Source organism: Pteronotus mesoamericanus, unplaced genomic scaffold, assembly GCF_021234165.1.
Source record: "Pteronotus mesoamericanus isolate MK-2021 breed Mesoamerican mustached bat unplaced genomic scaffold, CSHL_Meso_final scaffold_54, whole genome shotgun sequence".
Lineage (NCBI taxonomy): Eukaryota > Metazoa > Chordata > Mammalia > Chiroptera > Mormoopidae > Pteronotus > Pteronotus mesoamericanus.
In genome coordinates, this window is record NW_026555321.1 from 18663146 (window position 1) to 18801461 (window position 138316).

Sequence of the window (138316 nt, forward strand, 5' to 3'; positions counted from 1 at the left end):
TGGACAGATGCACATGTATTGGGGTTAAGGAGTGGTGCGTGTTGCTTTAGGTAGAGGGAAGGAATGAGTGACATATTGTGAATCTGCAAAGAACTCTGCAAAACATGCTGTCTGATAATTATGTAACCCTCCGAAAGTTAGCCTAGTTCATGTATTTTACAATCTATTAAAAAAATCTTTATCTTTCTGAGGGCCAGATAGGTTTGTGTTGATGCATTTAATGGGTATTTTTTTCTATTTGTCTTTAAGAATTTATTCTATACTATTGAAGATATTTTTAAAAATGATACAAAGAATAGTTTAATGGCACTTTGTTATTTCAAGCTGAAGTCATGGAGACAAAAGTGAAAGATTCAGTTCAGAGAACATAGGCAGCTAGTTTCAAAGAACTTGTGCCCAGGTGACCACACTGCCACCAGCTTGATATCACACTATGTACTCTACTCTTTTGATTTAGGGATTCTTCTCTCACTGCTGTAAAAAGGCTGCTACAACCCCAAATCTCACTTTCTTTTTTTTTTAAAAAAGATTTTATTTATTATTTTTAGAGAGGGGAAGGGAGGGAGAGAGGGAGAGAAACATCAATGTGTGGTTGCCTCTTGAGCACCTGCTACTGGGGGCTTGGTTCTTAGCCAAGGCATGTGCCCTGACTGGGAATCAAACTGGAGACCCTTTGGTTTGCAGGGGGGAACTCAATCCACTGAGCCACACCAGGTAGGGCTCAAATCTCACTTTCATCACAGTATGGTTATTTACTAGACACAAGGAAGCAAAAATGCCATCACGGCTCTTTGATTCAAGCAAAGCATTTCTCTTGGAATAAGCATGCTGAAGCTTGGTTCTGTCAATGAGAAAGGACTAAAATTTTGGGACTTTGTTCCATAGATTATTGCTTGGCAAAGGTAATGGTAACCTCTCAAGTTCTATAGCTTTTTACAAAGTTCTTCCTCCACCATTAGCTCATGCCATCCTGCCGAGTGGTGATGGCATGGTATCCTTGTCTCTATTTGATGTTGACAGAACTGAGGCTTGGAGAGTTCAAGAGACTTCCAGGAAGTCACATAAGAAGAATATCACGAGGGTGACATTTGAACCAGAAAATTCAAAGTCAGATTCTGTGCATATTTTACTGCCCTACACTATACTTTTTCTCCAGCGTCTGGAACAACCTTCTTCTTAAAGGACATAAAAAAACAAAACAAAAGACCATGTTATGTGACACCAGACTAGATTATTGCAGAGGGCAATTTTGTCCTTATTCACTTATCATGACCTGCTCTTTCTGTATTTCCTGCTGACAGAGAGTAGGGAGTGACAGAGTGTTCTGACCTACCCAAAATCTTTGGAGAGGTCTGATCTGCTCAGTGGATTGTAGGCATTCTTCCTTAATGTAATATCTCAGAAAGAGAGACTAGTTATTACCATTTCTCTGGTTAGACAGAAATCAAGAAATGCTGGGGTGATTGAGTTTATAAGTTACACATTAGTTTGAGTGAATATTTTTTTCCCATCAGATGAAATCATTCAGCAGTTCAACCTTTTACATAATGATCATAAAAAGAAAGATCAATAAGTTGGCATCAATATAGGCAGCACTACCATGTTTTCTCAGACCAAGTCTCCACCCTCTATGGGTTCACAGCCCCATGAGGGAGATAAACAATTGAGCAGGCGATGACAATGCAATATGGCAAATGATATAATTGAGGTATCAACCAGGAGTTATGGGAAACTAGATGAATCAGGATGTGAAGAGCACTTAGGATGCTTTAAAAAGGCCCAACTGCTGAGATTTTGTTCAGTTCCAAAATTTTAAACACCCCACAAATGAACCGTGTGCTGGCCTTGTAGTGATGATAGCTGATGGGAATATCATGGTCACAGCACCCATTTATTGCTTTGCTGAGCTCTGGCATTGTCAGCTTTATCCCTACCTGGGGGAATGCTCCAAGACTTTGCATCTTGTTATATTTTTATTTTGTAGCCTAATAACACATTAATTGTCATTGAAATGTTTGACACAGCCTCCCTCAAATATTTTGCAACAAAGTTGCAAAATATATATATATATAGCCAAGCAGTCATAAGATTTGTGAATGGGCAAAGAAAGCAAATGCTAATGTTTATGCAATAGGTTAAATTAAGGTTAACTCTTAGTTTCTTTTAACTGTTGGACATGTTGTGTGTTTTTTAAACTGTGTATACAGAAAAATCTGTTTATGTCTCTCAACTGTTTGCCTCCTGGAGTTTTCTGTGATATGCTGCACATTTTCTTGTAGGAAAGCCAAATCTAAGGGGCTTAAAATACCTTAACTGAACAGAAACAGGCGGGGGTAGGCTGAACATAGCTCTGGATTTCAGAGTAAAGAATAGTTAGAAAGAAAATTTTATTTATTTTTTATTTTTTTAGTTGTCCCAGAGGTTCCTAAGCCCCTCCTCATTTTTTAAATTTTTTATTTTTATTGATTTTTAAATAAAAAAAATTTTTTTATTGTTCAATACATTTGTTTCCATTTTCCCTCCACCGCTTTCCCCTGCCCTACCCACCCCCACTTCCTACCCTCAATCCTTCCCCACTTTGGTTTTGTCCATGGGAATAAAGAAAATTTTTAAATGTGTTAAATTAATTTTGCATATTTGCATTGGGCCTTTCATCCAAATATATTGCAGTTTTTGCTTGCCTCTCAGTCATAAAGAAGACATTTTTAAATTGATCATCTCTTCACTTTCACCATTTAGTTAACAATAGACACTTGATTTTCTTCATGTGGAGCTAGAGATGCTGTTGAAGACATCCATCTGGGAAGGAACCACTGCATGCTAAATGCACGGGAGAATGGTTTTCAAAGTGTGGTGGTCCCTAATACCATCTCAGCACACAAATTCTTACACCCCGCCCCAGACCTATTGAATCAGAAACTCTTGAGGTAGGGCCCAGGAGGCTGGGTTTTAACTGGTCCTCTGGGTGATTCTGATGAAATGCTCAAGTTTGAGAGCCACCATCATAGAACGTTAGAGATGGCTGGTTTACTTTTATGGTTGAGGGGGACGTCCACAGAGAGAGAACAGAAACCCAGAAGCAGAATGGTATGTAAAACACTGCTAGTGTAATTCAATGGAGTTCAGTTGGTTTATTGTTGAAAACTGAGAAATTCTGCCAAGTTTTCCTCTTCTATCCCACTTTCTCATCTCAGGTATTTCAGAAAACCAAAGGTCCCCATAAAACTTATATCTTGTTTTTAAAAAAAGATTTTATTTATTTATTTTTTAGAGAGAGGAAGGGAGGGAGAAAGCGAGGGAAGGAAACATCAATATGTGATTGCCTCTTGTGTGCCCTCTACCAGGGATCTGGCCCACAACCCAGGCATGTGCCCTGCACTGGGAATCGAACTGGTGACCCTTTGGTTTGCAGGCCGGTGCTGAATCCACTGATCCATACCAGGGTAAAATTTATATCTTAAAGGCTAATGTAGTACAGGTGCTTCAATGAGGCTTACCCAAGTTCTCAGCTCTCCAAACCCTAGACTCCTGAGGCCTCAGACGAGCTCCATTTGGGGTGTCTAGAATCTCTCCTGTGTCTTTGTACATGCTGTCCTTCAGCCTGGAAGGACACTTGTCCACCTGCAACATTCTACTCATCCTTTAAGTCTCAACTCTAATGACATCTGCTCTGAAGCCTTCACCCAAGTGAAGGGACGTGCTCACCCAGAGTGCTTCTCAGCACCTTGTACAGATTTCTACAGTATTTGCCTCACTCCATGGCATGGCAATTTATCCATCTCTCTTTCTCTAGTAGGGTTCCAAGTTCTCTTAGAAAAAAAGGACTATTTCTTTAATTTGTTATTTCTAGAGCCAGTGTCTGGAGCAACCTTCTTCTTAAAGGACATAAAAGAAAAAAAGACCATGTATGTGACACCAGAGGAGATAAAGCAGAGGGCCATCTTGCCCTTATTTACTATCATGACCTGCACTTTCTGTGTTTTCTGGTAACAGGAAGTAAGGAGTGGCAGAGTGCCCTGATCTACCCAAGGTCTTTGGAGAGGCCTGATCTGCTTAACATATTGCAGATTGTAGGCAACCATCCTGAGTGTAACATCTCAGAAAGATAGGTTAGTTATTCCTGTTTCCCTGGTAAGGCCAAGCTCATGAAATGCTGGGGTGATGGAGTTTATAAGCCTCAATAAATTGTTGCAAGAGCATTGCATGCTTCTCTCTGTCTCTCTTTCTCTCTTCCTCCCTTCCTCCCTCCCCCTACCTCTTTCTGTCTCTTTCTGAATTATAATCTGCTGAACATTTGAGAGTAAATTGCTGACCTTAAGACCCCTTGCTCCATAATATATTGTGTGTAGTTCTCATTAACACAGATGTTCTCTTAGAAGACTGCAACAGGATGAGAAATCAGGAAATTTGACATTGAAATAGAATTATTATATAATATTCAATCCACATTAAAATTTTATCTATTGTTTCACTTAATATCCTTTATCGCACTTTTTTTCTTTGCAATCCAAGATCATGTATTTCCTTTAGCTGTCATGTCTCCTTGGAGTGTGTTAATCTCAGTTGGATCTTCAGTTTTTCTTTGTCTTTCATGACTTTATTATTTTTGAGGAGCACAAGCAAGTTGCTTTTTAGGCTGTCCCCAAGTTTTGGTTTATATGATTGTTTCCTCATTATTAGATTTAGGTCATGGATTTTGAAGAGGGCTACCACGTAAGTAATGTTGAATGTTCTACTGCATAACATCAAGAGGTACTTGATGTTGGGTCATCCTATTACTGTTGAGATGAACATTGATCACTTGTTTAAGTTGTGTCCACCATGTTTGTCCACTGTAGATACTTTTTTGCCTTTTGTATTTATAAGTAATTTGTGAGGGCCTACTTTGAGACTGTGTTAAAATCCTGTTTTCCAATGCAATTTTACCCAATGGGTTTAGCATCTCTTAATGATTTTTCTGTGAATCAATGATTACTTTGGTGGGTGCAAGGTAATTGTTTTAACTGAACAAATTAATCTCAAAAAAAATTGTCCTAATGAGTTAACTATTTAAGCAGCATACTTTGAGTGAAGTCGCTCCTTACCCCAAACCCATTAGAATTGTTTCCAGAAGGAATTGATATCCTATGCTATCCTACCTAATCACAGTTCATTTAATGGCTTCATTTTTGTGGCTCCATGATGGGTACTACACGTTCAAATGCAAAACCACTTCAGCAGCTTAAATTCAATATAAACACTTTCATGATATAATATATATAATATAGATGGTAAGTCCTTGATATATAGACATTTTCCTCTTTGTTGATATAACACATACATATGAAAAGCTGTAAAATGTTTATAAACTTTTGACTTTTTGACTAGATTTCCATAAACAGCTCTGGTGCTTTATTTACAACTAACTAGAAATACTCATTTCTTATGACTTATTGCATTATACTAATAATTATGACATAATGAAATATAAAAATGTAGATACTCTACTTTTATGTTTCATCTCACTCTATTAACCCAAAATATTGAAGTATAGTATTTTATTGTAATAATCATAATCATAATGTATTAACTTATTTTGGATTGTTCTTTCTGGCGCTATCAAACTCTCTACCTCTTTCCTCTCATACTGTCCTTAATCCATTAAAACAGTCTATTCTTTAAGATTCGTACATTCATTTACTTGCATTTAGATGAAAGTCTGTTGGGGAATAGAGGATTTATAATCTTAAATCATCTTTCCTTAAATTACTTCTCTGCCTCCTCGAGGAGGCATTTATGAGAAGTTGTTGTAGAAACTGAGGGACAGAGAAATCCAATGATATCACATCTATGTTTTGGAAAATCACTGGGCTGATACCTTGGGAAAATTTGTAATGTAGTGGACAATAGAGTAGGTGTCTCAAATCAGCATCAAGCCCTAAGAGTCATCACAGAAACCTTGAAAGGGGAACCGGCTTGCTCGAGTCCCCTTCGGGACTTGACCAACAGAGCAAATGGTCAAGCTGCAAGCAGAATCAAAGCCTATAGGCTTCCTTTGAAGTCATGGCTTCTCTAAGTATTTTCTGTTGGCATAAAATAAGAATAGATGAGTATCCTTGAGTGATTCTTACGGAGTAAATTAAGCATGCACCTTAGACATGTGTCCTCAGGGAATCAGGGTGACTACACCAATACATTCTGGGAAGAGGCCCTCAATTGTTGGGTGAATGCAGTTTCTGGGCATCACAGTATCATTTCCATAAAATATTCAGCTTAAAAAGCCCAAGACTGAAAAGTGATTTAGAGCCTTGCTTCAACTCTTTGATAAATGTAAAGAATGATCCTTGAAGAGCACTGAATTTCTTATTGTTTCTGGTATGTAAAATTTCTGTCTCCAAAGAGATTGTTCGGTTCTCTAAACACAAAAGTGCTCCTGTAATTCCATTTACTGGAGCACCGAATATAGTGTTTTAGATATAAAACTGCTCTTTGAAGACCCAATTGTTGGAAAAAAGGAACTTGGGTCTTGAGCTCACATTTTCACTGCAGGGTAAATTGCTACAGGTCTTTATTTTACATGAAGTGGACTCTGGGAAGCCGAACGACAGTCTGGACTTAAAATTTTCCATCGAAGGGTTTGAAGCAGATGTTTGAGGTCCAGGCATGTGCCTTGGACCTTGAGCCAGGTTACTTGGGACACGCTCTCACAGTGCATGGCTCTGTGGCTCTGGTATGCTACCTAACTTTGGGGACCCGATTTCCTCATTTCCATCAATGAAATGAGCTGACTAAGTTTTGCTCTGCTAGTCTTTCCTGCCTTTGAGGTGAGAAACATGGAGACATTAATATAGTAACTTGGAAAGCAGCAGTCAATTAAAAATGAAAATTAAATGAATTATATAAAAAATAAGACTCAAAATACACAAAACAAAATACCTGTTTTATTAATACACAATGCAAAGTGTTAGTGTTCTGCTACTTCTGAAGATTCTAAGTTTCAAATTAGCGGGGATACTTTTTTACTTTTACATGGAGGATTTTCAAGAAGACTTTTTCTATATAACAAGCACTTAAAGAGTGCTTTCTATGTGCTAGGCATGGGCAAAGTGCTTTACAATAACGAACTCAGTCCTGATGACCAGATTCTGAGGTACAAGGCATAATCACCCCATTTTAAAATTGGGGACACCGAAGCACAGGGAAGTGAAGTAACTTGCTCAAGATTAGCTATTAAGTGGCCGATCTTGGACTCAAATGCAGGTACTCTGTTTCCAAGAACACTTCCTCTCACTCCTGCAGTCTGCTGAGGACGGCTGTGAGGTTGTCTGGCTATGAGGATAAAGATGAGATTCCTCATCCCAGTTGGAAGACCTCACTCAATATAATTGCCATGTTGTTCTCATTTTTAAACACATATACATTCTTAGAGTCAAAAAACAGAAATGGGGTTGGGAGGGGATATTTTCCTTGGGGCCTTTGGAAGGGGATCTGAGTTTAGGAAAGGGAAGTCTGAGGCTCTGTTTCTTCTGGGAACATGAAATATTTTCAGGCTAGCTAGATGTTATCAGGCAGATGTGCTCCTGAGAGATCTGAATATTTCTTCATGCCACAGATGTTTGTCAGGCCATCCAGCGCTTGTATAAAAATTCCAGCTAAATCATCCAGAAATGTTTATGTTCTGGCAAATAAATTCACTGTGGGAAACAGAGGTTCTACCAGGCCCTATAGGCTTTCTCCTTTTATTGCCATATCTGGACAGCTTTAAACAGGGAAGTCTGAGGTATGCACTCTGGGTGTTTACAAAATTCTTCCTGAGTTGGGTCAGCAAAACCATTTTCCTTGAAACAATGTGGCACCATGTCCTTCTTCATTTTTATAAAGCTTCATCTGGGGAAACACGTAGATGGGCTTTTAAAAAAATCAACTTTATTGATGTATAATTAATATGATGCATTCATTTTAAGTGTTTGAAGACATAATTTTTTAATTTTATTTTTTTTTATGCTGCTACAGTTGTTCCCACTTTTCTCTCCCTTTCCCTACCTCCACCCAGCCTCATGCCAATTGTTGTCTGGGTCCACGGGTTGTGCATAAACGTTCTTTGGTTAAACCCGTCACCATCTGTCATGTCATCCTGTCCCCCCAACCCTGCCTTTCTGGCAGCTTTCTGTCTGTTTTATGTATCCAAGCTTCTGTTACTATTTTGTTGGTTGGTTTATTGTATTCATTAGACTCCACTATTGAAATAATATGAAGTAAGTGAAATCATATGATACTTTTCTTTCACAGACTGGCTTAATTCACTTAATATAACTTTCTCTACATCCTTCCATGCTGTTGCAAAATGTAAGCTTTTCTTTTTTTTTTTTTATAACTGCATAGTATTTCATTGTATAAATGTACCACAGCTTTTTTATCCATTCATCTACTGATGGGCACTTAGGCTGTTTCCAAATCTTGTCTATTGTAACTAGTGCTCCTATAAACATAAAGGTGCATATATTTTTTTGTATCGGTGTTTCAGGATCCTTAGGGTATATTCCCAGAAGTGGAATTGCTGGGTCAAAAGGGAGTTCCATGTGCTTAATTTTTTAAGGATATTCCACACTGTTTTCCACAGTGGCTGTACCAATCTGCTTTCCCACCAATAGTGCGCTAGGGAACCGTTTTCTCTACATCCTCATCAGTGTTTTTTTGTTGATTTATTGATGGTAGCCATTCTGAAAGGTATAAAGTGATATCTCACTGAGCTTTTAATTTGCATTTATCTAGTAATTAGTGCTGGTGAGCATCTTTTCATAGTCTACAGGCCCTCTGTATGTCCTCTTTGGAGAAGTGTCTATTCAGGTATTTTGCCCATTTCTTAATTGGCTTGTTTGTCTTTGTGGCATTGATAATTTTAATTATGAAGTTTCTTTTTTCCCTCTAGGTACATATCTAGAATGGAGACTTGGAAGACATTTTGGGAGATCATCTTCCTTGCAGCCAGCTTTGGCTTCATCGAGTCACAGAGAACTGGTAATGCATCAGATCCCTAAGCCAAAAGTGGTGCCTTGCCAGGAACCTGATGGCAGTGACAATCTTAAAGGAGCTTCATAATTAACAAAAGGGAAAAGGTTATTTAAAAAGAACTTAGCATCTGGAACCTTATAGTCAACAGTGGGCCCTTGTTTTGTTTCATTTTTTATTTTTCAAAGCTTAACGTCAAATAACAAAAAAAGATATTAAAAGGTATACCTCTGAATGTATTACCAGGCTCAAATGCTTTCATAAACATGGGCCTAGTTTATATTTTCTGCATTTGCTTTGTCTCCTTTGGCAGAACTATTCCCAGGGGTAATAGCCATCACAAGATGAATAACTTCACCAAATGCTAGTGACACCTCTGAAATTTTTTGCAGTCATTTTAACAGATTGTTGGGACTTTTCAAGTTGAAAGTCTCATCAGGAGAAGAATAGCTGAGCAGCCTGAAGCCCCACTGAGACAATACTGAGGTTTAAATATTCATATATAATTACACAGACTGTTATTTGTTGGAAAAAAAGACACGAAGCTCTTCAAATTTTCCCTTTGGCTCTAACTCCCCTCACTTGTGAACAGAAACTGTGACAGTTTTTTCATGCTTCAAACACCTTCTCAAATGACAAAAAGCTGATGGAGGGGTTAAGAAAGTAGCACGGCATGAAAATATAATACAACTCTCAAGTTGCACATGATGGAAGCAATACTTACTGGCCTGAAAAATATTTTGCAGCTGTGAGGTTTCTCCTCATTGGGAAGATGAGAAAAACACTTCATGCCTGTGTTTGATCTCTTCTAAAAGAGGTGTTAAGGGGACAAACCAGTTGACCATCCTTGGAGCACTCACGGAATTCTTTCCTCTTAATAGGGTTGCATTTTGGAGGGACAAAGAGAAATAAAGTTTAAAGGGCTTTAGGCTCATATATTATCTGTGTTTTCAATGATTAGGATTCCAGTTGACTTTATGACCAAGATTAGGCAAAATTCCAAGAGGTGGTGGCATTCAGGACTCTAGAAGTGACAAATGAATTTAGTGTCTATAGAGTATAGCAAACTTCCTAGCCCTTCTCTATTTCAACTCCCATGTGGTCTTTGCCTTTCTGCAATGTGGACTTTTAATTTAACCTTCCTTATGGCAGTCCAGGGTATGGACTAGTTTCCAATACTGGCTCCTTGAATGGATTTACATGAGCTACTTTGCCTTTCTAAGTCTTTTTTTCCTAATCTGGGAGATAGATGAATTGGATTCATTATACTATACTTGAACTATTTAATACAATGACTGCTAGACACATGTGATTATTTAAAGTAAATTAAAATTCAATAATAAAATTTAATTTCCCAGTTGTACTAACTACCTTTCAAGTGCTCAGTAAGCACATGTACCTAGTGGCTACAGTAATACATTACATAGTCACATAAAATTATTTCCAGGTCTAAAATTTTCTGATTCCCTTAGTTGGTTTTATCAATGTTCAGTATGTCTTCACCTTTCTATTTTTGGATGACTACTATATGCTAGACACTCAAGTGGTGGACAAACAAAAAATACGGTGTCTATTTCCATGGAGCTCGCAGTCTAGTTGGTGAGATTGATGAGCTGAATAAGCACACTAATGAATCTTATATTACAAACCAAGATAAAAGAATATGATTCTATGGGGATTTACCAGGTGAAAAAAAGAGAAAGAATGAAAGGAAGAAGAAAAAGTCACCAGGGGCAAAGGAGAGCATGGAGAGTTTGAGAACCTGGACTAAGCAGCCTGGAACACAGAGAACAAAGTTGAGAGGTTAGAGAAATAAAGCTAGGGAGATAATGCAGGGCCAGCCCAAGCCAGTATTTTAAACCTCCTGGCACAAAATCAAGTGCAAGATGTGTTTAACCAGTCTGAGGTCATTATCCCTTGGTTTTTCAGCCACTTTAAACCATCTTTAACTGGTTCCTGCTTTTGTGTCTCCTGCCATCACTAATTTATGTGTTCTCTCATTATCACAGATAATTACATTCTGAGATATTGATGGGGAGGGGAAGAAGTCACGGTGGTTACTGTGAAGTAGATTGATCACAGTCACTTCTTCTTTTGGTCGTCATAAGCACTGTGCTTAATCTGCACGTCTTGTCACAGGAAAGCAAATTTTGAGTTGGAAGAGGCCGTGTCACCTGGTCAATCTTTTATCTTTTATTCCAGAGAAATGCAATCTGAGACAGAGAGAGCGTAGCTATATGCTAAAGCCCTGCAGCCACCTGATTGATGTTGGGTCCCTTCCACGCTGGAGACCAGGATGGGCCCAGCTGGAGTACCACTCAATCTGATCACTATTGGGGTTGTGGTTCCCAGGGTTAGAGCGGGGTTTGGGAGAAACAGATACACAATGTGGCCTTGAATTCAGGGGGCCAAAGGACAAATACGGCAGTGCCACCACTCAAACTAAAAGAGGCTAGTGGCAGCCAGGTAGTGCTAGAGGTCAAAGCTGGAAAATTGATGTCTTAGGTCAAATTCTCTAGAAACAGAGCCTTGAACAGGGATTTGGTGAACGTGTTATTTGGAAGGAGTCCTGTTAAAGATAAATCTGTAAGGCAGTGAGAGAAGTTGAGATAGGCTAGTGGGCAAAGAAATGAAGCAAGAATGTAGCCTCAGGCAAAACCTAGCCTTGGCCCGACTTGTGGGAGATGATGGAGCATAAATAGCACCATGAATTGTTTCAGTTAAGACAAAGGTGTCAGGGATGTGTCTCCCCAGGTGTTCAAACACTGGCCACGTAGGGTGGTGGAGTTGATGAGTCTTTCCAGCTGTTTCCATACAAGGCTGTTCCTTTCAGCCAGGGGCATGTCTCTGGACAAAGTCCCAGCCAGGAACAATTAACTGTTGTACTTTACGCAACTGGAGCGTAAGTGTATTAGTTGGTAAAGGAGGTTTTGGTGGGATATCAATGGCATTTTCTACTGGCAGAAAGCTAGTTTCTTTTTCTTTTTTTAATTTTTATTATCAGCCTCAGCTGGTGTGGCTCAGTGGATTGAGTGCCAGCCTGAGAACCAAAGGTTGCCAGTTTGATTTCTAGTCAGGGCGCATGCCTAGGTTGTGGGCCAGGTCCCATGTTGCGGGGGTGTGAGAGGCAACCAGTCAATGAATAACACATCAATGATTCTCTCCCTTTCTTTCTCCCTCCCTTCCCTTGTCCCTCCCTTCCCCCTCTCTAAAAATAAATTAATAAAATATTTAAAAAATTTATTATCACAGTTGACATAAAATACTATATTAGTTTCAGGTGTACAACATAATAATTAGACATTTATATAACTTATGAAGTGATCACCCTGATATGTCTTGTACTGATCTAAAACCATACCTAGCTTTTACAATATTGTTGACTGTATTTTCTATGTTGTAATTTACATCCCCATGACTGTTTTTATAACTGGCAATTTGTACATATTAATCCCGTCTCTCTTTTTACCCATCCCTCAACCCGTCTCCCATCTGGCAACCATCAATTTATTTTTTTGTATCTATGAGTTTGTTTTTTTTTTGTTTGTTGTTTATTTTTTTTAAAGATTCGATACATAAGTGAAATTATATGGTATTTGTTGTTCTGTGCCTGACATTTCCCTTAGCATCACATCCTCTAGCTCCATCAATGTTGTTGCAAATGGTAAGATTTCATTCTTTTTTTTTTAATGACTGAGTAATATTCTATTTAATATATGTACCACATCTTCTTTATTCCTTTGTGTATCAATAGGTTACTCCTATATCTTGGCTATTTTAAATAATGCTGCAATGAACATAGTTGTGCATATGTCTTTTTGAATTAATATTTTGGATTTCTCCAGAAAATACAGAGCAGTGGAATTGCTTGGTCCTGTGGTAGTTTTGTTTTGAATTTTTTGAGGAACCCCCATGCTGGGATTGCACCGATTTACGATCCTCCCAATAGCGCATGAGAATTCCCTTTTATCCACATCTCACCAAAACTTGTTGCTTATTGATTTATTGACAATAACCATTCTGACAGGTGTGAAGTGATATATCATTGAGGTTTTAATTTGCATTTCCTCATTAATTAGTGACACCGAGAAGTTTTCAATTTGTCTGTTGGCCATCTCTGTGTCTTCTCCGGAGAAATGTCTATTCAGATCCTCTACCCATTTTTTAATCAGATTGGTTTTTTTTTTTTTTGGTGTTAAGTTGTATGAGTTCCTTATATATTTTTGGATATTAACCCTTTATTAGATGTATCATTGGTGAATATCTTCTCCCATTCAGTAGGTTGCCTTTTTGTTTTAAAAAATATGGTTGATGGTTTCCTTTGCAAGGCAAAAACTGTTTAGTTTGATGTTGTCCCAATTGTTTACTTTTTTTGTTTCCCTGGTTTCTTTTATTAAGTGTAAGGAATGAATAGGGGGCCATGGTCAGGGTTCTAACTGAAGGGTCAAATGTCTGTTACAGTGGAACAGAGGGTGGCAGGTGAACAAGGGTAGATGGCAGCCATGAGGCAGCAAAGATGATCATGTGCTTAGACTGCATGCATACTAATTATAGTCAAAGAGTTGTGCAGGAAGGCCTGTGGGTTGTAAACACACTGATTTAGGAGAGATATATTTACAACCAGTAGCTGTCAATTTTGTAATGTTTTATCTTAACTTGACTCTCTTCCCTAGTCTGCAGAGAGGCCTATGTGGGAGATGTCGTATTTCTACTGGACAGCGGCAATGACCCCCAAATTACCAACAATATGCGGTACTTCTTGATTCAACTGGTGAATAGCTTCAATGTCAGCAGAGAGAACATACGCGTGGGGCTGGTCCAGTACAGCGACGTGCCCCATTCCGAGTTCCTACTTTCCACGTACCACCACAAAAGTGACATTTTGAGTCACATTCGGAAGTTTCGATGGAAACCTAAGGGCCCTCAGGGCAACAAAATGGGCCTGGCCCTGCAATTCCTTCTAGGTCACCATTTCCAGGAAAGATCAGGGAGCCGAGCAAGCCACGGAGTGCCTCAGGTCACCATGGTGATCAGCAGCAGCCCAACTGTGGACCCTGTGGAGGAACCCGCTGAGGCATTTAGGAGGGCGGGCATCCTGCTTTATGCCATTGGCTTTAGAGGTACATCGAAGACAGAGCTCAGGAAGATTGCGAGCAGTCCTGTGGAGAAGTTTTTCTTTTTTGTCCCCAACTACTCTAATCTGGGCAGCCTCATCCAGAAGCTGCAGAAGGAGTTCTGTGAGACTTTGGCAAAAGCGGCTCAACCAGTTGACCACGTCTCTCCAGGTACAAAGGCTTTTCCCTTTTTATTTCTGATCTAGAAGTCACAGAACTCAAGGCTTTGTCTCTTATTCATCTCATCTAGTGTTCTTATTTTTCATGTGTGTGCATGTTTGATTTTGATATTAAAATTTCACTAAACCAACTGTACTCTTATGCCCTTTTCTAATCATTGACCCAAACTTATCAACTCATTTTCTTTTTTAAAAATCCTGTGGGTTTTATGCTGGTTCAAATAGGCATGTAGGATAAGGCTACTTTTAATGAAGGAAATATTTGTCCCTATGGTATTATTATTCCTAGATTAATTAACCCATATTGCCTGAATGGGGGGCCTAGAAGGGGAGGGGAGTTTAGATGACCCAGGAAGCTGGCTTATTTTACTGCTAGTGTGTTGCTCTAATATACTGGTTAAGAGGATGAATTTAGGGAGAAGAAAGATCTGGGTTCAAATCCTGAGTCTCCACTTTCTGACTGTATGATCTTGAACATGTTACTTTATCTCTTTGGTTCCATTAATTTTCTTTCTAGGATGATAGTACCTGCCTCAGAGACTTGTTGAAAGCATTACATAAAATTATACAAGTAAAGAGCTTATCACAGTGTTTAGCCCATCAGAGATGCCCATAAGCATTATGGTTATTACCTGTGATGATGTACTTGTCATCAGTTTTGTACTTCTGTTGGTGGTGATGGGGCATAAACTGGTGAAAAAATTTTTTTTTTACTCCTCACCCAAGGACATGCTTATTGATCTCAGAGAGAGGAGAAAGGAGGGGGAGAGAGAGAGAGAGAGAGGGAAAAAAACATCAATGTGAGAGAGAAACATTGATTGGTTGCCTCTTGCATGCATCCCAAGCCAGGGACTAAACCTGCTACCAACGTATGTGTCCTAACCAGGAATCAAACTCATGACTTTTGATTTATGGGAGGATGCTCCAACCAACTGAGCCACACTGGCAGGGGATGAAAAATCTTCATAAATTAATTACTAAACTCTGTAAGAAAGGACAGAATTTTTAAAAGAGAGAAGATTGCTTGTGGGTTCCATCAAAATCCACAAGAAGATAGAGCCTTCATTACTTATTCTTTATTTTGGTATTTCTACATAGGCCAGGTGAATTGGAAGAAGTGTTAAGACTTTTGAAGCATTTGACGCCACGGGTGTGTGGTGGTAATATTGCATTTGCACAGCCTAATTATATATCTTACTTTTGTATAGTGCTACCAGGTGTACAAAGATGTTTTATATACACAGTCATAACTAGCTTGCTTAGTTCTCTGTAGTTTTCAAAACTTGTTTGCATTGCCTATCTGACTGATAGATAGATACATAATACTTTATTTTTGGTTAGGTACCTAGGACAGTTAGTATTTGTTTTTACATGGATGAATAAGGCAATTTGTATTGTGTGCATTTTTCATGTGGAGAAACTGAGGTCAAATGTAACATAACTCAATGGCAGAGCTAGGACTTGATCCCAAGTCTTTTAGAGCAGATCCATTTCAATAGAAAGGTGTCTTAGGTTGTGTTCTCCAGGAGCAGAGCCTGAGGTGAGGATTTGGATGCACATTATTTGTTATGGAAGAGCTCCCAAAGGAGGTTGGTAAGGATGAAGGGGATGTAGGACAGAGAAGGCGAGGAAAAAAAGGAAGAAAGAAAGGCATGATTTTAGGTAAAAGTTCCACAGAGGGTAGTGTTAGCTTGATCCTACAGGAGAACTCAGGATTGTGTTGACACAAGGCAGGGAGCTAGGCTTTCATATATTGTAGGCAGAGCAGCTCCAGTACGCAGACAGAAGTCTTCCAAAGAGCAGTGTATATATAAATGGTAAAAAGGAATCCAGAAGGGCCTGGGCAGACCACTGATATTGTCTGCTACAGTAGGTTATCTTATTTTATCAAGGCAATCCCATGAGATTGTGAGGGCTGGTATAAAGATTTCAGTGCTACAGAGAGAGAATTGGGTCCCATAGAGATGAGTGATAAATAGCTTATGGGGCTATTAAGTGGTAGAGCTGTAATGAGAGGTATCATAAAACCTGGGATACTTTCTAGCTTTCTGATCTGTTGGTGCCAGCACTCTCCTAGAGACGAAGTTCATTCCCACTGGAGAGAGTACAGCCTCTTTCTCAGCGTGTTTGCTACATTTGTAGAAGTGTTTTTTCTCTTAAGGAGAGTTAAGGAATTCTCCAATGGGTTGCAAAGTTGGAGCTGTCAGCAGAACATGACGGAGGTCTCAGAAGGTGATGGACTGGAGGGAAGGAAAGGCACAAGGCATGCTGGCATGCTGCTGCTCTCCTGAGCACAGCATCGTTTGGGGTGTCCGAGGACCACTGAGTAAAGATTGCCTGGTATTGCTGTGCCTTCCTGTACACCATTTGGTTCCATTAGCTCTAAGCATTTTGAGTGAAGGTCTGCTCAAAATCCCTTTTGTCCTCTCTGTTGCAGTTTGCAAAGAAGTGGTCCTGGCAGATATTGTCTTTCTGGTAGACAGCTCAACCAGCATCGGACCCCAGAACTTCCAGAAAGTGAAGAACTTCCTTCGTTCTGTTGTCCTGGGGCTTGAGATTGGCAGGGACCAGGTTCAAGTGGGACTGGCTCAGTATAATGACAATGTCTACCCAGCCTTTCACTTGAACCAGTACTCGCAGAAGAATGTGATCCTGAAGCATATCCAGAACCTGCCCTACCGTACAGGAGGCACAAACACAGGGCTTGCCCTGGAGGTTATGAGGACCAGCTACTTGACCGAGGCCTCTGGCAGCCGGGCCAAGGATGGGGTTCCTCAGATAGTTATCCTGGTGACAGACGGGGAGTCAAATGATGAAGTCCAGGAGGCAGCCACCAGGTTGAAAGAAGATGGAGTTGTCATGTATGTGGTAGGCATCAACGTCCAGGATGTCCAGGAGTTGCAAAAAATAGCCAGTGAGCCATTTGAGAAGTTTCTCTTTAACACCGAAAACTTCAACATCCTTCAGGATGTCTCGCAAGGCATTCTTCAGACACTGTGCTCAGCAGTGGAGGGTAAAATGAAAGGTAAGAAGCTGTGTCAAGCCCAGCATTCCAACTGGGGTGCCTAATTGCAATGTGAGCCAGGGTACACTGAGTGCAGTGGAAGGTAGGAGAAGGAGCCGTCCGCCATCCCTGGTGAGAACCTGGGAGGCTTCCTAAATGAAGGAACATCTGAGCTGGGGATTGAAGGATGGATGAAGTTCTCATGGGTAGAAAAAAACACCCTGCCATGTTGGTAAGATGAAATAGCATAGGTTTTGAAGTCCAGAAGACATGGTTTCCCTTCCTTCCTTCCTTCCTTCCTTCCTTCCTTCCTTCCTTCCTTCCTTCCTTCCTTCCTTCCTTCCTTCCTCCCTCTCTCCCTCCCTCCCTCCCTCCCTTTCTTTCTTTCTCTGCCTTTGCTACTTTCTAGTTCTGTGAGCATGGGTGAACAGTTAAACTTTACTCCAGTTTTCTCATCTGCACAATGAAGATAATAATACTTGCCTAGCAGGATGGTTTATGAGAATTAAGTCAAAGTACATGAAAATCTCTAGCACAAAGTAACTGCTCAGTATGTGTTAACTTCCCTTGTCTCCTCCATTGGTGGAAAAAGAATAATTGAAAGATGCTTTAGTCTAACGAAGCAGACAACACAGGCAGGGTGGGTATAGGAAGGGGAGAGTCTGTGACAATCTTAGGTCCTCTGCACTAAACTACCCTTGTGTTCAATTTCCATGAGATCTTGATGTGATTTACTTTCTCCTCTGTGTCTTTTCCTCCCCCGTTCTCTCTTCAGATCCAGAATTCACCAAGGCCTATGCAGATGTGGTCTTTCTTGCCGACACCTCACAGGACACATCACAGGCCAGTTTCCAGCAGATGCGGGATTTCATCTCCAGAGTGATTGGCATGCTAGATGTTGGCAGGGACAAGTACCGGATTGGCCTGGCTCAGTATGGTGGTCAAGGTCACACTGAATTTTTGCTCAATGCCTACCAGAGCCAAGAGGAGATGATTGCACACATCCGTGAATACTTTGCACTCCGTGGTGGCTCCCGGAGGACAGGCAAAGCTCTGCGATACCTCCATGACACCTTCTTCCAGGAGGCAGCGGGAAGCCGATTTCTCCAGGGCATTCCCCAGTATGCAGTGGTCATTACATCAGGCAAATCTGAGGATGAGGTCTGGGATGCTGTGCAGATGTTGAAGGAAAAAGGCGTGAAGGTCATGTCTGTGGGTGTACAGGACTTTGACAGAAGAGAACTGGAGAGGATGGGGACCCCACCCCTTATATATGAGATGCAAGGACAAGATGGAGTCAGACAGAGGATACAAGATGTGAATGTGGGGATCCTTGGGATGGCGGAGACCGAGAAGGAAGCTACAGCAGGTAAGGTTTGGTCTCTAAGTGTGTGAGCCACCGAGAAGTCTTAGCATAACAGGAAAGTCTGGGGAAAGAGCAGAGAAGGGGGGCGGTTCTGGATTCCTCAGTACTGGGACACTAGCACTGGCAGATGGGGAAGGGGAAGGGGCATGGAGTTGTTTCAGGCACAAATGTTGTATTAGTTAACCATAGTCACAATGATGCTGCGTAACAAGTCATCCAAAAAGGCAGGGACTGAAAAGAACTATTAATTTTCATAGGTCTGCTGGGGGTCAGCTGATCCTCCTTGGGTTCACCTGAATGGCTTCGCTAATCTTGCCTGGGTTTATTCACAGATTTGGGATTTGGCTGAGGGTTGGCTGATCTCCCTTTGGCTACGTTCCATAGCTTTCTCTTATCTTTCTCCTGAGATCATTAGGCTAGTCTAGGCATATTCTTCCTGTGTCAATTGTAGAGGTCCAGGAGAGAAAGCCCAGTTGCATAAGCACTTTTCAGACTTCTGCTTCATCATCTGCTAACATTCTGTTGGCCAAAATAATTCATGTGGCCATGTCATCATCAATGGAGCAAGAAAGTATATTTCTACCATGGAAGTGAGGTATAGGGAGTAAATATTTCTGAACAGTAATCCATGTTACCATATGCCTTTTCCAGAAGGAGCATTCAGGCTTCTCTCCAGAGATTAAATAAAGTCCTTCTGTAGGTTGGCATTCAAAATGCTCAAGGGAGATGCTATTGGCATTTTGGGTGAAAGTTCATAGCGTAGGATTGCCTTTTGCACTGCTAGAGGTTTAATAGCCCTCATCCCTGCCAGTAGCATCCCTGAATCTTATGACAATCCAAAACATCACCATATATTTCCAAATGTCCCCTGGAGATGGGGGCCACTGTTGGTTGAGAGCCACTGAGCATTATTTCCTGCTAAGTTCTTTTGTACATTCTAACCACTAGGCAAGCTGAGCTACTCACCATTTGCTGTATATGTGTTATACTTTGTTATACTTTCCCACCTTTGTCTCTGCCCTGAATACTATACTACCAGCCTGGAATGACCACAGTCAAAACTTCATCCTTCAGTTCTTAAGTTACCTTCCTGATGGAACAACCCTACAACTTGAAGCTTGGTGTGGCTTCTAGTTGATCCTCACAGCTAGAAACAATCAATCCCTACTTTCTATGAACTAACGTGGTCCTGCCAAGACCTCTCAACATCTAAAGCTTGAGGGTTCGTGTAATTTCATATGCAGAAAAAGCAAACATATGTGAGACAGAAGAAGAAATCCAAGCAGTAATTATAAGGAACTACGGAAGCTTATGGACACTATATTAAGTAGAAACAAAACAAAAGGAGGACATAGCGAAGAACCTGGGAGGAATTGTGTTGGTCCCTTGATAATGGGTGTGATTTTAATACATAGGGAGAAGGGAGGAGGGTACTCTTGGTAGGGGGAAGACCATGAGTAAGTGTGTAAAAGTGGGAATGGACTGAATGAATATGGAAGGAGGTGGGGGGAAAAAAGGCACTACCTGGGATTGGGAGGAGGATTTAGAAGTAGGGAGGGATGAGATTTGATTAGGTAAGATGATCCCTGGTTATAAGGCCCCAAAGGCACTAGGAAGTAACAGTAGGCTTTTAAGCAGGAAAAATGACACAATCAAAGTGGTCTTTAAGGAAACCTTCAGTGTGCAGGCTGAATTCCACATTACACCTTTGACTCAGAAGGACTTCAAAGCTGAGCTGTCATCAGTCCGATAGGGAGGATGCCTATGTCTAGCCAATAGTGGCTTGGATAATGAGGAAAGGGGGTTAATCTGATGACAACTTTAAAGGCGAATAATAGCACTTGGTACCAGCAGGTGAAGGAAGGGGGCAGTCACCGATGCTTGGGGTTTCTAGAGAAGGTGTTTTAGACCTGGCAAAATCAGGGCCACATTCTTTTTTTTAAAACTGAGGATTGATTTTTGGTTCTTTATAAAAAAGGACCAAGGGGGAAATTTTAGGATTCCAAGAATCCAAAGTTAAGTCAAAAGATTATTCTGTTGCCCCATAGTCTCTCCTCCAAACTTTGTTTCATAATATTTTGTTGTTTACACTTTGCTACATGCTGATTTCATCCTCCTGTTTTTTATGTGCTTTTGGCTTTCTGCTAGGGAGATTTTAATTTTTTCCTACATCAAAGCAGATTTGGATCCGACAGATTATTTGTCCAATTTGGACTGGACAGAGTATTTTCTTCCCCCCCCGCCCCCACAGTAATAAGTGCTTTAAATTGTAAGAGTGGTGTTTAGACTCCTCTTAGGAGGGAATTTAATGCAGTTATAACTCCAATGCCCCATTTAAGGTAGGTTAAAAGGAAGAGTCTTTCATAGCAAAATAAAACAGCCAGTAGGCCCAACATTTGGACAAAAATTTTTGATGGGAACTTGCAATATTTCATGTTGCTGCTGTTGAAATAACGTGGAACTTGTAGAAAAAAGCACACAAGTGAATAGTCACAATTTACTATTTCCATCTTTCATCAGGGCAGAAGGAAAGTTATTAAATCCAGGTTTCAGGCCTATAAAAGAGAAATTGGCCCAGGGTTTCTTGAAACTAGAAAAATAAAGAAAAAACTAGTTAAGCAAGGCTCAGATACTTCTAATAGACTTAGATGAATTGAAAAATGACCTTAAAGCACTTTTTTGTAGATATACATATATTTACATATTTTGCAAGTGATGTGAATACTCTTTCATGTGAAAAATTTTGGGACAGGTATGAACCCTGTTATGATCTTTGACCATCATACTAAATGATGGACATAAAGACTTCTACTAAGTTCTAAAATGTATTAATATAAGTTACTATAACATTATTACAACTTGTAATACTAAACATTACAGTATATAAAATAAATATATAATCATCATGATATATTAAAATATAGCATAACCTTCTATACAAAATTAATGTTGTCTTTATTATTCTGTTCTCATGCTAAAATAAAGCCCTTCCTTTTGTTTTTGTTTGTTTATAGCATGTCCAACTGCTATTCCTGCTGATTTAGTATTCCTGGTTGAGAAATTTAGCAGGGCCATGCAACAGAATTTCCAACACGTTGTCAATTTCTTAAAGGCCACCGTTAGCTCTCTAAGCATTCATCCTGATTTTGTGAGAATCGGCTTGGTGTTTTACAATGAGAAACCACGACTTGAGTTTTCACTGGATGCATTTCAGACTCCAGCCAAAATCTTGGAGCATTTGAACAAATTAACTTACCAGGAAAAAAGAGGAATGACCAAGACTGGTGTTGCCTTGGATTTCCTAAGGGATGAGGTTTTCATTCAGGAGAAGGGCAGCCGTGCCAAGCAAGGTGTGAGGCAGATAGCTGTGGTCATCACGGAAGGCTCCTCTCAAGACGATGTGTCCAGACCAGCTTCTCTCCTCCGTAGGGCGGGGGTTACCATCTATGCGGTGGGCACCCAGCTTGCCTCAGAGAACAGGGACCTGGAGAAGATAGCAACATATCCTCCTTGGAAGCATGTCATCCCTCTGGAATCCTTTTTGCAGCTCTCCATTGTGGAAAGAAAGATTAAGAACCAGCTCTGCCCTGACACTCTGAGCAAAGCATTGTCCCCTAGTGAGATCGGCAATGTTCTAAAAGAAGGTAGGAGGACCTTCCCCACGTTTGATCTATCTTTTTTTTATGTTTACTCTGCTTTCTCCATACATCCATTCATCTCCTCTCCCTCTCTCTTTCCCCATCCAAGAAAAGATTTTGGAGTCCATTTATTAAGAAACTGAAAGACAAAACTTATGACATTAGAATTATTTTGTCTTGATTCTGAACAGTGCAGAAGAATGTGAAGTCAACAGTGAACATTACTTCCTCTTTTTACCTTACCCCTCATCCATTTGAACAATCTGATGAAAATATATGTATATTTACAGTAGAGGACCCAGGAATCTGAATATAGCTTTACCAAATCTTAAGTCATATAAAACTGGAAATCATTTCTAAAAAGATATAAACATTCTCAAAATTAAAAAATTTTAACTTAATAGATGAATATTTTAATCTTTCATGTAGGACCAACACTTCTTTGAATATGAGCCCTACTGTTTGGAATTTTGTGTATTTTCATCAATCACCCAGTAGTGTATTTTCTATAGTTTCCAGTTTCTTTAAAATGAAAAGATAGCTTAGCCACTTTTGAAACAATCTGAGTACAGAAATCGTTATTGATTTTTATGATCTCAAAAATTCAATCTTTTATAGTGTTATCTAGTACACCAGCAATTTCTTTGACAACAACTTACCTTTATTGGCTTCTCTAAGCAGTTAACCTGGTTTTCATAGATGTAATAAACCTCTTTTGTTCACACCCATATTCTGCTGATTTTGTACAATATTTGATTTGTTGTGTAATTATAATAACAAAACTGCCATAAACAGGCTGAGGATGAGCATGCATTGCGCTTGGCAGGCTTATCCTTCCATTGAGCAAAGCAGAGTTTTGTCGTGTTCAACTGCGGAGCTTCTGGAGGAGGGCACTCAGCGCACTGTGGAAGTACCGCTCATGTGTTACAGAGAGAAGGGAGCGCGTCAAGTATCTGGGGGGCCACTTATCTGGGGAACCACTTATGAAGAGATTGGTTAGGAAACTTCCTACTATATGTGCAGTTGGAAAAAAAAGACCACCAGAAAAAGAATACCATAACAGTAAAGAATGTTCACCTTGGGGTCAAAATGCCTAAATTTTAAATCCAGAATTTGCCACTTACTGGCTGTTATCATTATCTTTCAGTCTGTTAGTCTGCTTGTCTATTTTTGTCCACCCATGCCAGGATTTCTTAGATTAAAATCAGAATTAGAGAAGGAAGATAACTTGAAATGTCAATAATGAACTTAAAAATTCAAGGCTGTGATTGTATCTTCAGGGGAAAATGACTACGCTTTTATTTTTTTTAAACAATCATTAAATGATCTTGTAATCTTTTGATTACTTGTGCTGAGGTTTAGTGATTTAAAATAGATAAATTTCCATTTTTTTTCTTTGGTCTATTTCCCTGTCCTAGGAATGAGGAACAAAATCATTAACTATGAATTTCATTTCCTTGTGCAGCCCTCACCTCTGATCCGCAGGAAAGGAGAAAAGGCCCCTTTCTCTCCTTCTAATTCACCAACAATATAAAAACTTGAGAGCTGATTTCTTTCCCAGACTGTATAGCAGCTAAGACGAAACCTGAAATCAGTCCAAAGTATAGAGGAGATGGGGTTGGGGGTGCTTATAGGTAAACAGTCTGCCCTGGCTGATCCTAACGTTTGTAATATCTACCATTTATTGGTCACCTGCTATGTTGTCAGCCACTCTGTTAAGCACTCTGTGTATGTAACAGATGTGGATGCTTAGAAGCAGCCAGAATGTAAGAAATATCTTTCTCCCCTCACCCCACCCCCAACCACGGCCTCCAAATCTTCATCTGCCAAGATGTGCAAGAATGTGTAGTGCCAGGCAGTGTTCAGGTCTCTTGGCTCCTCTGGACAGTGCAAAGGCCCTGGGCCACCGTGGCCCTTTTCTCAGACTTGGGCTAGCTATCTACCTGTCACCAGTGGGTTCTGGGTTCCAGCAAAGTCCGAGTTTATGGCTCCCTTTTTTTTTTTAAAGATTTTATTTATTTATTTTTAGAGAGAGGGAAAGGGAGGGAGAGAAATGTCAATGTGTGGTTGCCTCTCGTGCGTCCCTAACTGGGGACCTGGTCAGCAACCCAGGTACGTGGCCTTACTGGGAATCAAACTCGTGACTCCTTGGTTCTCAGGCTTGTGCTCAATCCACTGAGCTACACCAGCCAGGGCTCTGCCTCTTTTTTTCATAATTTTCCCTTCATTCCCCAAGCATTTGGCAAATACCGTAGTAGCAGATGACTACTCCCTACACCCTTCTAAGCCACACCCCTTACAATGTCTGCTCCTCTAGTGTGGGGATGCCCAGTGAAATCTGAAATTCATTCAAATAAACAGGAAATACCTTTGTTTTGGTATATATGTCTCACATACTGGCTGGACTAAGGTACTTCCAAATAAAGGCAACTCCTTTCTCAGACCACTTCCCTTTCAGCCAGAAAACATTAAGAAGCTCTTGATTCTTCCCTGGGTCAAGGAAATCCAGACATGAATTAACACAAGGCTGGGCTGCCCTTCCTGAAAGGTGTGAGGAGAAAGTCATGTTTCATTCTTTCTGAGGAATCTGCTAGGTGACAACAATAAAACACTGGGTGAACTTAACCATGAATTTTTAATACTCAACTCTCCTATGTTTCCATAATCTTTTTTTAATCCTCACAATCAACTCACTGAGCAGGTGTTAAGATTCTTGTTTGACACCTTAGGAAACTGAGATGCAAAGGGGCACACTTGCTAGTAAGTGGTAGAGATAGAGTCTAAAACAGAAAACTTTAAGTTCATTTAAATTAATTATAAATTCCAGAAAGTGCCCATTTATTTAAAAATCATGACTTTCATGAGAAGCAGGAGTATTGGATCCTGAGACAATTCACAGACTCAAATATGCTCTGATATTTTACTTGTAGTTGTTCTCAACTTCCCTGTTTGAGAAATGTCAAGTAATATGTGCTTCATGTCTCAAGTGGGGTTCACCAGAAACAGACTCTGAGACAATGATCTAGTTGCAAGTGGTTTATCTGGAAGGTGACTCCAGCAGGGCACACTGGTAGGGGAATAGGGATGAGAGAGAGGAAGAGGAGGCAGACAATCCAGGTGAAGTTACCGAGCAGGTCATTGCTGTAGGCAGCTGGGGCTCAGCTCTTTTGGGACCACACACTATCTCATCTCCTTTCTAATGAGCTGCTGCTTCTTCTTATTGCCTAGGCTGTGAGCGCATTGAGAAGGCAGATATTTACTTCCTTATTGATGGGTCTGGCAGCATCCAACAAGACAATTTTCTTGAAATGAAGGTGTTCATGAAAGAGGTGATAAAGATGTTCCGTATCAGGCCTGATGGAATACAGTTTGGAGTCGTTCAGTACTCAGACCAAATTAATAAGGAATTTATCCTCAGCCAGTATCACAGTGAGACAAGTCTGAAGGTAGCCATTGATAGCATCCGGAAGAGTGGAGGTGGCACCATGACAGGTCAGGCCTTGAGAAACATGGCTCAGATCTTTGCAGACACTGCTCGCAGCAACGTGCCTTGGTATCTCATAGTTATCACTGATGGAAAATCTTTGGACCCAGTGGCTGCGGCTGCAAAGGCATTGAGGAGCAACAGAGTCAACATTTATGCCATTGGGGTCCGAGATGCTAACATTGCTGAGCTTAAGGAGATCGCTGAAGACAAGGTGTCTTTCGCATCTGAGTTTGATTCATTGAAGGCCATTCAACAAGAAGTGGTAAAAGACATCTGCTTCTCAACTAGTAAGAATTTTCCTTCAATCTCTCTTTCTCTCTCCATCTCTCTCTCTCTCTCTCTCTCTGTCTCTGTCTCTCTCTCCCCCTCTCCCCACAAATATACATGTCTAATCGATGTGAACAGGCTTCATTCTTGAAATGGGGATTCCCTAGTCCAAAAGTGAGTATTGGACAGAGTGACCATGACCTAGACTGAACAAAACTGGTCACATTTTATGTCTTTGTTATACAGCTGTGTCTATTTTGAGACTGGTTTGTGCTGGGTCATAGAAAATTTATTTCATTGACTTCCTCTCCTTCCTTCTTTAAAAATCTTTTCATGCTGTGTATCTGCCACCTCAGACTGTCTCTGAGAACTTGTAATTAATTTCAGGCTTTGAGTGAATGTTCTGTTCTGCTCCTCCCCAGCCCTTCCAGCCTGTAAGGAGAAGGAAGCTGACATTATCTTTCTGATAGATGGTTCAGAATCCATCTCCTCAAGAAACTTTGAAAAGATGAAGGAATTCATGAAGAAAATGGTGAATCGATCTAATATTGGTGTTAATAGAATTCAGATTGGCCTTTTGCAGTTCAGCTCAAGTGCCCGGGAAGAGTTCAAGCTCAACTACTCCTTCTTAAAGGAGGAAATTCTCGAAGCCATCTCAAATGTTCAGCAGATGTTTGACGGCACCCACACTGGGAAAGCCCTGAATTTCACTCTGCCTTTTTTTGACAGTTCAGCAGGAGGCAGACCCCATGTTAGTCAATATTTGATTGTGATTACTGATGGGGTGGCCCAGGACAATGTAGCCATACCAGCCAAGGCCCTCAGGGACAGAAACATAATTATTTTTGCCATTGGTGTAGGACTAGCTGAAAAGTCTCAGCTTTTGCAGATTACTAATGACCCCAACAAAGTGTACTATGAAGACAATTTTGAGTCCCTGAAGAATCTGGAGAAGGAAATTTTTGACAAGGTCTGCAGTCCACAAGGTGAGTGACAGAGGGTTTGTTATTTGATCCACAAGCCCATCATAAGTGTCAGGGATCCTGTTGGCTCTCTTAATAAAACTGATCCTTCTAGCGGGGGAAGAGGGGTGGAGGGAAGATCACCTTGCGGGGAAGGCAACTGGACTGAACTCTTACTGCTGTTACTCACCTTCTCCTGGGCATTCTTTAAGTCAGTCCCTGGCTGTCACAGCTCTGGCCTCCAGAGGCCTGAACTTTCTCAGAACTCTGTCTCCAGGAAGCCTTCACAAATGTTCCCTTTATTCCTTGTAGATACATGAAACCAGACTGGAATGTGTAAACACAGCTTACTGAAGATTGGGGCATATTGAAAGAGAAATAGGAACAGAGAATAATATCAATTAGATAGTGGTTCATACGAAATACTCTTTTCTATGGGGCTCTGGACAGTCGTCTCTCTACTTTGTTGCTAATTGGCTTCCATATGGCTGAGGTCATCCTCCATCGCATGTTATCTCCTCAAGCTTTTATCCAAAACAGCAAGGTCCATAGACAAAGGTTCCTTTTCCCAACAGTCTGGATCTGTTCTTTTGACCTTGTCTTAAGACTTGCCTTTCAGTGGGTGATTGACCTGGGAAATGTCTTCGTGGATGACTCTACCTCCTTTCCACAGGAAGTGAGATTCTACAGCACACCCACATCATAATCAGGATTGCTAACCTTTAGATGGTGCTTTATGTTTGTGCCAGTGGCTGTTGCAAGGGCTTCCATATATTAAAACATTAAATTCTTCACATAACCCTATGGAATAGATACTGTTTTGCAGAGGAGGAAACCAAGGCACAGAAAAATTAGGTTATTTGGCCCAAGTAAAGAGCAGAGCTGAGATTTGAACTTGAGTAAGTCTAGTTCTAGAATTTGTGTACTAAATACTGTTCTATATTGCTCTTTCATATATGTAGTATAGCAGAGCATAATAGGGCCTCTCAAACTTCAACACTCATTTGAATTACCTGGAGATCTTTTTAAAATGCAGATTATGATTCAGTAGTTCTGGGTAGGATTCTTTTACTAACAAGCTCCCAGGTGATGCTGATTCTGCTGTTTCTCAAATCACTTTCAGTACAAAGCTAGCAGAGCACGGCATAATGAAATATAGTATAATATAGAAGTGTTGCATAGTATGATATACAGTCATATGTCACTTGGCTATGAGGATACCCTCTTTTTAAAAACATTTTTAAAAATTTTTCAGTTGCAGTTAACATACATTATATTAGTTTCAGGTGTAAACCCTGGTGATTAGGCATTATATAACTTACTAAATGATCGTTCTGATGAATCTCATACCCATCCAACACCATACATAGTTATTAGAATATTATCCCCTATGCCGTGCTTTACATCCCCATGACTATTATATAAAAGCCAGTTTGTACCATGAGGCTACCTTTTGAGCAATGCGTCCTTAGGCGATTTCATCGTTCTGTGGACATCACAGACAGCGCTCACACAAACCTAGATGGTATATCCTACTACCGTAATTGTGGGTGCTATACTTTTGTAGGACTGGTAGCACAGTAGGTTTGTTTACACCAGTATCACCACAAATAAGTGAGTAGTTGTAGTGTAAACCCTGACTGTGGGCTTTTCTTTTTGTCCACCAAGTGCCTGGTGTAAGCTTCCATTGCCAAAGGCATCCTTTTCGAAGAGATATGTGCTTCAAAGAAGTCTGGAATAAACACAGAGTCCACCTCACTAGATAAAGAGTCAGGCCATCTCCCCGGCTGAGGCTCCTTTGTTTGAGAGATGTAGGTTGATTTGGATAACTGATTATTTGGGCCACTTGTTATATTTTTCTTGTGCTTTACATTCACCCTCGTATGTTTTAAATTAACTAATAACAACTGAACTGCAAAACAGCCCCCTCCTCCCTTATGCTTCACCCCAATAAAAGCAGCACCCCAGGTCTCTGCACTCTTTCTTCCTACCTGTAATCAATATTGCTGTGTTCCCGCTGGTGTACCTGTATAGCCCAGGGCCTGTGAGTAATAAGCTTTTTTTTTTTTTTTCAAAGTTCTCTAACGGTTATTGCCGAAGGTCATCTTGCAATGTAATAAGGACCTCAGGGTTGGTCCAGTTTAACATACACTTAGAAAGAGGAGCTGTCTGTGGAAAGGTCACTGGGGCCCAGGTGAGTGCCCCCAGGCATTTCTAGCAATCACATTACTATCCATAGACTGAGACCAGCACAGAAGAGTAATACATTCCACTAAGACCTTATCATGGCTACAGTATCACTAGGCAATAGGAAGTTCTGGCTCCATCGTAATCTTCTGGGACCACAGATGTGTATGTGTCTGTCGTTGACTGAAATGCCATTACGAGGTTCATGATAGTAGTATAGTATAGAATAGCATGGAATGTCATTGAATGGTATAATATGGTATAGTAATGTATAGGATGGTATAGTGAAGTACAGTATAGTATGGAATCATGGAGAAGAGTATGTAATGGAGCTCTTAAGTCCAATATTCCTATATCAACCGCATGTGAAGCGGATGCTATTGTTATGATACTCCAGTTTCCAGTATCGTCATGAAAAAAATAAGACAGGTGAAGAAGCGCAGGTGGGAAGTAATGGAGGCAGGGCTGGACTGCCCAGCAGCTGGTGTCAAAAGCTGGAGCCAGTGTTCTAGAGTATTAAATTAATATTTTTATTTACAGTGTCTGAAGAATATCCCTACCTTGCAGTGTCCTTCATGAACTCAGAAATCAATTGAAAAGAGGACATGTATAACATGTTTTAAGTAAGCATGGATTATGGTCTGTCCTGCATGAAGCAGTTCAGATTCTTTGGAAATTAAAGTCATATTTTTGTGTTCGTATGCACCTGTGTATTATCCAAGAGAGGAAAATAAATAGAGGATTCCAGCTTCTCCTTTCAGTTCATTTTGCACCACGCAGTTAATTAAGATTTATATTTATTTTCAACATTGTCTTTTAGCTTTTTTGATATAGTTAGCTGGGTACTTTAATAATAGCTGGCTTCTAAGTAATTCTAGAATTCTAGGGTCATAAAACTAAATCATAAAGACCTTAGAGATTATCTGATGAGGTTCAAACCTGCTCCATTAACAGGGAAAGAAAATGCCCCTTCAGTTACAGAATAAACCTGGCTGAAATGTCCCTGGGGAAAATGTAAATGAGAAATGTTGGAATAACATACCATATTGCAAAAAGGAAATTTCTTTTTTTCCCCCTAAAAACAGATGTGATATAAAAATGGGATTTACATCTGTGCAAACTCCTTCTGGCGAACTTCAATTAGAGATTTAAAAATGAAAACAAACTCAAGATGTTTTATATGTGAAAGGAAGGGAGGAAGTAATTTTCTACTTTGGCAACCCCAGAACCATATTTGGCCAGCTCGCCTGGGGTATGATATGTATGGGATGGAAAACTCATGGCTCACCCCTTGATCTGAGGTCCCTGAGAAACTTAAGCCACTGTTTTGTAACCCTTTTTACTGGTGAAAGGTTCAGTATTTATTGATTTTTATCAAAATTGCCCACTTCCCTACCACATGCAGTTTTGTTTTTATTGATTTTGAGCCAAAAATTCCAATGAGTGCCAGTCTAAGGAGGAAATGTCCACATGTCCTGGCCTGCCCTGGGCAGTGCCGAGTTATGTCTGTTATCCAGAAGTAACTAATAATAGTGACCCTTTTATGGCTAATAAGTTACATATTGACATTCATTCAGATTCTAATCCAGGTGCATATGTGACCATTAACTCTTACCTCTTCAGTAGAATTTTGTGGATGATTTTATTTACCTGTGAGTGGGTGGGCATAGACTGAAAGTGAAACCAGAAAAGTCGGAGTTCATGCTGCCTGTCACTGCCAGAACCAATACGCACAGACACGGACTGACTCTTTACAGGCGTTGTATTCAGGTGGTTGGTGATCTGAGAAGATGGCAGGTTATATACACTAACAGGCTATCTTACATTTCCTTCAAGACAGCCTTTTCATAAGGACAAAAAAGTGTAGGTGAGGGATTTAGAATTCAGGAAAGAGGTTAATCAAATAAAAGCTGCAGTCTGGTAATTTCCCTAACATCCTTTCATCCGTTGACCGGTGCTTTTCTATCTGTGTTCTGTGTCCTGGTAGATTTTCTTTATCTGTGTTCTGGGCAACAGGGTGTCTCTTTCTGGGACACAAGGGCTCAGGTGCCAACTTGATTGCTACTCTTCAGGGGCACAAAGGTTGACTTGCTTGTGGTCTCCTGGAGTCAGGGTGGGCCACACCTTCAGTTCTGAAACAATAGCTTTTTACATACATTAACTATTAAGCTTACTAACTATTACCTTAATCTAGAAGTTTCCAACTCTTGAGTTCTCCCCTCAAAAGATCAATGGACCTTCAAATTCTAGTTATACACTTTCAGGAGGGCTTAAAAGTTTTCAGGTGGAAGTAACAGAAAGTTGGGAGTGATCATCAGTCCTGATCTTTTGTAATATGTTCCCCTGAAACAAGGTATGTGCGTGGGTGGTGAATGAGGAAGAAAACTTCCATGAGAAAAAGAAGTAGTACAGTTTGTGCTGAAAGAGACTCGAGGCTCATTTACATTCTCTTTTTCATTTGTCAAACATTTAAGGAGCATCTATTTGTATTAGGCACTGGGAAAGTAAGACATAGTCCTACTATCAAGGAATCCTTGTTGAGTGGTAGAGAACGCCAAGTAAAATAAATCAAGGGAATTTGATAATTCAACATGAAGAGCTAGGGATGTGAGTCAAAAAGAACTTTAGGGAGGGGGCTTCTTAAAATGATATTTGAAAGGTTACTTGAACTGCAACTTGAAAGATATGAACAAGTTAACAAAACTGGGATTGAGGGGATGGGAAAGAATACCAGGTAAGGGGAATAGGACCTGCAAAGGCATAGAGGTATAAAACAGTATACCATATTTTGCTGTGCATAATGCACACTTTTTTTGCCTAAATTTTTGAGGGAAAAATAAGGATGTGTGTTATATATGGGTATAATGATTACATACCTTGGGTATAATAATCCCCTGTATAATGCACATAAAAACATGGGTATACATTATACACAGCAAAATATGGTATATCAGTTAGGTTTTGCTGTGTAACAAACTTCTCCTAAATCAAACAGCAACCTTATACTTCTGTGGGTAGTCTGAGGTTCTTTTTTCAGGGCAGTCTTGGCTGATAACTTCTGGGCTTGGTCATGCATCTCTAGATGACTAATTTGATTTTTTTTCTCCCCCACCTTCAAAGGATGCAACATAGATTTGTCTGTAGGAATTGATAACTCCATTCCTACAAGACAAAATCAGGAGAAGCTTCAAGAGCTACTGCCAGAGCTGATGGAACAGTTGGCCTTTCTTCCTAACATCAGCTGTAGTGTTCCTGGTCAGATCAACACGAAGTTTCGCTACTTGGTTCCTGATGCAAATGGCCGGCCTATCTTTGACTCAGGCTTTGATAAATATAGTAAGGAAATCATTCAGAAGTTCTTGGTTCATCAGTTTGCCAAGAGCAACAGTATGGATGCAGACTTTTTGCTATCCTTGGGAGATAATGCTATCATCTCCTCTTCTGCTAATGTGAAGGTAATGAATGCTGAGAAGGCAAGGCAAGTCAAAGAGCCATCCTGCAGCGTCTGGGTGGGAGGAGGTGGGGATAAGGTTTTCGGAACTGAGGCCAACTCAACTGTTGGTCCCTGGAGATTTTATGTAAAGAAAAACCATAGTCTTATCCAGTAAAAACCAACAAGAGATGTACTTTGATGAGTCAACAGATATGTACTAAGCCCTAGAGGCTCTGTGCTGAATAACGCCAGCAGGGATGAAAGGATAAAGTCCCCTCAAGTCACCCACCGTTGAGTCACCTAGGCTGTTCCATGGAATAATCCATTCCAAAGACCACTGGAAGGTATCTGAGATTTCCTGGTTCCTTATGGTCGCTGAATGCCATGTAGAATAGGGCCCATTACTTTTGCAGCGAGCACACTGAACTGCCTTCAGTGATAGCGATGGCTCTCCAGTGCAGCCTGCCTCTTCCCTTCTTAGTGCCTCAAAACTTTCCACCCCCAGAGGTCCACAGAGATTGCAAGATCTCATGTGACATTTATTAAGAATACATACATTTGACGTCTCCAAGCTTTAAAGGTTACATTTATTTTTCCCTTTGGTCGTGCATCCAATGAATGTATTTCTTGACTGGTATAATTCATTTTTTAAAATTAAAATTTTCTATGAGTAAAGGTAACACATTAATTGTAGAAAATGCAACAGTTTTTTTCTGGTATTTTTTACATTGATAAATAAAGATGAATATTGCAAGACAATTTTTGGAAGGTATTTTTAAGGGGACATGTTAAGCTGGTCCAAATTCTTTTTCTTTTTTTTGGTGGGGGGAACTGAGGGCGAATTGAAGTAAACATGAATGTGTAATAGAATAACAAATGGGTAAAAGGGAACAGGGTGAAAGGCTGGATACAACCAGGAAAACTAACCTTATTCTTGCATTTTAAAGAAATGTGCAATTTATAGCATCCATCTTCTCCATTCCCTTTCCCTCCTCCCCTCCCCCCCTGCCTCCCTCCCCATCACCCTTCCTGTCTCCTCTCTTCTCTATTTCTCTCCCTCCCCACTTCTTCCATCCCCTGTCCTCCACCAAACAGGTCCTTTTAGTGTTTACAGATGGACTGGATGATGACTTAAAGAGACTGAAGGAAACATCTAAGATTCTCCGCGGCAAAGGCAAGTGCATGGAGTTGCCCTGCCTGGGCCTCACTCCTCTCCCATGGTGCGAGGTGCACTGGACTCTGTGAAGCCTCCTGTATGCTAACCCAGCTGAGAGGGGCACAGTACCCACCAGGCTATTATTACCCAGTCTCCCTCTTCATATGCTCCCCCCATTCCTAACACTGACTAAGGGGCTTTCTGAGACAGGACTGTCCAAGTACCAGCCTGGCAACTCTTTTTGAGGGCGAGGTCAGGAGTGAAGGTGCAACTCCTGCTCCATGGTGAGTGGGAGCCGATTGCTCTTTTATGCTGCCTAGGAGTACACATGCCTCTTTGACCTAAACTCTGGAATCAGCCTGAATCTGGACTTTGCTCTTTCTACTGCCCTTTCTCCCTTGTTTACTCCCTAATTCTTCCTCCTTTTCTATCTCCAAGGGCTACTGATAATCTATGTGGCATCTTTGTGAAATTAGAAAAAGGTGCCCAGTGCCCTGGCGGGTGCCATCCTGTGCCTGGGCACCTGGCTTGGTGAGTGGTGTGCTGGCTGCATTTCCGTGTCCACCAGCTCCCTAGTGGGGTGGCCCTGGGCAGTACCTCTGTACAACTGTGCCGGGTTACCCTGGCTAGTCCCAGATTTTGCTGCATAGTCTCAGGCCAACTCAGGATGAACAACCAGCAACATGACTTGTTCAAGCTCCCTTCCTCCTTTTCCCTTCTCAGTGGGGTATGTTCAATGTGTTCTGGGAATGACGTTTTCCCTTGGTTAACAATGTGTTGGAATATTTTTTTATTACAATTTGTTCCCAACTAACTTACCACATAGACGGCTACTGGAATTTTAAATTGTTGCAACTTTTCTGGGAGAAATTTGGGAGTCTATGACAAAAGACTGCAAACTTTGCCTGTGCATTAGATGAGCAATGCCATTTCCAGGAATTTATTTTCAGGAATAATTAAGAATATGTATAACAATTTTTAACCACAAGATTGTTAAACAACTTTCTTGCCAATAGCAAAACCAAATGTGTGTGTGAATTTACTGTTTAAAATATTAACATTTGCTCTGAAATTCTAGAAACAGTAATTTCTAGTCAAGTTTGAAGGGTCCTTGTTCATTTGTTCTTTATTACGTGGACAAATCCAGATGATCTGTTAGCTCCTGATTCAGTAGAATAACCTAGGTTATACTGTAATAGCAAATAACCTCCAAATGTCAGTGGTTTATAGAAGCAAGAGTGTATTCATTTTATGCCTGATGCTCACACATATATGTTGCATGCTTATCACTCAAGGACCCAGGCTGAAGGAGGGGTCTATTCCTGTAGCAGGGGAGAGGAAATTAGGCAAATTGTTCCCTACTCTTAAAATTTCTCCAGGGAGTGATGCATATCACTCTGTACACATTTAATTGGTCAGAGCAAATCATATGGACAGTTCTAACTTTCATGAGATAGGTCATATTTTCACAGGGAAGGAACTGAGGCTTAATGAGAGTTTATAACTTTCCCAGAGAAGCAAAATCCTATCATGTGCCCTTAAGGAGAGGAAGCAGAATATTCATGAACAGTTCCAATCATGCCACAGTTACTGAGAGTAAACCAGAAATCTGCACCAGGAATGGGTTTTAAAGGATGTAACAACACAATAATGGGTGAAAACCCTCTGTGAAATAAAGAAATAGGGACTGTAAAAGAATTATGAGAGTCCTTTGTGGTTCCACCTAACTGCTTTACTTTCAGCAGCTGGGATTGAAAGGTATCAGACCAATTCTTCAAGAAGGAATGCTATGAGCTAGTTTTGATTTTAACAAATATAGGAAGGGTGGGATGGTGGATGAATGTCTGGGGCCCAAACAAAGACCATTCAAAAGACATGCAAGTAAGTTGCCCACCTGCTGGTATCTTGAAGGATTCTCTGCACTCCTCATGATTGGCCTGGAAGGTGTACACAAATTGGAAGAGCTTCAGGAGCTAGAATTTGGCAGAGGATTTTCATATAATCAACCTCTGAGCATCACACTGCAATCCCTCCCAAGCACCTTAATGAAGCAACTTGTAAGTATATTTTTAAATGCCATCCACAGGGTTTTAAAAGCCCTGATGGAATGAATTTTGTATCCTTAGTGTATAATGTGATATAGGTTAACAGATGAACAAAGTCATGTGAAATGGATTCTGTCTTTCAGGACACAGCTGTAGAAAGAACATGCTGCCATACTTATGCCAAGTGTATTGGAGAAGAAGGGCACAGAGGTGATGTTGGGAGCCCTGGGAAGAAGGTGAGAATTTTCTTGGTGTGGATGGGGAAGGGAAAAAGATGACATTTCAAGTAGATGACTACATACCAGACTGTTATATCTTCAACACAGTTTTTCTAATTCTACCCTCTTAATAAACCTTTGAGAAAACTGTTATTTAATGGGTTTGAAAGGGAGGCTCAGAGATGGAACATCACTTTCCCAAAGTTGCACAGTTATGAAGAGGCAATTTAGAATGTAAGCTGTTGTTTATCTGACTCACATTCTTTCCATTCTATTCTGCTACCTACTTACATTTATTTGACAAAGATTTTCATAGATTCTCTCGCTACACAGAAGTTTTTACTTGTCTCCAAAATGTTCACTTATCCATCATCTGCTTTCTTTACGGCAGTCAATGAGCCTTGCCCTCCTATCTACCCTCTTATTCAACAGCATTAAACCTGAAGAAGAAAGCAATCATTGTTTACATATCTCTGTTAACTCTGAGTTAAGTGATGGGAAAATTACTACAGCACACTTTTAAGGGAGAATATCTCATTAGAAATGACCCTCAGACATTCAGGGACACAAAGTTCCATTCTCATAGGGATTTATAGCTTCCTGATGGGAGTATAGTCACAAATCCACGTGTAAGGGTGAATCAGATACCTTGGCTTCGTCCATCTTTTTACATATGCTCTTTATAAGGTTTTCCATGAGGTTGTTGGAATGAGCTCTTACTGACTTTGGGGATCAATTTTAATTTAGAATAGTATAAAGTGTGTAATTATTTCTTTGAAAAATAAATTGTAGTTAAGCCTTAGCACTAGATTATCCTCCCGCCCCCTTTCATATTCTTAAACATCAGACTGGAGAATCAGAAAATCAAGCTTGGGAACCTCTTGACATGTTTTGTTTTGTTTTGTTTTGTTTTCAACCTATGGGCTATGCCACAGAGGTCACAGATGGGAGAGTTTTGAATTTTTGACTTCTTTGTCCCTTCTGTTTGTTAAAATTCAATGGTTAGTTGAATTGTTGATCTCAAATGGACTGTGGCTCCCATGTTTTATTGACCAGTTTTTAGACTAAATAAACACATCTGGTTATAAAATGGCAAGCCAAACTCTCTTGAAAAGAAATAGTGTGTGTTTTTAGGTATCTAAAAAGAAGTTAAAAAAAAAAAGAAAGCTAAATAGCTGAGTCACACAGAAATAGGTAATGTGCTTTTGCTTATTGATGTTTTGTAAAACAAGGTCAAAGCCCTCTTTAAAAATAAATTTTCCTTAAACATTTAACTAGAACTAGTTTTGATTTGGATTTTCAGATTAGAATGGCTTAAAAAGTTATTTTAGAAGAATAAAAATAGGTTGATGTACCACTTATATTAAACCAAATGGGTATGAAAGTTTTCACTGTAAGATAAACAAGCAATATTTGTTTCTCTATGTCTCTGCACATTGTGCTCAACAGTGAGTAGATTCTCAATTAAATGGCAGCTCAATGAAACATCAATCAATTAGCAACAATTTTCATTTCATGTAGCTTTGAGAAATGAAGAATTTAGAGCCTAAGTGATTTATTTTGATTTCCTTTCCTCTCAGGGAGAAAAGGGGCCTGACGGATTACTTGGCTATCCCGGCGAAGAAGGTGGACATGTTAGTACTGAATCTTATTTTCTTCTTTGATGGAATATGGTAAAATAAATCACATATTAGCAATACTTAATTGCATGTAAGTCATCAAAGTTTTTATCATCTATGCTATTTAAAATGGGTTTAAAAATAAAATGGGTTTAAATTATCTATGTAAAAATAACCATTTATTATAACAAATGTCAGGTGGACAAATTGTGTAAAGATATATAGCCTCTAAAAGGTGTTTAATGAGGAAGTATAGTCGTTTTGTTTTTTTAATGAGTGAATTTCTGATAACCGAAAATGTGACCTGTATTTAATATGCATGCATATAATAGGAGTTGTTAATGTGAACTAATTTGCAGGTTATTTGTTATTTTGAATGATGTAGCCACGTTTGTAAGTGATTTAACTAAGTAAATTGAAGAGAATCAAAGCCATTCTTATAAGATGATCACTCAGATGCTTTCCTGAGTGGCTGAAAAGGTGGTGGAGTTTTAGATACCCACTCATGGTTTGCATAGAGCCCTGGATACTTCGCTAGCAAGGGAAAGTTATCGATCACGTGACTGGCTGTGGAGGAAAATGTATATTATAGAGTGAATTGTTAGCTAGAGGAATGAAATGTAGTAGGGATCATCTTTATTACATCATACAAATACCAAAAGGATTTCAAAGCCCCATTGTTTTCATTGTTTCCATCATTTTAAATTATGGAAAACCACTTTGCCACAGGTGTACTATTTTAAAATTAATTTGTATACATTACTGGTTCTCAAGCTTTTTGGTCTCAGGATAAACCTTTACACTCTTAAAGATTACTGAGGACCTCGAAAAGCTTCGGTTGATGTGGTTTATGTCTGTTGTTATTTATATTAGAAGTTAAAACTGAATTTTAAATGATCTGTTTTATTTTAAAATAACAAAAATAAAACCTTTAACATAAGTGAAATATTCCTTTATAACAAATGATATTGTCCAAAACAAAATATATTAGTGAGGAGAGTGGCGTTAAAAAAAAAATTGCGAATACCATTAAAGCCTAGCTTATTCAGCTAGATTCATATATTTGTTTCTTTATTCAGTCTGCTGTTATGTCACTTGCTATGTGGCTCCTTAAAACCTCGACCATCTACTTGAGAGAGCATAAGAGTAAAAAATAAAATAACATTTTAGTGTAATTGGGAAAATAATTTTAACTTTGTGAGCATCCCCTCCCAAGGGTGTTGGGAACCTGAGGGGTCCTTGGACCAAACTTTTCAAACTGCTGACATGTATAAGCATTAGAGTTCCCATTGCTGCACTTAGAGTAGCACATCTTTTTTTATTCTGAACATTTAGGCTGCCTGAACTTGGAAAATAAGCAGAAGGTAGAGAAAAATGCAGCTGCTGAGACCTATGTAAGCTGAGCCATTTCTTTGATTACATTTATGGGAGAATCGCTCAACTTGTATTTTGCCTCGGCATGCATAGTCTTAGATGTTAGAAATACATTCAGAAAGGTGAATTGTGGATTTTTTCTATTTTGTTTAGCAGTGGTAAAAATATTCCTTCTGGTTTTTATGGTGTTTTTTAAAATGTCCATTAAGTGTTATTTTATTTTTTTCTGTTTGGCCTATGGTTCAGCGAGCCTTGCCAAAGTTCAGAGGGTATGCTAAGGTCTGACGAACCCATTAAGATCACTGACACCAATTTCAGACAAACAGGGAAAGAAAGCCCTGTCTGCTGAGGGTGGGAGACGATTTTTGTCCTCTTCTCTTCTGTCTTAATACCCTAAAGTCAAGATATTTCAAAAAGATCCTCTAGTGCATAGCAAGATACATAATGTGAATGACGTAGAGGAACACCCTTTTATCAGCCACCGTGTCTCTTTCTGAGATTTCAGTTACATATGGTCCCCCACTGTTGGAAATATTAAATGGAAGATTCTAGAAATACACAATGGATACATTTTAAATTCTGCACTGTTCTGAGCGACGTGATGAGATCTCGTGCTGTCCCTTGTGAGAGGTGACATCCTGGTGTCCGGCATCTCTACATTGTAAATGCCCCCCGCTTGTTAGTCCCTGAGTAGCCATCTGGGTTATCAGACTTCCCCGGCATCACAGTCCTTGCATCCGGGTAACCCTTATTTCAGTTAATAATGGCCTCAAAATGCGAGAGCTGTGATACTGGCAATTCAGAGACGCCAAAGACAAGCCATAAAGTGCTTCCTTTAAGTGAAAAAGTGGAAGTTCTTGACTTACAAAGGAAAGAAAAAAATCACACGCTGAAGCAGCTTAGATCTATGGTAAGAAAAAAATCTGTGAAATTGTGAAGGAAAAAGAAATTTGTGCTAGTTTTGCTGTCACACCTTAAACTGAAAGTGTATCTCATCTGGTAGGCACTTTATCATCTCACATCATTATAAGAAGATGGGTGAGTACAGAGAATAACATATTTTGAGAGAGACCACCCACATTCACATAACTTTTATTACAATGTATTGTTATCCTTTTTCTATTTTATTATTAGTTATTATTAATCTGTTATTGTGCCTAATTTAGAAATTGAACTTCATCATAGGTATGGACGTGTAGGCAATACCAGTATGTATAAGGTTCAGTGCTTTCTGTGGTTTCAGGTATCCACTGGGGGACCTTGGAATATATCCCTGGGAGATGAGGGGAGAAGAATACTGTATATGATTTTATACAATTTAAATTTTTATAGTAGAACTCTAAAGAACATAAAAAGAAACAGGTGAAGTAGATTTTAATAGTATATTTCATTTAACCCAATATATTCTAAATATAATTATTTAAACATGTAATTCATATAAAAATTGATAGGATATCTTACTTTTTAAGTATGATGTCCTTGAAGTCCAATGCATATTTTATATTTATAGCACATCTCAATTTGGACAGACCATGTGTGGCTCGTGGCTACTGTATTGGATAGTGTACCTCTAGTAGGTCCTGTTTGGTCACCAAGAGAAATTGACTTCAAAATATTTTGTCTTCTGAGTGGCTTTTAATGCCATTTCTCCACAAATCAAGTTGGATCAGGTTGCTCCACCGCAAAGACATCTTTGCAGATGGGCAGGTTTCATTACAGGGCTCTTAATTTGTATTGGGTTGGCCAAAAAGTCCATTTAGTTTTTTCTGTAAAATGAAAGACACATTTTTCACTTTCACCAACAACGTTATTGATTTGCATATTTTGAGTATGTTGGCTATCTCCCTTGTGGTATAACGTTAATTGTTCTCAATTAATGTTTTGATTTGATCGCTAGCAATAACTGGTCTACCTGACCTTGGAGCATCATCCAGCAAGAAACCTCCAGCAAGAAAGTTTGCAAACCACTTTTGACATGTTCAATCAGTCACAGCACCTTCTCCATAACACTGTACAAATCTCTCATTTTTTTTTTTGCGTTTCAGTAGTGTTTTTACCTCTCTTGAAATAATAAAGCATAATATGCCAAAAATGTTACACATTTTCTTCCCTCTTCAGTATCAAAATGGCTACACAAAAATTCACCAATTTTGATAAGTTTTTTTTTAAATGCGTTCTGATACGACAGCTGTCACACAATACGATCTAACAAAATTGTTTTGATTGAGGTTAAAGACAACTAAGTGCTACTAGAGCCATGTTCAGAAAAAACCAAATGGAACTTTTTGGCCAACCCAATAGGTTCAAATTGAAAGTTCATAAGGACAAATAACTACCTTCCCCCACCCCGCAAAAAACCCTTAGTGGTATACAACAGCTGTCACTTTTACTAAATTCTCGGGCTCCGTGGGTGAGGGAAGTAAAAAGGGAGCAACAGGGGGATTGTCAAGGGGCAGCTGACGCTGAGCTGACGAGGCATCTGGAGCTGGAGGGCCCGCTGGGAGGGTGGCTTCCTCTCCACCTTTGGCCCTCATCTCTGTTGGGAGGGCTGGCCTGGCTGGCACTGCAAGAGCCCGAGGTGGAAGTCGATGGCATGTAAGAGCTGGGCCTAGGAGGCAACATCCAAGCCAGCGCATCCGTCCTGAGAGTGAGCATTCCAGGAGACTAAGGCTGAAGCTGCAAGGCTCCTGAGAAGCCTCAGAAATTAGGCGGTAACTTGTCTGTCACATTCTATTGGGTACAAACAAGTCACTACATCCAGACCAGATTCAAGAGTCCAGTGGGGGCATTAGGCTCCCCCTCCTGCTGAGGGCGTGGCAGGGTCACAGAGCAGAAGAGCATGGGTATTTTGTCGTGGGCATCTTTGGAAAATATAACCTGCCAGACTCATGAATTCTATATATTTTCAATATTAAGCTGTTATGAGATGGTGGTTTAAATGTGCATTGATTACACATCAAATAGTCATCTCAAATTAATGAGATTATCTAAGGTCACAAAAATAGTTACGTAAGTTCAATAGTAACAAAAATAGTTAATATTTGTTCACATCTTCATATGTGGCATATATATGGCTAAACATTTTGTATGCATTTCCTCATTTCATTTAAAAAATAAGGTATCATTATTACTATTCTCATGTCTCATAAAGTAACTTGAACCAGCGCAGCATTTGAAAAGCTGTTGGTGAGGTTACTCTTTCCATTACGTCATGGCTGGAATTGATAGCTTTAAGCAATTTGTGAGCGAAGAGTAGACTAGTTTTTAAACATGACAGAGCTTGCTATCTGAATGAGAAACACAATAAGCACAAATTTTGTTCTCAAAACAATTTAACATATGTGTTCATTCTAAGGTAATTCCCTTTTTTCTCATGAGAATATCCCAGAAATGCTTTTGCCTTCTTTGAATACATGGACTCTTAGGGATATAGGTGAACTAGACAAATTTCTACTTATAATATTTAACTTATTTAGTTACATATACACATTTAAAAGTTTTTTACTATGTAAAATGATATATTAAGTTAGAAATTCTGCTTTTTTCTTTTTAATATTGTATCAACCATTTAATTAAAAATTATTCGCATGTAGTTTCTGTATCAGTTTCTTCAGCATTACTGGAGCCACTCTTTGGAAACCTCTCACCCAGTGTTCTAGAGTATATTGTGTCTGCTTCTGTCTAAGTTGTTTAAGGTAAACCTCTTTTGAGTCTGTTTAGGAAGGCTGTCATTGCAAATTTTATTTCCAACTTCCAAACTCATTGCCTCATTTTTCTTGTAAGGATATTTTTATGTTCTCCACAATATAATCACAAATTCCAGTGTTTATAAAAATGATTTTTTAATTTCTAAAAAAGATTTTATTTATTTGTTTTTAGACAGAGGGGAAGGGAGGAAGAGAGGGAGAGAAATATCAATGCGTGGTTGTCTCTCACACGCCCCCCTACTGGGCACTTGGCCCACAACCTAGGCATGTGCCCTGACTGGGAATTGAACTAGTGACCCTTTGGTTTGCAGGCCGGTGCTCAATCCACTGAGCCACACCAGCCAGGGCTAAAAATGATTTTTAAAACTCTTGTTTGCATACTATCTAACATTTGAAATTGTAAAGTCTGGCTCTCAAATATAATAAATAATAAATTATAAACAATTTCTTTGCTATCTTTTTTTAACTGATCTGTTAGTTGACCTCCATAAACATCCCCAAAATACCTCAAATAAATACTGACTCTGTGTCAATATTGTGCTGTTCAAAATTAATAAAGAGAGCAGTTCAGTAGAGAGAGTACTCTGAAATATGAGAAACTTTGTGGGGACTCAAATTTAAGAATACTCTTTTTTCCCCCCCTGTGGACTAATTTGAGGAAAACGCACACCCAATTATGGATATATATTATAGCAACTGGAACTCTAGAAACTGAGAATAGAAGTCAAAAGAGTGGAATTTTTTCTTCATAAATTTCTTTTTAATTAAAAGATATTTTAAATTGTGGTAGAATACACATAAAATAAAATTTACTGTCTTAACCACTTATAAGTGTATGGTTCAGTGGTTTTAAGTACATTCACACTGTTGCACAACTATCACCACCATCCGCCTCCAGAGTACCTTTCATCTTGCAAAAACGACACTGTCGCCATTAAACATGAACTCTCCACCCTCTCCCCTACCACCCACTCGCAACCCCCACTCTACTTTCTGTCTCTGTGAATTTGGTTTCTCTAGGTGCCGCATTAAGTAGAATCAAGAAGTATGTGTCTTTTGGGTTATTTCACTTAGCATAATATTCTCAAGGTTTATCCATTTGGTAGTAGGTCAGAATCTCTTTCCTTTTTACGGCTGAATAAATCTATTGTATGTATATACCACTTTGGTTTATCCATTCATCTGTCAGTGAACCCTTGGTCTGTTTCTGCCTTTTGACTATTGGAAAGAATTCTGCTGTAAATATGACTATGTAAACATCTCTGTGAGACTTAGCTTCCAATTCTTTGGTGTATACATCTGGAGGTAGATTTTTACTTTTTTGAAAAACTACCATACAGTTTTGAATAGCAACTATAGTCTTGAATAGTCTCACTAAAAGTGTCCAAGGGTTCCAATTTCTTCACATCCTCATCAACATTTTTTTTATGGTAGCCATTCTAAGAGTGGGTTTAGTTTTAGTGTTTGGTTAAAAATAAAACTGTAAGAATTTTTCCTTGGTGTCTCTGCTTTATCAGGGACATTTGTTTTATATATAGCAACTGTTTTCTAATAAAGACAACAACCAATTGTTCATGATTGATAACACTGCATAGTGCAACATGGTACAGTAAATACGTTAGAATTAAATTTTCCAGATGAAGCTTAAACACCACACAGTGAACCAACCTGAAAATACACATAGACTAGAAAGAAGGTGGAGAAAGCAGACAGTTATTTGACACCTACTGTATGTTAGGCCCTGCATGAGGCATTTTGTATACATTATGACACTTGATCTTCACCACAATCCTACTGATACATGTTAACACTTTCATTTTCTAGATACAGAGGTAGAAACTCAGAGAAAGTAAGTGGTTTACTCAGGTCAGAGTTGGAGAGGATTGGAGATGCGCTCAAACCCACGTCTGTCTGAGGCCAGAACCAGTGCTTTTCTCATGCTCTCTTGCTGTCTGTTAAGTATAAAACCCCTAATTTGTTCAAGCCTTATTTATGAAGATTTATGAAGCACTTTCCATACGGTATCTTATTCATTCACTACAACAATCTTTGATGGTTAGAATCAGTATTATCCAGATCCACATTTTATAAATGGAGAAAATTGTAATTCTGGGTAACTCTACAGAGTCATGTACATGCCCAAGCTTACAAAACAAGTTGGAAATAGAACTTGGGCTCAAACCCAGGTTCTTTCATTCTAGACCCAGAGCACTTCTCACTTTTTCAAGTTCCCTTTTGCTGTCCAGGAAAACTTATCTAGGGAAGTTACCCAACTTTGCTAAGTAGAGGTTAGATGTTATGTTTGTAGACCCTGCTTTGATGAAAGCTCATGTTGTATATAGTACTTTCTAATACATATTTGATCAGTTTGGCAAAAGGCATGATATCTACCACTCCCTTCCTATCCAATACTTAGATCCGAAAGTTATACTCAATATAATTTAAGCAGTAATTCTTTAAGTTCTGACTGGATGTCCACGGTGTGCCAAACACTGTGCTTAGGGCTGGAAACCCAGAGATAAAGAAAATGAGATGTTTTCCTTGTAATGAAGAAGCTCCCAACATGGCAGAAAACAATATAACACAAAAACAATAACACACAATAGAGCTTCTCAGAAGGGGAGGTGACAAAGGATCTATACCTTAGGAATGGGCAGGATTTCACCTGGAAGAGAAAAAGTCAAATAGTGGCTTATTCTTTGTGAGACTACAAGAAAACCATCTAGTTTTAGCTGCCTGAAGAAATGTTCAGACACACGTCTCTTTTGTTTGAATGCTGAAGTTTTGCCCGTGTGGCTTGACCGAATTGATAAAAAATGTAGATAATTTGGATTTCCAAGATTTGGGGTCACCAATATTTGTAGCTGATGGATGAACATTCTGATTGCCTTGCATGTGGTCCAATCAAGTCTCTGAGAATGTACAAGTAATTGTAAGGACTGTGCCATAGTTTAGTCATTCTTATGGTCATCATTGTTGCATTGAATCAGTTGGGTTTTGAGAGAAGTCGTTGCTTGATTGCCTCTATGTGCATCTTTATTTCACAGGGAGAAAGAGGCCCCCACGGTTTACCTGGACCCCGAGGTGAGGAAGGATGCCCTGGTGTGAGAGGACCCAAGGTGAGTGTGACCTCAAACTGTGGAATTCTTCCTACATCTCTGTTTCATCCCTTGAGTCTGAGGAAAACTTTAATTCTTCAACATAGGTATGGTAGCTTGGCTCCTCCTGAGATGGAGGGTTTCCCAGAAGTTGAGCCTGAGAAAAGGATGCAGTGCACATAGTTTGCTGGGAGGTGACCTCAGTAAACACATGTAGGGAGTAGAGAAGTTAAACAGGGATGAAGGTGGCCTAAAAAGGGTCCATTATCAATTAGATTCCCACCAACGGTAGACAGAGTTTAATCCTGCCGAGGAACTCTGGAAGCCAGTGTTGAACATGCACCTCTGTGTTATCCCATCAAGGGTCCAGGGAGCTGGGGTATTCACGCACCGAATCCTATCAGGCATCAGCTGAGGGCTGCTCCTGGAGGGCAGTAATTCCTCAGCACTTCTGGACTCTTCTAGTACCAGGAAAAACCCTCAGGAAGAGAGTCACAGTGCTGGCAGTTGGAGGGTGGGCTTGAGAACACTGAAATTTTCAATTGTCCCTAAAGGGGATAATTGGCGGGGCCTCCTTTCTGAGTGGTTGCATTCAATGTCTTTTAACCTTCCAGGTTTAGAGAATTTCCTTTAAGAAGGCCAGGGGGGAAAAAAAAAAGTTCTACAACCCCAGAGTTCTATAGATAGTTTTTCTGACCAAAATGACCATATTCTGTATATTTTAACAAGTTACTCTTTCAATTAATTTGTCCTGTTGTTCCAAGAAGCCCTCTCCTGCTTGCTAGTAAGTATATTGCCAATTTTGTTGAAAAATGGGTGTTACAATAAGTGGTGGGTCACCGTCCCTTCCTGCTCACCCCGACTGCGTGAGGAGTCACAAGGTTGAGTTTCCCTCCCGAGACCCAAGCACAGGGAAGTGGTAGTAATCAGAGTGCTGCGATGTCCATTGCAGTCGCTGGAGAGGAATCTTCATTTTGGTCTAATAGTTGCATTTTCTTGAAACCAGAGAACTTACGGTTTTGTAAATTAGATGGTATTTTGAAAATCTAATTCAAGCTCAACTGTTTTTATTTTTCCCATCTTTAGGGCATACGAGGGTTTTCTGGAGAGAAGGTAGGTGACTTTCCTTACTCCTCTTCCACTGAAGAGTAGCTTCTTTGGGAAACAAAATACCAAGGCCATTGCTTTTCCTGTGCCTGAGCGTGGCGGGGTGGTGCTTAAAACTTTTAGGCAAAGGGATGTGTCAGATGGTATTAAACACACAACTGGAAAAAAAATATTAGTGTGGAAATTAACATCAAAGCAATAATCGTGTGCACCGCGGTCCTCTTGTCTCTAACCTCATTTTTTGCTCCACAGGGCAACGCTGGTGAGGATGGCGTTGATGGCTTGGATGGAGAGCAGGTACGGGAAGTTTCTCATTCTGTGCTCCCCCTCTACCAGTCTGGCATTTATGCTCTCTATTTATACATTTCACAGGCAGTCTAGAAATTTTAACATACAAGCTCAGCAGTGTTTAAATTTAATTTAGCTATTTGCCCTTACCTTCAACATAGAAGGACCCTACAAACTTAGCTCTAAACAGCTGCCTCCTGTATTACATATTATTGTGCAGTATTTTATTTCCATTTTGTGGCTAAAGTCTACCAATTAGACGCTATTATTATTCTGTTCTGTTGTCAATGCTTATCGAGCTTTACTCTCATATTTATCACTATTACTGGTGCCTTCAAAAGAACATGAAAAGGTCATGTTTCTTTTGCCTATGGTAGGACTTTTTAGAATTTCCTTTAATGAAGTTCATCAATTCCCTTGGCTTTTGTTTTTCTGAAAATCTCTATTTTACCCATTTTTTCTTGAAAGATAGTTCTTGGAAAACATTTTTTTTCAGCACTTTGAAATGTAATTTCATAGTTTCTTGGCGTCTGTTATCTCTTTCATTATTGCTGGGAAGAAGTTATCCATCAAACTAATTGTTGTTCCTTGGCCACCAACCTTAAAAATAATATATCAGGCTGTTTTAAAATTTCCCCTTGTTTCTAGTTTTCTGCAGTTTCAATATAATATGTCCAGGTATAGATTTGCTTTTATTTATCCTGCTTGAGACTTATCAGGCTTCTGAGTCTGAGCATTTGTGCCTTCTATAAGTTTTAGAAAATCCTTAGCAAATTATCATTTCAACATTTTTATCTTTTACATTTTCTCTATTATCTCTTTATGGGAGTCTAATTAAAAATTTGTGAGACTTTTTCATGTTATACTCAATGATTTTTAACCTCTTTTTCATATTTCCTATTTCTTTGTCTTCCTGTGCTGCATTCTGAATAATTTATTCACTTTCTAATTCACTAATCCTTATGCCACTTTGTTTAATATACCTTTCACCTGTCAGATTTTAATTTCAATTATTCTAATTTTCAGTACAAAAAGCTCTATTTCATTCTTTTTCAAATCTGCTTGGTCTTTTTAAAATAGTTGCCTGCTTTTTTTTTTTTAAAACAAGTTCTTTTCTTATTTAAATTTATTAAATATACTTATTTTTTATTCTATATATGATAGTTCCAATATCTATAGTCATTGCAAGTCTGATTTTGTTGTCTGTTGTTTCTGCTGGTTCCCCTGTCCTGGTGTCTCCCTCATGTATGTTGTGACTTTTGATTTAAACTCATTTTTTAATTGAAATTTATCTGTGGTAAGTCATTAAGTCCTGAGCTGAAGATTGTTTGCTTCTGCCACATACTTGGTGACATTACCTCTTGGGACCACTTTAAAATAAATGATCAGGATATATCCCCAGAAGTGGGATCACTAGGTCAAATGGCAGTTCTATTTTTAGTTTTCTGAGGAAACTTTATACTGTTTTTCACAGTGGCTGCACCAGTCTGCATTCCCACCAGCAGTGTACTAGGGTTTCCTTTTCTTCATATTCTGTCAACAATTGATTGTTGATTTGTTAATGGTGGGCATTCTGGCAGGTATCAAGTGATCTCTCATTGTATTTTTGATTTGCATTTCTCTGATGATTAGTGATGTAGATTTTCTTTTCACATGTCTATTGGCCATTTGTATGTCCTCTTTGGAGGAGTGTTTATTCAGACCCTTTGCATATTTTTTAATTGGGTTGTTGTCTTCCTGGTGTTGAGTTATATAAATTCCTTATGTATTTTGGAAATTAACTCCTTATCAAATATATCCTTGGTGAATATGTTCTCCCATCCTGAAACACCAATCAGAAAGAATATATGCACCCCTATGTGCAAAGCAGCATTATTTACAATAGCCAAGATCTAAAAACAACCCGAGTGCCCATCAGTAGATGAGTGGATAAAAAAAGACACAGTACATTTACACAATGGAATACTACGTAGCTATAAAAAGGAAGGAACTCTTACCTTTGCAACAGCATGGATGGACCTGGAGATTATTATGCTAAATGAAATAAGCCAGCTAGAGAAAGATGAATACCATATGATCTCACTCACATGTGGAATCTAATGAGCAAAATAAACTGATGAACAAAATAAAACCTGAGGCATGGATACATGGAACAGACAGATTTCAGAGGGGAGCAGGTAGGGGAACCGGAAGAGATTAGCCAAAGAACATACATGCATGTCCACATATGCATGGCCCATGGACACAGACAACAATGTGGTAAAGACTGGGGGCTGGTGGCTGGGGCTGGATGGAGGGAGAAAATGGGGGACATCTCTAATAGTGTCAACAATAAAAAATCAATAAATAAAAAAATTAAAAACAAACAAAAATAAAATAAATGTTCAGCACATGGGTTTTCATACCACAGTCACATCAGAGTCCTAGGGCAGCCAGTGGCTATTACTTCTGTTGATTCCTGCTTTCTCTTTATTCTGAATTCTAAAGATTTCTCTTTTTCTTTATCAGCTCATTAATGTATGTAAAATAGTTAAAAATGTATTATCTGGAATTTTAGATTGTTTTTTCAAAGGGGTGATTGTTCAGGGCATCTAGTCTGTCACATACTCAGAAATCAAATGGTAAAGAAACTTTTTACTATTGGCTAGAATGTGAAACTGTGTGAAAAAAAATTTCTGGTTTGACTAATATAACAAAGATACTTTGTATATTTATTTTTTTAGGGTAGTCATGGAATCCCAGGATCACTTGGAGAAAAAGGAGACAGGGGAAATCGGGTAAAATATGAGGATATTTTCTCTCTCATATTTCTTCTGATTACACTGATCTTTTTAAGTTTGGGGAAAGAATCATTCAGTGGCTTAGTTACTAGATTGGCAGTTAAAGGACAATAAATATTAGATGGCTATTTGGAACCTATAACTTAAGGTCTGACTCTGCTGATAGTGAAATGAATAATGTAAACAAGTTAGTTTTTTGTGCTTTAGAACAGTAATTGTTATTCCTTATCTCACAGACTTTTATGTGGCCCTGTTGCCAATGATTCAGTCTTATATCCAAGGCCTTTCACCCACATTCTTCACTAATACTGGTCAAGAAATGTCCTTCCCAGGATTAATATGTACATATGAGCAGCTATAAAATAATCACAGAGATGTAAAGTACAGTCGGGGAAGATAGTCAATAATATTGTGATAACTCTACATAGTATCAAGTGGATAGTATTGCTCGATTTGTCAGGGTGATCATTTTGTAAGTTATGTAAACTTCTAATCACTATATATGTTGTACAACTGAAACCAATATAATATTGTATGTCAACTCTAATTGAAAAATAATAAAAAAAGAAGTATCCTTTCCAGTCAAATTATACTGCTTAATGTCCCCTGAAGGTTCCTTGTGCATGCTCACCTTTGTATCTCAGTCATGTTAGGATGTTAGGTACCCCATCCTGGAATGCCTTTTCCCTGCCTCCGTCTTCAGGGCTTATTTGAATATCACTTTTTCTTCAATTTTCAGCACCTGTCTTTCCTCCTGGTGATGTCCTGGACCTCACTGACCATGTTAGTCTGAAGAGCTCTCCTGTTTCTCTATATTTTTTCAATGTACTTTGTACTATCTGCTCCACAGTGACTATGTACTGCCTCATGCTGGGACTTATATTTCTTGTAAGGGAAGGCATATGTACTCAACTCTCCCTTTCTGTGACCATGGCAGACATTACTAATCAATTATACAGCCCAAAGGATCCATCTCAACACAGTACTATAATCAGCTTTTGTTGATTGAATTAGATAAAGAGATGAGATTTATTTATCTATGTTTTTTTCCACATGGAATTAGAGTAATGCTTTACCACAAGGTATAGATTGATTTCCTGACAAATGAAACAGAAAATCACAAGAAATGGTTCTTTATTGAGGTTTAATTCCCAACCTGGAGTTTGTGGATCAGATTTTGGAGAGAGTGGAGGACACCATACTTTCTTCAAGACTGGGACGACTTTAGTTTCTATTGAACTTTGTGAAATTCAGTAAACTTCTGTCAAGTGTTTTCTATCTGTAGGGCATTTTTCTAGACATAAAAAAGGGTTCAAAGATAAATAAGTCTCAGTTATGACCAAGAAAAAGCGCATTAACTGGTACAGGAGATAAAATTTATATAGGAGGTACTATAATACAAGATAGGATAAGACAAGGCTGTAAGAATAGTGAAAATAAAGAATGAATGGGAGCACAGTGACTTGGAGAGGAATCTAGAAAAGAGTGGTATTTCTTCATCTCATCAATCATCAAGATTTACTGAGCATCTGTTGTAATTCAGGCATGACTGTAGAATAGGGAGCAAAACAGGCGTGGGTTCTGTATCTCAGAACTGACTTCTGTAGGGGAGAGAGAGCTGTTATAGAAATAATCATGGAAATAGATGTAAGATTACTGGTGAGATAAGTGCATGAAGGAGAGGTAAAAGGACAGGGGGATCTGATATAGCCTGTGCAAACAGGAAGGCTTCATTGAGGGAGTAAAGATGGAATGAAATTTAAAAGATGAATAACAACCAGATGATGAGGGAGGAAAGAAGCGGACAAGAGACCAACCTTCCACACTAAGGTCTGTGGCATTTGAGAATGGTGCTGAAGGGTGGAGAGAACTCTGGCATTCCAGAGCACACAGAAAATCAAGACATGTTTTACCCAGACCTCCATGAGAGAGACATCTGTATTCCAGATGGAGAAAAAGGAAAGGCTTAGAGTTCGTAGAACTCACAGTGGATTCAGACAAACAAGGACTCCAATTCAAAAGGTGTGGAAGGTGAGATAAAAAGTATGAAGAGTGGGAGGAAATTCTGGAGTCAATCTAATACCATATTTAGTTTTCTTTTTCTACTGCATAATCACATGGTATCAAAAGTTTCTAAGCAAGGAAAACATGTTCAAAGCTACGGGTCTGCAAGAGTATCCTGGAAGCCAGGGTCTGGGTCAGAAAAAGAAGGAACTAAAAGTTGGGCAAATCATAATATGAACCGTATGCAAGGGTCTGCACTTGGCATTTTAATTTATATTCCATTTAATCCCTGTAACAACTCTATAAGACAGGTATATCTGTTTCACAAATGAGAAAATTGTCTTAGAGAAGTCAAAGAAATTTGCCTAGTTAGTAAATTAAGGAGCAGAAGGGGAATTTAGAATTAACTCACTTCCTTTTACCATTATATCAGGCCAGGAAAGAAGTAAGGAGTCTCAAGTCATTATGAGTAGCTTCTTTTGGAGCCTAGAAAACGTTTTATTCCTTGTGTGTCTGAGACTGAGATCTCAGAGAAGAATTCCACCTCATTATTTTCAGAGTGTGGCAAACAAGCTATACTCTCCAGAACCATGTGTATATCATCTGGGGAAGGTTCTGTGGCTCTGTGGGATCCACTACACAGATATGGTACAATTAAGGGCAGGTTTTAAGAGAAGCAATCATTTGCTTTTCACGTCATAGTCTTATGACAAGTTGCTTTGGCTCTCTGGTTCCCTGTCTACAACAGTCAGGAGCTTTGGGAGTGCTTTTCTCTCTTCTATTTTTCATGAGATCTTGCTCTGCTAATGCTCTGCATGTTCATAATGGAGAGAGCCTCTCCATTTTTCTTACATGTGTTTCTGTGTGGGAACATCAAGGAGGAGTAGAAAGATCAAGGGATTTGGTAGTAGGGAGACCTGGGTTCCACTTCCCTGAGCCGCAGCTCCCGAGTTGTGCAGATTAAATGAGGCAATGCACACTTAGGATCAAGCATATCACAGATTTCCAACAAAAGTCTTCTTTTCTGTGTCCCAACCTCACCTTTTTGGCAGTGGTTGCTTTGAAGTTCGAGTACTAAATTGCTCTTTTAATTTGACTCTCACTTTTCCCTCTTAATGTTTTCTTTCCTTTTGGTAATAGGTGATTTTAAAAAGTGGCATTTTTTTTTTCTTTGCGATTCAAGGGCTTGAAAGGACCACCTGGACAACATGGAGGCCGTGGAGAGGCTGGGTTAAAGGGAGACTCGGTGAGTGGTAGTTGAAGGGTTCCTGCTGTGTTAATCTAGGGACTGGCACAGTGTTTGAGCACAAAGGCAGAGAACATGAATTATTCATTAACGAGTCATCATTCAGCCTATCTTGGTATTGTAACACATAAGAGATTTGAGAGGAAACCCATCTTATAGAAATTTTGGGTTCTTAAAGAGTTTGGAATTTTAATTGCATTGCATATTTGGGATTATTCAGTAGGTCTAGACAATGAAAATGGGTCTTCTTCAGTGTCCTTCTTTTTTTAAGAAAAAAAATCATGCTACCTATCATTTTCTTCCTGTCTTTCCTATCCATTTCCGCTAAACAACTTTTTATTTTCCCAGGGAGAACCTGGAATTGATAGTTTCATCCAAGGTGTTACAGGAGAAACGGGAAGGCGTGGGCAGCAGGTAAGGTGGTCTCTGTTTGCTCAGGGGTACAGGTCCACATGAGAAAAGTCACAAGCTGGTACAGAAGACTTGGCGTTCTGGTTGGATCAGCATAGAAAACCAGAGAGCAAACCTGTAGGAACTTATCGTCCATGGAGACAGAGCTCTGAACGTTAATCCCCACTTATATTCCTGTCCTTTCATCCTTGTCTCATAGGTGGGTGTGTGTGTGTATTTTTGGTAGAAATCTTATCACCCGCCACACTAGTAATACATGTTACTTTACTTCTTTTTCCTTGGTTTCTTCATATCCAAAATGAAAACATCAGACTCAGTGATCTCTAAGATCTTTCAAATTTTAAAATCCTCCAATTTTATAATGATGTGTTGATTTAAAAGATTCTTAGGGTCACTGCACTGCTGGCTTGCTTTCTGTCACTGCCAGTGCTGATTGATGTGAATTAGGTACTAGCTCTTTTTAAAGATAGGGTCCTGTTTAGCTCTGAAGACTAGCAGCATCCTGACAGGAGACACTGCAGAAGGAAAAAGACTTGTTAACTTGACAGACACTTAACTTGTTGGAAGCCATTTTTAGATTTTTATGTCCCAGACATTAAAATGCATGACTCTGAAAAATGACTAAAATAACCCAAGTGTCTCAGTCCTCAGATCACATTATTCCCAATTTCTAGGAATGGGGTTGCATACCAGTATGTTTACAACTGTGGAGCAACCTGTGTTTGCTTTAAACTCCAACTTGTAACCTTTGACAAAACCTTAGGACATTTCTCTTCCCTGGACTATGGCAAGTTCACAGCCATTTTATATATGTCTAGGTCCAGTTGTTAACAAGATCATTATTATGTAGCTCTGTGAGAAAACTGTCACAACTTGCTGCAAGATTTTCTTATTCTGTTGTTAATTACAGTTATTTGGACATATTCCACTGAGAGGGTTCTCTTGGGTTGAGATTAGAGAGCTCTGTGAATAGCCACTCAATGATAATAATCCGTTTAGCTATGGGACTGAGCCTAAGAGAATAGCAGAGCAGCAACCCTTAAATCATCTGGGCCTCAGTTTTGTCATTTGCAAGGTGGGCAGATTAGAAACCATGTCAGAGTTTCCATCTGTTAGTGGTTATCATGGGGAGAAAGGTCAGGATTCGTGCATAAATTGAGCTTTGGTTCCATGACTAGCTCATGGTTTTACAGCTGGGAAGGAACTGTGTCTAGACAGCCATGAGAAGAGCCTCAGCTTTCAGAAGAGTGCACAGCTTTCGGAGGTCGCCGTCACTGACTTTAGCTAAGGGTTGACCTTGAACTTCTGATCCCTGAATTGTGCATGCAAATAAGAATTGTAACCTTCTGAGGCAGTGCCATGTCATTTTGCATTTGTGTTCCCCGCAGTTTCTACTCCCATGAGCTTAAGGGATGCTCTAAGAGCTTAAGATAGCCCTCTAGGGGGCACTCTTTCATTAGTATTAGTTTGAGTCCAACGGAAGGCTGATTAGAAACCCTTTTGAGTTTCCAGGAGGGACGCTAGGTCAGTCTGTCTCATTATTGATAGATTAATTTGGTCACTTGATTAATCTATCGTGAACATATTTTTGATCCGCTTTCTAATGACTAAATACTTCAGACGATAATAGTATGAGACTATATATTTTTTGCTTCCAAACATTATTTTACTCAGTGGTTCCTGTATTGGCTTGAAAAATTCTGTTATTATGTTGACTGCAAACAAAACAAAACAAAAACCTGTTTACTTTTGAATGAGAAAATAATAAACATTTTAAGAAAGAATCTTTATTATATCTAGACCAATTATGAGAGTGCTATATCTAAAGCCTTCTCCCTGATATGAACTACTTTATGTAAACAATTCACATTATAAAAGTAACACAACAGATTTTTGGGGATACATAAAAATATAATGAGGAAAAAAACCAATAGTTTCAGTAACTAAGAAAACCATCACTTTACTCAACTTTCCTAATTTTTAACGGCAAAGTTACTGTCCCTGAGAAAGTCAGATGAGGATCTCAAGGACTTATTAAAAAATGTCCCAGTATAATGTAAGAAAATGAGGAATCATCATTTTGTCTTTCTTTGTATTTGGGCTAAATTATTCTTTCCCAGAATTTGGCATACTTGAAAAGAACAACATTATAGCACAATTTTTCTACTTAATAAATTTTCGATAAAGATAATTTTTAATTATCATATACTATTTCAATAAGCATTTCTACAATGATTCAATTAACACTTTCTTCCTACGGTGGAATATATAAATTATTTCAGAATTTAATCTGTTATAAATAACAGTTGGAAGAACATGGCACAAAATGTTTTTGTTTCCGTATTTTACATTCATTCCTAATTTATGTATTCTTACTGAGTTAGCATTTGAATGTCACTGAATGTTCAATATCATTGAATAATATTCTAAGATATCCCTATTTGCAATCTGGTCATTTCCATTGCTCCTGAGAGATGAACTCATTCTTTCTCTGGACCCTGCCCATTTTCCCACCTCTGCCCTTGAAGGACTTGAGAGCATTGGACAGTTTCCCCATCGTGACTGTGTATAACTTCCCCCTCCATCATCATCTGTATATCTTGATCACTCCACACATGCTGAGACACACTCTTTTACCTTCTATTTCTGTCTGACATCCTGTAGCCTATAGGATGCAGGTAGAAAAGAAGGCACTAGTATTTTTCAAATATTAAACATGGCTTGTTGGAGAATATGTATGACTACTGTCCCAACGTGTTGAACCCTAAGCTGTTGTCAAATGAACAGTCTTGGGGGAAAGATGCCTACAACATGAATATTTTAAAAGACCAGAATTAAATCAGCACTCTGAAGGAGTACTGACCAATAGAACTTTCTGAGATCAAGGGAACATTCTCTGTGATGTTCAATATGGTAGCCTCTGGCTACATGGAGTTGCAGAACACTTGCAATGTGCCTAGTATAACTGAGGAACTAAATTTTTAGTTTAATTTAAATTAATTTAAACTTAATAGCCACGTGTGGCTACAGGCTTCTGTATTGGGTAGACCATGTCTAGACATGCAAAGACAGGCAAAAGTATGTAGATATCTAAACCGGTCTTCCCTTTACCTTTTACTTTTCAGGGACGACCTGGTTTCGATGGACCTCAGGGGGAAACTGGTAGTGTTGGCTCTCAGGTAGGTGTAACTGCTCATGGGGTGTATTTCACCTGCTTTTGTGGGAGAGAGAGGCTGGGTGGGGTGAAAATTGGCTGTTTTCTTCTCTAAGGTCTTCATTTCTCTTCTCTCCTTAGGGCCCAAGAGGACGACATGGTCTGCCAGGATTGAAGGTCAGTGCTTCCTGGAAGAGTTGCTCCTGTTCCACATCTGTGGCGCTTGAGATAGTTCTGTCTGAGGTCAAGGGCAGTGCTGGTTGGGCTGTCTGAGGCTGCATGAGGATTGCTGGGAAATTTCCCTGAGGATCATTTTTTTCATGAAGGAGGGAAGATATATATGGTTACTCTCTGTGCCCCCTCCAGCCTGCTATATATAATATTTCATTTAGATGGAAAAAAGTGAATACCTTGAAGAATAGCTTTACTTCTGAAATAATGATTTTTCCATTTAAAGAAGACTTCCTAAGGGTGCATAAGGGACTGCCATAGTCACTAATGGAAGGGAAAAGTTTGAGTTTTACTATTTCCAAAGGGGAAATTATGTGATTTGAGGGTGGGATGGGGGGAGATCTGTGGTGAAAATTGTACCTCACTAAGCATTTATCAAGCACCAGTCACTGTGTTAGACATTTACTTCTATCTCATGTAAACCTTTCGACAACCCTAGGAGTTATGAGCATCCTTGGTTACTTTTCATGGATAAGAGAAGAAAATAGAGGGTTAGCAAAATGAAGTTACTTGTCAGAGGCCACATAGCTAATAATTGGTGGAGACAAGATTCAGATCCAAAGATCAGAGTGCTCTTGGAAATAAGGGTTAAAAATGTGAAGACTTATCTCCAACACAGTCTGGTCATGCTCTGTTGGTGTTATTTTTTATAGTATCCTCATGATTTTAGGATGGAGGATCCAGAGATAGACTTATGACATCTCCGAGCCTGGGAATGAGTGAAGGGTGTGTGTGTTGGGCAAAGACGTATGTACAAGTGCTCATATGTCTTCAAGCCAAAAATATTGGAAAAGCATGGATGTTGAGAAATACCAAGTCTCAAGAACACAAACAAGTTGTTTTATTGGTACCAAATAAAATATTATACCTTAAAACCAAAAATGTTGAAAAACCAGGGCTAATGAGAAATCTCAAGTGTCAAAAATCCAAAACAAGTTTTGTTGGCACCAAGTAAAATACCATGTCTTAAACAATATTAGGATTTGAAATAAAGTCTTAGGAAATTTTTGTGCTATTCGTTGTTAACACTTGTAAAATAAATAATGTCTTGAAATATCATTTTATCTGCACTATCTTGTGTGGCCCAGTGGGTTGGACATTATCCCACCAGTTGATACTCCATCAGGGCAGAAACCCGAGTTGGGGACCAGCTCCCCAACTGGGGGAGTGCAAGAGGCAACCAATCAATATTCCCTTCATATCAATGTTTCTTTCCCTCTTTCTCCCTCCTTTCCACTCTTGCGAAAAAATAAATAAATAAATAAAATCTTAAAAAAAAAGGAAATATAATTTTATCCCACTGTTTTAAACTCCAAAAGGTAGAAAGAAATAAACTACAACTGACCAAGTTAAGTTTTGGAGAAGTTTAGTGGCTCTAGGCAGTGGAATGAATTTTCTACTCTTGAATGATTTAATTCTTTTGTAATGCTATGTGTAGTCTATCTAAATACCCGGAAGCCATGGGTTCTCTGCTCAGCTGTGTCTTGGTTATTCCCTACGTTACTCCATCCCCTATGTCTTTCATTTTTATTTTATTGAAGTCAGAGCCAAGCCTATGCATAAATTTAAAGTCAGCTTGCACTCTCAAGCTAGTAAGCAAAAATATTTCCTTGCCCATTCTTTCTCCTTGGTGTTCCTAAATCCCAGAACTTCAGAACACTTTCATGTTTTTGGGCTTTTCCTTATGGTATTATTGCCTTTTTCCTAAATGACATGTTTACTTTGCTATTTCTTGGTTTTCGGTTTTGGGTGTTTTTCTATTGATTTCTTTCTTTCTTTTTTTCTCTGTTGACTGGCGTTTAAACCGGGACTCACCCCTTATGTTCCTGAATCAGAACATGTTTCCCTCCAGGCTCTTAACTATGTGCTCATTTGTGGTAGAGCCTATCTTGTTTTCACAGCTAGACCCTGACCAAGAATTTGTTAAGCCCTTAACATTTTTTATACTCAAGAGTAAAGAAAATTTTGTTTTTCTAAACTGCTTTCTCTCATTCTCTATATTTTAACTTAAATAAATGTACTGTCATGATACAGTTATTGTAAAATAAATACATTGGTTTTGCAGTGTATGGCCATGGGTCAGTTCCTGACCCAGCTTCTTATTCGGGCTTCCCTTTAGGTTATAATGTATTGTGAACCTGTAATTTCTTGTTGATGGAGCCTTCCGAAGGATTTCTTTTTCTCCACTTTTATATGGTAAACCTTGCTTGATACAAGATTAGTTCTAAAAGGCTTTCCTTTTCTTTTCTTTCTTTGTAAACACATTTGCATTATCTTTTCCGCCCATCGCTCTACCGCCCACCCCTCTGGCGACCGTCAGTTTGTTCTCTGTGTCTGTAGGTCCATTTCTGTTTTGTTTTGTTTGATTTCCTGTTGAGGGGGATACAGACTTTCTGAACCCATCCATCTCCTTCTCCACACACTTCCCTTGAACTCATCTTTGCAGCAAACTTATTTTCTCTGCTTTCGGTGAATTCCTTTCATTGTTCACATGATAACTAGGTAAGTATTATTTACAGCTATAAAGCTATTGTTTTCCTGAGTCGCCCTTTCTCCCCACTTGCTTTGTATTCTGTGAGTGTATTACTAGTTAATCATAAAACTCACAAAACTGACAACCTTCCAATATATTCAAACACGTCAGGTGTATTTTTCTTGGATGGCTCCCTCCTGGGCGCTCCCTGCGTCCTCCTGCCTTAATGCAGACCGACCACTGTCTGGCTCTCTGGACTGCTGTCTTATTGGAACAGATTTTAGAACAGCAACCTCATTTTGGGAGCAGAGAAAAATGTGTGCAAACTGCTGTTTCTACTAGGAAGCCCCTCCCTTTGACACATTGTAATCTTGTTGAATCTTTATAGTTGTTTGCTCTTTCCTATTAAAGCTTGGTTTTTTTTTTTTTAAAGAGGTATTTGCAGACTCCAGGGTGAACTGGGTTTATTCAACATGTCAGTAATTTGCTGGATAACCCAGTGTTGGAGCATTAGTCAAATAGACTCGTTTATGTTTCTGAGGCTGTAACTTGCTAAGGTCAGCTAATACTATTGGAAGAATACAGCTTACAGAGGTGCTAAACTCTAAATTACATTTCTTGGACCTTGGAACCTGTGGCTCGTTGCTCTCTATAAAATTAGATATTCTTGCTTTTACAAGATGCCTAATAAAATGGAAATCTAAGTGAGATTTTATTTATGGAAAAGATTGTATTATGGCAAACAAATCAATGCATAGGTTATTTTGGCAATAATTTGTGTTTCCTTTACTTGTATACATAATAAGAGATTAACCTAATGTATATACTATTTTATATTCTGCTTTTCCATGTTTCCAAATCCTTCTATAACCATTAATACATTGTATCTTATTCTGTTAAAGAACAATGATTAGTAAACAATTTGGTAATATGTTTTGTTACATATTATGCCAGGGATGTAAAGAGAAATGGTATTTTTGGTTTTTTGTTTTTGTTCTTGTTTTTTGCTTAAATGATTTCCCAATATAAATGTGTATGCATGTAATTATAATTAAAGAGCCTGGGCTTTGCTAAATAGAGCCATGTTGTTCTCAGAAATGTGGTGCATTATGAATGTCACTAATATGCAAAGTAGGCAACATTTCACTTGTTTCAAAATTTCTAGCTACATGCCTTTTAAAACATGGTTCATATTTGTAAATGTAGAAATCAACTCTTAAAGAATAGAGTACTATAACAGTAATGATTAGTAGAAGTGATTCCCATTTATCAGAATAATTTGAAAAACTTAAGAAGCACACATAATTGATCCACATATTGGTTAATTCTGAGTTTAAGATTTTTTTTCTTTCTGTAACTCTGAATAATCTATCAGTAGCTTAGTCAACATGAAAAAAAAGAATAATTCACAAAATGGGCATTAGCCTCAATCTTGGAAAATTTACCTTCTTTGTAGAATTGAAAATATTAATTTGAGGGAGAAATTAAATCAGTTATCAGATAAATCATTTTAACAGGCTGTCCTTTGCCTAGGGAACTAACTTAGTGCTCTAAAAACTATAAGTTTTTAAACCAGTTTTCTGGCATTTCTCTATGTGCTTTATGGGTTCCAGAATGTCACAGCTGTTGCTGTGCACAACATTTGAGTTTCTTCACATGGGATAAGGATCCTTAACACCAGTTAGCATTTAATAACCAGTTACTATGTTCAATGGGAGTATGAGTAATTTAAACAAAGTGTGTTTGCTTCCATCACTAGCTGAGAAATTGGAAGGAGATGCACAAAGACTAGGAAAGGCAGTGAGAATCTGGTCTTACATTTTCCCCACCTCTGTGGAACTACTGCCCCCATTCCTCTCGAGCTCCACGTCTTAAGAGGACTAAGCCCAGACGATGAAATGTTTTGTTTTTTTTTTACTCTTGTGGCTTTTAGGCAACGTCTTGCAGGGAAGGCTACCTTCAGTAGGAACACTGAAGATGCTTGGTGAGCTCACTAAATCTTATTCATTTTGACAGGGTGTGCGTGGAGGAGCTGGTGACCGCGGTCACCAAGGAGAATATGGGTATCCAGGCTCACAGGTTGTATCAGTGAATTTGTTTTTAGTGCTAAAGGATATTTGTTTAAAATTTTAACTTAGATTCTTTGATAGTGATTTAACATATATCAGAGTGACCTTGGCTACCTCCCTTCGTGGGCCTCCCAAAGCAAATTATATAACCTCTCTTCTGGGTAGGTTAAACCTCAATAGCTAATATTTACTGAATTCTTACTATGTCCTAGATATGGCCCTAAGCACTTGTATTAACCTATTAAATCCTTTACTAGGGGGGTTGTTATCCCCATTTTACAGGGGAGCAATGCGGGGCGGGGATAGAGAAGTTAGGTAAATTGACCAAGCTCACACAGCTAGTAAGTGACAACGATGAGATTCAGACTCAGGCAGCATAGTTATAAGTCGATGCTCTTAATTGCTGCCCATTCAAATTACATAGACCATATCTGATTCATCAAAATTGTATTCAGTTTGGCAGGAAAAATCAGCAATGTGCTTATGAAGTACCTATCATACACAGGGCGTTTGGCCAAGAGGCCTGGGACATTTAGACCATCCTGGCAAGGATCTTGCCCTCGAGGTGTTCAGTCCAGTAGAACATTGTAAACTCTTCTGTGATAGCTGGACATTTAAACTGCCAGTCAGTTCTTTTGGAATCTTCTAAGTGTAACACAAGTTTGTCATTCTGCAAACATTCCTAGAGTGTTCTCTACGTCTTTCTTCTAAAAGCCAAATTATTTCAAAATATCCTCAAATGGAAGAACTTTAAAACAACAAATTTTATTGAGCACATTGACTCATGCTCTTTAACTTTGAAGATCCTATGAGTGTTAGAATATAATTTGAGAAGATTTCTGCTATTTTCCCACTTGACAAAGATACCAGATAAAGACAAGGGTAATCAATGTGTAGTAACAGATTTTATTTACTTTATGACAGACAAGAAAGAGTACCTGAACATAGGGGGAAACACCTGAGAGATATACTTTTTGCCTTTTCTTTTGATCACTGGCTTAATTCCAATTTGGATGTCCTGCTCCTGTTGCGTCCTGGTTTTCTCCTTTACATTCACTTTGTTATACTGCTGAGTGTGAGGGGGGCAGGTCGTGTGGTGAGGTATGAGCAAGATAATGAATAAAACCTCTCCTTATTTTTCACTTCCCACGGGCGCAAGGGTATGATTCAGTATTCACATAGATGATTCAATACTTCACACAGGAGTATAGAAGCTATAATCAATGCTTCTAATAGGAAAATATTTCTCAGAAAAGCAGGAAAAATTTAAAGTGTCAGAAATCAGTAAAGTAAAATAGATTGGGGAGAAAACAAACTCCCTAGCAATGTGCCCAGTGAGATTAGGCCCCTCAAGTGTACCTTTGGTTCTTGATAAAATCAGAATGCAATTTCTTGTTTCGCCCCTGTATATATAAGGAAAAGGTTGATTTTTTTTTTTAGGTAAGATCAGCCACTATCCTAGTAGCTTCTCTTATTCCCTTTTTAATACCTAAAATGAGTTGGGTGAATTGAAATATAAAAACAATGTTCTCAAACTTTAGTACTCATCAGATTTAGCTGAAGAGATGGTTAAAAATATGGATGCTGAGGACTCACATCCTATGCTTCAGATGGAAAGAGTTTGCAGTACGTGTGCTGGGGGCACTTCAGAGTGCAGATGCTGCTTGATTAACGTGCAATAAATGAGATAGTGTTGGGCCAGAATACCTAAATTTGTGCTTCCATGAGCATCTATGGATTTTTAGTTATGTGGAAAATATTATAATTATGTATCTCTATAAAAATTGGTTGAATTCTAATTTTATTTTTGGACCAGGGACCAAGAGGAAGGCAAGGACCACCAGGAACTTTAGGACAAAAGGGCTCCCTGGGTATCCGGGTAGGTATGGAAAACTAAAAGCTGCAACACAGCTGCTCATTAATAATGGCCAATTCATGCACCTTGGTGTTCCTGGACAAATAACGTAAAGCCTCACTGTCTGTTCTGGGATCTGTGGGTGTCAGGAATTTCTATAAATAGCTAATTTGATGCAGTGGACAATGATCATCAGGAATGTATCCCCCCCCCCCCCCCCCCGCCCCAACTCTAAGTATATTGTGGGACTGTAGTGATCAATGAGATTGGGGTTGAGCGTCAGGGGCATGTAACACAAGCTCATACTTACTTGTGGAGCAAGGGGAAAAGTAGTATAAAAGGGGAATGGTGGTTAGTTTACTCCTCACAAACATATAAAGAAGCATTACTATCCCAATTTTATAGATGAGGAAACTGAGGCTCAAAGGGATTAAATTATTTGTCATCTGTGAAGTAAGAGGCTGACCTGACCTCTAACTTGGGTCTTTCTAGTGCTTGTTCTACAACTCACCCAATATCCTGGTGGTCCATAGAAGGTTCAGACCAGATTGAGGCAGATGGCTGGAGTAGATTCCTAAGGAAGGGAGCATTTAAGATACCTTCAACCCGGGCAGCATGATTTAAGTCGTGGGAGAGAATATCTGGAGAGTCAAAACAGTAGCTCTAGGATGGTCTAAGCCCAAGTTCTGTCCTCATTCTCCCACCATCAGGAGATTTCTAGCCCCCTAACTGAGTGTATTATTTGCATTCTCTTTTGATAATACTTTCTATTTGGGAAGGGTGAAAGTCGAGTTGTTTATCTTCCCGACCTCTTAATCAAGTAGAACTTCCCCTCCAGTAGCCAGAAAATTCCTTCAATTTTTGGTATGTGGTAGATGTGGCCTCTTGCACAGAACACCTTACTCCCACATCCCATCCCCCAGCCCAGAGGTTAAATGTGTCTATTATACATTTTCTATGTTGAAGGATATAATTAATTGTATTGAAGGTGATTCATGAGCATATTACCAGTTTGAGACCATTTCAATAATAACAAGAGTTGGATAGTTAACTTTGTGGCCCCGTAGGTGATTCTAGGCATGGTCTTTTGGCAGGGGAATCCTGGGCTTCCAGGGCCAAGTGGTTCAAGAGGAAAAGCTGGACCAAGAGGAATGAAGGTAAATGTCATAGAATTCATTCTTCCTTGAGTGCAACTTGGGTTTTCCTATATGAATCTCACCTCACTTGATCATTTCCAGCATGAATTTCTGATGTGGTTGGTGATGATGTTGACTGTCCATTCCCTTATAGCTGGATAGATGGATACTGAGAAAGAAAGACATATAGACAGGTATATAGAAAGATGAATAGATGGACACATGTATCAGTAGACAAAGATATAAAAATAGATAGACAAATATATGTGTTCACCATAAATGTGGATTCACACACTCACACCTAGAAAAACCATAGCAATATAAAATTCTGTACCTGGTGCTGCTGCATACCTGGTTTTGATCATTTTCAATACCAAAATTTAAAATATATTTTTTAATTTTTTATGTTTAACAAAAATCTAGAGGAAGATATTTATCTTAGATTGTAGGATGATGCCAATGGAATTTGAAAAGAGTGACTGTAACATTCCTAAGAACAATGACATAAAATTGTATGAACTCATAGGAGAAAATTAATTTCACCTTTATCCTTTATTATAAAAGGGAGATCGTGGTGTTGCAGGAGAAAGAGGCCCACAGGGTCAGCAAGGACCAAGAGGGGAACCTGTAAGTCTGCTTTCTCTGTTTTGGACTCTTGATTGACTTTCTTGTTTATTATTTGTTCTTATTTCACATAAAATTCTAATATTCATGATGAATATTTGGGGTAACAAAAATGACATAATAACTAGAGCTGTTTTGAACCTCAAGAGTCAAAGATTGTTAAACTTCTCATATACAGAAAGAATCCAAAGACATCTCAGGGTTTATTTTGCCTTTTCACATGTTATTGAAGAGGGAAATGCCAGTTAGCCTCTCCTGTTTGACAAAGATGTTTTGCAGACATTTGAGTCTTTTAGGAATACAGGGATGCTCAATGAAACTTTTTTTTTTTTTTAAGGAAAACAAATAAGATGGCCAATCAGGTACAAATTTTTAAGGGCATGGGTTTGATTATCCAGAGCATAGAAATAATCTTTGAAGACTAAGCATCATAAAAGGTTTACTTCAATAGATAACACTCAAAGACAGGACTATGCATTTTTACCTTAGTCATAGCAAGAGCAAGTTAGTTTTTTATGACTATTTTCAATTCAACACCTTATTGGAATGAGCTTTATGTTACAGAGTAATGATGTCTTTCCTGAAACTCATATTTTTGAGATTCCTCTCATCAGCAGCAGGAGGGACCTGCATCTGTTTTACACTCAGCACTGAAATTGCATTTGTTAGCCAGGAAAGAAAATAAAAGCAGGTCTAAAAAGCCTCAACTTAAATGTGGCAAGGGAAAAAAAAAACAGAACAAGATCACTGACAAATGAAATGTAGCGCAAATAATGTTTTGCATCTACACTCAATTCAGATGATGAAGTTAACACTGTCTGACTTTATTAAAATATCCTGATTTAAAATAATGCAAAGCTTGTTCCTGTTGACCTCTTTTTGGGAAAAACAAAGCTGGGGAGCACTGCATTTCTTGAAGGAGTTGTTTCAGGAATGTTGGAGGGTGTAGGACATCTCCAAAACATACAATCTGGGTCTCTGGGGCTGCAGATGTTGAAGCCTCTGCGTGTCCTAGAGCAGAGAGAAGCTGGAGTAACAGCAGATGAACCTCATTTGCAATCCCTCCCCCCAGATAATTCATTTTTGGCAATCTTCATCTTATTTTCTAATATTTTAAACTTTATTCCTTGGCCATTGAAATGATCTTTGTGGCTTAAAATTTAAAACTGTTCTTCTCAGTTGATGTACTTCATTTAAGTGCAGTCTTTGTCCATTCAGCACAAAGTATCTACAAGTTTCTGAATTCACTCTTTATTACAGGAAACTCATTGTCTGTAAGTATAGATGCTAAGATCCCAGTAGTATCACCAACATTTTCATAATTACTCTCGCCAGCACCACCTCCATTTCCACCGCCGCTCCCTCCGCCATTGCCACACCATTGCCATGGCCAATGTCACACCACTGTCATCACTGTCACACCGTTACTACTCTGTTGCCACCATCATCACCATTACTGCCACTGTCAGCAGCAGAATAATGGCACCTTACTAAGTACTTTCTCTGTGCTTGGCATTGTGCTAGAGACTTTTCATGCACAATCTCATTTAATCTTCCAACCATACTAGATAGATGATATTATCCCCATTTAACAGATGAGGAAACTGAAGCTTAGAGAAGTTGAGTAACTTGTCTAAGGTCACTCATACAACCAATGTTAAAGTGGAATGAAAATTTAGGTCTGTCTGGATTTACAGCCTATAAACTTATTTACTGAACCACATTGCCTCTATCCCATTCTTTCCCCCCAAAGTCTGTCTGGAGATTTATCAATTCTGGAGTTTCTTCCATTGTTTCTTTATCCTACAAGGAAAGCAAATTTTCCCAGGTAAAACTTTGTACAGTGATTGGGCTTCCTATCCCCATGGTATCACCTTGCTGAGGTACAGAATCTTGCTGAAGAGGAGGTTAAAAATTAAGGAGAATACTAAAAATTTATTTATGTCATGGTCTTAAAAACTTGAAACCCTCTTCCCCCCTTATCCTTTGAAGGTAGTCTAACGTTTATCCTATAAAGCTGAGATAAACCTCCATCAAGCCCCTCCTTCCTTCCCCATCTCCTTTCACTGTTGATTTTTTCAAGGGTTCCGGTAATATTATCAACCAAATAATGATCTGGATGACTCTACAATTCATCTTGTATCATTTTCTTAGGGTCTTTTTGGTCCTGATGGATACGGAAGTCCAGGAAGAAAAGGCACAAAGGTGAGGTTTACCTTACAGAGTATTTGGAGTTAAAAACTATTGCTTTTATTTTATTTTACTAGAGTAAGAGTTATCGCCCAAGTGGCATGCCAGGAGTGGTTTCTACATGCTGTTTATGATATGTTGTAGCTGCCAGAGCTCCCTCCTTCAAAAGCAAAAGCTGATTCTGTTTCTCTGTTATTTAAAAATCAAACTCCTTACTTCATCTTCTACCTACCCCCGCTATTCCTACCCCAGCTCTGGGAGTGCCAGGCTCTTTCCTCTGCAAATGCTCTGGCCTCTGTTTGGGATGTCCTTCCCCATCTCCCTCCTTTGGGCAATTTTTACTCATTTTATAAAACCAACTCGGATATCAACTTCACCTTGTGGAAGACAGAATTTGTTGTCCGGTATTCTATGTGCCCAAAGCACATTGTTCATATTCCTACAGTAGCCCCTTTCCATTGATGTTTTATTTAATTTATTCCTGCATATTTATCTACCTCCCAGTTTCTGAGCTTGATAGCAGGATTGCACCTTACTCATTTTTGTGTTGCTGGAACAGAGCCTGGCACAGAGTAGCTGCTTAATAAGGGTACTTCAAGATTTCCACTCTCATAAGAAGCTGGTATTTTAACATGTAGTTAACGGGTTACTGACAGAGGTTGTGATGTATAGAAGTCACATGAATCTTGTTGAGCTAATCAAATGTCAGAAGCTGCAGTTATTCTTGGTGCTGTAGTTTGCAAGTTACATTTATCACTTCACAATATAAGAAATTACTGGGATGTTTGGTGTTGCTGAGCTACTTAACTATATCAGAACTCTGGGCCGGCTTCTCTGCAATTCTGTTGTTTCCCTTGTGACCCTTGACAACAACACTGCCATTTTATTGAAAAGGGAAATGTCCCAAAACGTAGTGATCCCTTTGTAGATATCTGTGGAATAATGAACCATGTGGGCCCATGGTGATCATTCTAGCTTAGCCTTCTTGATTTACAGATAAGAAAATTGAGACTCAGACAAGCGCAGTAACTTGCCTATGGTCACAGAGCTAGCCAAAGGGAGAGTGGAGTGTGGAAGCTAGTTCACTGGAGTCCCATCTGGCAAATTAAGTCTTTCTCCCCTAGGGGAGAGTTTGCATGGCAGGAAATTCTGGATAGAATTGAAATGTGCGTGTTTTGAGCCACATACCCCCACCTCTCTGACCTAAACACACGGGCAGTCTATACTTCTTGTGATATACTTAGCGTTGTGGGACACGCAGATTCCACATTTGCATGACTTTTTCCTGACAAGTCATAATTGTCTCACTTTAAATGGCCCTTATTGCTTCTGGGCCAGCAGACTACATTTTCTTAGGTTGTTCGCTCTCCTCTTCTCTGAGTGATGTGTTTCATACTGTCCGCTCTCAATAGATCATTCCCAGTATAAAAAGAGATGGGAATATCTGTCATCTTCCAAAAAAACCCAAACCAACAACAAAACCCTCACTTACCTACACCCTTTCATTGCCCCATTCCTCTCCGGCAACTCTTGGAAGAAGTAGGTCCATACATATGGTTCTCACTCAGGGGTGACTTTACCTCCCAGGAGACATTTGGCAATGCCTGGAGGTATTTCAGTTGTCACAGCTAGGTGAGGGGGTGCTGCAGGATTTTTATTTATTTTTTAACGTGTTTGTTCTCTGCCTGGAATGTTCTTCTCCCAGATATCTGCTTGGCTTTCTTCCTCAATTCGTGCTGGATTTTGCCCAAATGCCACTTTTACCAAAAGGCTTTGTCTGACCCCCTTATATAAAATATATACCCTCAACAACCCATGTTGTTCTTTATCCCTTAATTCCCTTTCTGGAACAGCATTTCTCTCTCCCTGATGTATTGTACTTCTCTTCCTCACTAGCAGGTAAGTCCCATGGTAGCAGCAGACTTTCTTTGTTCACCGTGTATTTCTCAGTGCTTAGAAAAGTGCCTACCACATAGTAAGTGCTAAATAAATATTTGTTGAATGAATCATTGCTTTGTAACGTGCCTTTGGGTTGACAATGAGGGCCTGCTTCCCAACAATCAATTTGGTGCCTCTTCCCTTGGTTTCCATTGGATCAGAAATCTGGTTATTTAAACTGATAGGTATGAATATCTAAGAAGGCAGTTTCATTACACAATATATCAAGGAAGGGTTAGGAATTTGTAAAAATAATTTGCGAGTTGTTTCACAATGAACTACAGATATAAAAAATGTACACAGGAGTAGCTCAAGATAACTTTTGGTATAGTTGTTTTTTCTGGCACCTGTTTTAGTCTTTTTTCTTAAGTTACAGTTTCTTCTTTTTTTCTGAGGAGTGCCAAAAAAAAAAAAAAGGACTTAATCACATGACATTAAACAAGCTCTTCTCCCATTTCTGACACTAGGGTGAACCTGGCTTTCCTGGCTATCCTGGCACAAAAGTAAGGAGATATCTTTCTGGGCCTGGCAACGGGTATGCAGCATGTGTCATTTGTTTGTGCTTATTTTTCTTTACATTCAAGATTCTGTTTTTGATTCTATTAAGGGAGCAAATGGTGACCCAGGCTTCCGAGGAGAGAAGGGGGCAAAGGGAATCAGAGGAAAGCGGGTAAGAATGAAAAGGATTTCCCCGAGATCTATAAAGGCTTATGTCATGGCACTCTACTCATAGGAGCCTATTTCTATTGGGTTAATGGAGTGCTTAGCAGGAAGCCCACATCCTCCTCAGGCGGGCACATTTCATGCCCTCCTTGGGCTACCTCACTTCCCACTTCCATTGTCATTCATCTTCTGAGCGCAAACACTGCTCCCCAAACCATAACAACAGAAAATCCAAGTTAGAGTTTTGGTTGTGCAACATCAACCTTTAACAAAATAAATTTGGAGGCACCTCTGTCTTTGATGAGCCTAGACATTTGGAAGGTTATTGATTTAGCTGCAGAGCAAATGTTGCTGTTTCTCTGAGATTTTTCCAAGCCTTACCTTTCTCTTAGCTTTTTTAGGACTACACACTCAAGAATGTGGCTGCCATCTTCGTAGACTTTGAGTCATATTTTCTGTGCTTTATAGAGTCTACCATTAAAAATCTATTTCTTCAGGTTCTGAAGATTCAACCTTGAAGAGCCACAATCACTGGAAGCTCTTTTTAGAAAGAGTAACCCCGTGTATATCTAAAACCTTGGTAATGTTTAGCTGGTAGAGAGCAAGGCCTTCTGGGGAAAAGACATCAACCAGTGTTCAGTGAAAAAAAAAAAAAAAAGAGAAAAGGAAAGTGAATGTATATTTTCTAGGAACTCAATAATTGGTATTTTCATACACTGGCAAAGACATAAAGAAAATTTTGATCTATGCTTCACTTGGCTTGCTGTTGGTTAGTACTGCCCTGCTCAGCTAAACTTATCTTTCTGATTTCAAATTTAAAAATAAGATAAAACATCAGTTACATCCAGATGATGGTGCGCTGTGAATCCATGACTAGCATATAACTTTTCTCATGCACTGAAGACCAGAAGGCAGTGGAGGAGCTCTACTTTTTTCTTGATGCCAGGCCCTCAATTCACACTTTATGCATTCATTTAACTATATAACCTAGACGGTCAAGTGAATATGACATCCTTTAAGGCCGTTTGGAAGTGTGTGTTTGTGTGCATGTACACACGTTGGCTGGAATTAGATATATGGGGGGATTTAGATGGTTCCCATAAAGAGACCCCTTCTCTTTCTAGTCTCTGTGTATCACTCCACTGATCACAGTTCATAAACTAATAGGTTTATAGAAGACTCACTGTACCTTAGAAATAATGACAATTTGATATCTCAGGGTTATGGTTTTAATGAGTTATATTCAAGGGGGAAAGCTTATTCTTTTGGTCTGGTGGTTTTTAGGGTAATTCTGGCCCTCCAGGATTTGTCGGAACTCCAGGTGACCAAGGCCCTTCAGGACCACGGGTAACATGGACTCTTCTCTTTTCTCTTATTTTCAACCTTTGTGTAAAAATGAATAAAGACATGATAAGAGGCATCTCTAAGAAGAAATGAATACTTGGGACACACAAGAGGATCTATACAGGGAATCGACCAAATTTGCTTTTCATTCACTTCAAGTCTTTACAGAGTATATTTATTCAATAAAAATGTTTTACTTGAAAATAGAGAAGGCATTAGAGTGGCTGGAGATATATAAATATGTCTAAACATATAAAATAATTCATAATGCTCCCTGGAGAATGAGTTTATCAATATAAATGAGGTAAGCAACAAATTTATGCTGAAACCAGAAAGAAATCCTAACAAAATAGGACATTTATATCATCTTAACTGAACTGACAATGTTGCAAGCCCACAAATAATTTTTAAATTTTTTGGAAGTTCATTTGGTATGAAAGGGAGGACTTGGGGCTACTGTCACGTTGCCCCATGGCTCATCCTAGGAGGCCAGCTGTCATTTCATGAGATGGCACAGTTAGTCAGCTGTGGGTTGAACCTGGGGGTTTCACTGAAGTGTTGGGCTTGCTTAGAGAAGTACAACAAAGTCATAGAATCAAAAATCTAGAAGGATCACTCATGCTCATTTTGCAGATGAGAAAAGAAGATTGAGAAGATTCTAGTGACCTGTCCAAGGTCACAAATTACTACCTTGTAGAGTCTAAATAAGGCATCTCTATTCTGAAGGATCCAGAGAAGGTTTCTTCAGGTCTAGGGCAGAGATAGGGTGCTGGTGGGCGGCCAGAGAAGAAAGGATTGGGGAGGACTGGGTTCTCCTTTATAACTGCCTGTGAATGGCCCTGAGATTCTTGAATGGCCTTTCCTAAACTGTGGCTTTATCTCAAAATGATTTGATCTTCTAAAAGTTATGTACCATTTACCCAGGCATCCTGGACACCAAGCCCTGGCTCACATCTCCTAAGCACTCTGACCTGCTTCCTTAGGAGTCAGATAGAACTCCAGGGCCAGGAGTGAGGGGCAGAAGATGGTCCACGAACTGTGGTGAACTCTATCAGAACCTCACACTGACTCAGGATAATACTGTATTGGACCTCTGAATTTTGCATTTTAAATCTGTTTCTGTTCTTTCCAGGGCATCAAGGGCCCCAAAGGCTTGGTAGACATGATGGTAGGTGACGGATTGAGTTCTAAACTTTATTCTTTTCAGAACACAAAGCTTTCTACTTTGACAAAACAGAAATCTATAAAGATTGTTTAGTTTTACCTCTTACAAATTTTGTTGGTACTTTTAAGTTTGTAGAATAGACTTTACTCTGAAAAGTTATAACCAAATCAAATAAAAAGAGTAGAATAGTATTTTAGATTCTAGAGGGAATCTGGACATTTTTGAGGAATAATAGGTAACATGAAAGGAAAGACCGAGGCCACTCCTCTATACAATATGCCTTTTTGTAAAGTTCAAAAATATGCTTATAAAGTATTTATAAGCCAACACACAGCACACAGCCCAGGCCTTTGTTTTTCATGGAACACCTGAAAACAATCTCAAAAGTTATAATGGTTTTCATCTTTCAAGTACGAAAATACTATTGTGGGGTGGGGGAAGGAAGTAGGGACAACTGAGGAGCAAGAAGTGATGGGGTGGAGGGAAAAAGAGAACAGAGAGAAAGGAACAAAGCAGACTTCAAGGGGAGGTGTGAGGAGTATTGTCTTGGCAGTCATTCCAAAGACATGGGCTAGGAATTGCTAATATAGAGACCCAAAGAAGGCATTTCTCTGCTCTCTGTGCTGAGATTCCTGGATTTAAACTTCTTCAAAATCATATTTGATTCCTTTGCTTTATGATGCAGATAAAAAAGATAAAAAGATTCCTTTTATTTACCTAGCTCTAACAATATGGGCACTATATTGTATGTAGAGTGTTTCAAATGTTTTAAAATATCTACTGGATCCAGAAATATAATTGCTGGACAGTTTTATTTGCTCTAACACTTTTTGGGTTTTCTGTTATAGATTTAAAAGGTTCAGATATGCACTGATAATATCCATATGGCATTTCTAAGTCACCAGAATGGGGAGGAATATACTTCAAATTAAATACTTTTCCCTTTTTTTTCTCTCTCTCCATCTTCCTAACAGCCTTGTGAAATCATTGATTTCACACGAAAAAACTGCCGTAAGTTTGAAAAAGGCTCAAAAGGAGTCAGTGGTATGAAATGGGGATGCGTCATGGCTTGGGGACATAAGTCACCATGGATTTGACAGGTTTGGGATGTGCCATTGTCCATCATAAAAGGATCCTGTAAATGAATATATTTAGCTCAGTCCCCACTTGGGTAAGTAATCTTCCTCAACATGGTCTTAGAAATGAAATGGCCTCAGCATCTCAATGGTGGAGGAAAACTCCCACTGTGCAATGTGGTGCCCCATGAAATGCAATGGTAATTGCATTCCTGCAGGTCTGAATCTTGTTCTTATCACAAAACAGGCAAATCGAAGCTTTGTTCTCTTAATCTCCTCCTTTTAAACGGGAGGGATCAATGGTGAGCTTTCAATAAGAAACGTGCCCTATTTTATTTACATTTAGGTTTTAAAATAGAATTTTGAATCATCGAATTTTAAGTAATTACATTCTCAGATTTTAATTTATTTACTATCTTCAGTGTATTCCAAGATATTTACATCCTGTGATAAACACCTGTCTCTACTTTACTGGCAAAAGGGAGAGAACACTGACTCGGCAAATTGCTTCATTTGGGATCCTGTGTTTTCTCCACAGTCACCCTGCCCCTCTTACTCTGTCTAACGCTTCCGTGTTCTCTTCACTTCCAGCTAGTTGCTGCTCAGGGAGCTTATGGTATCCTACCTCTTAGAAATCATAAAGAATAATACCATCATCTTGATCACAAAAGAGTGCCAGAGTTGGCCATATAAAAAGTGAAAACTCCTTCACATTAAGAAGCAAACATAAAAATAGGAAAAAAAAATGCAATATAAGCAATGGATCCAAGCAGAGGATCAAACTTCCTTACTCTATCATCTCAAAATATGTAAAATTGCTGCTACTCAATCATTTCCATCAAATGATTTCTACAAATACAGATAATTTATATTTGCTAAACATAAATGTAAAAAGCTCATTTAGATTGCAAATGGGCAAAAGATACAAGTGGAAAATTCAGAGAAGAAAACCTGCCAATGGATAATAAACCTGGGAAAATGTTTGACCTCACAAGAAGTCAAAGAATACAAACCCAAAAGAGATATCTTTTTGTTTTCGAAATTGGAAATATTTTTTTAAATGACAAAATTTACAATACTCCAAATTGGGGAAATATGTAAAGCACTCATTGCTGGCAGGATTGCCAGTTAGTACAACCTTCCTGAAGTACAGTTAGACAATGTGTATCAAAAGCCACAATCATAGAGATTTATATAGGGTTACAGCTGGACAAATATGCATAGAAACATACACAAATATACTCATCACAATGGGATGCTGGTGGTGGAAATCACAAGACATCTATGTTGTAGAATAGATAATAGCGCTCTAAAAACGTTATCTTAGGATAGATGTCCATCATATACTAAGTGAAAAAAGATTCAGAACAGAACATATCCTAAGCTCCAAGTTATGGAACCTAAGATGAATTAAGGGTTATTTTAATTTTTTGTTTTCTAATATCTTTCTATAAAAATATACTACTTGCACACACACATATATGACTTCAGAACAGCTCAATATTAATTCAAGTTCAGTACATGTGACCGCAGTGCTAAATATCAGTGACACAAATGTATTTCTCAAATCAAAGCCTGGAAGTAGCCATTCTAGGGTTAACATGGAGCTCCAAGGGGTTCAGGGACGCAGGCTCTTTATATTTTCCTGCTTTGCTGTTGGGAAGAGGGTTATGTTTCCCAAATTACTTCATGGTCTGAGAGGTATAGGATGCTTCAGTTGGCAAGAAGAATACAGGAAAGGGAAACTATATGTTTTCGAAGATATACCTGTCATCTTTCTTATTCTGTTATCTAGAACTTACTGACTAATAGGGCTTACTCACTTACTCACTGGGTGGGGCAGTCTGCTCCAGGTAGCCATATGCCCAGCCAGAGACTGGAGTTCTCTTACTGTGGAAAAAATATAAAACAAATATAAGGGAGCAATTAGAGTCCTCTGCCATAGTCAGGCAGGGGTTGGAGAAGGCCATTAATTGAACTTCCCAGAGGAGATGGTTTTTCATTTTGAAGCACTCACATGGAAAACATACCACTGCTTATATAAACTAACAATGTCTTCTTTTCTCTCCAAAATAATTTCCCTTCCAGTTTGTTCATCAGGTAAATAATATTTCTTCTTATTTACTCAAATCTTTACTAGTTAGAGGCATTGCAGAAAACCTTAAATCTGTATATCCATGTGTCAAGGTGTTTCCAAATGCCCAGTGTTCCCCACCGAAGTGGTCTTTGCCTTGGACATGTCAAAAGACATCTCTGAGTTGGATTTTGAGAGGATGAGAAACATTTTATTGTCTCTGTTGATGAAGATGGAAATAAGTGAAAGTAACTGCCCAACGGGTGCCCGAGTGGCCGTCATGGCGTACAACAACAAAATAGATTACCTGATTCGCTTCTCGGACTACAGAAGGAAGCCTACACTCCTTCAGGCAGTCCAGAAAATTCCCCTGAAGAGGTCATCTGGCAGCAGGAACCTTGGGGATGCCATGAGGTTTGTGGCCAGACATGTATTCAAACGCGTGCGCTCTGGCCTCCTCACGAGGAAAGTGGCTGTGTTCTTCCAGGGGGGCTGGACCCACGATGCCGATTCCATCAGCACAGCCGCCATGGAGCTCAGTGCGTTGAACATTGTCCCTGCTGTCATCAGCTTCACAGAGGAGCACAACCTCCCAGACACGTTCATGGTATGTGGGGGAGCTTCTGGGGGGCAGGGGTACTAGGGCGGTTCGTGTATGGTCCTTACACCTTCATCAAGGACCACATCAGGCATGAGAGCTGTTCAGGGAAGGGATTTCCTAGGAATTAACCTGTATGCATGGGGGGCGGGTGGGCTCTCCTTATGGACTCTACTAGTGCTGACTGGCCTTCTTGAGCACTTATTTCATGCTATGTGCCTCATCAACATTATCTTATTTAATTGTCCCCAAAACTCTATAAGGTAGGTTTACTATATATCTCCATTTCAGAAATAAGAAAACTGGGGTTTAGAGAAATTAAGTCTATCGTCAGTAGTCAAGTGGCAGACTGATATTATCTGCCTTTAGAGCCTACGCTTAATCACTATTCTAAAAGGTATCATGGGGGATCATAGGATGTAATTTTCTTTTTTCACTCGGGGTGAAAATACATGTCCATATAGGAAAGCAGGTGATGTGCACCCACTTTAAATGCAGAGCTGATTGGGTTTTTATATATGATTAAAACCCCAAGACAAGTTTCCAGGTGACTGGACGTTTTCAGCCCCCTCTAAGTTTTCCTCATGTCCCTTCCCAGGCCTAGGCTCCCAGAGTCACTGCCCTTCTGGCTACTGTCACAGTCAACCAGTCTGACCTGTTCTGGACTTTCCTATAAATTGAATCCTATAGTGCTACTCTTTTCTAACTGGCATTTTTTCACTTACCCATATTGTAGGAGTGCCTTCATTTTTTTTTTTTTTTACTGCCATTCTGAAGTATTCTAATGTGTGTATACACCACAATTTATTTACCTATTCCCCACACTTTATTTTTCTAACCAAAACCCGTGTAACACATTCTCACAGAATATCTGATATGACTTATCAAAATGAAGAGTCATGCTCTCTTTTTTTTGCATTTATTTCTTTATTTGTTTATTTTTATTGAGTTTATTGGGGTGACATTGGGTAATAAAATTATATACATTTCAGGTCTACAATTCTGTAATGCATTATGTATACATTATATTGCATGATCATCTCCCCAGGTCAAGTCTCCTTCCATCATCATTTATCCCTCCTTTACTGTCTTCTACCTTCCCTTTTCCCCTTTCCCTCTGGTAATCACCATTCTGTTGTCTGTGTCTATGAGTTTATTTTTTCTTAATCTCTTCACCTTTTTCACCCAACCCTCCACCCCCCACCCCACTGACAGCTGTCAGCCTATTCTCTGTATTTATAAGTCTGTTTCTATTTTGTTTGTTAGTTTATTTTGTCCACTAGATTTCCACATATAAGTGAAATCACATGGTAGTTATCTTTCTCTGATTGGATTATTTCACTTAGCATAATACTCTCCAGGTCCATCCATACTGTCACAATAAGTAAGATTTCTTTCTTTTTATGGGCAAATAATATTCCGTTGTGTAGATGTACCACAGAATTTTTATCTACTTATCTATGATGAGCACTTGGTCTGCTTCCAAATCTTGGCTATTGCAAATAATGCTGCAGTAAACATATAGGTGCATATTCTTTTTTTGAATTAGAGTTTCAGTTTTCTTTGGATATTTTCCCAGGAGTGGAATTGCTGGGTCATAAGGCAGTTTCATTTTTAATTTTTTGAGGTAACTCCATACTACTTTCTACAGTGGCTGCACCAGTCTGCATTCCCACCAATAATGCACAAGAGTTCCCCTTTCTCCACATCCCTGCCAACATTTGTTGTTTGTTGATTTATTAATGATAGCTGTTTTTACAGGTGTGAGATGATATTTCATTGTGGTTTTAATTTGCATTTTTCTGATGATTAGTGACATTGAGCATCTTTTCATATAGCTATTGGCCATCTGTATGTCCTCTTTGGAGAAATGTCTACTCAGGTTTTTTTGTCATTTGTTAATTGGATTTTTTCCTGTGTGTGTTGAGTTTTATAAGTTTTTTATAAATTTTGAATATCAACCTCTTATCAAATGTATTATTGGCAAATATGTTCTCCCATTCAGTGGGATGTCTTTTCATTTGTTGATGGTTTCCTTTCCTGTGCAAAAACTTCTTAGTTTGATATAGTCCCATTTGTTTATTTTTTCTTTTGTTTCCCTTGCCCAAAGAGATATATCAGAAAAAATATAGCTAGGAAAAATGCCTGAGATTTTACTGTCTGTGTTTCTCTCTAAGACTTTTATGGTTTCAAGTCTAACATTTAAGTCTTTAATCCATTTTTAGTTTATCTTGCATATGGTGTAAAAAGGTAGTCAAATTTCATTGTTTTGCATGTATCTGTCCAATATTCCCAACACAATTTATTGAATAGACTATCTTTACCCCATTGTGTGTCCTTGCCTTCTCTGTCAAATATTAATTGACCATGAAGGCATAGATTCATTTATGGGCTCTCTATTCTGTTTCATTTATCTGTTTTTATGCCAGTGCCATGCTGTTTTGATTACTGTGGCCTTGTAGTATAGTTTAATATCAGGTAGTGTGATTCCTCCAACTTTGTTCTTCTTTCTTAAAATTCTGTGGCTGAGTGTTTTATAGTTCCATATAAACCTTTGAAATATTTGTTCTAGTTCTGTAAATTATGCCATTGGTATATTTATTGGAGTTGCATTAGATCTATAGGTAGCTTTGGGTAGTATGGACATTATATTGAGGTTAATTTTTCCTGTTTATGAATTTGGTACATATATGCTTCCACTTATTTGTATCTTCTTCACTTTCTTTCTTTAGTGTCTTATTATTTTCCAAGTACAGGTCTTTTACATCTTTGGTTAAATTTATGCCAAGGTATTTTTTTTGAAATGCAATTGTAAGTGGAATTGTTTTCTTAATTTCCTCTCCTGATAGTTAATTATTAGTGTATAAAAATGCAACTGATTTCTGGATATTTATTTTGTATCCTGCTACTTTACTGAATTTATTTATTAGTTCTAGTAGTTCTTTTTGTAGAATCTTTAGGGTTCTCTATATACAATATAATGTCATCTGGAAATAATGACAGTTTTAATTCTTCCCTTCCAATTTGAGTGCCTTTTATTTCTTCTTGTTTGATTGCTATGGCTAAGATTTTCAGTACTATGTTGAATAAGAGTGGTGAAAGTGGACATCCCTGTCTTGTTTCTGATCTTAAGGGAAATGATTTCAGTTTTTGTCTGTTGAATATGATGCTAGCTGTGGGTTTGTCATATATGGCCTTTCGTTACATCGAGGTGTGTTTCCTCTATTCCCACTTTGCTGAGAGATTTTATCTTAAATGGGCACTGAATTTTATCCAATGCTTTTTCTGCATCTATTGATATGATCATATGATTTTTATCTTTCATTTTGCTTATGTGGTGTATTTCATTTACTGATTTGCAGTTACTGTACCAACCATGCATGATCTTTTTACTGTATTTATGGATCTGTTTTTTAAAAACATTTTGTTGAGAATTTTAGCATCTGTGTTCATTAGGGATATTGGCCTGTAAGTTTCTTTCTTTGTAGTGTCTTTATCTGGTTTTGGAATTAGGATAATGCTGGTTTCTAAAATGACTTTGGGAGTCTTCCCTCTTTAATTTTTAGGAATAGTTTGAGAAGGATAGGTGTTAGTTCTTCTTTGAATGTTTGGTAAAATTCATCTGTGAAGCCACCTGGTCTGAGACATTTGTTTGTTGAGAGGGTTTTTTTTTTTTTTTATTACTGCTTCAATTTCATTAGCTATAATCTGTCTATTTAGATTTTTTGATTCTTCCAAACTTAGTTTTGGAAGATTGTAAGCTTCTAGGAATTTATCCATTTTGTCCAGGTTGTCCAATTTGTTGCATATAGTCTTTTGTAATATATATTTTTACAATTCTTTGTATTTCTTTAGTGTCAGTTGTTACTTCTCTTTCATTTATGATTTTATTTATTTGGGTCCTCTCTCTTTTTTTTTTGATGAATCTGGCTAAAAGTTTGTTAATCTTGTTTATGTTTTCAAAGAACCAGCTCTTGCTTTCATGGATCTTTTGTATTTTTTTCAGTTTTGATTTATTTTATTTGTGCTCTGATCTTTATTATTTTCCTTCTTCTATTCACTTTATTCTTTGTTTGTTGTTCATTCTCTAGTTCCTTTAAGTATAAAGTTAGATTGTTTATTTGAGATATTTCTTGTTTGTTGAGATATGATTGTAATGCTATGAACTTCCCTCTTGGGGACTGCTTCCACTGTGTCCGATAGATTTTGTGCTGTTTGTTCTCATTTTCTTTGTTTCAAGGGATCTTTTGATTTTTTCCTTGATTTTATTGTTAACCTATTCATTGTTCAGTAATGTGTTATTTCACCTCCATGTCTTTGTGTGTTTTTCAGTTTTTTTCTTGTGATTGATTTTTAATTTCACACCATTGTGGTCAGAGAAGATGCTTGATATGATTTACACCTTCTTAAATTTATTGAGACTTGTTTCTAGGATAACATGTGTTCTATCCTAGAAAATGTTCCATATGCACTTGGAAAGAAAGTATATTCTGCTGCTTTGAGGTGAAATGCTCTGAAGATATAAATTAAATTCTTCTGATCTAGTGCGTCATTTGAGGTTGCTGTTTCCTTGTTGATTTTGTTTGGAAGATCTAACCACTGATGTCATTTGGGTGTTAAAATCTCCTACAGTTACTGTATTACTATCCTTTTATGTCTATCAAGATTTGATTTATATACTTGGGTGCTCCTATGTTGTGTGCATAAATGTTTACAAGAGTTATATCCTCTTGTTGGATTGCTTCTTCTGTCATTATGTAGTGTCCTTCTTTGTCTCTTACTATAGCCTTGGTTTTAAAGTCTATTTTGTCAGTTAAGAGTATTGCTATTCAAGCTTTTTTAAATTTTCTTCCCTTTACTTTAGTCTTTGTGTATCTTTCATTCTGAGGTGGATCTCTTGTAGACAGCACATATATGGATATTGTTATTTTATCCATTAAGCTACCCTATGCCTTTTGATTGGAACATTTAAGCCATTTACACTGAAAGTGATTACTGATCAACAAAACAAGCAAGAAAAATATAACCAGAAACATTGAAAGAAAAAATAAACCAACAGTAACCAGAGGGGAGGAAAGAGGGGGTAATGGGGAAAAGAAGGGGAAGGGTCAAGTCAAGGAATATGTATAAAGGACCCATGGACAAAGCCAAAGTGGGGAAGGATTAAGGGTGGGAGGTAGGGGTGGGTGGGGCAGGGAAAGTGGTGGCAGGAGAATGGAGACCCCCCAAAAAAGTGATTATTGATAAGTAGGTATTTATTGCCATTTTATTCTTTTAACTATGTTCCTCTGTCTCCTTCCTGTAGATTTCACAGCCAGATATTAATGTGGGTATCTCTTCCTGGCTCTGGTGCTCTGGGGTGGGTAGCCCTGCTTGGGCTTAAGACCCCACACTTCTCAGAGGGAAACTTCGCAACTCATCTATCGCTCTGGAATCTCAGCCACAGTCCATGAGAATAAGGCCAGCCCTTTTTGCATCTCTTCCCTTCCTATCAGTCTCAATGTGGCTTCTTTTGTAAATTCTTGGTTATAAGACTTCAGCAAATCTTCAGGTGGTTATTCAGGTTGATTGCTCTATATTTTAGATGTAATTCCAGTTTAGTCATGGGAGGGATCATTGTATCACCTACCTGCTCACTGCCCCCTCCGCCACTATCTTGGATCTAGACTGCTATTCTCTGTTTAAAAGATTCCAGGATGCTTATGAGTGTCAGGTCGAACCACGTGACATTACCAATATTCCACTCTTCTTGACCAGCAAAAATGGAATTGTCATATTGTTCAACCTAATAGCTAATGATTTTAGCTGGGCTAGACCGCTTAATTTTCTTTGAATATTGAGGGTGCAACAAAAGTGGTATGTGAGAGATTCTGTTGACACAGCTGTGAATATGCTTCTAAGAATCAATAGATAAAATTATGACAGGTTGCAGACTGTTGGGAAGGATGGACAAAATATTTTGGGCTTCGAGAAACAAGGTTTTAAAATGCAGAGGGTGAATTCCTTGTTCAGGTTACATCCTTCTTGGCCAGCAGGACATCTTGGACAGGCTTGGGTTAGTGGGTGTGGAGCCGCTCTCAATAACCTCCTGAATGGATTAGTAAAGGCAGAGTATAAAAAAACAATGGTTTAAATTAGAGATGTAGCTTTTGTCTTTGGCTTTTCCATCAATAATGAGTTACCTTTTGAAAAGGCTCTTCATCTTCCTGAATCTCATTTTGCTCAGCTCTAAAATGCAGAGAGTCACAACTAGACATTATCTAGGCTCCTTGCCAGGTGTAACTGGAGAGTGATACTCAGGGTAAAGTTTCACCCCCCAGTGCTCCTCAGTGCTGCTGTCTGAGAGGGGGTCCTGGGCAGACAGTGTTTGGATCTGATGTACAGGTGATCTTTTGCCAAGATGTTCTTGCCCTCTTTGTTGCTTTAGGTTCTGAGTAAAATGATGTTAAAAAACACACACACACACAAACGTGGTAGCTTAAGTATACCTAAACCTCAGTTCTGTCATTTCTACCTGCTCTCCTCTCCATTTTTTTGGATATATTCTTGCCCTAGGATGCTGGGAGAGGACCCTGTTCCTTAAATTTAACAATTTAGAAAGGATGTTAAATGGTGCTTGCCAGCTCAAATTTAATAAATGGCCTCATTTCTGGTGACATTAGCATGGAGAGAAACTATAAAAATGACAACGCCTTTCAGGGACTTTTAGAAACATCTTCTTTTCTTCACAGCTGGGCATATTGTAGCCCTTAACCTCCCTTACTCTGTGCTCTATGTTTAGGGGGATCCAGTGAGGAGAGTGTGAATATCCTGGGATTTTACCCTGAATATCCTGAATTATCTGCCTGAGGGTGTTCTTCAACTATCTGCTGTAGATTTTTGTCTTTCACCTCTATGTTATTTTATTTTTCATAACAATACCCAGATGCTTCTGGCAAAATGATGGTTACTCAATTTAAAGCAATTATATAAACAGATACTCTGATTTCTCAGTCCATTCAAACATGCTTGGAGGCTGTGGGCATATTGAAAAGAATTTTAAAGCCATCCATGGAGTCCTCTCAGCCCTAAGTAAAATAGTATTATAGCATTTGGATTACTTGTGCTTAAACCCATTGTCAAGAACTGTCCAATTGCCTTGTATCTCCAAACATGCTTTCATTCACCCAATATTTTAAAAGTTAAAAACCAGAGGATTATAGGAAAAATGAAATTTGTGTGCCAGATTTCAAATTTAATTTTTCTTTATAAAAAAATCTAGTATATGTTCCTTTGAAACAATACCTAAGGAAATAACTCATGTTTATTGAGCCGAGCTCTAAGATCTTCCCACTTATTGATTCACTTAATGTTTACAACAACCCGATGAGATAACTCTTAATATGGCTCATTTTTCAGGCGGTGAAACTGAAACAGAGAAGTTGAATAATTTTCCTAAAGTGGCAAATCGGATTTTTTTAGTGCCAAATTAGCAATGGGATTTTAATTCAGAAGTCAAAAAACAGGAAGAGAATTTAGAAGTCCAAAATTCTTTCCATGAATTAATTCATATTATCTTTACAATAATGCTCTGAGATAGATCTATGAACTGGCCCTATTTTTATTTCTGTGTATTGCTCTTTAAAAAAAAATCCAAAGAATGGTTTTGGATTTCTGACTATAATGAAGACAAAAAATAAAAACAGCTTTAGAAGGTGAAAATATAGGGATGGGCAAAAATAGCTTTACAGTTGTGAATACATGAAACGTTTATTCTTGTGTTATTTAATAATTATTGTATTATTTATTTTGCATTACAATTGTAAACCTGCCTTTTCTCACTCTCATATTAAGAGAAGGCCAATGAGATTAAAAAAAAATTTTTTTTTATATAATTTCAGAATTCAGAAAAGTTGCACAGGACATTCTTTTTTTCTTTTTCTTTTTTTTTTTTTTTAAAGAAAATACTCGATTGCCAAGGTAGGCCCTTTCAGAAGCCATGGTACTACCCTGCTGAGACTTTGAGGGCTGCTGTTTTCTGTCAGACTGTTACTCCCCTAAAGCCTAAAGCCAGGATCAGCAGCTGAGGAAAGAATTAGGCAATGAGGCTCCAGACTCTGGCTTTGTCCCTTATGTTATCTGGACATGTTACTTGCTGCTGGAGTCTCAATTTATTCACCCATAACACAGGGGTACACTCACAGGTTTGTTGTGGGAATTATAGGAGATAGTGCCTACGGGGACATCTGACCTTTTCTATGTGCATGCTCATCTTCTCAACGCCCTTAAGATTGCACCTTTGCCCAGGAACTGTTCATTAAATTGGATAGGCTCCATTTGGTGAACACATATGAAGTTCTAACCACCATGCTACATGCTTTTCATGCCTTGTCATCTTATCCCCTCACCACTCAACATGTAGACCTGGAGCCAGCTGCCTCAGCATCACCATCACCAGGATTGTCAGAAATGCCAGATCTCAAGCTCCACACCTGATCTAATCAGTCAGGTTCTGCGTTTTTAACAAGATCCCCAATGGTTTGTATGAATGTTAAAGTTTGAGGAGTGTCGGTTTGATCTCAACTGTCCTACAAGTTAATAATGATAATCTGCATTTCCAAAGGAGGTAAGAGAAGGGCAGAGGTGAAATGACTTGTTCTAAACTGCTTAGTCCTGGCATTGGCTTTCCCATATGTCTGGTTCTCTATCCCACTCTGCCATCCAACACCATAAATCCAAGGTCAACTCCTAATATTTGCAGGGGAGTCCAGGAAGAGCTCACTGGTTCACAGCAGTCTTGGTGGGACCATGCCAAATGGCTGGAGCCAAACTGGGGGCTCAGGTTCCTGGAGTCAATCACAGGTTATGTGAATATTCTTTTCTGTGTTGGGCCCTTATTTTCCCTGAGACCATACCTCACCTGGATGCCAGATTGTTTCTAACTCTCTCTCTTTAGGGTCTGGTTAGTTCTTCCTCTGTCCAAGGCAAATCCTCCTCCACAGCACTTGCTTCCTATGCCTCTCCTCCCATCTGTCTAAGCCAAGAGCCTCCCTCAGCTCAGTTCCAGGAATGAACATTGTTCCATGTCCTCTGGCAGCTTAACACAGCAGCTGAGATCCTATGGGTCTCGCTAGCTCAGGGCCCACGAGGAGTTATTTAATAGTGAGGACTGAGGTGTGAGGATGGTCTATATCCTTTCAGGAAATGTCTTTCTGTCTCTTAAATAAATGTCTTTCTGTCTATTAATGTAAATCCCTGTTCTGTATCCCCTCCACCCCTCATATACTCCTGTGTTTAGTATACAACTTGCCCCTAGAGATGACAGTTAGACATTTAGGAATGCCGTTGGTTGAGAGAATGACCTTAGGTGCTGATTCAAAGTACAGTAAAGCTTTAAACCTCAAACACATCACTTGGTTTGTGTTTAAGGTGCCCCATTTTTGAGATTTCCTTCTCTGGGACTGATGGGAATTTGCAGAAGGAATTGTAGAGCCCTTTTTCTCTCCTCACACTGGGATTCCCTCTGAACACTATATCTCTGCTTGAACTTTCTCAGGAATTATCTTATCTCCCTTACTAGCGACAAAGATCATGCTGGCAAAGTCCAAGTCAGTGTTAATTAATAACAACCATGTACAGATGAATCTCTACTGAATCATAATTCCTTGTGGACCTCCATTTCTGTATACTTGTTCCTGCAATTTCATTTTTGCAGGAGCAGGAAAAATTTTAAGTATGATCATAAAATTAGTCTTCCTAAGAAAAGTTTTTTAAAAGATGCATGTTTTTTTTAGCGATTCCAGTTCATTTGAATTTGGTCATTTCCCAACCAGTAGCCAAAATGGACAAGGGCATCATCTCAGCTGCCCAGGGGAGAAAAAGTAACGGAGTGTCCTGAACATGAGGCAAATACAGAAAACAGTAATTGAGGACCAAGCTGTGTTGAAACAGGAAGAGAACTGAGCAGTATTGATTCCTACCTAAAACTCTAAAGAAGCTGAGGCCAAAGGCTTGTCCAAGGTCACATAGCCAGTCACGGTAGATGAAGGACTAGGACCTGAGTTCATGACACCTAATCCATTTGTGCTACATAAGCTTTTTCCATGGGCCATTCCTTTTTACAAACTTGGGGAAATATTTGGATTTGTTTGAAGTCTTTCATTCTACCTTAAAAATTCACACAAATTCTGCCTTTTATAACACACTTCACCCCTGTTTCCTGTGATTTGAAAATAATGTAGTCCAGCATTTTCCTACAGCTGTTGGGGTAAAAACTGATGCTCCAAGTTTAGCCTCCTCAAATCTCCTGAAACCCTGCCAGGGATTCTGATTTCAGAAGCTTCCAACTTGCCTCATGTGATTTCCAGTAAAAGTTTTAATGTGTCATATGCGTGTCTACACTGTTTTCTCTAATCTTGATGATTAATTAGGTCCATTTGGCTTGGTCAGTACACAGAACTGATAATCATGTGGAGTAGATCTGAATGAATGTTGAAAGTTGGCAACTCTTCACTTGCATTTCATGTCAGCCTCCTCCAGCTGGCAAGGAGTTTCAGGCTTTCAGGTGTGCTGTGTAGCTACAAATTGGAAGCAAGTGTTCTCTAATCTCTGGGGAGTGGGAGCCTTGAAAAGAATTCTAAAGATAACCTGCCTACCTCTGGGCCTTTGTGCCTCCACACTGTAATGCTTTTCCCTGTCTCTTTGCCAGGCAAATATCCTACTCTCGCTTTCAAAAGTGCCAGGTGCTATTATCTCCTTCAGATTCTCTCTATCCCTTCCCCTTTAAATTAGTGTCCCCTTTTTGTGTTCCTAAAATGTGTTGTTAGATCTCTTTCTTGAAAATAGTCTATCTTTCCATTTAAACTTTTTGAAGGTGTGGCTATGTCATTTTTGTATCTCAACATGGCTTGTTAACACTTTGATGTAGTAGCTGCTTAATCAGTCTTGGCTGATTTGGATCTCTAAGTCAGAAAAAAGTGTAGTTTAGGTTGCTTTTACCATGTGAAGAGCAAGAGAGGATGCATTTTACCTTTCTTCTCAGGAGACTTAGGAAAGTTATCATGTTTGGGTCTTCTTTTTTTGGTGTTACATTAGCATAAACAAAAGTGTATTTCTTTATATTTCTTTATCCACAAGGGTAATCATATACCCTTATATTCCTTAAGGGTATATTTCTTTAAGTATGCTCACTCTGAGAGAATATTTGGGATATGCTACAGTCCTAAACAGAAAGAACGAAGAGCTCTTTATGGAGTATATGTTACAGAAAGTTATTTTTCAAAGTAACCCCAGCCTGTTTATTTCTCTGAGAGCTAGCATGATATCTTTATATATCTAGCACCTCGCTACCAGAAGGGGGTCCAGAGCTTGCTTGGTCTGGGCCACAGGGTTGAAGGAGGAGGAACTTATCTTCAGTGGAGCTCTGTCTTATGTGATTGGACAGAGAGTAGACAAAAATATTGGACATGACTAGGCTTACATATTCACCTCTTTGCAAAGCACACCTCAGTTCCTGGGAGAAGCATTTCTAATTTCATCATGAGGTGCAAAATAGCCTGTATTAGTCAGGGCAGGTTAACTTTGAAATCATTCATGCCCAAGTCTCAGTGGCTTAATACAATCAAGTATTATTTCTGCCATCTATCACAATTGCATGTGGGACCTTGGGTATGTGTGTGGAGGGGAGGAGGGGGTTTACTGCACGCAGCCATTTCAAGGCCTGGGTTCCTCCTATCAGTGACCCTCATCATGCCCTTTGACCTCAATGCCTTTTTCTGGATCCTCTACATCTGGCTGACAGATGAGGGCCAAGGGAGGAATGGAGTATACTGAATGCGCTGGAAATGGCATACATAGCTTCCACCTTCATGCGACTAGTTAGACCCCAATCATCTGGTCCCAATTAACTGCAGAGGAGAGTGGGAATTGCAGTGTCATTGTAGCCCTAGGAAGAAGAGGGAATGGGTTTGTTGATTATCTAACCATTTGGCCCATGGACTTTGTTGGACTTATTATTTTTATGATTAATATTTTTCTTTTTGACTTTGATATCAGTTATTAAATAATCCTAACTGGAAAGGTTAAGTGAAGGAGATAAACAGATTTGCCATCCCTACAGTGCCTTCCCTGATTTCTCCACACTCCTGCCTTCGGGTTTTGATATATTTCAACTCTGAATACCAGGAATACTCTGGAAAGCCCTCCCTTAGGTATCTGCCTCTTTCTAATATTATGGTATATGAGTTACAGGACCAGCTCCCTAAAGGGAGGTGCCGTTCATGTTTATAACTCCCATCATGTTGCATCTTCCCTACTGTGAACAATCAGTAAAGATTTATGGAATTTATAAATGATCAAACCCTGAACTCTCTTACCCTCATTCCAACACAACATGACATTGGTTGAGTTTTACACATGTTGGGAGTCTGAAGACCCACAGCTCATGTACCCACACCAATGACAGTCCAACCTCCAGGTCAAAACCAGAGAATGAAACAACCGTAAGTATCTGTAATGGATAATGCCAAATGACATATACACATATATTCATATAATTATATATATATTTTTAAAATATCATATTAGCCTTGGCTGGTGTGGCTCAGTGGATTGGGGACTGGCCTGTGAACCAAAGGGTCACTGGTTTGATTCCCATTCAGGGCACATGCCTGGGTTGGGGGCCAGGCCAGGTCCCCAGTAGGATTGTGCAAGAGGCAACCACACATTGATGTTTCTCTCCCTGTCTTATTCCCTCCCTTCCCCTCTGTCTAAAATAAATAAATAAAACCTTTAAAAAAAATCATATTAATGTTTTTCTCATCTGAATTGGAAAAAAAATGGCCTGAATTTAATTTAGTAAATGACAAATTTGTATATGTGTTTGGATTAGATGGATAGAACCAACGCACTTCACCTATTCATCTGGGAGACTGAGAGCCAGCAGGATGTGGGGCACGTGGCCCGCTGCGTTCTCTGCTATGGTAAGTCTGGACAGCATTCCTGGGGAGACCGCTGTTTTTAGAACAGATGAATAAGTTGGTGGCTCATGCCAGATCTGTTCTACAGATGTGTATTTTATTGCTATGTGTAAAGTTTTAGAATTTTGGACTTTCCTACTAATTCCGGATGACGCGTTTTTCTTAGGAAGTCAGGCTAGTCTGGAGACTCACTGGCGCTGGATTCCCATGTGGCCACAGCCAGAGCTCAGTGGTGCCTAACCCCCTTTCATGGGGCAAGTGTCTGCTAGTGCCCCACATTTCCTTCCCTTCCCTATTGTCTTATCTCTGGCCTGCTCTGCTTACTTACCTGTTGTACCTGTTTGCTGTAGATAGCTGGGCTCCTGTTCTGTCCTTTGTGGCAATTTAGTGTGAAGGGCAGACTACTGAACTAAGAGTCAAGAGCCCTGGTTTAGGCCTGGATTTACTATCGACAACAAGTGGGACATTGGCAAGTCATTTGACGACTCTGTCTGCCGCCTCGACCGCTCTGTCCCACACCTCATACTAGCCTGTGCCAGAGAGAACTTTGTGCTGAAACCTATGCCTGCCCATGTGTGGAGGGGCTCCCATTCATCCCCACATCACCCAGGGCTAGCATGAGTCCTACTGGTGAAATCAAGAGGGGATTTAATTTTTCCCTCTTCTTGATCCACACTAAGACCTAAAACTGCTGAGGGAGATTTGGTCCTAAGAACTTGGTCAAGTCAAATGCAGTAATTGCCATTTGCAGAGTATATTACAATTGATGAGTGGCTTTTACATCCATCATTTCATTTGATACATTGTCTCTCTGAGCCTCAGCCCCCTCTCCTGTAGAAGCATAGACCTAGCTGGTATTGATTGAGCTTGAGCTTTTCCTGTATCGGGCATTGTTCTGAGCAGTTACATTTATTAATTCATTTTTTAAATTTAAACCTTACAAGGTTGGTACGATTACCATCATTGTCTCTGTCTGACAGATGAGGAAACTGAGGTAGTGGGAAGCTGTGGGAAGCCGAGTAATTTGCACAAGGTCACACACCCCGTAAGAGGTAGGACCTGGACTGAACCAGGCAGATGTTTGTGAACCTAGAGATTAAGAAGTCATAGGGGTAGTGGTTAAAAACATTAATTGTGAAATCAGATCATCTCAATTCTTTCTCCTGAAATATGGGCATTTACTTAAAGCACACATCTGCTGGCTTTGTCAACACAACACAAATAGTGCTCAGCAGAGGCTGTTCTTGAGAGTCTGTAATTGTGTTTGCATAGAAAGGAAAGAGATGCATGGTAACTCTGGCCTCCCCTCACCCTTCCTTCCCAGACCAGTGCCGACCAGCCCGGGAGTGCAGGTCGGGCGCGCCTGGACCCCTGGCGATGGACATGGACGTGGCATTCGTGGTGGATAGTTCCCGCAGCGTCAGGGCCGAAGTGTACCGTGCCGCATTGCATCTAGTGGATGCCACGCTCAACAACCTGGAGGTGGCTGCGCAGCCGAATGCATCCTCCCATGGGGTGCGCGTGGCTCTGGTGACACACACGACTCCAGGCTTCTGGCCAGGAACGGGACGCCCACCTGTACTTGAGGGTTTTCTCCTGACCTCCTATGGTCACCGGGCGCAGATGCAGAGGCGCATCCGTGAGGCCGTAGACCACCCCCTGCAGGGAGCCCCGGCCCTGGGTCATGCCCTTGAGTGGACACTAGAGAAGGTGCTCTTGGCAGCCCCTCTGCCCAGGAGGGCACAGGTTCTTTTCATCATTGTGGCCAGTGAGACCAGCAGCTGGGACCGGGAGAAGCTCAGGACTCTGTCCCTGGAGGCCAAGTGCAAGGGGATCACCCTATTTGTGCTGGCCTTGGGCCCGGACGTGGGAGCCCGTGAGCTGGCTGAGCTGGCTCACGTGGCCAGCACCCCCTCTGAGCAGCACCTACTGCGCCTGGCGGGGATCTCAGACCCAGATATGGACTACGCCCAGGGCTTCACAAGGGCCTTCCTGAACCTCCTAAAAAGTGAGCAGTTCCTGAGCACTGGGGATGCCCTGTGTGGGCTGGGGTGGGGAGAAATATTTGCCCAGCCTGGCATTTGGGCAAGCGGGTGCCCGCTGAACCTTCATCCTTGCTGCCCAGACTAGTGCTGTTTTTTGTCGGCTGGTGGTTGGAAGGCCTCAGGTCTCCACCTAGCCTCTTGATTTTCTCATTTACCAAAATGAGAATTACAGTCTCTTATTTGTGAAGCTTATATTCAAATATGTGCATGGAGGAACTTTGAAAGCACCAGTGATGTGAAAACGTAAGGGATAATTGTTGCTCTTACTATTTGCCATAATCCAGTCTCCAGAATCCAGTAGTGTATAACAGTGCTTCTCAAATTTTAACATGCACACACATCTCCTGGGGATCTTGTTAAAATGTAGATTCTGATTCAGTAGGTCTGAGCTGGGGCCTGAGATGATGCATTTTTAACAAGCTCGCAAGTGATGTTGAGGCTGCTAGTTCATGGAGCACACTTTGAGAACAAGAATATATGACATTTATTTCTCAGGCACTTGCTAGGAAGTGAGAAAGGCGCCCAGGGCCTCCCACCTCAGGCTGGGTGCATGAAGCCATGAGCAGAGGCTAAGAGGCACACTGGCAGCGCGTGTCGGCGCCACACCTTCCCCACCTCTTGTCCTCATGCCCTCACCTCCAACCGGAACTAGTTGAAGCCAATTCAAGGGCGACCAGTACCCTCACATGATAGCTGCATCCCTCACATGATAACGGAGAGTGTAGGATTCAGAAGTGGGTATTCTCGTGGTCACATTTCCAGGAGTTTGTCTTGGGCTTTGTCCAGAACAAGCCATGTGCAGGGTGCCTCACTGTGGTCTGTGAGGCCTTCTTGCCCTCCTTGCTGGGAGACAGGAGTTTCTCAGGTTATAAGTGGATGTGACAGCCTGTCATGGGTCCCTTACTACTGGAGGAATAAAAGGGAGTCTGATGAACATCTTAGAAATACGGACACAGCATTTGTGCTGCTCCAGTTCCAGGGGTACGAAGATCAGTGATTTGGTTCTAGACCTTGTTTGGCTACCAGTGAACTATGTAATCCTAGAACTTTAGATTCCTTATTGTAGGAGATGGAGGAGAGATTTGTAGTTTATAGATAGCTTAGTGATTCTTTGAGGGAGAAGAAGCCTAAATGAATCATTTTTCTAGTCTGTTTTAATTTCATTTTACTTTATTTTTTATTATGTTAGGTTGGATTTTATGTTTTCTTACATTCTTTTATGTTGTGATTTTACTTTATTTATATAACAGGATGCATTTTATATTTTTATTTTGTTTTTTAATTTGCTTTTATTTTTGTATTTTATGTGTTGCTTGGATTTTATATCTTTTTGATTTAATGTCAATGGATTTTTTTTAATGTTTTGCTTTGTTTATGTTGCTTTCTTGTATATTTTACTTTATGTTTTATTTGATTTTATGTCTTAAGTTTTTGTGTTAATGGATAATTTGTTTTTTATGCCTTATTTTACTTTATGCTTACTTACATTTAAGTTTTACATTATTTTATACTTTCTTTGATTTGGTTTGATTTTTACATTTTATTTTTAGGTGGAACAAATCAGTACCCACCCCCAGAGCTCACTGAAGAATGTGGGGGCCCCAGCCGCGGGGACACTCAGCTGCAGTCACAAAGGTTTATCAAGAGGTAGGCTGAGGGCAGAGCTGGTGTCTCACAGCTCTATCCCCTGCAGGCGACTGTCTCCCTAAAGGAAGGTAACAGGAAAGGCCCATCCTTGAGACCTTACCCTAACTACTGGGGCTAGGATGCTCCTGTGTTTCACAACTCTGATATGGTCTGGTTTTTCTTTCCTTAAGAGTGATACAGGACAATAGAAAATATTCAAAGAGCACAAAAGTGTATCAAAGCAAACTTAAAAGTTTCCATTCTACCCCATCCTTCATCTTCTAATCCCATGTCCAAAGAAGTAAAATCAATAATGCTAAACATGTTATTGTTACCTTTGCCCAAACGCCTCTGCAAACCTTAGAAGGTAGCTAATGTGATAACAAAGCCATTGGAAATGTCCAAACCTAAAGCTTATTGAGCCCAGCAATATCAGCTGGAAATTGAACCTTTCAGTTCTCATGGTTTGGTTATGCAGTTAGACATGGCTTGTTTCTACACAGGTTGCCCAGGCGCTGGCATGGCATATCTGGCTTTACTGACGATTTGAAAGCACTTGAAGCAACAGACGGTTTTCTAGAGAACAGAACAGCCATGATCACATCTAGAACTCAGAAAGGAGCACTTAAAAATTATGAAAATAATGGATATGTCACTGAAGAAAATGAAAAAGAATGTCTGCAAAACAAAGGGAAAACGGAAAAGAAATAGGTTGGGTTCACTTTTTAAAATCTTTATCTTAAAAAAATTCCTGTGTACAAAAAATTGTGTTAACATGCAAGTTTTTGCTTTTATATATTTTCCTTCAAATGCACAAATTCTTGTATGTGGCTAAAAAATTAAGAAGACATATAAAGGCTAACTTTCACTGGAATGTAGAACTGGTTCTACAATTCTACATTCTCTATCTAAAATAGACTATGGAGCTGAACAGAATCTATTTTAAGGAGTGTGGAGCGGGGCACACTCTGTGGACTGCCTGTATTTCATTGTGGAGATGTAATGATCTATTGCAGGAGTGGCAGCGTACTTCCGACCTTGAGGTGCAATGTACTGGCTTGTAGAAAGCTCCTTCATCTATGAGTGGCCACATAGGTTCTGACCAAGTTTCAGAAACATTTGGGTACATCTAAAACAACTGTAGTGTTGATTTACGATTGTAGCACGTTGTAATACAAATGCCATGTGACTGCTTACATGGGCTCAACAAAATGAGCAAAACATTGACCACTTTAGAAAGAGATTTGGAGGGATTTGACTCTGAAGTTTTTAAAATGCAGGGAAAAGATGGCCAGAAGAGTTCCTAGTGAGTGGTGTGGTCAGTCCTGCTTAGATTAAATGAGAGATAATTGCCCAGAGGTATTTTATTTTACTTTTAAAATTTATTTTAGAGAGAGAGATCGATTTTTGTTGTTCCACTTATTTATGCATTCATTGGTTGATTCTTGTATATGTCTTGACCAGGGATCAAACCTGCAGTTTTGGTGTATTGGGAGGATGCTCTAACCAACTGAGCTACCTGGCCAGGGAATTGCCCAGGGGATTTGAATATGCCTAGAGGGTTCCCCACCTGGGGCTACTAGCTAAGTGCCCATAGGAGAGTTATTTAACTCACTGTGGCTCAGTTTTACCATCTGTAAAGCAGGGATTATGTGAACACCTATAGGGTTGTTTTGAGTATAAAGCTTGTTGATTTATGTGTTTGTCACATAAATTATAGTAAGCATACGGTCCAAGCTAGCTATTAAGATGCTGGCATGTTCTACCTCTTAGATACCAAATGAGATGAATAACAAAACCAGATAGAGAAATGGCCACTCCTAGTAGGGAACAGTAACATTTTATTCTTTAGCCTAAAAGTTAAGCATAGAAGAGTTTATCTTGTTGATTATTCTATTTTCAGTATAAAATATTGTGAGATAATCTTACTAAGGCAGTGATTTTCAGTCTTGGCTGTAGTTTAGAAATTCCTAGGAATCTTTAAAAACTCTCAGTGCCTTGACCTCATCCCAGACCAATTCAATCAGCAACACTGGGTGGAAGATTTGCCCCTCCCAGTGAGTAGTTCCCCTGAGCAACCAAGAGTGGGAACTGCTGTTCTAAGGCATTCTTTTCCACAAACTGAAGGTTAAAGAGGTAGAGGAGAGCTTAGTGGTCATCTAATCCAGTTCTATTCACAGACAAAAACCGAGGCCTGAAGGTCCATCCCCCAAATTTCTCACCGCTTCTGTAACTTGGTTCGGAGCAGTCCCTGTCCTGCTGCATTCCAAGGTTATTCTAAATCTTCACCACCCCCTCCAGCTCCTTCTCGCATGTCTCTTTTTCTAGCTGATGTCCTTACTGTTTTGCTTTCAAAAGAAAGAAAAGTGGCCAGGTGCAATGTACTGCGTTGCTGTATACCCTGCCTACCTGCCCTCCAGTCAGAGAAAAGAGCGGTCTCTTGTCTCTACTGTTCCCAACTATCCAAAAAACCCATAGGGCTCTCTCACACCTCAGTGACTTGAGCTCCTTGGGATGCGGCCACTGTTGGCTGTTACCTTCCTCTTCAAACCCTCTCTTCTCTGGCTTCGGAGATATTCTTATCTTGTTCTGCTTCTGACTAATCCACCTTTGGGAGCTCCTCTTTCCAGACCCATCCCCACAGGGAGAACCAGGTTTTATGGAACCTGAAATTTATACTAGTTAGGGGCCCTCCTTAAGAAAAGAATATAAAGTTATTAAAATTAAATTCAAAAGTGAGTATTTATTCAGAAGAGATTTATGCATATGAGGGGTGCCAAATCTGCAATGCCTTCCCCAAGGTTCTGTCTTCCATCCTCTAAGGACCCTACACATACTACTGGGCAAGCTTTCCTACCATGACTTCAACTAGCCCCTCTGTACTGATGACTCCAAATTTGTAGCTTCCATCTTTAACTCTCTCCTGAGCTGCAGACCAATATATTCAATCAATTACCCTCCCGATGGCACCTTTGCACAAGCCTACAGTCATCTCAGAAAAACTCAGTTAAACAGACTGAACTCCTCTTTCCCATTCAAACCTTCTCCTCCTTTATTCCTTTGCTGGCCCAGTAATGGAAGGCCAAAACCCAAACACCACTAGTTGTGTCCCCTGTCCTCACTCCTGCCTCCAAATGGGGACCACCTCTTGGTGTGACTTCCTCCTCAGCGTCTCTCAGATCCACCCCCTTTCTTGCAATCTTCTCTCTTAGTACCTTGGTTTTCACCTGGTGTGTAATTGCAGGGCTGTCTAATGGCTTTCGTTTCTTCCAATTTGTCCTCCTTCCAATTCCGTTCTGAACACCAAGTTAATTCTTCTAAAATGGAAATCTGGTCATGTCATTTCTCTTCTTCATTTCCCAATGGCTTATAAGATAATGTTAAGATGCCTAGATGAGGCATACAGGCCACTGCAGTTAGTTCCTGCTGTGTCTTCTGGGGCCTCTTGGCTTCCACTTCCCTACACCTACCTGTTGCTCTAGTTGTAGTTGCCCCTTATGCCCTGTTCTTTACTCCAAGTCTTCATGCCATTGCTCATGCTCACCTGTCCATTTGCATCTTCTGCACAGTGTCCACCTGGATTACATCTACTTATCTTTTAATACTCAGGTCAAGTCTCACTTCTAGAGTCCTTTCTGGCCCCCACATAGTCTTACATTTTCATGGCCTCTTTTGTGCCCCTGTGTCTTAAATCAGATTCTGCCATGGTGCCTGTGTCCTTTCATCGCACCTACTTGTAAAGAAATAAATGTCGTTTCTTGTCAAAGAAGCCAGGCTGATGCTGGTATAGTTTTCAATTTCAGTGGTATTGCCAAAGCACACATCTTCTTTTTTTTTTTTTTTCCCTCCAAGTAGGGCTACATCATGAGACATATATGCCAGGAGAGAGAACCAGCCCAGGCAAACTGCAGTTTCGTTGTAGTTGTTCTTCATACCTACCCAGCTCTCTTCTTTCTCTTCCCCTTTTCTTCATTCCTGCATTCCATGGGCTTGTTTGAATAAAACTGATCGCTGCTACAGAAATCTTCCAAGAAGGCAAAAATTAACATTGATGGTAAAAATAATACAAATGTAAAATTGGGGGCTAACCATAATAACTTGGGTGAACACTTGTTTACTCCCCAATGCCATATCATGCTGGTAAAAGAAAACTTAGGACTCTGAGCCCTCCTTAGGTTGCAAAGAATTTCTTAGAGATAAGCAATTTAAAGCATTGAGAATTTACTTATCTATAGCTGTGCTGACCAACTACTAGCTACATCAGCTATTTAAATATAAAATAATTTGAAATTAAAGAGAACTGAAAATTCAGTTCCTTGGTGGCAACAGCCATATTTCAAATCCCCGATAGACACATAGGCATTGACTACTCTATTAGACAGTGCAGATACAGGACATTTCCCTCATTGTAGGAAGTTCTGCTGGGCAGTGCTGCTTTAGAAAAATAATCTAGGAGAAGAAGCCCCTGTTTGATTGTCTCCCAGATTAAAGGCAAGGGTGGAGCTTCTAAAGGCAAATGCCACAAAATGTCACTAGAAAAAAATGAATGGTTTATTAAAACTGGTCCTTGGCTTGTCAATTTGGAATCCATTTGTAATGGTACAGGTTGGTGCCAACTAATTGTTGAGTCACAAATTGACATATTAACCTACAGAGTACAGTCAAAAGTTCACCAGTGGAGTGCTTTCCTGTTGACTCTCATTGAGTGTGGGAAGAGCTTTCGCTCTGGCTTCTTCTCCTGGGCCCTCACTGCTTGCTATCTTACTCCTCATTCCACCCCCACTCCCACCCAGCCCCAGCATCTGTCATGCAGAAGGCCAATTCAAATGTGCCTGTTCAAGGTGTAGGACAATTCTTTACCTCACTAAGAGTGTATCTCATCCTCTTGGGTCCAGCGCATCTGGTCATTCCTTCAAGAAAACTAGTCTGTTCTGACTATACTAATGGAGGTAAGTTGGCAGCTTTCCAGGGACAGACCACAAATTTTAACTCTTGCTTTCTGAAAATAATGTCTTCTTTATTTGGAAGGGATTGGAAGGCCCAGGGGGAAACTGTTTGGAGGAAACCACTATTCTGTGCTGCAGGGCTGATCTGAAACAAGAACACTTGGCAAAATTAATGTCTCACTTAAAATTTAGTGTATGCCAGAGTCGGCTCTGTTGTGACTTGTTGATTCTCAGTGCTTTTTTCATTTTTCAGGACCACCATGTTTTTCTTGTAATAGTCATATTAACTTCTTGGGCAAGTGTCAAGGCACAATAAATAATAAGTAAACTGGATTTGCTTAGGCTATTAGAAAGCTGTGAGCTTAGGCAAGAGATTAAGATGGTTTGGAAAAAGAGGGAAATGGTATAATAAGCAAGTAAGGAGTTCTCAGTATCAGAAAGATTAATTCATTCATTCATTCACTTACTCATTTGTATGTTGTTTGGTGTATCTACCATGTGTTAGGTAATCTGCAAAATAATAGCTATAACTGTATTACACCTTTCACATGTTAGGTGACACCTTACAACAAACTTGTGATTAAGGTTTTTTAAAAATATTGCTCTTATGGTTCAGGAAATTGAGGCTCAAAAGGTTAAGTTACTTGCTCAAGGTCACACAGCAAGTTGGTAGTGAGGCTAGGATTCATTTCCAAGTCTGTGACACCGAACCATTGCTCCTTTCTTGTCATTCTCATACAGAAAATTCAACTCTCTGCATTTGTTTTGTGGCAGGTCCTTGTTTTATGGATCCAATGGAAGGCGAGTCCCAGGATTACATCCTGAAATGCTACTATAACAAGGAGGAGCGGGCTTGTCAACAGTTCTGGTTAGGCAGCTGTGGGGGCAATGCCAACCGGTTCGAAACCAACGAAGAATGTGAGGTTTTATGTGTCCCCAAACCTCTGTAGAGTCAGGCAGAGCCTCGTGACTGTTGCCCCTGTGTTAATAGCTGATGAAACCGACACTACCTTTCTTGAGACAGAGCCTCACAGCTCATAAGTAATGAAGCCACTCTACAATCCCAGAGGTTGATTTCTAACCCCCTAGATTTTTTCCTGCCAGCAGGTGCTTGGGCCAAACGATCTGTGATTTGAGAAGGACTGCATTCTAGTGGTTAGGAAGTAACCAAAACTTTCCTGAAAGTTAGTTAAATGATTTAGAACTGAATGGAAAAGAAACTTGACCTTGACATAACATTATAATTATTACTATTATTATTATTATTATGTTATGAAGCAGAAGAAAAATCAATGTAAGCAGTGAGTACAAACTAATTTGAAAGTAAGTTGACTCTTGGTTTCTTTTTTACCATTAGAAAACCTGGAAGTATTAGTCAAAGCAGAGGTTTGGAAAAAGGGACATTGAAAAAGTGAAATTTCATCCTGACTACCTAGTGTGAAAATAAAGGCATTCTTGATAAAAACCATTTGTTGTGACATTACGTGTGATACCTGCTCACTGCAATTTGTGCTATACTGGTGACATAGCACTTGATGGAGAGCACACAGAAGAGACTCTGTCCTGGAACCAGTCCTTTGTGATCAATTACAGGGACTCTTGTCCTTTGAAACTTGGTAATTCAGTAAAGGCTGACATCATCAATGCAAATATAAGGGTCTAGGTTCACCCTGCATGAAACATTGTTCACTATGGATATTGAGGATAATTGTGATTTTGTGACATCTTCTTCTGGCTCACAGCTTGATCTTCAGGCCTCTGAACTGGGGCCCGGGTTCAGGGCAGAACTGGACACTGCATGGAATTCTAGAGCTGCTGGGTACTGAGGGTGCCTGGCACAGGGCCTCTGGGTATTCATGTATGAATTAGTCTATTTGGATTGCATAACAAAATACTATAGACCGGGGTGGGCCTTCAGCAACAGAAATTTACTTCTCTATGGGGGACTCTGGCCAGCAAAGTTCCCAGATCTTCTGCGGATGGAAGAATCATTCCAGACACCATTTGTCTGTCAAGGAAAGGGGAAGGCAATTCCCTCTAGTGGGGAATGCCCCGAGCCCCCATGCTTAATGGCTTTTAATGAGAGAGTTACCAACAGGGGATAAGTAGCAGGAATATTTACAGAGAATAGGTGATGTTTGAAGAAGAGAAATGGCAGGAAACACAACAAATTGCTTGTTTCCAAGATGAGAGTAAACATAATGGTGCCAAATGGTTTAGGGTCAGGGTCCATGAATAATGTAAATTTCCTTCCCAGAGTGCCAGTTATCTGGTGTGAGAATAACAGAGCTTGAGGGAGAAACAGAGCATGCTTCAAGGAGCATAATTTATTTCTAGGCCTGATTTCCCCCAGGGGCCCTTGGAGCTATTATCGGGTCCTGCCTGTCAAATGCATTACCAGTTTTCTGGCCAAAACTTGGAGCCTCTCCCAGGCCCCAGCTTGCATGGGACTACAGTCCCTGATATCACTTAGAGTGGTCCCTTATACTTCTTACAGTTCTGGAGACTTGGAGTTGGAGATCAAGGTGCCAACTGATTTGGTTTCTGGTGAGAGCTCTCTTCCTGGCTTTCAGACAGCTGTCTTCTTGTTATGTCCTCAAATAGCCTTTCCTCAGAGAAAAAAAAAAAAAAAAAAAAGAGGAAGGGAGGGTGAGAGAGAGAGGAGAGAGGGATCTCTGGTGCCTCTCCGTATAAGGGCACTAATCCTTTAGGATCAGGTCCCCATCCTAATGGCCTTATTTAACCTTAATTTTCTCCAAAAGGTCATATCTCCAAATTCAGTCACATTAGGGGTTAGGGCTTCCACTTATGAATTTGGAGGGGGGGTGGCATAAACATTCAGTCTCTAACAGATTACAAGCAGCCAGTCTCTAACAGGTTACAAGCAACAGGTGGTTGCACTCAGGGACCCAGAGTGGAGTTTGCTCTCTGGCAAGTTCCTGTTCAATAATGAAAGTTGTGATTTCTAGAATTCATTTTATTCCTCCTCTCAAGCCCAGTGACGCTGCAGATGGGATGTGAAGCCAGCTTTATAGAAAATCATAGAAACCTTAAAACTTTCATTTTATATTATGACTATTTTTATATGATCACAAAAGGGTATTTATGTGTTCATGGTAACAAATTTTTTTATTTAAATGGATAAATTTGTAGAAATTCACATAGAAGAAATAAAGCTCACTTACAATCTTTTCTCCCAAACACAATCATTTTGGTATAATCCAGGTTTTTTCTCAATGCCTGGAATATTATTTTTTTTCTTAACACACTACATTGTAACCAATTTTAGCTAAAGATGGGAATGAAATTACAGATGCTCCACCTTGTTTGGCAGAGCTTGTCATCATGCAATGTGTGTATGCATAGCTTTTTGAGGCATAACCTCAACTGCCTGGGCATATAGGGGCCAAGCTTATCCATACTGAGGATGGCATATGATTTCAGCTGTGATCCATTTTCCACTTCATTTTTCCAACCCTGACCTTCCCACGCTTAGGAGTTGGGAACACAAACGCAAAGACAAGGTGGAAGTATAACCTTTCCATGAAGCAGCTCTGACCATGGTAGAAAGTTTACACAGACAATCTAATCAAGGGGCAGAAACAATTATTTATTGTTTTAGATAGCATTCATCCCCACTCTGTATACACAGTTTATAAAGCACTATCCAGTGTTATTTCGTGTATTTGCCCACTCCCTCGACTAAACCTCAAACAATGGCATTGTTCTTTCCAATTTTTCCCATTGCTCTTCTCATTCTCAGAGAAGTGACGTGGCTTGACCCAGACATGTAACAGAAACTGGCCTTGAACTCCTGATCCCAACTCTAGGGATTCTTTTTCTCTACTTCATTGGTTCCAAAACATGAGCTGTCACTTGCAGGGAAGGAGGATGTGCAGAGACAGAAGAAATGAATTTCCTACCTGATATAAATATGTTTGGCCTTGATGCCTGCCTCAAACACTTCCCTCCTCCTGCCAACCTTCCCAACCCCCCGCCTGGGTCGTGGTTTTGATCTGGCCATAGATCTAAGAAGAAATAGAAATAAAAGAAAAGTTGAATTGTGATGCAGGACAATCCTAAAGACCGCCTTGGCCAACCCCACAGGGAACTTTGGAACTAAAAGCACTTGTCAAAATTTGCTGCAGGGTGGGCCAAGCTGGCTGGGACTCTATCCCCTCCCTGCCTTGGATGGACTGGCACTTGGGTGAGGTAGCTCTCCAGCCGTGGCAGACCCCGAAGGGGCCCAGCTGAAGGCTGTCTATCAACAGGGCTCTTAGCAGCTGGGGCAGTAAGTCCTTCACTGAGGTGGGGGGCTGGATCTGGAGAGTACCTCTGCCTGTCTATCGTAGTGCCTTTACCTGGAACACCCTTTTGCATTGTCCAAACATCCATAGCTTCCAAAATCCAACAGGACACACACAAAAACATCAGTATGGCATGCAAGGCCCCAGAGATTTGGTGTTTGCATCCATCTCTAGCCTCACTAATGGTGGTAACTGTGCTGTTCCTCCAAATTGTCACTGGAGCGATACTGAATACATCACTTATAGTTTTCTGGAATTTCCACATTCCATCCATTTACGCTGTTGCCCTTGGTGATACTTCTGTGGGTAAAGCCTTTTTAATTCATTTGTTTGAAAGATATTTAATAGGCATCTGCTATCTACCAGGTCCATAATCTGTGTAAAATCCAGCTCAGTGAATTGCCTCTGTGAAAACTTCTGATTATCCCCTTTCAAGGAAGAATTCGTTATAATCTCCTATTGGCTGCCTTACACACACTTTGCTTTTCTCCCTTTTTGCACTATATAGGGTGGGGCGAAAGTGGGTTTACAGTTGTGAGTATGCAAAACACAGATTTTATTCTTGTATTATTATTTATTAATTATTGTGTTAGTTTCCATACGAATAACCGTAAACCTACTTTTGCCCACTCCTGTATTTACACCAATTGCCCCTTAGTCTCCTAAGACTGTGAGTCTTTTACCCTCGGAATTGCCTGCCATGCACAGGACATGACACCTTCCCTTTTGGTTCTGATTTTTTTTTAACTCTCTGCCTGCTTTCAAAGCCTTAGACATGTGCCCCCAAAATGGCTGATACTTTTTTTCCCTATCATATCTCTAGCGCTAGAAAAATTTTGTTTTGTAGATACTCTGCATTGGTTTCAAACACCAGGGTACCAGCCAAGTGGAAAAAGTTTTGTGTGTTTTTAATTCCTCCCTTAGATATGTTATCTCATTAATTATCTCTGTGTGCTGCTCTGGGGAATATTAATTTTTCTGATGAAGGAATTAAGATGCAGAAAGGTCAAGTGACATCAAATCTTGTGCAACAAATCAATGGGTATCTTAAAATTAGAATTAAAATGTATTTGGAACTTATTTGACATCTGCTTGGTTCATTGCAAAGTTTAAGGCTTATAATTATTGTGGGAATTGACTGCTTTGCACTTTTAAACATATAGTGGATTTCATTGATTCTAGAAAATTGGAGGGTTTGAGGTTGGTAGGCTCAGAATTTGGCTCCTAGCCATCTATCGAAATGTGTAGATAAATCAATCCAAGGAGTTGTCCTGAGCTCTCCTGAGTGTAGATCATGCTGATGGGGCACTTTCCTGGGGTTTCTTGTTTAATACAGCTGGGATTAATACAACAGGAATTCACTGTTGGAATTATGGTGTTATGGGAAATACCAAGCCTACGGCACCTGAATTCAGCATCTGGATCCTTCCTTCCTTGATTCCCCTGGTGGCCTTACTCAAGTTACTTCATTTCTTCTGGGTTTCTCTCTCTCTCTTTTTTTTTTTTCCTGAGGAGACTGGACATGAAAGAAACGTCTCTTGCCTGTCTATATTCTCTCTAAATTCTGCATGCAAACTAAATGATTCTTTTTGAAAGCTTATCTCTTAGGCAGCTAAAAGAAACAAGCCAGTCAGGACAACGGAATAACCCAAATGAGCCCAACCCAAATTGCTGACCTAGAGAATAAAGAACTAAACAAATGGCTGTTTTAAAACACTAAGTTTGGGGTTGATTTTTATTTGACAAAAGTTGTGGGCGGGCTGTCTCATGTGTCCACAGTCAGCTATCAGTCTGTTGGTCAGTTGGCTGGCCTAGAGTCACTTCCTACTGATAAAAAAATAAAAAAATAATATATTTGTATACAACTAATAATATAGCCTCAAAATATACAAAATGCCAATGCAATTAGGTTAGAGAACACATTTAGTAGAAGAATTGGAGAGGGAAAGATGGCGGAGGAGTGAAAGGGAGTCACGCTGACCTCCTCCCAAAACCAAACTGGAATTGCAACTAAATAATGGAGTAATCACCTGGAAAGCAGTGGAGCGATAGTGGGAGAGGAGCCTTGGTGCCCCGGACAGTGGATTCTACTCTCACACATCCCAACGGGTGAGAATTGCGGTGGAGGCTCGAGAGGGTGGGCTGGGTGCGCACGGGCACTGGCACCAGAGGGACATTGAAATGGCCAGTTAGTGTCCCCCCGAGAAGAACGGGGTCTGAATCATAAACAGGAACCCCTAAACTACAGCAGCTAAAGCCGAGAAAATACAGACAAAACGCAACCCCAAAAAGCTTAGGGGTGCTCTCTGCCAGAGACAGGTGGCTGGGGATGCAAAAAGACATTTAAAGGGCCAACGCAAAAGTTGCAGCGGCAGCCACCCTCCTTGATCGCTGGGTAGAGGCGGCAGCAGGGTGGGCTGGTGCCTGGGAAAAGACTGGTGAGGAAAACTTTGTGAAGAGAACTGACACGGCGGCCGGTGGAGCCCGGGTGATAACGCACTTCCCACTCTGCAGCTACCATCTCGCTCAGGCATAGGGGAATCAATTAACCTGACTTTTGTGCGCTCCGCACACAGCTTGTACGCGTGTGAGCTGCGGGGCTGAGTGCAGACTGTCTGGGAGAGCCTTGAGGAGAGACTGGAGACAGTGGCGTTGGGGAAAGAACGGGAGGAGGAACCGGGGAGTCCCGACTCCCTCCCCGTTCGGTAGTCTCCATTGTGGGCTGGAAAGGCGCGACCCCAAAGAGGCAGAAGCGGGGTGCGCATGAACCAGACTGCCTGCGATTGAAACGCAGTCCGCACAGGGGTTGGATCCCTTGCCGAAGGGGTCACAGAACTGCCCAGAGGCCCCTGAGGGGAGACTAAAAACGGAGGCATTGGGGAAAGAACGGGAGGAGGAACCAGGGAGTCCCGACTCCCTCTCCTTGCCGTAGTCTCCATTGCACGGGAAGAGGCCACACCCCCAAAGAGCCAAAAGCAGAAAAGCAAACATAGACACCCCCAAAACACCCAGAGCAGGCGCGCACACTTGCGCCGAGTGACCAGCGAGGGTTGGCGAGTGTGTGTGTGACCCACGCGGGCTGGCAAACGCTTGCACCTGCCGGCAAGGCCTCACACAGACTGGTACCCATACGGCCTGCGAGAGAGTGCACAGAGGGGCAAGGGCAGGCGTAAACTGACCTACCCGCCGCGATTGCGGAGCGGCCCACAAAATAAGTAGAGCTGTCCAGAGTCCCTGGAGGAGAGACCAGAAACAGGATTAACCGGAGAGTCCTAGAGCTGATTTCCTCCCATTTCCGTAGTCCCCATTTGGCGAGGGCAAGCAACGCACCCAAAGAGCCAAAAGCGGGGAAAACACACAATAGAAGACCCTAAACTGACCAGTGCCGCGAAGCTCGCGTGCCAGGGAGGCCAGATGAGTACGGGAGGTTGCGAATAAGCCCCCTGGTCTGTGGCAAGCACATGCGAGCCCAGGCAGGTGGGAGACCCTGCCGCACTGGGAACACGCTCAAGGACACCGTGTGAGAGCGCAGAGAGATCCCAAAAAATAGCTCAGCTCTGACCGAAGGGGACACAGAGCTGCTCCAAGCAGGAGTCAGACACAGGCATTAGACTCCTGAAAGGCTCAAACAAACAACCCAAGGCCCTATAGGGTCAACAACTGACATCATCAGAGGCAAGCCCAGAAAGAAAAGTAAAGGACAAAAATACTTAACAGACTCTCACAAAAATGGGAAGAAAAAGAATTTCCCCTCAAATGAGTGGAAAAGGGGACTCCCCACAGAGAGAGCTAAATGAAATAGAGGCAAGGGAACTATCAGATATGGAATTCAAAACAATGGTTCTAAGGAAGCTCAATGAGCTCAGCCAGCTCAAAGATAACTATGAGAAACTGCAGAGAAACTATCAGGATCTTACAGCAAACTATATCAGCCTGGAAAAGGACATAGAAACTATCAAGAAGACACAAGAGGATATGAAGAATACCATTTCTGACTTGAAGAACACAGTAGAAGGAATCCAAAGCAGGCTGGATGAAGCTGAGGATCGAATCAGTGAGATGGAGGACAAGGTAGAAAAAACGCTCCCAGAAAGAACAAGAAATGGAAAAACGGCTCAAAAAGAATGAAGATGCATTTAGGGAAATGCAGGACAACCTGAAACGCAATAATATCCGTATAATAGGGATACCAGAAGGAGAAGAAGAGGAGCAAGGAATAGAGAACCTCCTTGAAAAAGTAATGATGGAAAATTTCCCTAATTTGAGGAGAGAAAGGCTCTCATGGATCCAGGAGGCACAGAGGACCCCACTCAAGAGGGACCCAAGGAGGTCCACTCCAAGACACATCATCATTAAAATGGCAAATGTCAAAGACAAAGAGAGAATCCTCAAGGCAGCAAGGGAGAAGGAGAAAGTAACATACAAGCCTAGGAGCTGACTTCTCAACAGAAACACTCCAAGCCAGAAGGGAATGGCAACAAATATTCCAAGCCATGAAAAGCAAGGGCCTACAGCCAAGGCTGCTCTACCCAGCTAGGCTCTCCATTAAAATAGAAGGAGAAATACGGAGTTTCCCAGACAAAAGAAAGCTAAAAGAATACATCTCTACCAAACCAGCACTCCAAGATATGCTAAGGGGACTGGTTTAAGCAGATGAAGGAAAAGAATGAGACAGAGAGGAACACAAGTACAAAGAGAAAAGATGAGTAAGTTTCTATCAGTAATATCTCTCAGTGTGAATGGACTAAATGCCCCAATCAAAAGACACAGGGTAGCTGAATGGATAAGAAAACATGACCCACACATATGCTGCCTGCAAGAGACCCACCTCAGAGCAAAAGACCTACACAGATTGAAAGTAAAGGGATGGAAAATAATATTCCAAGCAAATGGACATGAGGAAAAGGCTGGCGTTGCCATACTTGTATCAGACAAAGTAGATTTCAAAGCAAAGGCCATAAAGAGAGACCCAGAGGGGCACTTTATCATACTTAAAGGAAGAATCTATCAAGAAGACATCAACATTGTAAACTTATATGCTCCCAATATAGGAGCCCCCAAGTTTATAAGGAAATTGTTGGATGACTTCAAAAAAGATATTGACAGCAACACACTGATAGTAGGGGATTTCAACACCCCACTGTCAAAAATGGACAGATCTTCCAAACAAAACATTAATAAACATATCGTGGCGCTGAATGACACACTGAATCAAAGAGACTTAACTGACATATATAGAACCTTACATCCCAAAGAAGAAAAATACACATTCTTTTCAAATGCTCATGGCAGTTTTTCAAAGATAGACCACATGCTAGGACACAAAGCAAGCCTCAGCAAATTCAGGAAAATTGAAATAATACCAAACTTTTTCTCAGACCACAAGGCCTTGAAACTCGAAATCAACCTCAAAGAGAAACTTCAAAAACCTGCAAACTCATGGAGACTGAACAGTACACTATTAAACAATGAATGGGTCAATAATGAGATAAGAGAAGAAATCAAAAAATTTCTGGAAACAAATGAAAATGAACAGACAACTGTCTAAAACCTATGTGACACAGCAAAGGCGGTCCTGAGAGGGAAGTTCATAGCAATACAGGCTTACCCTAAAAAGATAGAAAAATTTCAAATAAAAGACCTAACACTACAACTTCAAGAACTGGAGAAACAACAACAAATAAATCCCAGAGCAAGTAGAAGGAAGGAAATAGTCAAGATTAGAGCAGAACTGAATGACATAGAGACAAAAAGAACAATTCAGAGGATCAACCAATCCAGAAGCTGGTTCTTTGAAAAGATTAATAAAATTGACAAGCCATTAAGCAGACTCATCAAGAAAAAAAGGGAGAGGACCCAAATTAATAATATCAGAAATGAAAGAGGAGAAATAACAACTGATACCACAGAAATACAAAGGATCATCAGAAACTATTATGAACAATTATATGCCAAGAAATTTGAAAATCTTGATGAAATGGACAAATTTTTAGAAAAGTATAATCTTCCAACACTGAAGGAGGAAGAAACAGAAAGCTTGAACAGACTGATAACAGCTGGGGAATTTGAAGCAGTAATCAAGAAACTCCCAGCACACAAAAGCCCAGGGCCAGATGGTTTCCCAGGAGAATTTTACAAAACATTTAAGGAAGAGCTAACCCCTGTCCTTCTCAGACTATTCCAAAAAATCCAAGAGGAGGGAAGACTCCCAGACTCCTTCTATGAGGCCAGCATCACCCTGATCCCAAAACCAGATAAAGACCCTACAAAGAAAGAAAACTACAGGCCAATTTCGCTGATGAACATAGATGCTAAAATCCTCAACAAAATATTGGCAAACCGCATCCAGCCATACATTCAAAAGATTATCCACCACGATCAAGTGGGATTCATCCCAGGCATGCAGGGATGGTTCAATATACGCAAATCAGTAAACGTGATACATCACATAAATAAAAGAAAAGACAAAAACCACATGATTATCTCGATAGATGCAGAAAAAGCATTTGACAAGGTACAGCACCCATTTATGATCAAAACACTCAGCAAAATGGGAATAAATGGGGCATTCCTCAACGTAATAAAGGCCATATATGAAAAACCTACAGCTAATATCATACTCAACGGGCAAAAACTCAAAGCGTTCCCACTAAGATCGGGAACACGACAAGGATGTCCGCTCTCACCGCTTCTTTTCAACATTGTATTGGAAGTCCTAGCCACAGCGGTCAGACAAGAGAAAGAGATAAAAGGCATCCAAATAGGAAAGGAGGAAGTAAAACTATCATTGTTTGCAGATGACATGATAGTGTACATAGAGAACCCTGTAGACTCTACCAAAAAACTAGTCAACCTAATAAGTGAATTTGGCAAAACAGCAGGATACAAAGTCAACATTCAGAAATCAAAGGCGTTTTTGTACACCAGCTATGCAATAGAAGAAGAAGAAATCAGAAAAAATATACCATTCGATATAGCACGAAAAAAGATAAAGTACCTAGGGATAAATTTAACCAAAGACACAAAAGACCTGTATGCAGAAAACTATACAACATTGAAAAAAGAAATTAAGGAAGACACAAATATATGGAAGCATATACCATGCTCATGGATTGGAAGAATTAATATCCTCAAAATGTCCATACTACCCAAAGCAATTTATAGATTCAACGCAATCCCTATTAAGATACCAATGACGTATTTCACAGAAATAGAACAGACATTTCAAAAATTTATATGGAACCATAAACGACCTCGAATAGCCGCAGCAATTTTGAGAAAGAAACACAAAGTAGGAGGGATCACAATACCGGACATCAAACTCTACTACAAAGCCACCATACTCAAAACAATCTGGTACTGGCACAAGAACAGACCCATAGACCAGTGGAACAGAATAGAAAGCCCAGAAATAAGCCCAGGTCTCTATGGACATCTAATATTCAACAAAGGGGGGCAGAAGCATAAAATGGAGCAATAACAGCCTCTTCAACAAATGGTGTTGGGAGAGCTGGATGGCTACATGCAAAAAATTGAAATTGGATCATCAGCTGACACCATACACAAAAATAAACTCAAGATGGATAAAAGACTTAAATATAAGTCGCAACACCATCAAAGTCCTCGAGGAGAACATTGGCAGGAAACTCTCAGATATCCCACGCAGCAATTTTTTCACTGATATGTCTCCTAAAGCAAGGGACATAAAGGAAAGAATAAACAAGTGGGACCTCATCAAAATAAGAAGCTTCTGCACGGCTAAAGAAAACATCAGCAAAATGAAAAGGGAGCCAACCATTTGGGAAAATATATTTGCTAATGATACATCAGATAGAGGTTTGATCTCCAAGATATATAAAGAACTCACTCGACTCTACTCCAAGAAGACAAACGATCCAATCAAGAAATGGGCAAAGAACCTGGGCAGATGCTTTTCTAAGGAGGAGATACAGAGGGCCCAGAGGCATTTGAAAGGATGCTCAGCATCACTAGCCATCAGAGAAATGCAGATCAAAACCACCATGAGGTACCACCTCACACCGGTCAGAATGGCCATCATAAACACATCCACAAACAACAGGTGCTGGCGAGGCTGTGGAGAAAAGGGAACCCTAGTACACTGTTGGTGGGAATGCAGACTGGCGCAGCCACTATGGAAAGCAGTGTGGAATTTCCTCAGAAAGCTGAAAATGGAACTGCCTTTTGATCCAGCGATTCCCCTGCTGGGACTATACCCTGAGAACACCAAAACGCCAATACAAAAGAACCTATGCACCCCAATGTTCATAGCAGCACAATTTACAATAGCCAAGTCTTGGAAGCAACCTAAATGCCCATTAGTAGATGATTGGATCAAAAAATTATGGTACATATACACAATTGAATGCTACGCAGCAGAAAGAAAAAAAGAAGTACTAAACTTTGCGACAGCATGGATGGAACTGGAGAGCATCATGCTAAGCGAAATAAGCCAGGGGGCGAAAGACAAATACCATATGATCTCACCTATAAGCGGAACCTAACCAACAATGCAAAGAAGCAAGGAAAATATGACCAGCAACACTGAAAGGAAAAGAAATCAACAGAGACAAGAGGGAAGGCGGAGGCAGGGAAAGGGAAGGGAAGGGGAAAGTCAAGGAACATATAGCAAGGACTCATGGACACAACCAAAGGGGAAGAGCTGAGGGAGGGAAGGTGGGAGGGGGCAAGGGAAAGAGGTGGGGGGGAGGCAGAGACAAATGTATTTAAAAAGTAAATAAATTAAAATAAAATAAAATAAAATAAAAAGAAGAATTGGAAAGGAAGGAGTAGTATAATTGCTATTTATAGATGGCATTCATACATATATGGAAAAAAAAATTTCTAAGAGAATAGCAATGTTTCAGATAGGGTCTGTTCCATCAGCCTGGATCCTACAGTGATCCAGAAAGAGCTTACTATGGTGAACATGAAATCTGATTGAGAAATAACCCTTTGTTGCAAGCCACTGAGATTTGGAGGTCTTCACTGTAGCATTACCAAGCCTATTCCCAGTGATACAAATAGAGAGCAATGTGGACCCTCAAATGTGTCTCTTGGGAGTGAAAATTAGAAAGCATCTCGGTATTGTTTTATTAAAATTGAAAATACAAATGCCCTGAACCAGCAATTTCACTTCTAAGCATATGCCCTGGAAACCCATGTGCATGCTCATCAGGAGATATACACATTCGAGAGCAATGTTCACAGTGGCATTTTTAAAACTCCCAATTCATAAACCACCTACACGCCCATTAGCAGTGGAATGGGTGAATATGCTGTGGTACATCGCATCGAGGGATACAACAATGCAAATGAAGGAATAAAGCTGACTTAAGATGCAGCGACATGGCTGAATCTTAAAAATGTTTTTGAGAGAAAGACAGAAATACACATACCATTCCATTCATGTAAGCTTCAAAAGCAGGTAATAATAAATTACATTGTTTTCCCTTATGTGGTAAAACTAGGGGAAAACGGTGCAACGATGCAGTTGCCATTGAAGTCTGTAAGTCAATTCAAGAGGTAGGGACTGGGAGGAGTTGCTCACATCCCTTCAGGAATGAAGAACTAGTTCCTCCAGCTGCTGTGAGTGAAGCTGGAGGATGAGCTTCAGAGGTCGGCCTTCATCAGAGATTTCCTTGGTTGAAGAAAAATTCACATTCTTCCATGGGCAGATGTATCTAGTGACTGCCCATACCGAGTTAAAAAGGCCCAGCCCCTCAACTTGAGACAACTCTTAAAGGATCCCAGATTCATTAGCTGAGACCTTAGTTGAAACTTCTCTCTGCCTAGTTTGACTTTCTTCTCTTCCGTTCCACAGTGGTTGACCTTAAGGGCATTCCCTGAGAAATATCCCACATTTGAATCTCTGTTTCAGAGGGCACATCCTGGGGCCCCAAGCCTGTAATCCTTCTGCAGAGGGAGGTACCTGGGATTGGGAAGCAGATCATGGATGCTCATAACGTTTTCTTCTCTCAGTATTGTATCTTCACAGGTATTTACTCATTATGCATTTGTTAAAGTGTATGCTTTTGTTTTATGCAGTTGGTTTATGTTTTACGCGTCACAGTAATCCGGAAATTCCTTAGGAACACCAATCCAGGAAATGTGAGCTGATGTTATCTTCCTAAGACTCTTGATTCTGGAACGTAAAACATACTCTACATTGGCCAGAGTTAATCTCCTTCTTTCGAAGTGGCAGCAGATCCTTCGTTACAAATTTATGAAGGGACACATTTTAAAAGCATGATTTTTCTTCATTCATTAAAACATAGCAATTACATAAGAATTTCTTCTGTTCGGAAAAGAAAAAAGCCAGGCTGCATGTTGGTCTTGATTTCTTAGTCACTTTCCTGAGGGGAAACTAAAGGGTGAACTGAGAATGTTTAGCCTTTTTTGAATCTCCTGGTCTTTTAAAGATATCTTAGTTTTGACTCTTAGAACTGGATAGGGGTTTAGAGAGGAACCTGCAAAGATAGATGTAAGAAGTAGAATCTAGTCATTCAAACAAATTTATTGAGCATTTATTGAGTCCTTATATGCTAAGAGCTCTTCTAGTAGCTTGGAATATGTCAGTGAAGAATAAAGGAAACAAATCCTTGCTCTCATCTGCTCACATAGTTTCCATTTTCCTGGTGTGGGGTGGGAGCCCCTGAAATCTACCCTCATAGCAAATTTCCAGGATACAATATTGTATTATTATTAACTGGAGTCATCATGCTGCACATTATCTCTCCATATTTATTCATCCTCCATAATTGTAACTTTGTAGCCCTTGACCAACATCTACCCATTTCCTCTACCTCCCTGCCCTTGGTAACCACCATTCTACTTTCTTTCACTAAGTATTTGACTTTCTTAGATCCACATGTAAGTAAGACCACGTAATATTTTTCTTTCCATGTCAGGCTTATTTTACTGGTGTAATGTCCTCCAATTTCATCCATGTTGTTGGAAATGGCAGGGTATTCCTCTTTTTTAAGGCTGGATAATAGTTTCATCCATGTGTGTGTGCGCGTGCACGTGTATCCCACCATTTCTCTTTTCGTTTATCTGTTGATGGACTTAGGTCATTTACACATCTTGACTATTGTGAATAATACTTCAGTGAACATGGGAACACAGGTATTTTTTAAACATACTAAGTTGAATTCTTTGGGATGTACACCCATAAGTAAGATTGCTGGATCATAAGGTAGATGTATTTTAATTTTTTGAGGGAACTTCACACTATTTTCCATAATGACTGTGCACAAGTGTTCCATTTTCTCTACATCCTCACCAACAGTTGTTATTGCTTCCCTTTTTGATGAGTCATCCTAACAGGTGTGAGGTGATATCTCATTGTGGTCTTAATATCCCTGGTGATTAGCAGCTTTTCCTGTACTCGTTGGCCATTTGTTTGTCTTCTTTGGAAAAATGCCTTTTCAGGTCCTTTGCTTGTTTTTCAATCTGTTTGTTGCTGCTGTTGTTTTTGCTATTGAGTTGTATGATATCCTTATATAGTTTAGATATTAACTCTTTAGTGGATATATGGTTTCCAAATATTTTTTCCCCTTTAATTTTGCTGATTATTTCCTCTGCTGTGCAGGAACTTTTGCAGTAGCTCCCCTTGCTTATTTTTGTTTTGCTTTTGTTGCCTGAGTTTCTGGTGTCATATTCAAAAAAGGATTGCCAGTCAGCAGGGTAGCAGAGTAAGAGATACCAGCGTTCCTCTCCCCATTAAAAAGCAACAATTAGACAGCTATTTATGAATGAAAATAACCCTGAGAAGGTTTAAGAGTGTTGGAGGAGAAGATATGCCTGCCAGTTGACCCTTTAAGAACTGGACAATTAGAGGATTCTCACCCCTGTTCTTGGAAAGCGAGCTCTCCCCACAGTTCCCAGAGTGGGTGTCATTTCAAGGTCATAGCCTTGAGGGAGCAATGTGCTGCTTGAGACCATCAGGACTCTATACATGACTGGCCCCTGTTAAGGCCTCTCTATAAACTTTTAAGGTTGAGCAGGCAGGTGTGGAGATCTACTCATCTTGTGGCTGCTTGAGACAACAAGCCTTGCAAGTAAGTTCTCTGGCTTATTAAAACCACCCCCTACCATCCTGGAGTGGTGTGCTTCATTCTTCAGTCTCTCCTTGCTCTCCGTGTACAGGGGCCAGTTTGTGAGCCAACAAAGATTCTGATTAAGAATCTCCAGTAACGCAGTGGAGTAAAAAGTGGAGAACAACTACACAGAAAAGGTTGCAGGGGATTGCCTTAACTGAGATGTCTGGAGAGTAGGATAGGGCAGGGACTATCGGGATCAGCTATGTAGCAGGTGCCATCTGCTGCCATCTCCCTAGTGGCCTTTGCCACTGAGGGCCTCACAGCTTTCACAGTGAAAGACCTCATCATGTTTGTAGGCAGGGAGTCCAGCAGCTTACTCCACAGAGGTACCAACAGCCAGAGCCACCAGGGACCCCCAGAAGGGAGATGCTGATTCACACCATCTGGAAGGAGCTGCTGTCATGCTGCCATGGGAAGATGACTTCCGGTCCCCCTTACCCATGCATGCCCCAGATCCCAGAGCTGTGGCTTCCCCACATGTGTCTGAACTTCAGATCCTGGCACTGTGTCCACCTGCATCCCTGGTGCTGGCCCCATGGTTGCTCTGAATCATGAAGAAATAGAAAATCTGAACAGATCAATAAGGACTTAAAGGGACTGAATTAGTAATCAAAAATCTAACAAAGAAAAGCCCATGTTTTGTGTTGGTCTCAGCTTATCCACCGCCATCTAGAAATGTCTTGGGGCACCCACCTGGGCCAGGACTACTGTGGCCAGCCTCCCACAGACACTTCCCTGGTTGGAACCAATGTTGTGACTAGACTGGCCCTTGTGGTTCTTATCATTTCAAGACACACTTCAGCAGCAACTATCAGGGGACTTTGGAAAAATAAACAAACAAACAAACAAACAATTTTGTGGCGAGTCCTGGAGGGGCACAGTATGCCTGGGGCCACATAGTGATGTTATGGGGGTGGGGAGAGTGGAGAGAACCTGTGGTTCAGCCTTTATTGGGGTTAAAGATGGGTCGCCTAAGATTTCACAGGTTCACTCCATATTGGTGAATTTAAAATGTAAGAGTGGGATTTAAAGCACAAGGTAGAAAATGCAGGGTCACTCAAATGGTCAGTTATCTAGGTCACCCAGGGTTCTGCAAAAAGGACACTTCATGGGTCAGGCAGCCTCGCTCTTTATCCAGTTATATAGCTGGCAGTGTGCTTATTTGAGATGGATGTCTTTGATGTGAATGCCTCAGAAATCAAAAACTTCAAGTCAGGCCCTTATATTACAGTCAGAAAGCTAATTGTGAGCACCACACTATAGAGATGTCTTCACTGATGAATTCCACCAAACATTTAAAGAATAACACAAGCCTTAAACTTTTCCAAAAACTTGATGAGGAGGGAACAATTGCAAACACAATTAAATCATTTTATGAGGCCACCATTACCCTGTTATCAAAGGACACTAAAGAAAAGAAAACTGCAGACCAATATCCTTGATAAATATAGAGGCGAAAATCTTCAACACAATGCTAGCAAATGAAATTCAATATTGAAATGGATCATATACCATGATCAAGTGGAATTTATCCCTGGGATGCAAGGATAATTCAACATAAGCAAATCAATCAATGTGCTATACCACATTAATAGAATGATTAAAAAATCATATGATCATCTCAGTAAGTGCAGAAAAGCATTTGATAAAATTTAACATCCTTTCATGATAAAGACTCTCAACAAATTGGGTACAGAAGGAACATACCTCAATATACTAAGGCCATATATGATAAGCCCACAGCTAACCTGGCACTCAGTGGTGAAAGGTCGAGAACTTCTCTGCTAACATCAAGAAAAGGACATGAATACCCACTCTCCCCACTCCTTTTCAACATAGTACTGGAAATTCTGGCCAGAGCAATTAGATCAAACAATCAATGGTATCCAAATCAGAAAGGAAGAAGTAAAAATGCCACTGTTTGCAGATGACATGATCTTATATATAGAAAACCCTGGAAACTGTTATAACTAATAAACAAATTCAGTAAAGAAGTTGTAGGATGAAAGTCAACATATAGAAATCAATTGCATTTTATTCAACAACAACAAGCTATTTGAAAGAGAAATTTAGAAAGCAATCACCTTTACAGTAGCACCAAAAAGAATAAAATACTTAGGAATAAATTTAATGAAGGGGGTGAAAGACCTGTGCACTGAAAATTGTAAGACACTGATGAAACAAATTGAGGATGACACAAATAAATAGAAACATATCACATATTCTTGGATTAGAAGACCTTAATCTATTTAACTAGTCTTCTGTGGACAGATGAATTGGTGATTTCCAGTTTTTAGTCAGCACATAAAAATTTAAGACATATTAAAGATTCTATTAAATGGGCACTTACCAAATAGCTGGGCACCAGCAGAGGGCCATACCAATATACCACAGTTGAATATCAGCTTTGGTTGCATTGTGTCTTGTCAAATGTTGAAAAATAAGTTTACTGCTATCAGTGAGATTACTGCAGCAGTTTAGAATTTGATGGCTCTTGCCAAATAGCCCTTCAAATGGTGTCACTAATTTAAACTCCCACCTGTAGTATGAGAGAGTCCTCTTGCTCATACATTTATCAGCACTGGTTTCATCAAATTTCAAACTTTTGACAAATCTGACATATTAAAAATGGTAACTTGTTTTTGGTAATTCTTTAATTATAAATATGAGGATCACCTTTTTGGGAGGGCTATTTTGGTTTCATTTCTTAAATCTATAAACTGCCTGTTTATATCCTTTAAGTCAAATTTCTACTGAGTTGATTATCTTTTTCTTACTGATCTTAGGATCTCATTGCAAAGAAAGAAAATTATTTGTTATTTGTATAATTTTTCAGGTTTCCATTAGATTTTAGATGGGGGCTGGGGGAGAGAGAGGTTTCAAATTTTATGTAGTCAATTTACCAATCATTTCCTTTGTGGATCCTATTTTTTTGTGTGTCTTTTTTGTGTCTTTTCTCCTGTTATTTAAAAAATTAAAAAGCCCCAAACTTACATGAATGATATTTGCAACTATTATTTCCCTTAACAACAAGGGCCCCTTCTAAATCTGTGCCTCCCCAGGACTCTTCAAAATAGGCAGCAGGAAGAGAATGTTCCAGCTGAGGGGATGAGTAACAAGCAGACCAAACTCTGTCTCTTGAGCTTTGACTTCCTTTCTCACTGTTTCTTTTCCTCACTGGAACTACCACGTTGTCTCTTTGGGTTCCAGCTTTTCAGCCCTACTCTACTATGCAGCCTGAGAGGCTGAAAGCTCCATTTCCCAGACTCCCATGTAGCCAGGGAGGCCACGCAGCTCAGTGATTACCAACGAAGCGTGTGGGAGCCTGCTGGTGTTGCCTCCTCAGCTCCCTTACTTTTTTCACCTAGAATGTGGATACAATGCAGAAGTGTTGGCTAAAGACAAAAAAGTAAAATTGGAAAAAGTCTGGATTCTTCATGGTGTAGACCTTAGCTCTATCTGCCCTGGACTGCCTATCCTGGGCTTCTTGTGTGAGACAAGTTCCTTGTTTGTTTGAGCTATTGTTTACCAGGCTTTCTGGAACCAAGAACCAAACAAGACCCAACTGACACATAGGCATTCAAAACTTTTCCTTTAAATCTCTAGTTCAAGTGTAAACAATCCCCTCATCTCTCATACTTTAGCCAAGACTCTCTGATATAAGTGTCAGAAGTAAAACTCAAAGCAATTAGCAAAGACATTAAGAAGAATTAATTGGCTCAAGTATCCCTTTGAAGGAATGGATACAGCTGGATTTCTGGAACCAGAGATTCAAACACAACTAAGTTCCATATTTGTAAATTTAAGACTATTTCTTTTTGTGGATCAGTTCCAGTTTTTCAGACCAGTTCTTTGTGGGAGCCTGGAACCATCATCCCAATAATTCCTTGGTCACATCTCATCCACTGAGACACCAGAAAATAAAGATCATTTTGTTTTGTGATATTGGCATACTTGCCACAGAGTTCTGGGGACTTCCTCACTCTCGGGGCCCCTTCATTTGTAAGTGTCATTGATAATCTACCACTAGGAAATCTCTTCTTTGATACTCTGTCTCTTAAGTAATCAAAATTAGAGTCTCTCTGCATGTTGCAATACTTTTATAGCCCCTTCTCCATCTGGATTTCCTGTCAGAAATACTTTTACTCTCCAGCTGGCACATGTAAAAGGGTAGCTTTTATTTTGAAATATTGCCAGCACATTTTAATAAAATATAAGCATCCCTATAACTGTAACTGCATATGTAACAAATAGGAAGAAAGCATGTTGTGTGTCCATAGGCACCCACCCATACTCCTGCTCCTGCTCCAAATCATGTGAGAATGTACTTTTACTAAGAAAACCACAAAATAAATCTCAAACCATTTGCCATAAATTAACTAAAGCTCAAGGGGACTGACTAGCAAGAGTTATATGAGTCACAGTTTGATGTTTAGATTGAAGTTGGGCTCAGGATAACCAAAAAGTAGTTGGGTTTTAAGGATTTCTCAACCATTAATATACGTAGAATGAAGCCAGAGTAGGAAGACAGAAAGAAATGCTTAACTGCAAATTAATCATAATTTATGAAGTAAGTAGATTTATGCAAAAGGAGTTTGGTAGGAGGCTTCCAGTTAAGATTAACAGAATTGAGATAAACCAACCATATATTTTTCTCTGGAACAAAAGAAAACCAGAAATGAGACTAGAAGAGAAAAAGAAATCCCAAACCACAATGATAAACAATAGTTGTTAACTTCCAGCCACGACGGAGTCATAGGTGGATACACTTTGCCTCCTTGCATGACCAAAAGAGGGACAACAACAAATTTGAAAACAAAAAACAACCAGAACTGCCAGAAAAGTGAACTGTATGGAAGTCCAACAACCAAGGAATTTAAGAAGAAACACTCATCCAGACTGGTAGGAGGGGTGGAGACGGCAGCCGGGGCAGGGAGGACGCATGGCAAGGCAGCATCTGGAGACCAGATGGTCCCACATTTGCCTGTGGATAAACTGGGAAGAACAACTGGGAAGTGTGACAGACCGGGCAACCAAGGGTTCCAGCGCAGGAAAAGAAAGCCTCAGAACCCTTGGCTGTGAGAACCTGTGAGGGCTGTGGCAGCAGGAGAAACTCCCAGCCTCACAGGAGAGTCTGCTGGAGAGACCCACAGGGTCCCAGAATGTACACAAACCCACCCACCTGGGAATCAGCACCAGAAGGGTCCAATTTTCTTGTGGGTAGCGGGGGAAGTGACTGTAAGCCTGCCAAGACCCGAGCAACCGGCATTGTTGTCTCTCTGACCCTTCCCTCACCTACAGTGCCACAATGCAGCAAGCTGGGCTCCCGGCCTCCCTGTGAATACCTAAGGCTCTGCCCCTTACAAGGTAACAGATGTGCTGAGACAAAGAAATATGGCCCAAATGAAAGAATAGGTCAAAGCTCCAAAAGCAGAACTAAGCAATGAACAGTCAACCTATCACAGAAATGGATGAATATGGTCGCAAAATGGAGGAAAAAGCAAAGGCTATGCAAAGTGAAATAAAGAAACATATACAGGGAACCAACAGTGGAGGGAAGGAAACTGGGACTCAAATCAACAATTTGGAGCAGAAGGAAAAAAAACCCATTCAACCAGAACAGAATGAAGAAACAGCAATTCAAAAAAATGAGGAGATGTTTAGGAACCTCTGGGACAACTTTAAACATTCCAACATCCAAATCATACAGGTGCCAGAGGAAGAAGAGGAAGAGCAAGAAATTGAAAACTTATTTGAATGAATAATGAAGGAGAACTTCCCCATTCTGGCAAAGGAAATAGCCTTCCAGGAAGTCCAGGAAGCTCAGAGATTCCCAAAGAAGTTGGACCCAAGGAAGCACACACCAAGGCACATCATAATTAAATTACCCAAGATTAAAGATAAGGAGAAAATCGTAAAAGCAGCAAGAGAAAGGAACAGTTCCCTACAAAGGAGTTTCCATAAGACTATCAGCTGATTTCTCAAAAGAGAACTTGCAGGCAAGAAGGGGCTGGAAAGAAGTTTTCAAAGTCCTGAAAAGCAAGGACCTACATCCAAGATGACTCTATCCAGCAAAGCTATCATTTAGAATGGAAGGGCAGATAAAGTGCTTCCCAGATAAGGTGAAGTTAAAGGAGTTCATCATCACCAAGCCCTTAGTATATGAAATGTTAAAGGGACTTACCTAAGAAAAAGAAGATCAAAAACTATGAGCAGTAAAATGACAACAAACTCACAACTATCAACAACTGAACCTAAAAAAACAAAAACAAAAACCAACTAAGCAAACAACTAGAACAAGAACAGAATCACAGAAATGGAGATTACATAGAGAGTTATCAGAGAGGAGGGAGAGGCAGAGAGTAGGGGAAAAGATACAGGGAATAAGAAGCATAAGCAGTAGGTACAGAATAGAGAGGGGGAGGTTAAGAATAGTATAGGAAGTGGAGAAACCAAAAGACTTATATGTACAACCCATGGACATGAACTAAGGGGGAGGGGAATTCTGGTGAGAGGAGGTGCAGGGGAAGGGGATAAAGGGGAGAAAAATGGGACAACTGTAAGAGCATAATCAATAAAATAGACTTTAAAAAATAGTTGTTAAATGCAATTAAATGTAGATAATTTTATTTTAAATTGCCACCTGTTGATTCCCTACCACTCCTACCACATTGATGCTGAACTTAATGTGGACACCTGATCAACATAGCGCGCTACAGCCCAGAACTCCTGGGCTCAAGCAGTCCTCCTGCCTCAGCCTCCTGAGTAGCTGGGACTACAGGCGTGCTACCATGCCTGGTTTAAAAGTTTAACTAAGGACAAGCTCTGCCATGTTCGCTCATATTCCATTGGCCAATATATGTCACAAGGCTAAGCTTAAAATAAATTAAGTGGGAAAATATACTTCTTTTACCGCAAAGTTGGAAGTTGTGGGAGGAAGGAAGGAAAAAATCATGAACAAATACTGCACTCTACCATTCCAAAAAAGGTCTCCCAAGAAAGATATTATCTGAATTCTACAGTAAAGAAAAAATGCTCATAGAATAGCAGATTGGAGGGACAAAGGTTTTCTGGCAGGGAAAACAATGTAAGTAAAGGTACAGTTATTGAATTCTTTATAACATGTTCAGACAATAATTAGAAGACAAGGTTAGCAGAACCAGAATATTCATGTTTATAAAAAGTAGAAGTCTGAAAGTAGTATGGACAACATTGCCAAAGACCTTGCAGAGCTAGTTATGCAGAGCGCTAGTAAGCACTGAGTGTTACTGAATTACATGGGCAAGGATCCATGGGAGATTTTTGAGAAAGAGAATAGCATATGCAAAGCAATATTTTAGAAGGTTAACCTTGAACTGGACCATAGGACATAATGATCAGGAAAGATGCTGGAGGCAGTGAACCCAGGAGGAACCAATCGTAAAGATTTAGAGAATGAGAGCCTGGAGAAGATGTTTGGAGAATGGAAATAAAATTACCAATATTTCAAAGAAAAGATTGATATGATCTTTTAGAAAGTAAGCCTTTTGTGTTGCAGTAACTGAAACCTAATTTAGACTAACTTATGAGAAAAGGGATTTCCTTGTGAGGATTTGGAGCTATCTTACAGACTCCAGGTGAGGACAGGAACTAGACCTTAGGAACACCTGGGATCAAGTTCTGAACTCCATCACATATTTTCTCCATTTCTTATTTCTGCTCCTCTATATGTTAATTCTTATTCTTCCTTTCTCTTTTCAGTCAGGATTCCTCAACATCTACCACCCATGCAATAAATAATGTGAATTTCAGTCTAGGCACCCAGAAACAGAGTGATCCAAATTTCTATTTCCCACAGCTGAACCAGGGTTGAGACCATGGCTTGGGTCAGGTTTCCACCGCTGAACCAATGAACAGTTAATGGTAGGCAGATCTTGAATAAATATTGCAACTCCACTAGCAGCCATGTGGGTGGACGCAGGCGGGCAGTCAAAAAGGGATGACAGACAGACTGTCTGAGTGGGCTCTATGCTTGGTGACTGCCTATCTTTATAGGAAATGGAGGACAGGACAATGAAAAATGACTTGAAGTTTTGAGTCTGGGAGAAAACTGGTAGCACTGAGATACAGTCTCATGGCATTTCTGGGCTTTGGAGAAAGATTGTAAATGTGATTGTGGAAATGTCAACATTGAGATGGTCATGGACTATCCAAACAGAGCTGTCCAGCGGGCAATGAGAGTTGTAGACCTAAATCTGGGTAGAAGACTCCTGGATTGTGGTGTTCACATTTGGGATATCAAGCCATGAGAATGGATGAGCATGCAGCAGATACAGAGAAGAAGGTCCAGGATTAAACTTTGTTTGATACAGGCACAGGTAGGAGGCTGGAGGAGGACACAGACTCAAAGAAATATCATGAACTGTAAGAAGAACATGGGGAGTGGATAGGGCTCCCCAAAGACAAAGGGGGAAACTTCACTGTTGAGGTTAACAAAACTTAAGACAACATAAGCATTCATAAGAATGAAGATTTATTTAAACTGAGATTTAGCAGTTTAAGTAAAGTGAGCAGCAAAGTCATTGTTTTAGTTAGGATGTCCTCAGCAGCAAGCTAGTGAAAACTCTGACCTAGCTGGGTGGTTCAATAAGAATATTTATTTTCTCAGATAACAAAAACTTCTGGAAAGGGCAGACACAGGCTACAGTCTACAGCTGTTCAATGACATCATCAAAGTCCCAGGTTCTTTCCATTAGTCCACTCTGTCACCTTCAAGCTAGTCACAAGATGACTGCTGTAGCACTGGGCATCTTATTGGAATATGATAATGTCCCAAGAAGGAAAGAGAGAAAACATTTAGACCTTCCCTGTGTGTGATTGGCAGCAGGAAGATCACATGCCTGCTGACAAGAAGAATAGGACATGATTAACTTAAACTAAATTGGGAATAGGGTAAATTTTCCTAATGTCACACAAGAGAATGGACACCTGAACAAAACGTGGACACTGTTGATGAAGAAGAGTGGTATAATGGATTCCAGGTAGGAAACTGTATCGTCTGCTACTATCATCTCTGGGAAACTGACAGCCAAAGAGCATGTGGGGGTTGAGGAACTGGTATGGAAAAGTGTGAGATATATTTGTGGTAAATTCAGAAGAATCAAAATGGAATAAATACAATGCTGGTCACATGGCCTATTGAAGGCCTATTGAAGTTAGACAGCATTGCTCAGAAGACTGCATCAGCAACATTTTAAGATATGGGATGATATTCAAGCCATTCATATTTAGAGGAATCATGGTCACTGAAGTTTCTGAAATAGTTTGGGGAAAATTCAGGGGCAATGGAATTTTCTTTACTGTCCATAAAATTATATCTTGTTTGTTCAGTATCAAGGGCTTAGATAACAACTCTATTTGTCTTGAGTCATGAATTTACTTAGTCTGTTATCTCACTGATTAGCAATCAGAAGATTCCTGAAAACTGCAAGCATAATGTGGCAAGAAAGCAAATAAGTTACCTTATATTGAACATCACATAATCATGATGAGTGAGCATTTTCTAACATGCAGCTTTCCTCTGCAGAGATGTTATCGACACAGTCTAAATGACCTTGAGTTTCTCACTGTATGGCCATTGTATAAGCAGAATCAGGTGTCACTTTCTTTAAGTAAACCTTCTTATTTTTTGGGACTGGGAGAGTGGTGGTCAAGATGTACCTGCACAGCAGAGAATACTGCTCTCTGGTCAGTAGTGTAAAACAGTATTTCAGAATTGTCATCTTGGGCTGTTGAAAATTAAGTTAAACTCAAGAGGACTTCGCCTGTTTGGAAATGTGAAATCTGAACCATGACCTTGAAGAAAATATTTTTTCTTCCTACTTACAAATCCTCTCCCGAGTTTCTTGTATAGGGATATGGGTTATGGTTCTAGGAATTTCACATGGTATGAGAGTAAATTTCATTGGTGTTATATTTGTTACACAAAGCTTTGGGAAACATTTGTAATCCTTCTATAAAATCCTTTCTAACCACAACAGCAACAATAAAAGTGCCCTAATCTTTGGTCTGAAAACATCTTGCAGATTTGTGTGATGGCCAGAATACCAAGATTCATTTACTTGTACACATGTCCCTTTTTAATTGTTTCTCTCCTCAATCTACATTATTTTCCTTTTAGAGAGCTAATGCAGCAAAGGGCAGAAACTGCAAGTGTATGCAGCTGGAATAACCACAGTGAGCACCAACTCAGGATGCTCTGCCAATGTATGACTTGGTAATTAAATGTTTACTAACATTGAGGATTTGAAACATTCTTCAGAGACATGTTTACAGAATTATCAAGCTTATGCTTGCCAGATGTTTGGTGGTTCAATATTGAATAATTAAGAATTCTGATATGTAAACACAAATTTGAGTTAGTGAATCAGAAATGAAGAAGTTTAACAAGAGAACAAAGTAAAATGAACAGAAAAGAACCCAGAACATTTGGCATTTTTTGTAAGTGTTATCCTTGATTTCCCTGAAGTCTGGTTTGGTTTTCTGAGATTCTCGCCATTCAGACCAGTGTTTATTTGAGAGGTGTTAATAATAATAAAAACTCAGCATATTTTCAAAGGTAGAAGTATCAGTACAGGATTCACTTATGGAGGCCATTTCAAGATGGCAGAATGAGCTTGTGCTGCAATATCTTTTACATAAAAGCTCTTATATAATGATAGAATACTAAATAAATAAATTAATAGATAAATACATACATTTTCAAATAGAAATGGAAATGACTGAAAAACCAGAGGGTGTGAAAATTCTCCTAAATATAGAAATGAGATATTCCTAATTAAGGAGGAAAACCACAGCTCAGTCGATTTGTGGGAAAATATTATGATATATTGTGGAAGATAAATCCATGCTTTAGAGAGACAGAGAGTAGAAGCTATATGCAGGAAAAGGCTAAGGAATAAATGACAGGGTGATGAGGTGGGTGATAGGGGTAAACATAGGTAGAAATGCACTTGTGATTCTTCTTTATCTTGGGTCGGGCAGCAACAAAGGGGAATCTCACTGCCCTAGGTAGAAGCAGAGAGAATGGAAGTTTATATTTCAGAAACAAGGTCTTGAGTGGTGGGGGATTACTCCACCAGAACCCTTAGAAAACCAGCCTCTGAAGCATGACACAGGAATGCTCCAGTGCGGTAGACCAACAAAGGCAGCGGCACCTGCTTATTCCTCCCCTCTAAGTAGACGACGAAACAGGATATCCCAACTGCAAAGATGACCATACAATCAAAAGTAAACAAACATTTAAATAAATCTCATATAATTTAAGAAGAAATCAGACTCAGCAAAAGGAAAAATTTACTGCTAAGGAAATTAAGTCATTAGAGAAATACGGATTCATGTAGGCTTTATTCAGACTCTGATTCCATGCAATCCTTCCGGCAATCCCTTTTTTGTCTTCAGACTAACTTTTGTCATGGAAGCAAAACAACAGCAGGAATTTCAGGCCTCATATCTATACACCACACCATATAGAGCAAGAGAATATCTGTACCCCCAAATTTCCAGAAAACACCAAAGGGAGGCAAACTGCCTGGACCACTTGTGAACTAATTCATGTGTTCAGAGGAGTATCAGACACTGACTGAATTAACCCAGGATTACCTGAATCAATACGGTGACAAAAGAGAGATTGCGTTCTAAACCAAAAAAGGTTTATTCCTGGACTTAGAGGTGAAGTCAATTTTGCCCAAATTTTATAACTACTACACAGTGAGTAGTAGATGAAGGGGAGACAACAAAATGTCATTACAATGACAAAAGAAATTTTGGTGAATTCTAAAATGCTCATATCAAAACAGGACATGCTGAATGATTCCATTTTATAAAACTCTGATATATACAAGAAAAAGGGAAAACACTTTTTTGAATAATGCAGGTCACAAAGGAAATTTAAATGGAAGTTAAAAGGTACTTAGAAATGAATGAAAATGAAAAAACTGCACAAAAAACGTTGTTGTTGCAACTGGAGCAGTAGTCAGAGGAAATGTCTGTAGCCTGAGATAAATTCATTTTTAAAATATGGGAAGAGTATGTATTAAATTGTAAAACTGAAAACAGTAAAATAAAAATAACAAACTTAAAGCAGAAATTATTAACAAATAAAAATGACATTTGATAAATATAACTATTTCTTTAAAAACACTAGTGAATAGATAATATTTTGAAAAGTCTGTAGGAGAAAAGCATGAGAAGACACAAATAACTTACAGGAGGAATATGTGCAAAACTACTTAGAACAATGAGCATATAAATATTAGCTATTATTGTTGTATAGATATAGAGGACATTAAAGTAATGAGAATTTTTTAAACCTTATGCCAATTATTCTAAAAATTAAGGTTAAAAATTTATAGAAAAATAGAAAGTATCAAAAATTGCCTGAAAAGTAAGAAAACTGAAATAGAGGTCAAAGATCTAATCACTACAACTCCTAAATAAAATCTCCCCATGTCTAGATAGTTTTACAAGAAGGTTCTACCAAATTTTTAGGGAATCAGTTATTACCATTTGATATCATATATTTCAGAACATAGAAAAAGATTATAAACTAACATACTTTCTTCAGCTTATATAACACCGATACCAAATATAAGAGAACAATAAAACAATGTAAAAAATATAAAAGAATAATGTAATCTGATGAAATAATGTTTACCCAGGAATGCAAGGTAGTTCAACATTATGGGTAGAGACAACAAAATGTCATTACAATGACATTTTACTTTACTGATACTTTACTGATTAAACAGGGATACTTTACTGATTAAAGTAATAAAATAATATTACTAGTGACTTTTAACGTAACTTGAATGTGTTCAGAGGAAAAACTTTGGATGACTTGAACCACTTGAAATGTATTGAGATTTGTTTAATGGCCCACAATATGATCTATCTTGGTAAATGTTCTGAATGAACTTATCTGAATGAAAATGTAAATTTGGTTTTTGTTTCATGTATACAGGAAGTTAATGAACTAATATATAATGATACTTATATATCAAATCCTCCACCAGACTATAGGCAGTTCATGACCTATGACTCTTTTATTTAAAAAGGTAATGTGCCTTTTAGTCATCTGCATAGGAATGGTAGATTGGAACTAATGTTCTTTTCTCTCTCTTTGTATCCATGCCCTTTGCCACATGACTCACTAAGCCCTTTCACTAGAGGAGGAAGGATATATTTCTCTACTTCATTAATAGGTTGGTCCATGTGACTAGTGATGATTGGTCCAAAGAGACTATGGAGACGTGTAAAAGAGACCCAAAACCTATCCAAAGCCTGGAGTCAAGTCCACCTTACCCAAGAGATACTTTAGACAATCCAGGAAGCCATGCACAAGAAAATTAAAGGCTTGATGTTATAAGCCTGTGGGTTTTAGAGTGGTTTGTTATACATAATTATTACAGTGATAGATGAATAAATGATGAGCCGTAGAAGTGGAAATGAGCCTGTAAACTGGATAGAAGTTTCTTTCTTTTTTTTTAGTTCTAACAATTGAATAAACTTTTATTCGGTCAATAAATATTCAAAAGTTATAAAGTTTAAATAAATTTATATAGTTATAGAATTTGAAGAAGTTTATATAGTCATTGAAGTAATGATCAATATGATCCAAACTATACAGGAATAAGGTGGTATAATAATCATTATTTTAGCTTTCTTATTTTATTTTACATTTTTTAATTTTTTATTGCTCAAATATACTTGTCTCCATTTTCCTGCCACCACTTTCCCCTGTCTCACCCACCCCCACCTCCCACCCTCAATCCTTCCCTGGATAGAAGTTTCAATCAAACTCCCAAAGAGGAACAACCTGGATGTGAAAGATTGGTAGATGAAGTAAAAATGTGAATAGGTAATTATATAGCAGCTTTTGTAAACAGAGGGAACCTTTAAATTTCTCTCAGTCATTTCATTACAATGTTTCTTTAAAAAGTATGTATTGAGTACTGTCCAACCTGGGCGATTCTCTGGGTTCCTGGGAATACAGCAATGGACAAGATAAACAGAGCCCTTGATCTGAGAACGTGCCCTTCTGAGCAGTGGCTGCTAACCCTTACACATGGTGTTTAACACGTGTGGCTCCAGCCATTGACTGGGACTTGAGATATTCTGAAGTTTCTGGTAGTTAGTTCTTTACTTCACATGGAGACAGAGAATATAACTGTTTATTTATCCTATTGTGGTGCTTTATAAAATTTTTAAGTTACTTCAGGACATTTCTGAGATACTAAAAGGAGAAACAGATGATTTCAGTAATCAAAGCCACCAAGATTTAAGTAGATGAAATAGTCATTATACTAGCCAGGCTTCTTTTATTAAGTGAAATACAAATAAGTAGTTTAGGCCAAGAAGGGCTATTTCCTGGCCAATGTGCTGAACTTGTGGGAAGGGCAGTCTTAAAAATGACTGGAACCTGGAACTCAACACTCCCAGAAGGGTCTCCATCTCTCTCTGTAAATGAACTTGAACCTTTCAACAGTCTTTCAGGACGAGTGGAGTATGGCTTCCATCAGCCCTCAGACTCACATCTATCTTCTGAGGAATGAAAACTCAGCCTCTCTGAATACAAGATCCCAGGGGTTGACTGGCCAAATTTGGGCGGCGGGGCCCTGAAGAAATGGCAGATCCCTTTGGAATCATATAAACAGAATCAATATTTCCCAGGAGAGGGGAGGGAAAAGTTTTTCAAAGAATTTGAAACAACAGATGTCCAGTACAAACATTAAAGTTAATTGTTACAGTTATTATATTGTGATTTATCTATCCATATCTATATTTATCTGTACATATTGCTACAGAGACTGGAACAACTAATGCTGAGTGGAGGTGATGATGAGGAAGCAGCTTTATAGAGGAGGTGACATCTGAGTAAGTCTTCAAGGATCAGTAGAATTTTTACTTGGCAGGCAAATGGGAACAGTGTTTGCAAATGTACAAAGGTATGGGATAGCATGCTATGTGTGGGCAACAGCAAGACAGCTTAGATTTTGGTGTAAGTTACAAATGTAGACTGCATCTAGATCACGAAAGAACTTTTACACCTTGCTCTAAGTTTAACTCCATCATGTAGGTATTAAGAAGTCTTATGGGTTCCTGGGTCCAATTTCACCCTGCGTGTTGGGTGCAGGGCACGGAGGGTGGGTGCTTCCCACATAACACCAAGCAATTCTCAGACACCAGCAGGGTATCTGAAAATTCAACTCAGTTCTGACACTATCCAGAGATAGCATCAGTTTCCACAAATAGAGAGCTCAGTACTACAAGATACTTCCTCTTCCCCAACTTCAAGCACCAGGTGCAAGCCCGGGCAGTTAGTTACCTGCCCTCTGACCTCTCGGCTACAAATTGGAGATTCCAATGACTCTCTCCAACTCAGGATTCCAATCCCAAATCCAGGCTGTTACCTGTACTTCTGATTGGACCGACTGGCTGTAAACCTGAGGTTCCCACAACCCTCTCCTTGGGTTTGATTAATTTGCTAGAGCAGTTTACAGAACTCAGAAACATTTTACTTACTAGATTATGGGTTTCTTATAAAAGGATACAAAAGGAGCAGACAAATAAGTGGAAGACATGCATAGGAAAGTTATGGGAAACCCAGAAGTTATGGGAAAAGGGGACCAGAGCTTCTATACCCTCTCTGCTGTTCTCCTCAGGTTTCTGGGTATTCACCCACATGGAAGCTCTATGAACCCTGTCCTTTTAAATTTTTATGGAGGCTTCGTTGCATGTGTATGATTGGTTAAATCATTCATTAGTGATTGGTTTGACCTCCCGCCCCTCCCCTTGGGGAGGTTAGTATGAGGGAATACTACAAGTTTTAACCCTCTAATCTCATGGTTTGTTCCCCAGCGAGCCAGGCCTCAGCCCTAGGTTACCTAAGGACTCTCCAAAAGTCATCGTATTAGCTAAACAAGACACCCTTATTATTATTTTTTATTTTATTTATTTATTTTTAGAGAGAAGAGAAGGGAAGGAGAAAGAGAGGGAGAGAAACATCAACGTGTGGTTGCCTCTTGTATATCCCCTACTGGGGACCTGGCCTGCAACCCAGGCATGTGCCCTGACTGGGAATCGAACCAGCGACACTTTGGTTTGCAGACCAGCACCCAATCCACTGGACCACACAAACTAGGGCAACACCCTTATCATTCTTATCACAGGAAATTCCAAGGGTTTTAGAAGTTCTGAGCCTGGAATAGATGGAATACATATTTATTATTATGAATTACAGTATCGTAGGGAGCCACTGAGTTCTTTCTCCAGGGAAATTTATAATCAGATTTCTATTATAGGAAGATTGTTAAGTAGTCTGGAAGTTTAGACTTCACCCTGTAAACTTGAAGTTGGTCTGCTGCTCTAATCATCCTCCTTGATCTCAGGGACATTTGTAAAGGGGCACAGTCTGTAGTAAAGGAGAGGCACACCTTATCCTCCTGAAGATGCCTCTGTTTGACTCTACTGAAGGTCAACAGCTTTGACCTTCTACAGCACTTGGGTGAATTTTGGGGATGAGGTTTTAAGGCAGGTATGGGATACAAAGTGCTGGCTATGGAACATCAAATACAAATTGCTACCACATTAGTAGATTGTCTGCATTTGCCTTAGTACTTCCCTTGACTTTTATACGAGGTACCTGGGCTTATACTTCTTTCACTGGCCTTTAAAAACCTGACAGACTGTCAAACTGTTGGGGCAAAACTCTCCTTCTTGCCCACGTTGAATCAGGCAGAGAAATTCATAACCATAAGACTGTATTTTCTATGTTTTAACCCTCCCCCTTGCTTCTACTACTATTTCATTCCAGAAAAATATGCTACATATAGAACAACATATATATATATTTTTTATTTTTATATATTATTTACATATATATAAATAATAAATACTGCTTTCTCCTCTGCAGTAACTGTAGCTGAAGATGCTTGGGCACAACCTTCGATGAGCGACAGAGCTTGCCTGCCTCCTAGTGTTTGCATTAGAAGTGATGAGAAAGTATCTACTGTGGTGTGTCCTTTCTATCTGGGGGTGGGGGTGCATGTGCTGTCACTTCCCACAGGGCCCTGTCCTCAGTCCCTGCAGTTCCCCTTTCCATAACTTCCTGTCCTCAATCCTCCTGGCAAAGGCTAAGAAAATTGCGGCCTAGAATTTTGCAATGACTAAGAAGTCACATTCTCTCCCATGCAGAAATGCTTTGCTGAAAAGATGTTACGTATGATTTGGTGTGAAATAATTATTGCATTCCATGTGTTTTGTGAAATGTGCCCTTTCCACCAAGTAGGAAACAAAACACTGTGCCGAATGATTTTTAGGACAAGACTTCAGATGAGCAAAGGGGAAGAAAGTATTTGTTCGGCATCTCCCAACTGCTGCACACTGTTGTGTTAGACATGGGCGACATATCTAGTCTTCACAACAACCTGTAGCGTATTATCCATAGTTAGGAGATGGGGAATCTGAAACTTAGAGATTGAATAATTTGCCAAATCACAGAGCCAATAAAAAACGGAGCTGGGTTTCAAACCTAGATTGGTTATGTTCCAAAGATTATGTTCTCAACCACAATGTTAAAGCACAGAAATATTTTATTTAATTCTTTTTTTCCAGTCTTCACCTGAGGACATTTTAAATTGCTTTTAGAGAGAGAGAAAGGTGGAGAAAGACAGGGAAAAAGAAACATTGATGTTGTTACTGAAAGCGGACCCATGGGCCGGGGGGAGCTCCAGATGCTATTACAGGAAAAACACTCCCCCTTTCCCCGGGGTCCCTCTGTTCTAGGTTCTTTGCCCGCTGCCCTTAAAAATTATGGCTCTCAATGGCAGAGTTTGGTGAAAAGGAAAGGAAGTATTTATTCAAAAGTTACACAGGTTTTCATTAATGGCTAAATGTCGCCATCAAATCTCAAAACCCCTTTAGAACACCGACCAAGACAGAGTCCTGCCTTCCCCCCTTGGCCCAGTCAGGGGCACCGTCCTTCAGAAGAAAAAGAACAGAAGTCCGGAACTCAGGTACGCAGGCCTCTCGCTGTTCCCAGCACCATCCACTGCCTTGCCACAATCTCCAATTCTTAATTCAGAACCAAGTGGCGCCTTCTCATGACCTGCTAGTAAGAGTCTTTTCTCCCCTTTCCTTCCCACATGGTCCTTGCATTGTTCCCTAGTGGCGTGGAGCCAACCACCTCTGAGCTCTCGTGCACACATGCTGTAACCAGGGGGAGCCGCCTGCATCGCTGCTACATCTGGCTTTCCTGCTTCCTAAGCCGAGTGGTCCAGGGAGCCCTGACTCTGCTCCCAAAACGGCATGGTCAAAAGCCTCTGGCATGGCTCCCCGGCCTGGGTCCCAAACCCAGCAAGAACCCTCCCCCACAACCCCATCTTCTACTCCTTCGACTGATGCTGCCCCCAGGCAAGCTGCTCTGCCCTGGTATATCCTGGTTAACTTTATTGATATGCAGAATAAACCATCTTTGCATATGATGTAGGAAGCTATCCTGCAGTTACTGACGTGCAAAATGACTCTCAATGGCCCTGCTCCCTGTCTCCTATCCCCTATGTCAGCCTGCCTTGGCCTGGGAGGGGGTGGGCAGTGAGAATATCCTATATATTTTTTGAACACCCCAATTTCTGGACCCCATTACAAGTCTCCTTTGGGGGGCCTAGCTGTACCCAGTTACAATGTGAGAGAGAAACATCAACTTGGTTGTCCTCCCATATGCGCCCCAACTGGGGATCGAACCTGTAATCTGGGTATGTGTCCTGACCAGGAAGCGAACCCACCACACCCGTCAGGGCTTATTTAATTCTTATGACATTATTGTGTCAAACACAATTTTCTCTTCACCCTTTTAAGTCATCAAAATTCATATTACAGTTCAGATGACGTTGCATTAACAGAGATTGCACTTTTCCCTCAATGGCTTGGAAACATATAATGGAATTGTTATTCATGTTCCAGACAGGTTTTAAAAAGATATTTTGCCACGTTTTTAATACTTTTACAGTCAAGGTGGAGAAACAAAGCTGAAATTAGCTTTGGGCTGTCAGAAAGTCTCACAGCTATTATCCATGCTGGCTAAGTCAAGGAGGGGCCTGCTCTGAGATTTTAGGCTCCTGCCCACCCTGAGGACTCTCTTGTTAGCTTCACATTCACCTTCCCATCCAGGATACATGAAGTTTTTTTCTCATATTTTTTGCATATCTGAGATTTTCTTAACCACTTAGGAAGGTGGTGGTGGGGGGTGAATTGCCATTTATTTTCACCAGAAACTCTTGGGACTTCCCCTTTTAATTGCTGTTCTTGGAGGTAGAGTGTTTCTGCTAATGAGACAGGGAATAAACCAGTATTCCAGAGTTAGACTCGGTACTCTTTGAGACCCAGTTCTCACATTTCTTTAAGCTTTTATTGATTCTACTGCTTTCAGCCGCCACCCCCCACGCCCCTTGGCTCTGCTTTCCGCTATAATGCTATAACATGGAACCTTGATTACAGTGTGCTTGTCAACTGTTGAGTCCCCCACCCCGCAGACCACCAGAAAAACCTGTTGACCAATCAAAGCTAATTAATCAGATTTATTACAATAAAGATGAACACCATACTGACAATCTTAGTAGCATCTCAGAAGGAAAGTCAGGGTGGAATATTGATAGGTTTTTAGGTCCTGGGCTGGATGAATTGTAGGTGGATTTGCCAACCAGAGAACTTGTTGGGTTCAACAGATTTATGATATAATAGCTTTGGATTGCTAAACAGTGTGAGATGAAGGAGTTGAAGTAAGTCTTGTTGAGCAAGTTGGTTAGTACTGATAAGTAAGCTGTTTTGGTTAGTCACAGTTTTGTCTTTCAGGAGCAAGTATTACCTGGAGCAAGTATGTCATTTTTGCTTGTTCTTGGTATGGCTAATGTTAAGAAAGAAAAGCATATCAGATTCCAATATTGTTTAATGCAGGGACAGGAAAGTATGTTGGCTTTAGTTATCAATATTACATTTTATTTATTAATTTTTTAACCTACTGGTGGTGTATAGGCATGTTGCACATAATTGAGTTACTTGATGAAAGAAGTGTTTCTTCTTTCCCCTTTCTTTTGATAATTCTGATAGCATCAAGGAGAAAATCAATCATGTTCATTGAAATCATCTCTCATCCAAAATAATCTTGCATATTTCTGGTAGTGTGTGTTTCAGCTTTCTGGAAATACCATCAATATTTCTCAGTGGGAATTAAGGAGTGCACAGTAGAACACAATTTAATATCGCTCACTCTAATGCAGTAATATTCAACCTTTTTCATCTCATGGCACACATAAACTAATCACTAAAATTATGCAGCACACGAAAAAATATATTTTTTTGCCAAGCTGACAAAAAATAGGTATAATTTTGATTCATTCACACTGGATAGCTATTGTGTTGGCTGCTGTCATTTTTTTCTTTGACAATCTCAGGGAAAAGAGGTCAGCGTCCCTGACTAAGTTGTTCTAAAAAGTCTTGCAGCATACCAGCGTGCCTCTTGTGGCACACCAACGGAAAACGGCTGCTCTAATCTTACCTCCTTATTTAAAACAGTTGCAGGAAACCCAGACTGTAGGAGTTGGGCTAGAGAAAAGGAAATGTAACTAATAATGAATTCTTGGAGAACAAAAAACACACTTTTGAAATTTTGGATTTCTTTTATTCAATACCTTTTCCTTTTCTAGAAAAAAATGACAAGTGAAGCCAAAGTCAGATAAGTATAATCAAGTCCAATCAGGCTATTTCCTATGTTAGGAAATTGAAAACTTGGTAATTTTAGTACTTTAATTCCTTCAAATGTTGAGCTTAAAACTCCTACTTTTTGAAACATATTAAATTAGATTACTGGATCTTTAGTGGAATAAGTGTACTTTTCGACAGAGGACAAATTTTACATTATAATGCCTGGCGGGGGAGGAAACATTTCAATTTTACAAGCAGAAGGCTGGAAAAGGAATTACTGAATTCTGTGGAAAAGATTGTAAATTCCTAAAGCTACTCTTCATTCATATCATGATTGTGACACCTAGATTGTAATTATGTTGCAAGTAAAATCATTGCTACCTTAATATTTTCCAGAAAAGTTATTAAAAAAAGTCAAGTTCCATTTGACTCCAACATTATCTGACTGGTACTTCACTAAAATTGTGAGAGAAGAATCCTATCTTTCCCCCTAGAGTGAATTAGGTCTCCTTTCTTCCCTTGGGATTTTACTCTTTGTTGAGGAAGAATGTCTCAAGTAATTAATCTTTGCACAGTGTGGTATCCGGATACAGCACAAGCAAACTTTCCGCTGAGGCCAGGCACAAATGTGAACTGAAGTATGTTCAGTGCTCAAGACACCCGCTCCCTGAACTCCCGGCTCTCAGCATCACTCAGTGTTTCATCTGATTGGCACATTCTCCATTGGACAGGATGTGAGACTTATTGGTACTAAAAGATGAGCCTTGCGGTGGATGGGAGTGCATCTCAACCAGGGAAACCATTCTTTGGTACCTTGAGGGGTTTTTCTGTTGTTTTTTGTTTTTAACGTATGAATATATCATGTTATGTTTATGGGCATCTATCACAAATATCTGAATTGTTATTCAGTTTTTACAATGAAATTCCAATAAAAATTCCAGCACAGCTGATTTTAGAATTTATATGAAAGAGATAATAGCCAAGAATACCCAGGATAATTCTTATGGAGAAGAACTTGGTAGAAGGACTCACTTTACCAGATGTCAAGACTTATTATGAAGGTACAGAAACTAAGAAAATGCGACATTTGGACAGAATTAGATGAATGAATGAGAGAACTCAGAATCATACCCACACAAATGTAGAAACGTTATTTTTGACGGGGGTGGTATTGCAAATCAATGGAGAATAATTAAAATTTTCAGAAAATGGTCCTAGGAAAATATATGCAAATAGAAGAAAACTGAAAATGGATCCCTGTGTCATACCATATCAGAAAATAAGTTCTACATAAATTAAGCATTTTAAAGTGAATTCTTAAGCTTATTGGAAGAAACCAGAGAAGAATATCTTTATTACCCTAGGGGTAGGAAAAGAAACTCTTAAATTAGTTATAAAGAACATACAACATAGAAAGATTAATACATTTTACTATATAAAAATTCCTAATATTAACCATCAAGTGTATTATCTCTTTCCATTTTCTTCTTTTTACTACCTAATGAATTCTAGGCCTGTGGTAGGCACTGGGGATTGAATAGTGAAGAAAACAGTGAGAGGAGCAAAAGGTATATTTGGCAAGTAAGTTTAATTTGTGCAGTGTTATAGAGGAGGACTGCAGAGGGCCTTAACTTGCCTGGGGCACCCCAAAGGGCTTACGGGACAGTAAGGATTGAGGAGGAGCCAAAGGCATAGAGGTGGGAGGAACAGAGAGAGCGCTCCTGGCCAAGGGGAGAGCAGACTCAAAGCTTCTGAGGCTCTACCATCTAGCCAATGAGTCTGAAGGGAGGAGAGCTAAGGGGAGGGTGGCACAGGGATGAAACAGGAGGAGTGGCAAGGCCAGATCATGCAGGGTCTTGAGGCCATGGCTAACATTTTGAACTTCACCTAAGAACCACGGGAGCCATTTAAAAAAAAAATAAGACAATGTTGATCAGATTGGCATTGTCGGATAGCAAACAGAGGAAGCATGAGTGGATATGGGAAGAGCACACATCCCCTTCCCTCACTCTCTGTTTCTCAACTGTGTTTTATAAACTAAGGAAATAAGGAAGCTTTAAAAAGAATAACATATTATATAAATAACATAATAATGTTAATAATTAATAAGAATAATAGTATTTCTAGAATACTTAACCCCAGCCAGAAATAGTTCTAAAGACTTTACATATATTAATTCTTTTAAGTATTTTATGATGTGGATACTATCCTGATCTTTGTTTACAGAGGGAGGAAGTTCATTACCTTGCCCAAAGTTACCCAAGAGCTTGGAATTGAACCCGGGCAGTTTGGTTCTAGAGTCCATGCCCTTAACCACTACATAATTTTGGCCAGGAATTAGGAGAAATAATAGAGCAACTGTTTGTATGTACTCTACTGGAAACCATTCTCAAACTAACTAAGGCCCAATGGACATAGAGTGCTGCTTCTGCCATAACCACAGAGGCCGGTTATGGGTGCGACCAGGCCAAGTGCTTGCCTAGCCAGAATGGCTGACCTCATACAGAGCTGCTGCCAAAATCAATGAACAGTCTCGTTAATATACTCAAATAAAAATGGAGATGGACTTGGGCAGAAATTCTGTTTGTGGGTCTAGTTACAACTAAGAAAATCAGATTTATCATCCTCGCTTGACTGTACCAAATGCTGATCTAGAATGTTGCCCATACGCTTCCTTCAGCAACTGGGGCAATACTGAGATTGTGCACATAATTTCACAACAGCCGTGGTTTAGATGTGAACCAAACTGCACACCTGCAAATGTAATAGCACCTGGATGTGCACATAGTTACTCACAGAAATTCTCACACTCCTGTGAACAAGATTTCCCTATGGCCTGGGAAGACCTTGACCTTCTTCCCAGAAGCACTGTCTCAAGTCACTTACCAGGAACAGCTGAAGTCTGTGTTCACAGCCACTGCCTCAGTCCATACACCCGCTGGGCGTCTGCACAGGATCTGTGAGGTACGTGAGACTAAGAGCGTTCATTGTGAGACATGGTAAGGTGGCTGCAGAAGGAGAAAGCACATTGTAAATACAGAAGTAGGGGCACTTGTGGTGGCTGTTGTTTCAACATGTTCCTTGTTAGAACAGCTCCTCTTTATTCACTGCTACTTTTTCCTTCTCTCTATCCATTGGCAGCAGGGTTGCAACCAGGGGTCCTTTCTATGAACTGCCTCTGATTAGCATTGGCTCAGATGTGCTTTGTCTGTTGAGATTCCAACTGCATGTGATTACTGATGGGAGTCCAATGGCTTAGACATGGATGGCCAGAAAAAACAATTATAAACCAGCGTTAGCAACGTTGATT

The 138316-nt window shown here is 39.7% G+C and overlaps 1 protein-coding gene across 1 annotated transcript; it reads left to right on the forward strand.

Moving 5' to 3' along the window:
- Nucleotides 1-8915: 8915 nt before the first annotated feature.
- LOC129087914 (collagen alpha-4(VI) chain-like) lies at nt 8916-98791 on the forward strand. The gene is given in 38 exon segments (XM_054595004.1): nt 8916-8997; nt 13662-14273; nt 16719-17306; nt 18067-18654; nt 21666-22295; nt 25518-26063; nt 26475-27029; nt 32313-32647; nt 33721-33799; nt 35693-35838; nt 35970-36062; nt 37625-37678; nt 45792-45863; nt 46929-46955; nt 47202-47246; nt 49961-50014; nt 53205-53267; nt 53616-53681; nt 56804-56857; nt 56974-57009; nt 61553-61615; nt 63422-63484; nt 64555-64617; nt 65161-65223; nt 67375-67425; nt 69816-69851; nt 69956-70018; nt 71296-71358; nt 72488-72523; nt 73495-73531; nt 75685-75696; nt 75784-76277; nt 89137-89227; nt 90549-91232; nt 92820-92916; nt 93399-93571; nt 93574-93606; nt 98616-98791. Coding segments are annotated over 38 exon segments (7017 nt in total). The 5' UTR covers nt 8916-8921.
- The last annotated feature ends 39525 nt before the right edge of the window (nt 98792-138316 follow it).